General features: G+C 54.5%; 2 protein-coding genes across 2 annotated transcripts; both read left to right on the top strand.

The window, feature by feature from the left end:
* The first annotated feature begins 50,663 nt into the window (after positions 1-50,663).
* On the top strand, positions 50,664-78,313 carry UNC93A (unc-93 homolog A). The gene is made up of 8 exons (XM_043592747.1): positions 50,664-50,902; positions 56,711-56,892; positions 57,899-58,128; positions 59,625-59,750; positions 63,857-64,068; positions 65,861-65,996; positions 66,996-67,127; positions 77,529-78,313. Exons 1-8 carry the CDS (start codon positions 50,813-50,815, stop codon positions 77,792-77,794), a joined length of 1,374 nt encoding a protein of 457 aa, XP_043448682.1. The 5' UTR covers positions 50,664-50,812; the 3' UTR covers positions 77,795-78,313.
* A 5,956-nt stretch (positions 78,314-84,269) lies between these two features.
* On the top strand, positions 84,270-99,386 carry TTLL2 (tubulin tyrosine ligase like 2). The gene is given in 7 exon segments (XM_043593204.1): positions 84,270-84,361; positions 84,442-84,515; positions 87,636-87,772; positions 97,541-97,692; positions 97,694-97,790; positions 97,792-97,849; positions 97,852-99,386. Coding segments are annotated over 7 exon segments (1,323 nt in total). The 3' UTR covers positions 98,565-99,386.
* The last annotated feature ends 42,667 nt before the right edge of the window (positions 99,387-142,053 follow it).

The raw sequence follows: 142,053 nt of genomic DNA, 5'->3' as shown, positions 1-142,053 counted from the left end.
TAGCACTGCGTACACATTTTGGCGAACGTGTAAACCCATTTATGCTGGGGATACGTCTAGAGTAATACCGCATGTCCCGTGCGCGTATCCATCCTCCTTGATGGGCGCCGCTCACCACGTCCCCAGGCCCCTGCACTGATTTATCTGTCACCGGGAGTGTGTGAGATGTCCAGCGTCCCATGGGCCCAGCGACACCTGATGCTGCCTTTCCAATGCAGCTGTTCCAGGGGATGAGCTATGGTGCCTCACTGCGGGTTTAACACCCATGTCCCTGATGACGAGCGAATTGAGGCACTTCACGTGCTTCCTGGCCATTTGGATATCCTCTTGGCGAAGAACCGGTTCAAGGTTTTGACCCGTATTTTCATCGAGTTGTCTTTTTCTTCACGATTTGCAGATTTTTTTTTATATTCAAGATATGGGTTATTTTGTGGGGCATGGTTTGCAAATATCATCCCCCACCATGTGACTCGCTGTTATTCTTGTTTAACACGCCTCCAAACGGTGTCTTTCGAAGGACAGAAGTCCTGAGTTTCAACGCAGCCCAATTTATCTTTGTTTGTCCTTCCTGCTCACCATTTTTGGCTTGTGCATCTTATGTAGGAAATCTTTGCCTCCCCCAAGGTCATGAATGAAAGCATTCTGCTGTATCTCCTTTCTTTTCTTTTGCCAGGCATATCAAGCTAAAGAAGTCAAAACCTCCCTGCCCTCAGGAGCGTACATTCTAGCAGAGGAGAAAAACAGGAAAGAAATAGACGTATAACAGAATGGCAGGAAGGGAAGAAGGAGCAGAGTGGCACGTGAAGGGGGTGGAGAGTGGAAGGAGGGTGCTGATGCCAGATTGAGGGAGTGGGAGAAGGTCTCTCTCTGGGAAGCTGACGTTTGAGCAAAGACTGGAAGCAGGGAGGAGTAGGAGCCACGTGAATGTCTGAGGAGAAAGATGCTCCGCACGACGGCCAGGCAGCGTGGGAGCCCTCTGGGAGCTGGCGGGGGAGCATCCTAGGAGCCACTGTGGGAGCACCCTAGGAGCCGGTGTGGGAGCGCTCTAGGAGCTGGTGCGGGAGCACTCTTGTAGCCAGCATGGGAGCACTCTAGGAACCAACGTGGGAGCACCTCGGAGCCAGCATGGGAGCACTCCAGGAGCCGGTGCGGGAGCACTCTTGTAGGCAGCTTGGGAACACTCTAGGAGCCAGCATGGGAGCACCTAGGAACCAGTGTGGGATCACTCTAGGAGCCAACACGGGAGCACTCTAGGAGCCAACATAAGAGCCAACATGGCCTGCTCTAGGAGAAGCCGTCTGGTCGGATGAGCCAACTTGCAGCAGAGAGTGGAAAGAAATGTGGCTGGAGACAGAGCGGCTATTTTAGACGTTACACGATGCGGGCTGAGCAGTTTGGGTTGTATTTGCCGTGTGCTACTAAAGGCCATGGAGCCCTGGTGAGACGCGACCCGATTCGTGTTTTTGGAAGAGCACCCTGGCTACTCGCTGGAGTTAAAAAGAATGAGAAGACCGGCGTGGCCCCTGCAGTGGTTTGGGGGACGAGGACGGTGTCTTTGGGCTGGGTGGCACCGGTAGCAAGGTGAGTCCTGTAACTTCCCCGAAATACTCTGTTTTATCTCCCACAACTAGATCTCTGATCTGTCTGCGCAGGAACTATCTGTGATCTAATTGGCCAGGCCCCATCGATTGAAAAGGTCACCCTAGAAGAGACCCCAGAGACATGACTTTCTCTACCGCGTGAGGACCCAGCAGAAGACGGCCATCGACCAAGCCGGAAGTGGGCTCGCCGGGAACCGAAGTGGCCGCATCTTCTCTGACTTCCAGCCTCCAGAACTGTGAAACAAGTGCCTGGTGGTTAGGCCGCCCCGTTACGGTATTTTGTCGCAGGAACTCGAACGAGATAGCAAACCGCCACGTGGGTGGGGTTCGAGGACCGTTCGTCCGCCAAATAAGCCAGATACAAAAAAGTAGGCACTGAAGGGTTCCACTTGTCCGAGGCGCCTACAACAGGCAAATTCACAGAGACAGAAGGTAGAGGGGAGGTCAGCAGGGGCTGGGGGCAGGGGAGCACGAGGAGTGGGGTTTCCTTTTGGGCCGATGGAAACGTTCTGGAGTTAGATGGTGATGATGGTTGCACTCATTTGTGAATATACTGAAAACACTGGATTTTACACTGTAAAACGTTTAAAATGCTGACTTTTGTGTGGATTTTGTTTCAAGAAAAATACTGTATTTATGAGACAGCATCAAAGAAGTGTCTTTAAACTTGGAAACAGGGAGAAATTGAAGTGGTAAGCGGGAGAGCCAGAAGGGACTGTCCTCCTTCCTCCATGCTTTTCTCGGGCAGGTCAGCCTCGCCCTGACCCTCTCAAGCGACCTCAGGGAGAAACGCAAAACAGGAAGAACCAGAAAACCGGGTAAGCGGAGGCGAGCACACAATATCCTAGAACAATCAGATGCCATAGAAACATAATGTACTAAGACGATCGAATGGTCTTTCTCATGCCTCCATGGAAATGGGCAAACCTTAATTTTTACAGCTGAACAGATGGCACCTTGTGACGCATGTGTCCCCCGTGGAGAACCGCTCGCAGACACGCAGACCCCTGCCCCGTTCTGCACAGACTCTCTGCACTCGACGGGCCCTAGCCACTCCTCAGACCCCCCTGAAATCCTGCCTCCTGGGCTCCCGTCCTCAGTGAGACATGGGACAGAGCATTCACTACCCTTCTGCGAGTCTGGCTTGTTTTTTAGTGGATAATTTGGCAACTATGAAATGACCCCGGAAGAGCCACCGCCTTCTCGGGAAGCCATCCTGTGTAAAGCACAGATTACAGGCAGGTTGGGGGGAATTGGAGGGAAGAATCCTCAACCCAGAACTTAAAAATGCTTCACAATATTGCCAGTTTGATGCTTGATGCCTTGGTTATACAGATGAGATCCGGAATGAATCCCGAAGGCAGGGGACCCAGCCAGTTCTTTTTGTTGGAGACGTTAAGGCCGGTCGGCAGTCCCGTGCGAATAATTTAGCTGTTGTGTGGGGTGCATAAGAGTCTGGCCGCTTAGCATTTCCAGCTCTTTCCATCTAGCAGGCTAAACCGAGAGAAAACCAAGACCCAAAGTGCCCTCAGCTGATTCCAGGGTGATACCTGGAGGGGTGAGACGGCTCGAATGAGCACACCGGTCCACCATGAAACCCTTTTGGGGGTGCGGGCCATCAAACCCTCTAGGATGGGAGACGGACCATCACAACCGGAGACCCGGGATGGAGAACACTTCCCAACAGGCCGGCAGGTTCATGTTTCATCCACACGGATCACACACTTGCAAGTTTCTGAATAAATGGAAAATTACACTGAGGATGACTTTGGCACTCAAATGGCCTGAATGAGGATCCTCTGAAATACCTAATTAGTGCGTCTGCACACCCAAGGACAGAGACCCGGGTGTTAAACTAAACCACCGAGTGGGATGCATATTTTGATTGCTGTTTAGAAGCCTCCCAAAGAACACGGACAAGATAACCACCTATGTAAGAAACCGACAAGACACTTACTGCAAATCTCGTGACCAAATGGAGCTCAACATGACCAACTCCTGAGACGAACTTCCCACCTGCTCTGGTTTCTTGCCCTTCAGATAAGGTGTCGGGGGACAAGGCACTGGAATCCAGCCTCCTCCTGCCACACCAGGGCAGTGCGGCCCCGTGACGGGACCCAAGAGCTGGCCAGACCGACGCGGATACTCAAAGCCTGATAGGGATGTTGTAAGGTCGTCTCCCCGAAGTCAGAGTGAGAACGGTGTGCCCAGGGCAGAAGCAACTTGGAGGCCTGTCACTTACGATGCGGTGCAGCTCCTTCAAGGCAACTGTCCCGATTCCACAAATCTTTGCAAAACCAGAAACGATTCACCCTCCTTCGATCCCCGAGTCTCCCTTATTTATCTCAGCAGTCGTGTAAGCCCTCTGGGAACTGTAATCTCCATTATTCCCTGTTCCTGAGATTGAAGAAAAAAAAGGGAAAAGAGGCCTTTTTAAAAATACAGACATTTGTATTTTTAAAATATCTGGGGGACGGCTCAGTCAGTTAACCATCCGACTCTTGATTTGGGTTCACGTCATGATCTCACGGTTCATGGGTGTGAGCCCCGAGTCGGGCTCTATGCTGACGGTGCGGAACCTGCTTGGGATTCCCTATCTCTCCCTCTCTCTCTGCCCCTCCCCTGCTTGTCTGTGTTCTCTCTCTGTGTGTCTCTGAAAATATATAAATAAACGTCATTTAAAAATACGAATGTCCATGGAAGTCCCCTTGCCCAAAATCCAGCCCAAGGCTTTGACTGGAATGTCATATTCAAGACAGACACGCATAGACTCAGATGAAGCCAGACAGCTTGAAGGAACTAAGGCTGAATTTAGGGAGGCAATTAAGCCTCTTGGAAATAGCGACCTGGCACCTTGCCTACAGGGTTCCCAAAGATTTACCAAGTGAGTAGGGAGGGTCCCTTCCTGACAGGCTCAGGAACCTCGGGATATTTGGGGGAATCTTGAGAAGAGAAGTAACCAAATGCCCAGGTTGCAGACGAGTCTCATGGCAAGTATTTTGTTAGCTTCTCAGCCTTCAGAGGCTGTTAGAGGCTTGATCTGAAATTCCTTATGAAAAGTTCCAGCAAAGCGTGATTAACACACACACACACACACACACACCTGTATACTTACCCACCATTCTTGCTGTGTTTACAAAGATAATGAGGACAAGTCTGCTGAAACGGCTTATTTTATGCACAAATTAGTCTTCATTTGACTGTTGTCGGGGAGCGAGAATTCCCGTCCCCTCCAAGGTCCTTCTGGCCAGACTAAGAATCAAGTTGACAAGAGGCAGATTCACAAGAGAAAATCTAATTGAGTAGTGCACATGCGGGGAGTCCGCACGGACCTAGAACTTCCAGAGACAGCCAGGTAAAGCGAGGTGTGGGCGTCTGGGACGTCAGAGGGAAGCTATGCAGCCGACAGGGTGATAAAAAGAGCAGAGGTTTGGTGATTAGAGGCTCGCCCTGCCACACACGCGGGTCACTCGGATAAAATTAATCATTAGTAGTAACCCTTACTCTGGGAAAGACACCCAACTGAGATTCTTCTAGTCAAGGAAGGGAAAAGTTTCTCGTGAGCCCGTAGAGCCTCGATTGCCTTCGACTCAAAATGATCTTCACGTCAAAGTGGCCCATCTTGGGGCGGCCAGCCCTCTGCCCCTACACTCTTTGAAGGAAACGGGGCGATTTTAGAGAGAAAAAAAATATGTTTTAGTAACACATCTTTGTGGACGTTAGACTCTAGTTCTGATTAACTGTCTCTGAGTGTTTGCCGTTTGCCTACAACACCAGGCTGGGTCCTGAGTTCTTCCGGTTTCTTCAAATATCTGGAATATCTGGGCTACGATTCTCTAAACTAGGGTTTCCAATGGTCTCCCTTTTTTTTTTATTGACTTGGAATCACTGAGAACAAAAACTGCCCTTCTTCTTGAACCCTTGCAAACCACAGCTAGACAGCATGAGGTAGACTTCGCAGAAGTCGTCACAGCAGCCCACGAGTTTACACAATCCTTGTGTCCCTGTTGGACGGGGGCAGAGAAGGGTCACCAGAGACCTCCCAGCTGCAGACCAGGAAAGCCTGTCAGATCACCACGGCTGCTCCCACCCCATCCGAGGACGCGCCCAGCCCCACACCTGGGGATTTTCACCGGTAGCACTCAGGACACAGACGCTCGGTCCTAACCTATATATTTTTTTTGTTTCCATGAGACATGTCTTTTATTAACTTGTACCTGAACTTTGAGAGCCCCCCTGTCCTGAGAGGAGACAATGGCTCGCCAGCACAGACCTGTTCCCAAGACTGAGACGGGTTCGTGAGATGTGGAGCAGACTCCTTACCTAAGGTCCAGATAGAACAGTTAAATGCCAGCAACAAGGAAATACGGCTCATCTGTGATATTTCAGGGAGAAAACATCCGTTCAGAAGGAGAGACTAGTAATTCGTAACCGCACCACAAGAACTCTTCAGTGAAAATCTGTTCCACATATGGGACGGTCTTGTGGGGATGACGCCCACTCACGGCTAATTAAGTCAGAAGGCCCCATGTTGCTGGAAACAAGCTAATCAACCCAAGCGTCAGCCTTAAGTGACCTCGCACTCAGTCTCCGGGAAATATTAGCTAAGCGGTTTAGTTCTAAAATCCTTGGTTTAAATCTATTCTCAGGTTTCTAGCTATGACATTAACCTTCTTACTGTTACCATGTTTACCATATAAATTGTTAACCTCCTGCTGTGTGTGGACTGGGGTCTATCCAGACCCACGGGCTAATGATGCAAAACTTCTGATACTCTGAGTGACGTGTATGGTTCTCCACACAGTTTGGCCACGGACACCAGACTCGAGGAAACACCAGTAAAAATCGTTCCGTGGTAGGAACAATAACCGCAGTGGCCTCGCCACGGGCACCGTGTGGAGACGACCCGGGTTGCTGAGAACACCCCACCTACTCGTTACCACGCATCTGTCTGATGGATGGTGCTCCCTGGGGACGCTGAGACTGGGCTCAGAGAGGGTCATGCCTTCTACAAGTCCCCCCGGAGTATAGATTTTTGGTTTCCTCCTGAGAAGAGAAAATCTGAGAGCAAAAGAAAATTTGGTGGGCTGTGCAGAGGACAACGGAGGATTTATTTGCTTTCTTGGCATATTTGGGCACACACGTGTGCCTATCCACCTGTCCACGGGATGCTGACTGTCGTGCACGGAGGGCGGACGCTCTGCTCCTAAGACTCCACGGCAGGCATCACCAGAGTCCAGGAATGGGGGTTGGGGGAAGGACAGGTTTCAGATCCTGAGGAGCCGTCAGGACAAGGGAGTGGGTCCTGCCCCGTGGAAGGCGGTCAAACACTGGCGCCCAGGAGCTAATGGCTAATGCAGGCTTTGGGGTCCGGAGAGGCTGGCTTCAAGTCCCGGCTATGCTGTGTGGCCTCAGTTAACGATTACCCTGATTACCTGATTACTAAGACTCTGGGTCTTAGTTCTCATCTCTTCGTGGGTGTGATAATAGTTTTGTGCAGTAAATGACATAGGCTGCGTAAAGGGCCTGTGCTCGGATGCCCTTGATAGGACCACGGTGGTGGCTCCTGCTAGGAGGTCCATCAGGGGGACGCACAGGGGCTGAGGGAGGTAGAGAGGATTCGTATCTGCCGGGGACACACAGGGGCTGAGGGTAGAGCGGCAGGGAAGCCTCCGGAATGTTCTCTGAGACCCACCTATTTCCAGCACTTTGTCTTTCAACCATTCGGTCCCCTGAGCCTCCCTGGGAGCAGACGCTGTTGCTATTGTCCTGTGTACAGTGGGGGAAACTGAGGCACGGGCGGTGAGTTTCAAGGCGAAAGCCACGTGCCTCGCAGGTGTCAGCTGGGACCAGAGCCCCTGACCCCCACTGTCCGAAGAGAGCCCGGCCAGCAGCTGTGAGGGCGCAGGGGCCTGGCCCCACAGGACACAGCAAGTGTGGTGAAGGGAGACGGGAAAGGACAGCGAGGGCGCAGCCCGGTGCACTCCGTCTTCATCAGGCTCCATAATCGTTCCTCCAGGCCAGCTTGGTAGGAAGCCCTGATCTCCACTTTCATCCCCTTGCCCCGGGTGGCCGCACCCCGGTCCCTGGAAGGCAGTGGGTGGACTTGTTCTCGCTGCTGGTGACACAGGCACCCGTCACCACCCGCAGTGCTGCAGGGAGAGCAGCCGAGAGGGGGCGCGCGGCCGGACAAGGACTCGAGGAGGAGAGAGGGGTCTCTGCCTATAGCCACCCGCTGCCCATCTCCCACGGCCCCCTCCTCCCTGCCCACCCCCCCTCTCCCCACGAGTCCCTGGAGCCCTGGACTGGAGGAGGCCTCCAGCACCCCGGCGGCAGTAAGGTTCAGGGGTCCCATCCCACCAGCTGCCACGCTGAGCCACGACGCCCAGTGGATTAGGGAAGGTGAACTCCAAGCTGCGGGCCACAGCTCAGAAGGAGGAGGGAAGCTCTGTGACGCTGGCTGGACACCCCTGGCCTTCTTCCCAAACACCTGAACCCCATGGCTCTGGGTCCAGACAGGCTCGGGCCTCGTCGCCTGCCCAGTGTCGCCGCGGGGAATGGGTTGAACAGCATATGTCTCTCTCAGGACCGCGTTCCAGTGCAGCGTTTGGACCTGGGCCCTACAAATGCAATGTCTAGGTTTGGATCCCCGTCCCTGACCCATGACTTAGAAGATAGCGTTCCAGAATTGAAAACGGTCTGGGCAGGCGGGTACATCCAGCAGCCGTGGGCCCACACAGTTCCAGCTCAGCGGCCGAGGGGGAGGGTGAGCCTTCCAAGCTGAAGGCAGCAAGGGCCAGTGCTGGTCCCGGCGAGGGCAACAGACGGCCCGGGGATGTGCTCCCTCCCTGTCCCCATCCTGCACCCGGGGGCCTCGGGCCGGGCTCGTGCTGCCCTGTTTGTGATTCCGGGTGAGCACAGAGCCGTTAGAATGAAAGGCTTGGGTGTCTGCACCGAAGCATAAATAAACCACAGCGTGCGTGGGTGGGGGCGCGGTACGGTGTGAACCTTGCCACAGCTGGACAGGTCTCCAAACGGTCCTTGCCCCCGCAAACAAGGGAACAAAGAGTCCTGGATCGTAAACCCCCAACGAGGAGCTGAGCCACCCCCGTCCGCCTCTGAAGCATGAGTGCGGTTGGCCTGGATGCCATCTGGCATGTGATGAAGGTCACAGAGTTTGCAAAACACATCCAGATGGCTGCATTTGTCCCCGAGGAACACCCAAGTTTAGTGAAACTTCCGACCAATGCAAAAAAGAGCAGAGAAAACAAAACAAAACAGACACCCAGAAGCAATATCTTGTGGCCGCGCGTGGCTTCCTGTGGTCCTTACGCCACGATGCAAATCTTTCTTAATCAACCAAGCGACATGCCGCAGTCAGTCTTTCCTCTGAGAACCGCAGGTTTCTTAGCAAGTATGTTTGGATAAACCATTTTAACACCTTTCCCGGGCACTGGGGTAGTGGGATAGGGGGATGATGTGAACATAGAAGCCACCATTGTACCGATTGGGAAACTGAAAATCTCCAGGTGGGTCCTCCAAGGGATTGTACACTGGCCTGCACTGGCCTGGTTCAGTCGCCAAACGATTCAAGGAAACACGCTTTTTTCCCCACTCTCAGCTACAGAGGATAGTTAAATTTCGGAGAACTTAACCCAACTGCCTTATTTTGTTTCGTTCGAGGTCCCACCACCACTGTTAGAAACAAAGGCTCCAGCCCACATTTCTGCACACTGCCTTCCCGAAGCACACGCATTTTGTGCGTAGACTCGGAACAAGTCAAATAGTCCCCTCCAAGTTCTGTTTCTAGTCTCCCAGAGTAGAGCCTCGGGGGGAGAAACCACATCAGTTCCTTGGCTGTTCCAACAAATGTCTCTCTGCACAGACATAGAAGATAAATAGACACACAGATTTAGCATACATAAACTACATTAGTGTGTATCTGACTGCATGTACTTCATGAAATACAATGTCCCTGGGGCAGAACACTAGTTTTAGTAAAACTCCCAAAGCCTTTGCCAAAGGTTCTATATAAACTAGCCCTGAGCCAAAGCGGGAAATCCGTGTTTCAGATTCCTGCTCTTTACCTCTGATTTTCTACGATTTCTACACTCACTCCAAGTGTCTAGCATTGAACATCCTCCAATGAAATTATTATGGTAAACAAAAATTTATCTTTCTCAGGGATATTTATATTTAACAGAAATAAGTGATTTAAATCCCGGAGAAAATTGCTTATGGCAGAATTTCCAAGGTTAATACACATTTTATTCCATCCATCCATCCACCCACCCATCCCTCCATCTACCCATCCATCCACCCATCCCTCTATCCACCCCTCCCTCCCTCCACCCCTCCATCCATCCATGTACCTACCCATCCCTCTGTCCACTCCTCCCTCCATCCATCCACCTATCCATCCATCCAAGAAGCCAGCCAGCCAGCCAGCCAGCCAACCAGCTACCCATTCATCCATCCATCCATCCATCCAACCATCCCTCTATCCACCCTTCCATCCATCCATCCACTTATCCATCCATCCAAGAAGTTATCCATCCATCCATCCATCCATCCATCCATTCACCCATCCCTCCATCTATCCATCCATCCACCCACCCATCCCTCTGTCTACTCCTCCCTCCCTCCATCCACCTATCCATCCATCCAAGAAGCTATCCATCCATCCGTCTGTCCACCCATCCTTCCATCTACCCATCCCTCTACCCACCCCTCCATCCATCCACTTATCCATCCATCCAAGAAACTATCCATCCATCCATCCATCCATCCATCCACCCATCCCTCCATCTACCCATCCCTCTATCCACCCCTCCATCCATCCATCCACTTATCCATCCATCCAAGAAGCTATCCATCCATCCATCCATCCACTCACCAATCCCTCCATCTACCCATCCATCCATCTACCCATCTACCCACCATCTGTCTGTCCACTCCTCCCTCCATCCATCCACCTATCCATCCATCCATCCAAGAAGCCACCAGCCACCCAGCAAGCCAGCTAGCCAGCCAGCCAGCCAACAAGCTACCCATCCATCCATCCATCCATCCATCCATCTATCCACCCATCCTCCATCTACCCATCCATCTATCCACCCATCCCTCTATCCACCCCTCCATCATCCATCCACCTATCCACCCATCCAAGAAGCTATCTATCCATCCATCCATCCATCCATCCATCCACCCATCCCTCTATCCACCCTTCCATCCATCCATCCACTTATCCATCCATCCAAGAAGCTATCTATCCATTCATCCGTCCATCGATCCATCCATCCATCCACCCATCCCTCTATCCACCCTTCCATCCATCCATCCACTTATCTATCCATCCAAGAAGCTATCTATCCATTCATCCATCCATCCATCCATCCATCCACCCATCCCTCCATCCAAGAAGCTATCCATCCATCCATCCAACTATCCATCCATCCATCCATCCACCCATCCCTCCATCTACCCATCCATCTATCCACCCCTCCATCCATCCATCCACTTATCCATCCATCCAAGAAGCTATCCATCCATCCATCCATCCACCATCTCTCTGTCCACTCCTCCCTCCAACCATCCACCTATCCATCCATCCAAGAAGCCATCCAACCAGCCAGCCAGCCATCTATTCATCCTTCAATTCAATTAATACTATATTTATTGAGCTACTGTTTTGTGTCAGGAACTCTTCTAGGTACAATAATGAAAGTTTCTGCCTTACAGAGAGTTCACTCCAGCTGAGTACTTTCATAAAGCAGTTTATAAAGCATTTTCATTGTTTTATGAGAATCTTGCAAAAATCTGAGAGGGGTCTAGCATATTAGTCAGCAATTATCACAGTAATGCCAGTAACAAACCGTCCCAAACTCAGTAGTTTCTAGGAACAAGTATTGATTTTCATTTGCATGGGTCTCTGGATCAATAGTGGCTCAGCTGCTCCGCACTGTGCTTGGCCGAGTTGGCTGGGTGGCCTGGCTCCAAGCTGCGGGCTGCATTTAGATCTGTCCCCATGTTATTCTGGGGCTGCAGCTGAAGGAAGGTAGCTCAGCAGGCATGTTCTTCTCCGGTGGAGCCCCCTAGTGAGCACAAAAGAGTGGGCAGGAGCATACAAGAACCGCTGAAGCCTCCTCCCAAAGCTGCCACATGGACACTTCTGTCCATGATCCGTTGGCAGGCAAGTCCCCTGGCCTCGCCCAATATCAATGGCCTGGGACATTTTCTTTCTCATTTTCTTCGGGGAAGCACTACTAACCCATGTGGCAAAAGATAGGTATATAATCCCTTACAGGTGATAGAAGAATTGGGATTACTAATCCAGCCTATCGCACAAGAAGTAGTAATATCCCTATTTCACAGATGAGGAAACTGAGGCTCAGGGAGACAAAGGGTCCGTTCATGGTCACATAATCATTAGTGTAAAAGCCAGGCCTTCTGGGTCTTGATTCGAGGCTCTTTGGTTATGGCACGATTTCAGCTGCATAAGCTGAGTGTCTTTCATCGACACCAGATAGGCTAGCTCCTTCTGCAAAGCGCGTCCCAATGTTACGGATTCTAGAAGCCCCGACTCAGGCTGGTACAGCTCATGCCAGCAGTGTTTGTTCCTTCCCATCTGTGACCACTTGGAACTCGTGGCTGATGTGTCCTGTGAGTCACTAAATTGCCAGATGTCTCAGAGGTAGAGATAACGAGAACGTGGACCCCGGGGGTGGAACACAGATCTGGGACAGACCACAGACCGTCCTCATCCCCACAGCAGTGAAGCTAGAGGAAAACCCAGGGACCCAAACATCCCAACACACTGGCCCATTAAAGGGCGCGCCCTGGAGGTCAACAACGAGGTGCTCGCGTTGCTACATGAAGCCCAGCTCCCCGAGTCATTTTTGTTCATGGTGCAGTCCTTTACGGAAGGACGCGAGGCATCCATCAAGAGACATCAGCTTTAAAACACAGCAGCCTCCAGGAAGTTATTAAAATGCTTATCTCCCAAAGGCTGCACTGGTTCGGGGGGGGGGGGGGGGGGGCGGCGTCCAGGCCCAACGGGAGGAGTCTCTGTCAGCTGCTGTTCCCGCCTGTGGCCCCCAAACCCCGTTTTGTCTGCCTCTCCTTGCTCGTGCTTGAGAGACAGGAAGGCTCTCCTTAGGCAGCAGGATCACTGAGCCAGGGTCAGCCAAGCCCTGCTTCAGAACCCAACCCCTCCCTTCCCCCCCTCCCTTCCCGCTCCCCTCCCCTCCCCTCCCCCCCTCCCCCCCCCCCCCCCCCCCCCCCCCCCCCCCCCCTCCTGCCTTTCCCTTTTGTGCCTCTGGGGCTGAATTCCCCACTGCCAAGGACATTTTGTGTTGTATTGCTAATTAAGCAACCTCAAAAATGCCTTTCTGGCCTAGGAGGAAGATCCAACCCATCCATTCTCCACGTAAATTCTCAGCTTCAGATCAAGTCCCCAAAATAACGGCTTTAAAACTTGAAACCAGACTCCAAGGCATGTTGGGAGCGGGTTTTTTGGACGCAGGGAGCTGGGCCTGTGCGGGGAGCAGGTGTGGTGCCCGAGACCACACTTGGGCCTCGCGTCCCAGGGGGAGGGGCCACCCGAGCAGGACGGCATCCCCCAGCCCCTCTATTGTACAATTTCTTCTGGCTGCCACATGAACTGCCTTTGCACTCGATTTCAGAAGACACAGTCAGTACTTGAAATAATTAGCGTCTCGTATTTTATGTGTTTTTAAACTGGAAAGGCTTTAATTGTTCAAATTTCGACTCAGCTGCCTCTCACATTTGCCTATGTGACTATGCCCCGGTCTGATCATTGGGAAGAGTCACGTTTTAGAGTTCCACGCTGTCCTTGGTGGGTTAGGAAATGTGCTGAGTTACAATATTCGCTGGAAGACGCGTAATTATCCACGTGAATGGGATCATGGAAAATGCGAGTGGAGTAGAAAGGGCGTACATTTGCACAATTGCACGCTTTATCAAATGCTTCATTCATTTACAGGGTATGATTATAAACTCACACCAGTTTTGAATCCAAGGATGCCCCCCCAAAATGACAGAGGTTCCAGTGGGTACACCTCAGATCTAGATGTTTCTCTTTCTATCATCAATCATGCCACGTTGACGGTTATGAGAGTTGTTTTAAGGCCGGAGCTGGGAATTAAGCCACGACGTTACTGCTCGGGCCCACTTCCTAAAGTAAACCACAATTTATAGGTGTGGGCTGCATTGGCTTTGCTATTCTGACACAATTAGGAAACGTAAACAGTTAGAAAAGGAATTGGCCTCCATTCTAAACCAAATGAATCCTGCCTTTAGAATTGAGGCTGTTTTGAGGCAAAGACCCCCAAATTCCCCAAATTGAACAGTAAGGACTGTAGGGTTATTCATTTGCTGAAAGCAGTACTCAGCATTCCAAAGGTGGAAACGCTTACTCTCTAGTTTAAACCAAAGACGGCCCAGTCTCACGTTCTGGTTCCTAATCCCCTAACCTGGTTTTCGCACAAAATGAAGAAAAAGCCAAACGCCCGCATTTTCCTGGTACAGTCAGTGCTCGTTCAGCGTTTTCAAGAGGTAGTTACACTAAGAATGAAAAGCCCACCAGTCCCGCGTCAGAGTCCTTGTGGAAGGGGTGTTGAGTTTAAGGCACGTTGACTAATTCTTTGATAACCCCGACGTGAGTGTGAGCAGGACTGAGTGATTTGCACTTGGCCAGTAGTATTCCGTGGAGCTAACCTTCCATCACGTCCTCGACGAATCACAGAAGGCCTTGGGCTCCCTCCCTGCTCCCTTCCTGGGAACACTCACCTTGGGGCTGCCAGCCGCCATGTTGTGAGGACACTCAAGCCGCCCCAGGGAGAGGTCCGTGTGGTGAGACATGGATGCCTCCTGCCCACAGCCAATGAAGAACCAGGAACTCTTCCCAAAGGCCATGCAAATGTGCCATCTTAGCAACGGATCCTCCAGCCTTCAGATGGCCTTGATGGCACCCTCGGGAGGGACTCTGAGTCAGACACACACACACACACACACACACGAAGCCACCTAACCCTGACCTGCAGGCACTGAGATAACAAACTTTTATCGTTTTAAGCTGCAAAGTTTGGGGTAAGCTGTCAAGAAGCAGCAGATAACTAATACAGAAAGGGAGAAAGGTATCTCTCCTCCCGCCACCCCCGAGTTCACAGGAAAACACGGACGGAGCATGCACAAGGTGTGTGTTGAGTGATACGGGCAGGTCTGGGTTCTTGACGTTTCGCTTAATTCAGAGTTTTCTTTCCCTTGGGTGTGCGTGCACGTATTACTTACACGTCCATGAACCTTTTCCCTTTTCTACTCATCTGAGAAATCCCCGAGGTTGACAGTGAGAAGCAGAGTCAGAATGCACGGGCACGACAAGGACTGACCCTCAAACACTCCCCACCCCATTTTCCTCGCCACATCTTCCTTCCACTCTTGGCCGAGGTTTTGGGGTTATCCATGATGAGGCTTTGGGGGTTTGATGGTGGGGTTCGTGGGGTCTGGAGCTGATGGCCAAGAAAGAATTCCTGAAGAGTCTTTGGTGCAAAAAGGTGATTTTATTAAAACCTGGGGACAGGATCCGTGGGCAGAAAGAGCTGCCCTGTAAGTGTGTGTGGGGGTGGGGGGTGGGGGGAGGGTGACTGTTTCAGGGAGTCGGGAGATAAAGCCAAGAGGGAGTTTCCAAAGAGACTTTCACAAGCTCAAGGCTTCCTGGAGGCCTGGCTATTGTCAAGCCAAGGTTGTTTTTCCCTCTAGCAAAGGAATTCCTGGAGACACATTTTACTCTGCCGGCCTCAAGAATTCCTCAATGGGCTGCAGGTTATAAGGAAATTTAATTTTGTCTGCCATTTCCTTCGGCCTTCGTTTCCCGCATCACTTACTAAGTCTCAAGTTGAAGGTTGTAATACACTTCAGTCATCCAAAGGGGCCTTGGTGATGGATGAGTTTCAAGTAACTGTCAAATACTTCTATTTATCCTAAAACCCTTTATCGTAATAATGATAGCAATACGTACTTTATATTCTGAGATTCTGATACATGGTGCTATTGTCAAGTATCGAAACAACAGTATTTGAGGTATTATATATAATGTTGATATCATTATACCATTATTTTTTTTACAATTTTTAAGTTAAAAAATTAAAATCTAAATTCCTTACATTTTAAATACTTAAAACAATGACGTTTATCATCAAAATACTTTTCTGCTTGTTCTTTTTAGCAATGACCTCAGCAGACTCCCAGCTGATGTAAAAGAACCCATGTCTTGGGGCGCCTGGGGGGCTCAGTCGGTTAAGCCTCCGACTTCGGCTCAGGTCACGATCTCACGGTTCGTGAGTTCAAGCCCCGCGTCGGGCTCTGTGCTGACAGCTCAGAGCCTGGAGCCTGTTTCCGATTCTGTGTCTCCCTCTCCCTCTCTCTCTGCCCCTCCCCCGTTCATGCTCTGTCTCTCTCTGTCTCAAAAATAAATAAACGTTAAAAAAAAAATTAAAAAAAAAAAAAAAACCTGTGTCTGAATTAGCCACTTTTCAGGTCTAATCTGGCTTTTCTGTGTGGTTTGAGACCCCAGTTGGAAAGATCAGGACCAGTTTGAAACCTCGCTTGGAGAGATCAGCATAGGTTTGTAGGGACAGTTGTCGGTCCCGGGGCTGGGGCCAGCTCGGTGCCCCCCACACGGGTCAGAAGAACACAGGAGCCCAAAGCAAAGCCTTGGTTCTGGCCAGTGTGCCCTGTGCCCGTTGCGAAACAAAATGAGGAACCCCCCAGATGGTTTACTTGTTTTAGGTGACCAATGGAAGACAAATCCTACTCCGGACTCCATAGCAAAATATCAAGAGCTGAGGGGTGTAAGATTCTCTGCCTAAAAATTCATTCTTATTTTCTGCTACGTGTCTTTTTCAGCCCCAGGAGACGGGAAGCCAAGCGAAAAGCGGTGAGAAGCCGTGGTCTCCAGCTAGTTCTTCTGCAAGAGGGTCGCAGGTATGGGTGGCAGCTCCCTGGCTGAAATCCTCTGATCCTGGCAGATTTTTTTTTTATTGTTTATTTATTTCTGAGAGAGGGAGAGAGAGAGTGGGGGAAGGGCAGAGAGTGAGGGAGACACAGAATCCGAAACTGGCTCCAGGCCCCGAGCCGTCAGCACAGAGCCCGATGTGGGGCTCGAACCCACAGACTGTGAGATCGCAACCTGAGCCTCAGTCGGACGCTTAAGGAACTGAGCCCCGCAGGTGCCCCGCAGAAGGGATGTTTTGACGAATAAATGGGACTGTGTATAGAAAGCACGTGATATTTAGTTCCCTACCTTTGTTTTTTATGCCCCCCGTTTCCATCTTTCTAAATAAGAATTTGTAAGTGGGGGAGATCTAATGCCTGCTGTGAAATTCTATGTAGGTCTTTTGGAGAGAGGAAGCTAATTCACATCTTGGGTCTTGCAGAGGAAGCTAATTCACATCTTGGGTCTTGCAGATGTTCTAGAAGCAGCCTCAGCCTGAGGCGAAGGAATGGGACCAGGCTCCCCAAAGGCATCCCAAAGGGCCTGCATGGACTTTATTCCGGGTCCCCCTGACGTCGCCCAGGAAGGGAGGGGACAGACCCTCTCCTGCCACTTCTCCCTAAGCTTATAAATACTGTGTCAACACAAAATGAGTCCCCTCATTCCTCTCAGGGGTTTTCCAGGGGCCCGCGGGGCACAGTGTGGACGCAAGATTGTGTGGACTGATGGCAGGGTGGGAATCGTGCTGGGTCACGGGCACACGGGCTGCAGGGGGCAGTATCAGAGTCACAGACGACTTGGACCCTGCATCCTCCTAAGGGCTCTGCCCACCTTCCTCTGCCGGGTATCCCCCCCTCGCTAGCATCCCAGTGACGGCCTTTCCCTCATCCTCTGTCTCCTGGGGCCACCACTCCACTCTCTGTGGCCCATCCCCCTGCTCCTAGGCCGGTGTGATATTGCCCCCTAGGGGACATTTTCTGCACAGAACCGAAGCCTGTTTTACCCACAAACGCTAGTTTTCATGCACAGTCTTCTTTTTTAAGTTTATTTATTTATTCTGAGAGAGAGAGAGAGAGCGTGTGCACGCACAAAGTGGGGAGGGACAGAGACAGAGACAGAGACAGAGAGAGAATCCCAAGCACGCTCCTTTCTGAGAGTGCCTGACGCTGGGCTCGAACCTACAAACTCCGAGATCATGACCTGAGCAGAAATCAGGAGTCGGATACTCCACTGACCGAGCCACCCAGGGACCCCTCTTCACGCACAGTCTTTTTTTTTTTAATTTCTTTTAATGTTTATTTACTTTTGAGAGAGGAAGAGGGAGACAGAGTGTGAGTGGGGGAGGGGCAGAGAGAGAGGGAGACACAGAATCCGCAGCAGGCTCCAGGCTCTGAACTGTCAGCACAGAGCCTGACACGGGGCTCGAACCCACGGACCATGAGATCATGACCTGAGCTGAAGTCAGATGCTTCACCGACTGAGCCACCCAGGCGCCCCTCTTCATGAACAGTCTTAACACGCTTCGAATGTCCCCTCGAATCCACAAGCACCCGACGTGAAGGCACGTTGCCGTGCGCTTTGTCTGAAACTTCCACTAACTTGCGTTATTCGAGTCACCGTGATGTCTTGCTGTCGGCCCACAACGCTAATTCTTGTAGCTGGTGACCTCACGTGTAGTGAGTGGCCAACCAGCAGCAGACTACTCCATGGAATCTTCCAGATTATTGTCCCCCAGCATTCACATACAAAAATACACATTATTTCATTAAATTATTGTATAAGGTTCCCCAGAGCAGCTGGACCGATGGGATAAATGTGAAGCTATACGTGAGAGGAAATTTATAAGGAGTTGGCTCACAGGGTCACGGGGGCTGAGAAGTCCCACGACCTGCCATCTGCAAGCTGGAAATCCGGGCAGGCCAGTCTGAGGGCAGCAGAAGCTGAGAGGAGACGTCCCAGCTCAACGGCGAACCACAAAAGGGGCGCAAATTCTCCTCTGCCTTTTCTCTTCGGGCCCCCACGAGGCCGGACGAGGCCCCTCACGCTGGGGAGGCCATCTGGGTTACAGACTCACAGACTCAGAGGTGGATCTCACCAGAACACCCCGTCCCAGACACAGCCAGGATGGTGTCTACTCGGGGCACCACGGACGGCCAGGTTGACACAAAACATGAGCCACCGCGTTGACTTTCTTTCCCCTTCTTCCTACGAAAGGAAGGCATCAGATTGCTTTTCGGAGCGGCACGCGATCTGCGACTCCATCTCAAGACCGTAAAGGAGGGTCACAAAATGTTTGTTGGGGTGGAGCGTGTGGGTCCCACGGAGGTGAAGCTGTGGTCCCCTACCCTCAAGGGCGAGGCCACGTCCGTCAGGCCCCCTTACAGCTCTAACAAGAGTCTATTTCTAAGGGCGAGATTTCAGAAGACACGACAGCAAATTCAGGGATAGGTGGGCGATTTTCTGGGGCCCCCTCGAACCATCCCTCACGGACGGTACCGGATTCCGATTTCACAACACAAACAGCATGTTAATAAGCTGGGCCCAGACTTGTTAAGCCTGAAATAATGGTTCCTTTTGAGCCAAGCACGGGATCAAGTGCGAGGTTCTCAGGAGGAAAGGGCTCCCGTCCGTGGGCGTTTGGGTGGAGGGAGGGGCCGCTGTGCACCTTCAAGGTCGGCCCTCTCCCGGTCCACGCTGCTGAGGTGGGCAGGCTCGGACGGCAGCGTTCGGCCTACGGCCCTGAGGATTTTTTGTTTACTTGTCTCCGCTGATGCGTCACGAAGTTCCAATCGGCTCTAGGGAGACTCGTGTTGGATCGGAGCCTCATGCACACACTGACCCGCGGTCTGGAAGCCGCCCAGGCCCTCCCTGCCTCTGCACAGGTGACTGGGGACACAGCAAGGAGGGACGGACGGCGCCTCACTCCCCATCAGTGCACAACATCGGTGGACAGTTAGTGGGGGCTTCGGGGAGAGAGATCCCTGTTTCTGTCCCAGTGAGCCAGGAAACCACACACGAACTGGAATCTTCAATACGCACCTGGCTGCTCCGAAGGCCCTCCCTGCAGAGCTGAGGGCTCCCCAGCCATCGTGGGCGAGGCCTAACGGGAACCCCGGCCGTTTCTGCTCAAGACCCAAGGGGGCCACTCGGGACACGGCCTCGTTTGGTTTGGAAAGCCACCTTGAAGTAGCTGTCCGTTGTTCAGGGACAGCACGCGGTTTCTACGCTTTCCTACTCCGGGTTTCCGGCCGAGTTAGTGAAAAACGGGCTCTCACCTGCCGCCCTGGCCGTTTTTCCACGGTGCTTCATGAAATTGCCCGGTTTGCGGGAGATCAGACGTGGAGGGAGGACCGGGAGGGAGACCCCTTTGTTGTCCCCTCTGCCGGGCTCCACGCGCCGCCTGGGAGGTGGGGGGCAGGCCTGCTGGGGGAGGCTCCGGTCCCTGACCCCTAGGAGAGGTAAGCCGCCAGTCATCCTCCCAGGCACCTGCCCAGGGTTAGTGGTTCGCAGACCTCGGCCATGGGCGTTCTCATGCTCCTTCTCGAATTTTCCCCGCTCCACAGGGGAGGACCCTGGGCTTCGGAACTTAAGCCTGAGAGAGAGCGTGGGCGGGGTGTCAGGCTGAGGGGGTTGGGCGTGTGACCCCGATAGCCGCGTGTGGGTGGCCTCATTCTCCACTCCCCACCTGGCAGGCCAGCCCACGGTACTGCGTCTGGTTGACGGAAAGTGGGCAGATGAGCCTGTGCTCCTGCTGGCTGGGTCTATCTGGAACCTTCCGAAAGGGAGGGGGGACCCTTCTCCTGCCTCGTTCTCTGACTGAATGGGGGGGCGGATGGCCTGCGGGGGTGGAAGGGTAGAGGCACAGGAGGACTCCCGCATGACCACAAGGGAGGGGACACCACGGGACCCCAGCATGACTGCCAGAAGGTCACTTACTGATGGGGAACCCTGGGTTTTTCTAAGCAAAACCGAACTTTCTTGGACAAGCACTGAGTATGGAGAGTCTACGTGTTGGGGGAGGGAGGCCTGCTCCAAACACGGGCTGTCGCGCCCTCTCCGAGGCTTCCGTTTCCCCTCCGCACGACGGGGAGGGGCAGCGACTCCCTGCTGCGTCCCAGCCAAGGTCACAGGACATGAACCTCCGGGTGCTCCTTGGCCAACGTCTGGCCTCGTAGGGGCCTGATAAATGTTTGCTTCCCTCCTCTCCGTGGCCTCTCCACCTGTCCCATGACCTCAGCGGCCTTTCTCGGAGCCTCGTCCACCCCTGCGTTGGGTCACGGGTGTGAGAGGAAGATCGTCGCACCTGCCCGTGGCCGCGCCCTGCCCTCTGTCCTTTGCGGTGATATCTCACGTCGCACCCGGGACACGCGGGTCTGTCGACAAACCTCCACCAACTGATGGAAGAGCCTGGGTCCCACCGTTACCGGGGGGACGAGCTGCCCCAGCGGGAGCCAGACGGAAATCCCACCGCAACGGCTCGTAATGCCGCATCCCCGCCGAGCTCGCATTCAGGCAGGACACGCTGAGCGCGGCCCCGTGTTTTAAAAAGTAACTGACTTTGCCCGGCTTTACGCAGGAACAACTGACAAGCGAAACCTGTCCGTGTAAGGCGTGACATTCTGACCCAGGGGTGCCTGGGCCACGGCTCCCGCGACCGAGGCGATGAACACATGCATCTGACACACTTACTGAGGATCTGGTCTCCGGGCGCGTTCGAGTTCACAATACTGCGAACGGCACTCGGCGTGCCGCACCACCGGCCCCCAGAACTTACTCGTCCTTCACCTGGGAGTCGGGACCCCAGCCCCAGGGCGGGCAGGCACCGTTGCACTGCCTGGGGCCGTCAGCCCATTTCCATCCCCCAGGCGGGTGAGCGTGCGGGTCCGTCTGTCTGTGCGGAGCTTTCCCACGGCGGCACGACTTCCTCCCTTCTCGTGGGGGTGGCCGCACGGTAACCCCCAGACCAGGTCCCCGCCTGACGGAGCAAGTACGGACACCCGCCCAGGGTCAGAGCGTCTGGAAGCCCAGAGCCCCCTTTGAGGTGGGTGCCGGCAGGTGCCCCACTGCACGCGAGGGGGACTCGGGGACAGGCCAGCGGAGGAAGCCCTTCCAAGGAGAACCACCAGGCACATCCAAGTGCCCAGGCTCAGACGCAGAGCGCACCCCTGAAGATGCACACGGGTTCGCGTCCACACCGTCTGAACATCGCACACGCTGCGTGGACGTCACACGCACGCGTCTGTGGGATGTACGTCACACACGCGCTTACGCACAACGTCACACGTGCTTATTCGCTACGTAGGCGTCACACACACACTAATACCACGTACACGTCACACACACGTACGCTTATTACCACGTATACATCACGCGTACGGGCACCGCACGTACGTCACACACGCATAGCGCGTCTCCATCGCGCACACACACCTGTCACCTCACACACACATTCCGCGTGTGCATCATGCACACACGTGTGCATCTCCCACGACTCCCTCACTATGCACCGGCTGTGTGCCGTAAGTCACATCGTTGTGGTCACACTCGCCCCGAACGCCTCCTCTCCTGGGTGTGGGGTCCACACCCGCTGCCAGCTGGGATCCGCCCCTTCTCTCGAATAGACATGAACTCCGAACGCCCCGGTCGCGATGAGACGGCGCGCACGGGCTGAGGCGAGGATCTCCCTCCGTAAGCTGGGTCTTGCGAAGGGGGCCCCCCTGGTGTCCGGAGGGTGCGCTGGCTGAGCTGGGAGACCGGCTCCCGTCCCCTCCGGCGCGGCGGCCAGACTCCGCCTGAGAGCAGACGCGAGCAGCCAGCAGCGGAAAAGCGCGCGCGTGTAGCCAGTCTGCGTGCACGGGAACCTGCAGAAAGGGACACGAAGGCTTGTGCACAGGCTTGTCTTCCTGCGCAGGAACGCGGAGCCGCGGGCTCACGCGGGGTCCGCTCTGGCCGGGGTGGTGGGGGGGCAGGGCAGGGCGCCGGGGAGGCGGGCGACAGCGACAGTGGATGGGTTGTTTTAGCAGGTCCGTTGGTCCAGGTGCGTTTCGTGTCGGGATTACCGTCGGCACTTGCCGCCTCCTGGACCAGGATGTCCTCTTCCTGGTGGGGGAGGGTCCAGGAAATCTCATCGCTTGCGTTTAGCTAGGACGAGGGAGGGCAGGGAGCCCCCCCTGCACCTGCTGCTTCCCTCGAGAGGAACAGTCGGCCTAGTTAAGGGCATAGTTAAGGCGTGTCCTGAACCCCTTCAAGAGTCGGCAAGGATATCAAGAAGCTGAGAGCTGGGTGGGCTTGAGAGACGGAGCCAGCGGTGAAGACGGGGGGAGTGGCCGTCCCCGCACAGCGCGCACTGTCACTTGAGCCCGCAGCCAGCCTGCAGACCGGCAGTCCGTCGCAGGAGGTGTTAACACGCTGGGGGAGAAGCCACAGCCCTCACGCTTAAGCGTCAGCGTGGCGTCACAAGCGGACCCTGCCCACGGGTCCTTCCCGCCTGCATTCCCACACTCGGCCCGCACCCGAGTCACCCGGAGCGCCCCCCCCCCCCGAGCTTTGGTTCCCAGGGGACACGATGCTGCCGGCGTGGGGACACATCTCGGGGGCCGCCATCCTCCGTTCCTGCGGGGCAAGCCTCCGCTCACGTGGCGGCCCGGGCATGGCTCGGAAACCTTCCCGGGGCCAGCGGCCAAGTCCCAACAAGCGGGGTGGCCTATTGTCTCCCAGCTCTGGAGGCTGAAATGTGAGCAAGGGTCAGCTGGGCGGCGCTCCTGCAAAGGCCCTGGAGGAGCCCTCTGTTCCGGGCCTTTCTCTCGGCCTCTGGTGGGGCTGCATTCCTTGGCAGTGCTTGGTCCGCACACGCGTCTCCCTGGTCACCGTCTCCGTCATCACAGGGCTTGTCCGTGCGTGTCTGTGTGTGTCTGTGTGTGTGCCTATGTGTGTGCATGTGTGCATGCACGTGCATGTGGTGTGTGCGTCTGTATGTGCATCTACGTGTGTCTATGTGTGTGCATGTGGTGTGTGCATCTATGTGCTTATGTGTGCATGTCTGTGTGTGCACCTGTGTCCGTGTGTCGTCTCCTTTCCTCCCCGTGGTTTGTGCACTCCGGGGTCCAGGATTGGATCCCCGTCACTGCTGACTCTTTGGGCATCAGAGAAAGATTCCAGGTGCAGTGACCTCGTGTCCTTGTTCACACCGGTCCAGGGTCATGTCCTTGTGTGCAGTGACCTCGTGTCCATCCCCGGCCTGGCCACAGGACCAGTTCACGCCCTTCTGCTCCTCCTATCCACCCCTTCCCCGGGGCCCTTGTCTCTCACTCACACATGGAGCACAGGTGGGCATGGGAGCGCCGTTTCCTGTCGCCTCCTGTAGCACGGCCTCGGTGGGACAGTTCCTCTTGCCCCCAAACGCCGCTCTCTCTCGGGTCTGCATCCACTAGGGGAAGGTTGAAACCCAGACTTCAGCAGCAGCTGGGTGGGCACCTTCCGGCACCTTCTCGGCCTTGCTCTGCTTTGTTTCCTCTCCTCTGGCAAAACCGGTGGTGGGACGGCTGCGTGCACACACTAGGGACGTAAGAAAATGCAGCCCTCCACATGCACCCCCGTGTTTTGAGCGGCGCTGTCGACAGTAGCCAAAGTATGGAAAGCGCCCAAATGTCCCTCGATGGATGAATGGATAAAGAAGGTGCGGTCTATACATACAATGGAGTTACTACTCAGCAATCAAAAACAATGAAATCTTGCCTTTGGCAACTACGTGGATGGAACTGGAGCGTATTATGCTAAGTGAAATTAGTCAGAGAAAACAAAACTCAGATGACTTCACTCATTTGAGGGCTTTAAGAGACAAAACAGATGAACATAAGGGGAGGGAAACAAAAATAATATAAAAACAGGGAGGGGGACAAAACACAAAAGGCTCTTAAATGCAGAGAACAGAGGGTTGCTGGAGGGGGGGTGGGGGGGGCTAAATGGGGGAGGGGCACTAAGGAATCTACTCCTGAAATCATCGTTGCACTAGATGCTAACTAATTTAGATGTAAATTAAAAAATAACTACATGAAATGCAGCCCCCATGACCCGTGAGAAGCTGCTCCAGGGCTAATACTGTCCGTAAACGTTGGGTCTTGTGAATCTGTGTTGTGCCCAGTCACCTGGTTGTCCTGCTAAACCCCCAGTCTCGGGGGGTCGCCGTTAGGCCGGGTCAGCCCGTCATGCTGCCTCCTCCCCGGACCCTGGGACAGCCGCAGGCCCTGGAAGAATCTGGAAGGATCGGTCACTGCAGAGGCGGCTGGCTGCTTCAGGGACATGGGGCTCCGTGGACTTTCTGTCTGTCCATCTGTTTATGACAGTCTGAGCTTCCATTTTCCAGACGATTCTCAAGGCTGCCCCCGAAACGCAGAGCCGTGTCTGGGAAGCGGTGCCCCAGACGTGGACTTTCCTGACACCTGGTGGCCACTGCCTGCCCCCCGGCATCACAGGCTCTGTGCCGTCGTACGGTCGTTGCTGAGGAAGACAGATGAGCAGGAGAGAAACCACAGAAGCCCAGCAAGCACGCGGGGGAGCTCAGGACCAGTAACGCAGGGGGGGGTTGGAACCTGGCTTCAGCGACATCTCTGCCGAGGAACAGTGCGTTTGTAGACAAGGGACAAGAGAGGGAAGGGGCCTGGGGATTCCACGCTGGCGAATACACGGGGAGAGGAGGGAAGATGGGGCTGTCTACACAGGGTCTGCGATCCGGGTCCTCCGGTGCCAACTCTGCGCAGCGTCTAGGCTCCTCTCGTGATTAAGAATCACCTTGCCCTTCCTGGTCGGGGGAGGGCAGCGGGTTTCTCTGTGTCCGCCTTTTCTCAGCTGCCTTCAGCTGGGAAAACTCCTACAGCAGGGGCCGTGTGACCCCCGGCAGCTTGCGGGAGGCCGGCTGTGGCCGGCGGGCCGGGGGGTTGGCTCTTCCTGGCTCCCCGCCAGCTGCCGGAGGAGCCACTGCGACATCTGGACGCATGTGGCCAGGTGGCCCACGTTTCGTGTCTCCCGAATAGTCAGAGGCAGCGGGCCTGGCTTTGTGGAAGTCACAGAAGTGTGCGGACTGGCTGGACCAGCCGGTTTGCCCTCAGCACCCGCCCCCCAGCAGCCTCGGCCAGGCAGTTCCACCCAGAATGAGTGGGACACGCAGCCCTCCCCGAGGTTCAAGGTTCGCGGCCTCGCCTCGGTTCCTGCTCCACTCTGAGCACACGCTGGGCCCTCGGGAGCCGCGGGCGCTGGCATCCCCTCGTGAAGGCGTCTTTCTTTTGATCTGGATCTGAGCTAAATTCTCAGGGAACAGAGGACAAGGATGGGCTCTAGCAACATTGACGTTGGAGGAATTTAAGAATATTCTCGGCTGTAGGGAAGAGAAGAACTTTTCCCTCAAAAGTTAAGGAGTTTCACGAGACTCTCGGAAAGGAGGCCTTTCCCTTACACTACTGAACAATTCTTACTCTGTGTGGGACCGTCCAGGGACCACCGGGTGCTGTTTGTTCAGGAACACCCAGACGGAGGTGGGACTGGTGGCCCCAGGCTGAAACTCTTCCTGAAAATCACCTTTCAGACATAATACGTTGACACAATGCACGGAACACATCGTACTGTTGGGACTTGTGATTCGTTGCCAACGTTCTATTCTACGTGCGTGACCGTCTTAGGCTGCGGGCTTCCAGGAATCAGAAAACATATTCTCTCCTTGATTCTGTTCTGAATAGGACCCTAATGATGTGTCCAACACTTACAGCACGTCTGCAGAAAATACTTGTAGAGTTTGCCTCGGACAAGGTATTGCCACAGAAACAGCAAGGGGCGAAGCATTTAGTTAGCACCGATTGTGTGCCCACAAGGTGCAGGAGAGAAGCAGGAACCCCGCTGAAAAGTAGCAAGAGAAGTGGGTGAGACAGCACACAACGCCCTGTCCCAGGGGGAGACGCCCAAGCATCCCGGGTGAATCTGAATCTGTGTTTCGGTGGAGTCCAGCTGGGAAGATAAGACTACAAGAAATACCTCAAAGACCCTACCGAGCAACACACAGTTTATCGTGAAGAAGTGTAAAAACACATGCTCTCAAAGAAGTCTAAGAAAGCAAAGGCCGTCATAAGCTCAAGAAAGCGTTTGCTTTGGGTAAAACCCAGTGCCCGTCTCTCTCGGCTCCTGCCATGGCCTTTCCTGGACACCTGCTAGTTTGGGGTCTGAGAACCGAAGCTCACCTTTGAAGCTACAGGAACATCTGTGCGTGGGGTGTTCAGAAGCAGAGAGCCAGGTCCCAGGATCAGCAGACTCACCTCCTGGCTTGGCCAGCAGCCTCATGGCTCCTGCGTGGCTGCCTTAGGCCAAACGGCACCCTTTCAGACACTTGAGAGGGTAGAGCACGGGTGGGCACAGATTCATACTTGTTTCTGAGAATAAAAGCTCTGTGCTGTACAGGGAAAAATGCTAAACACGTTGCCACCGTGTCCTGATGACTGTCTCCACAGAAGGCAATGGGCGCCCTCACGTCTAAATCAGACCGTGCCTTTCAAAGCTTCGCTCCCTGTTCTTCAAGTTTCTCATCATCAAAAGACTTCCTGTGCCTAACCAGGCATGGGTGAGCTCCCCTGTTTTGGTCCTGCTGTTTGGAATGACGATTATTCCAGTTAAAGAGATCCGAGAAAGCCTAAGGCAGGCTTAGTTTGGAAGCCTTAAGCAACTCCATTTGTGCGGCACAAAGCTGGGTTCACACTGGCCCCCAGAAGAATGAAGTGCAAGGCCCTGAGCGCCTCGGGACCCGACCTCCCAGACCAGTGTGTGGGGACCCACCCGGGCCTAAGCTTCTCTGCAGCAGGTGGATGGGGTTGGTGGGACCTTCCTGTGCCCAGGGTGAGTCTGGACCCCAAATCCAGAGCTGGAGCTTGCAGGGGGCATGGGTACCAGAGGAAGTGGAGGATGCAGGTGCCAGAAGGTCCCCACTAAGGAGTGGCAGAATATGCCATCCCAAAATGTGTCTCTTTGGCATAAGGATTATTTTGAGCTGATTCTTTTGAGAAATAGCAGACACAGGAGAAGCTCTGAAGCAGAGAAGTTACCCTTTCGTAGGAGACAATTACATTTATAAAGGAAATGTCCATCTGTGAGGGTGTCTCCCTCCTGTACCAGGAAGAGGAGGTGACTCAATCACGAGGGAATCTTGTCAGTGGAGAAGACAACAACCTGACCCTTGCTCACCGTGTTCTTCCTGGTCACTGCCCGTGACTGGTCTCCCCCACCCCTTCTCTAGTCTTTAGCTAAAGATGGTATTTAATTCAGCCTGAGTTCTAAGCCGTTTCTGGGAGTTGCTCATTTTGCCCTGGGTGTCTCCCATGGAAATATACATGTTAATAAACTTGCATTTGTTTTTCTTTTGAAACCTGTCTCCTGTTACAGGGTTTCCAGCTGAGAACTTAGAAGTGTAGAGGAAGAATTATTTCCTCCTCCCCTACGTGACCCAAGGTCAGTGTCAGTCTCATGAAGGAGAGATGGAAATTCAGACTTCTCCTCCCTCCCTTGGGGGGTTTGAATAAACAACTACAGTCGTAAGATGATTTGCACGCTGTAACTGGAAATGTATAAGATTGAGAGCTAGTCATTCCCTCCTTCTCAGCTTACCAAGCATCTGCCAGAGGTAAGGAACCTGATGAGCGATGTGAGGACGTCACTGTTACAAGGTAAACTGAGGCATAATAAACATTTTAAGAGTTCATTTGAGCAAAATTGATTTCAACTGGGCAGCAACAAACCAGAAGTGTTTGGCAGCCCTGCATGGACAGAAGCCTGGCAGAGACTGATACAGAGAAAAGGCAAAATAAGGAAATTACTGATGGGCTGAAGCATAGAGCCTAGTGGCTGTTTCTGACGGGTTGTCCTTACGTTTTCACTCCGGAGCCGGAGACATTTTGGGCTTAGATCTGGCTTTGTTACTTAGGCTGCAGACGTATTAGAGCCTCCTCGTGGCCGCCTTGGTAAACTAAGTTCATTGTTATGTCTGCCTTGTGGTCACAGTCCATCCTCGAGGGGCTGACCGCGATTTTGGCATCAGCGCCGCTCTCGGGCACATCCGAGTTGAGCGACTCTCGTCTTGTCGTGAGACTCGCAGGGTAGGGCGCCAGGTCTGCAGAAAAGCTGTCTTCCCTGTCCACCTGGTTTCCTTTACTCTTCGTGCCCAGACTGTGTGATGTCCTGCTGAAGGCTGGGAACTCGTGCTTCGAACCAGCAGAGAACGCGGTGCCTGAGAGACCACAGTGGTGGCCGTGATGGAGACAAAGCCAAGAGCCTGTGGTACGTGCCTCGGCCAGGCCGCTGTGAACCAGACCAGCTGATATCAAACAAATGGGAGAATGTGCCTGAAGGGGCATCCGCCTGGCTTTACCGAGTGGCTTTTGTCATTTCTTGTGTTTGTCACGACACCAGTGCATCCGTCCAGGTGTAGCTGGAGGGATGTTCTGTGGTGCACACTGGCTCAGCCAGTAAGTACTCGAAAGCAATCCTGTTATCTAAAACCACCTTAGTGAGAAAGCCCCGTGACCTTTGTCGTGCTGCTACGGCCTTGGCGGTAGATTCAGCGACTGTTACCAGAGTTAAGGAGCAGTGTCCTCCCTGCATTAACAGAAAAGTCAAATAGCGAAACGGCCAAAGGAATGATAAAGGCTTCGCACTGGAGATGAGGGTCCAGATCTGTGAGGTCAGGACAGTGATCCGCTTCATGGCCTCTCAAGTCCCCAGCCATTGTGAGTTTCCAAAGTCTGAAGGAGCCTCTTCTCACTGAGACACGTGGACCCAAGGTGCGAGGCGCTGGCTGGGCTGCCCTCTGGGGTGTGGTCCGTGCAGGGAGGCTGGAGGGCACTCTCTGCTCCAGCCCGGTGGTATAATCCAAGCGTTGTCAGAAACCTGTGTTTGTTAGAGTCTTTCCGTGTCTGTGTGAAAGTGAGGCACTTTGCGAAAGCATCGGAGCAAAGCCATAGCTACAAGTGACAAAAAGACTTTTTTAGAACGGCCTTGGTTACAGGTACGACGAGAGCTCATCTGATAAGGAAACCTAGTTATTTCTGAGGCAGTCAACACTTAAGACCATGACTGGACAATGAGGGTACAGACAAATTTCTATGAAGTTCAGGTGATTTCTGGACGCCTATGGTGGTGACGCACATCCATTCCCACGTGACCTAGGGAGATGTGTATCCCCTTGTTTGACAGTGCTTGCTTCCCACGCTGTTAACACGGCCAACGCAAGCCCGCTTAGCTTGACATCTCTTCCGCCAGGGTCCTTCTGGGAAGTCTCACAGTTCATTTGACGTCAGGAAGATTCACAGTCTGCTTTCCGTAGACAATTGTTTCCTTTCAGCCTTATTATTTCTGGTGGTGTTCATTATAGGTACTGATGCAAAGTTTTAGCCCTTAAAATCCTTCATTTTTTGACCTTGAAGGTCAAGAAAAAGATTGTGGACTCTTGGTTACACTGGCATTCTGTGGATTGGCTACTTTATGAACACATTTCATAGTTTCCAGAAGTAGTATGCTTCCTCACAGCAGATATTTCAAATCGGCACAAAAAATGTTTACAAATCGGCTCAAATGTCTTCAGAAATTTAATAAGGAGCCCAAAAGTAGATAACCTTAATTGCAGTATTTTATCTTATTTGGAGAAGATCTGAATATTTAATGAATATCTTAAATTTTAAGGTTTCAAGTTACCAAGAAGATGTTGGAAAATAATTTTTTTTAAGTTTATTTATTTATTTTGAAAGTGAGGGAGGGTCAGAGAGAGAGACAGGGAGAGAGAGAAGATCCCAAGCAGGCTCCATGCTGTCAGCACAGAGCCTGGTGCGGGGCTTGAACTCACAAAGCGTGAGATCATGACCTGAGCGGAAATCGAGAGTCTGACACTTAACCGACGGAGTCTCCCAGGTGCCCCAAGATTCTGGAAAATATTTTTAAGTAGACATACCGTAAAACACAATTATTCTTCAAAAGTATATTTATTAACTTTTATTTTACCTCTGTTTAATGTACTTGTTTTTAACAATTTTAGTTAGATCGTTCACGAAAATTTTATGAGACGTTAAACCAACTCTCCATCGTCTTGTCATTTCTCTTGATGACGAAGTCTGCAAAAGGGGCCATGCAAGCCAATATCGTTCTCAGTAAACTCAGGTACAACAAAAGTTGTGTCATTTGATGCTGATAGCTCTGAACATGCCTATTTTAATTAAATCAACAAAACACAAACTAGCTTTTATTTACCGACAACTAGCCTAGATCACATGCACTTGAAAAACATTTGGGTTCGGTTCTGTATTTCTGAAAGAACACTTACTGTTTACAAACACGTAACTTGTTGTTAAGCCAAAGGGGCTCCCGCCTGACAAGGGAGGCTTTGCCCGAACCCGGGGTCCTGGGAAGCAGCCGCAATCCCCCCCTTCCGTGTAGCCGAGGCCCCGTGACCCTCTCGTGCACGTGTAGTTATCAGAAGTCAGTCTGTGACTTGAAACTTTAGACTAAGGAGACCTAAAGGCCACTAAGAGAAACTCGGGAACCGCGCAGATGGGACAGCGTGCTGGGAAAGGCGAGGCTTTCACGTGAGGCCAGGGTCCGCGCTCTCTGCCCTAAACTCCAGAAGCCCAGCCCGACCCGCACCCTTCACGCGGCCAGTCGCGCACAACAAATGGCACAAAGTGTTTGGCAAACTGGAAAGCACGTGAAGGGAGAGTGACGAGCAGAGAAGCGTCTTCCACGTGGGCAGGAAACCTGCTTTGGGGTCAGGCACAGGCCACGGGCCTCGGTCTGCTGTCCAAAAGCCCACATCGATGGCCAGCTCTCGGACCCTCCATTGTCTTCCTTCACAAATGGTTTTTATTTTTAAAATTCATATTGTTACTCAATAGAAGTCTGATACTCAGAGCATACCCAAGGGCGTGGTGTCGCATGTGTGCCCCCCAAAACATCCCCTCGACCCCGTGTCTCCGCAAGCTGTCAGTCATTTGACTGTTAGTGTCTTGGAGCTACTTAGGGTCTCCAGGGCCATCTGCTACCTGGGTGGCTTTGGGCAAACTGTAAGTTCAGTAAACTTACACTGCTTCATCGGCTAAGCGGGGAAAACACCTCTACCTTACAGGCTTATCGTGAGAACATCATTAAATAACATATGCAGATCATCCGGTTAGGCAGCTGCTGTCGGAAAAAATCACCCAGACTTAGCAACGAGACAAAGAAATGATCTATCTGGTTTCCCTTTAGCGGAATCCTGGGATTGTGCCTAAACCCTCCAGGATGCTTCTCTGGGAGAGCGCATCTTTGATCAGTGCTGTTTCACCGCCTTACAGCCCTGGAGGGATAGCAAGTCACTTATTGAAAATGGATAGTAAAGCAAATTATTGCTGTCCATAGTGATGCAAAATAAATTTTGTTCACTAGAGAGTCAATGGATTTCCTATAGGAAAGATAACCCCAAAGGCTACCTTCCTGCTAGATATTAACTGGTTTTGCATCTACTAGAACATTTATTTCAATGTGCTTGACTATATTTCTGTATGTGTATTTGTGGTATATGTCCACACGCACACACACACACGTACACAGTGGACCCTTGAACAACGCAGGTTCTGCATGAATCCGCTTACATACAGATTTTTTCAACAATTACAAGTACCGTAGATATATTTTCTCTTTTTTATGACTTCCTTAATAGTTTCTTTCCTCCGGCGTACTTTATTGTAACAAAAAGTATTATATTTTGTATATGTGTTCATCGACTGTTTATGTGATCGGCGAGGCTTCTGGTCAACAGAAGGCTACTCATCCAGTTTTTGGATGGTCAAAATTCATACCCAGATTTTCGCCTGGGCAGGGGTCGGTGCCCCAAACCCCGTGTAATTCGAGGTCAGCTGTACACGCGTTCCGTTCGTCCAATTCTCTTTGGAACTGGCTTTAACAACTTTCTGGTTTCCTCACTGATTAATGGTCCAGATAAAATCTTTGCCGTGTGGCCACTGAAAATTTGCGTGAGAGTCAAATTTGTGTGAGCGTCATGATTCTGCCATTTTGAAAATTAGGCTTCCGCCATGCCCCGTGGGGCAGCACGAGTCACTACAGAGCTCTACACAACCCACGTGGCGAGTGCAGGGCTGTCCCCAAAGCCGGGTCTGCGGCCTCAGGATGGTTTTCCCTCCACATGCCGCCGTCTGCTGGGAGGCTGACAGGAGGCTCCCGCCCATGAAGCGATGAGGGGAACAGGTACTTCGGACGGGCCCCCTTGCTGGCCGTTCCGGGGACAGCAACAGACACAGCCTACGCTCTGGAAACCCCACTGGGTGAGGCACTTCCCGCACCCCCTCGTCTGAGCTCAGGCTGCTGGGGGGGGGGTGTGGGAGGGGACTGGGCCGCTGGGGAAGTTTGGAAAGTAGAGGTGGTTGGGGCGCGTGGGGCTGCCCCACATACTCTCCACAGCTCCGGGCACAGCACCCACGTCCACGCAGCTCCGGGGCACATCTGACGCAAGTCTTAAAGCTGGCGTGGCTGGGAGGGTGACGAGTGGCCCCAGACTTGGGCACCGGGATGGCGGGAAATGACACTGACTTAAATAATCTACCACTGGGAATGACTTCTGGAAGCTGTCCCTGCTGGGCCCTCTTTGGGGTTGAAGCATCTTTCTCCCTGCGTGTCTAGAGAGTGTGAAAAGACGAAGCAGTGTGGAGCATTCTAGAAGGTGGCAGGCAGCAGGGGTCTGCCTTCTCAGCCTCCTCGCTGTCTGGAGAAGGTATCTGGATGGCTCTCAAAGCCAGCATTGGAGCAACTGTGAGCCACGGCCTGAGGACGGGACAGAAGGAGCCGGGTTCCCGACAACCCATGTGCTGCCCCAAGGGAGACCTCCTTTAGCCTAGAGAGGAGGGAACGCTCGTGGCCGGGGGGAGCCCCTGGAATTTATGGTCCCTCAGGGCCGAGTCTAACCCTACCTAATGCACCCAAGGGACTCACGCAGGCACGACTGGAATCCGGTCACAAGCTGAGTGACCACGGAAGGTGTCCTTTCCAACGGGAGTGACAGTCGCATCTCTGGGGAACAACCGAGGTCATCAAACGCCAATTTGGTCCAACCATCCCACTCCCAAAAGGCTGGCTTTGTGCCCACAGTTCCGAAGACGAACCCCTGCGTCGCGGGTCGGGTGACCAGAGCTCGTAGCTGTAACACGGCTCTCAGTCTGAACCTGGCCTGACCATTGATCTCTGGCAGGAAGTCTGCCTGTCCTCAGGCCTGTGCTGATATCAGGTCAGGTTCATGTAGAGATGCACATCATCCCAGGGAAAATGCCAGCAGGGTTTTGTTAAACGTAATAAATTATACTGTATCAAAATACATTAAAAACACCGAAGTATTGAGACACCAGCAAGTTCTGGCTCAATTAACGTCTGTTCTTTCTCAGGAGAAGTGATGTAAGAAATGTAGCCTGACACCAGAGCAGACACTGTCCCCACCACCACCGGAGCGCGTCCCCTGAGGACCTGTCTGGCCCAGGAGGTCACTCCCCGCCACCCCCGCTGGCCACACTCCCCCCAGGACCAGCGGGACAGCCCCAAAGGGCCAGCCCCGAGTCAGGGCCCTGGGTGACCCCAGGCCTTTGCCGCAAGCATTTTGGTGGGAATCCAGCCTTCGTTCGCTGCTGCGCGAGCCCGAGGCGAAAGCAGACCGTAAACGCCCTCACTCTGCCTTCCCGGAGAGCCACCTGCCGAAAAGGCAAAGATTCCTGAAAACTCTATGCTTTTGGCAACGGCTCAGTCTGGATGTGCTTGGCTAGAAGGCGCCCAGTTAGGGCACAGCTGGACAGGGGAGGCCGTCTCCCCCCCCAGGATCCCGAAGGTGCAGAAAACACGTCAACCAGCACCGTCACGGCCAAATTAGGGCAGGACCCCTCGGAGCCAGTGACCCTGGGGATGGTGTCCCCACACCCAGGTCGGCCGGGCCCCTACACTCACTCCCAGGGCGTGGGCTTGCCCAAGGCACCTGCCGGCCGGACAAGACACGAAGGAGGCTCGGAGGGAGCGTCGGAGGGAGTAGGCATCCCTGGAGGGCAGGGGGCGGTGTCCCTGCTCTGACGGGGCCAGCACACCCTCATGCCGCCTCTGACTCTCCTATTCCCGATCCCTCTTCTGCTTTCCCTCTGCCCTGTCCTGCCTCCTTCCCCGGACTCCTTACAAAATGTCCATTTCACGCTCTGCTTCCCGGGACATCTGGAAAACCCTGAAAATAAGGGCAGTGAGAAGCACCGGTCCCACCAGCTATCAAGGCGCATTGTAAAGCGTCGGTGACATGAACAGTGAGAGGTCACTGCAGAGACGGAACGAGGGACCGACATCCACGCGGGTGTATGCGTGAGAACGTAACGCCTGACGAAACGGCAGAGCAAACAGTGGAAAACGTGGACTATTCACCGCACATCGTTGAGCCAAAAGGCGAATGGTTTTGAAAAAAAAATTAAGTCGGTCCCTGACCCTCCTGTTTTACCAACATAAATTCTAGTTGATCCAAGATTCAAATGTTAAAAAAAAAGACAACGCGTGAGTACAAAAGGAAAAGATGATTTTTAAAAATATGTTTGCTGTGGTTTTCATAAACATGAAAAAATATACCGTCGCGAGTTTTAATGAATTACCGTTTTAAATTTGTGCACGGCCAAATAGAGCACTGAACAAAAGAAGGGCTACTGGGTTTCTTTGTTTTGCCAGGAACATTGACGTGAGGTCTGCCCTCTTAAAAACTACAGAGAATTGCACCCGTATAAAGTAAGTCTGCATATGAGTTAAGAGAGTTAGAAAATAGGAGAAGAGACAGAGGAGGATACGTACGCAGGACGGTAACCCTGGCCTCCCTCTTCTTGCTGGTGTTAACAAAGGACAAGTCTTCCGCAGAGCGGTGACAGCCGTGGTCACCGCCTCGTCTTGAGCTGAGCCGCCTCCCCCCCAAGCCACACTCAGTGATTCGACCTGTCTCGGGAGCCATGGACTGTCCCCCTGTCTCACCACCCAGTGCCCTCAGGTTTTGGCTCCGACGCTGCTCTGTGAGGCCCCCCTCCTCCACCCAGACACGTCCTTCGAGCCATCCAGAAGTACCTGCCGGGCCCACGTCTTAGTCCTTCTCCGTGTAAACGCCCGTTAATGCACCCATATCTCCTGCCACACGTGAGGGCCAGTCGTTCGAGGACAGTGACGGCTCCCGGCTTTATCTCTGGGTCTTTCCCCAGCTCCCGGCACGTCCCAGGTGCCCAGCACGCACATGTCCCATGAACGAGCACATGCACTGGGGGAACTAAGTCCGAGAAGCCCCCGCGGACGCAGCCCGGCCAGGGCCCAGGGGTGGGGTGGCCTTTCTGGCGCCATCGCCCGTGGGAGCAAGCAGGCAGGATTACACAGCTTGGAGTGGTTGCTGGAAAGTCATGTCTGCGAGCGGGATCCGGTGACCCGGACAGCCATGGCCTTCCGAGAGGACAAGCACGGGGCCTCCGGGGAGCCCCGCCTGAGTTAGAGCGACGGTGCTTCGTGAGCGCGCGGAATGGGACGGGGGCATAGACTGCGCACCCGTGACTGAGAGTTGAAAATCTTAGGAGAAAGGCATGATGTTTGTACGTGACAATTGCCTCCGAGGCAAGGTGATGCTGCAAGAGGTTTACGTTGCGTTTTTAGAGTTTGAAAATGTAAAGCGCCGAGGACTCCCTCCCTCTGGCAGGGGGGTGGTGGATGAAAAAGGAACTGACACAACGAGCTGTCCCTCCACAGAGACCCTCGGGTGAACCCAAACAGTGACACTCTAGAAGGGAAGGCGTCCCTGCTGGCCTCACGCAGAAAGGTCGGAGATTGATTTTCCCTGCAGTCCATGTGCAGGGGAAGCCATCCGGGTGTCGCCTGGCCCTGGGACCATGCATCCTGTCCCCGGGCGTTCCTGTCGCCATCTGGCCTCGTGCCGGGTCAGCGCTCCCCACCACACCCGCGGCTGAATCGGACCAGCGGTGGAAATCGGACTCAGACTGATCCCAATCGGCCTCTTTCTGTCCTGGAATATTGCTTTGAGGCTGTTAGAACTGAGACAGCCTTCGCTTAGGGGCAGAATTGGAGGGAAAAATTTTTTTTAAGTGAGTTTTCTTGTAAGGAAGCAGAGGGATGGCTGGATCAGGCAGCCTGTCCCATGGAGCTTGGCCCTGGCCGTGCGCACCGAAGGGCCCTCACCTTGACCTCGCAAACTCAGCTGCCATCTGGCGGGGCGAGGAACCCTACTCCAAGTGAGCACCAGCCCTGCGTGTTTCCCTCAGTAGACCCGCCCACTCTCTAGAGGCTTCTACTGAAGCTGAGGTCACCACAACCGCCGAGGGAGACATCCAGGCGGGAGCCCCGGGGGGCTGCATCAGCCGTAAATCCCTCCCCACTGGAGCCGCCTGTGCGCCGTTAGATCGGAAGGCGACAGGTGTCCTCCTGCCCAGGAGTGGGAGCGAGCGGACGTGTAGGACAAGACACAGTGGCCGACTTCGTTTTGAATAACAGGCACCCGGGAGCCTCGGCACCAGAGCAGGCCTCCAGCACTTGCTCCCCGGCCTCAAAGAACAATCAGGAAGGTGCTGCGTTAGAGACGGGGGTGGGGAGACAACGCATCTGGGGGGTCAGGTGGGGCAGCCACACTCAGAGGAGCCCGTCGGTCAGCGGGTAATAAAACGACTCTGTGCTCCCGGCCGGGTCCAGGGAGCCAGGCCAGTCTCAGGTGCAGCGGCTCAGCCACAAGCCCGGGGGGCAGCCGGGCGGCCAGGTCGGCCTCCGCACAGGTGCACGAGGGGTCATCCATGAGTGCCGCGGAGGTCATGAGAAAGTGTGGACCACGGTCCCATCTGTGTCCCTCGCTCGAGTCCTCTCCTGGGGCGAAAAGGAGAAGGGGGGATTTTGTAACCGGCGCTGTGCTCCCATCAGGAAAAGTTCAGCGTCATCAGTGGAAAACAACATCCCCCACAAAGGACAGTGAGGCCGGCGGTAAGATCCCCTTGCTTCCCGAGTCCCAGGCAGACGTGTGGACCCGTATAAGAGAGTGAAGGCAGGTGAGGCGGTAGGAGACCCGGGGGGGTTGGGAGTGTGTCCGCAACACATTATCTACGCGATAAACCCAGCCCCGAAATGGGCTCGTGCCCTCGCTTCCTCCTTGCCTACCAGCTAGAAAGGAACAGGGCAAACACTGAGGCCACACGCACACACCTGCAGGGGCCTGTGCACGCACACATAAACGTCTATACGCATAAACACACACGCATATACACATGTATGTACACATATGCACACGCACACACACACACACATAGGCACACACACACACACGGATATACACACACAAACGCAGATACGTACACAGGCACACCCATCCATCTCAACTTTCGTTCGTTAGTAGTGGGTCTGCAAGACAAGAGGCCGGGTATTGGCGACCCCCTCATAACGACGAAAGAGACATTTGAGCTGCTTCTTTGTCGAAAGTGTCATAAAAGGGAAGAACTTCCAAGACGCCACGTCGGGCATCACTTAGGACGCCAAAGTGCGCTAATTCCCGGATATTTCAACAGTGGGTTGGCTGTTCCAGACACCGGGCCACGTCGGTCCGTGGTTTTATAGAGAATCTCACAGAATGTCGGATCCCTTCCGGGAAAGTTGTAGTCACAAGTCAGATAGTCCCTTACCCTGGTGGAGTCTGCGTTCTAAATCCAAAAATGTTTACCCAACGCCGAGCACGAAACACAGGACAGAGCGCCGGTGAGACCCCGGGACGCCTGGCTGCGGACGGACAGCGGGACGCGGGGCCTCCCAGCCTCCCCTCCCGGCCGCCCTGCGCGGCACAGCTCAGCCTCTGCAGACACCAGAGCCGCGAGTGTGGCTGGAGGGACACACACGGACACTTCCAAACCCCGACCACTGTCGACTGCAGCAGGAAAAGCCTTCTCTGTGTGTGTATTTTTATTCATTTTTATTACTTTTTAACGCTTACTTATTTTTGAGAGAAAGAGCTAGCGGGAGCAGGGGAGGAGCCGGGGGGTGGGGGCGGACAGAGAGAATCCCAACAGGTTCCTTGCTGTCAACTCAGAGCCCGACTCGGGGCTCGGACTCACCAACCGTGAGATCACGACCTGAGCTGAAAGAGTCGGAGCTCAACGGCCCGAGCCACCCAGGCGCCCCATCTGTGTGTTTATTTTTAAATCGTAAGCCGCGTTTTCTGCCGCAGACCCCGAGAACGGCGCCGAGTGCTGCTGAGACGGGGGTCGAGCACGGTAAACACCCGCGGTGTGGACGCAGCGGGGAGGATGCTGTGTGGACGCTGCTTGAAGCATCGGGGCCATGAGCGGAAAGACCCGGACAAGAAACTAGTCCGAAGGCTGCGAATGTGACCTTCCTCCCTCAGTCCCCGCTCCCATCCCACTTTGCAAAACGGAGCTCGAGCCACGGCCACCGGGAACGCAGTAAGGACCGTGCCATCACTCACACGTGGTGTTAGAAAACACAGACTGGGGCGCCTGGGTGGCTCAGTCGGTTGAGCGTCCAACATCAGCCAGGTCACGATCTCGCGGTCTGCGAGTTTGAGCCCCACGTCAGGCTCTGGGCTGATGGCTCAGAGCCTGGAGCCTGTTTCCGATTCTGTGTCTCCCTCTCTCTCTGCCCTCCCCCGTTCATGCTCTGTCTCTCTCTGTCCCAAAAATAAATAAAAACTTAAAAAAAATAATAATAATTTAAAAAAAAAGAAAACACAGACTATCGGCGATGACTTGGAAAGACGCGACCTGGCTCGCAGGACCCACGAACAGCCCATTTTCCCGAGGAAATCCGGTCGCGAGGTGAGGGGCAGGCCCGCGTGGGGTTCGGAAGGTCGCCCGACACAGCAGGTGCGCTGCTGACTCCCGGCTGGCGAAGGACCCTCAGGGAGACATCTGTGTGGAAGGCTCCAGGTTCACACCAGCTGGGCGCCCTGCCTTGGGAACGCGGCACACGGGGCCCCGGTGGCGGGACCCTGGCTCCCAAGGGCTGAGTTGCCCCGCAGGCCGTGCGCTGTGAGCGCAGAGCCCTTGCTCACCTGTGAGTCATGATCCCCCGGTTCCCGGACAGTCATCAGCCTGATTTCTCTGTGCCTCCCCACCGTGTCACGGCCTCTGGTCCCACGGCCCCGCCACAGTCGTGGAGGCGCAGGGAGAGCTTCCCGACTGAGTGGCAGCAGCAGGTGCGTGGCTGCCTCCCAGACGGGGCGGGGGAGGGGGGAGCAGCTGATCCTCGGGGGCAGAGAGCAGCGTCCAGCGTGCGGCCACCACGGCGAGCGGGCCTAGCCAGGGGTCTCAGGCCGCAGCACCGCACGTGTCCCCGCGGCCCTGGAGGGAATGTCCACAGGGAGCCGTGCGCCCAGCTGTTGGCCAGGCCGCCTCCAGGGGCTCAAGCACACGTCCTGCTTCTCTCCGGCTCGTCCCAGACAGGCCGGGCCTCGAGGAGCCGCTGACCCCGTGTGGAAGCAGGTGGGGACGAAGCGGACACGGGCAGCAGGGTGACAGTGGGGTTCCGCCACGCTTCCGAGGGACGCCCACGCCTCGTGCAGGGGCGGGGGGTGGCGGTGAGGCTCCGTCTGGAAGCACAGGAAGCTGTGAGCAGGGCTAGCGGTTTCTGGTGGCAGCTACTTGGACAACCTGTTTGCATTGGCTTCGGGGGCCGGGGAGGCGGGAGAACGCCTCAGAGAGGGTGCTGATGAAGTCAGAGGCTAGAAATAATTCTGAGTTTCAGTTTAATGTTCAGAGTTCTTTGTCACAAAACCCTTTCTATAAATATAGTTTCCTTTAAAAATGTTTACTCTCGGGGGGCCTGGGTGGCTCAGTCAGCCGAGTGCCTGACTCTCGATTTCAGCTCAGGTTATGATCCCACAGTTCGTGGGGTCGAGCCCCGCGTCAGGCTCTGTGCTGGGCGCGGAGCCTGCTTGAGAGTCGCTCTCTGCCCACCCCCCCCCCCCTCCGCTCGCACACCCTCGTTCCCCTTCTCTAAAAAAAGTAATAACGAAGTAAAAATCTTTATGCTTTTTCAAATTAAATGGTTTTCCTAAAAATGGGGGAACGGTATACAGGTGCATGGGACAGAGGGCACGTTCGCCCCCTACGCCCACACTTGTGCTGTGCAGAGAAGGGTTTGGCCTGAGTCTGCTTGTAGGCTCATTGTATGCGGGTGTGCAACGCGTGCACCTGTGTGTATGTTGGTACTCACGTACGCATATGCACATGTGTCCGAGAGGTTTCTTTCTTCTTATTAAATGTCTTCATTTTTCATTGAAGTATAGTCAACACACCGTGTTGTATTAAATCCAGGTGTAGGAGAGAGTGATTCGACATCCACACACCACACAGTCCTCACCGCCACATCACACGCCAAACCACTGATCCCTTCCCCCACCCCTCCCCGCCGGTGACCAGGGTGTCCTCTGTGCTCAAGCGTCTGTTTTTTGATTCGTCTCTTTCTTCTTTATCCGCTCATTTGTTTTGTTTCTGGGCCCCATGGAGATGACTTTTTCCATTAAAATGGGCTCGCGCTACTTTTGTTCAAAAACCAAGCAATAATGTTCAGTAGAAGGGTTTATAAAATGTTCTCGGCCACACCACGCTCTCATCCGGTCTGCCTTTCCACATCTTGCCGGCAAATCTTTCCCAGAGAGCCAAGCAGTTCCCAGATAAGCAGCCGCTGGATGATCTGCAATTTGCAAACAGGTCCTGCGACTTGCCGAAGCGAAAACAGGTCTTACGCAAGGGTTTCCCGAGGTACTACTGAATACAGTTCAGTTCTCGCTCCTTGCGACCAAAGGCAAACCAGGAAAACATCCAGCGTTCTCCACGATTCAGGACGCCGTGCGCCACGATAGTGACGGGAGCGAAGGAGGCACAGAACGAGGTAAAATCCACACGTGTGACGTTGCTGACTTTGGGGACATAATTCAAACTTTATGGACGTTTGCGTGTTGTGGGATCAAAGGCACAAAATTATCCTTGGAGATTTACCAAGGTAGTTTCACAGCCCCGAAGCTTTGCCTGTGCAGACAAAATAATGTATTGAAAACTACCCAGAACATTCCAACATGACCACCACTCTGCCGCTCGCCCGGGGATCACGGGCGAAGGTGTATTTGGCCCCTGACGGTCTCAGCTTTCTTAGCTATTCACAGGGCTCCCCAGGACCCTGTTCAAGCAGAAGGTCTCGGGCTCTGCTGGGCTCACAAGACGTGGGGCTGGAACTCTCTGTGGGGGAAGAACCCTCTGGGTGGGCATCGGTGGAGCCGGGCAGCCGCTCTGTCACCCTCATGGAGATGGGGGCGGGAGCAGAGTGTGATCGCCCTCCGCATACGATCCGTCATATGACCTGCTCTGCTGGGGGACGGTCTGTACCCCACCTGAACTTGTCTGATTTCTCTGTTTGCTTCGTTGCGAACAAAGCCCTTGTGTTTCGTCAGTGTCCAGATACGATTCTGGGTGCTACGGGCGTATCCGACCCAGGGCAGGCCCAGCAAGTAGCTTGAACAACGGCGGAAGTTGGTGCTGGAGCTCAGGCAGCAGAAGGCCCATCGGAGGGAAAGGGAGCGTGCACGTGAAAAACAAAGGGGGCGTGGGTGCATGTGCACGCACGCGTGTGGGCTAAACCTGGCGCCTCCCTTCCCCTCCCAAATACGAGAGTGTGGGGCGCCTGGGGTCTCAGTCGGTTTGGCGTCCGACTTCAGCTCGGGTCACGATCTCGCGGTTCGTGGGTTCGAGCCCCGCGCCGGGCTCTGTGCCGACAGCTCGGAGCCTGGAGCCTGCTTCGGATTCTGTGTCTCCCTCTCTCTCTCTGTCCCTCCCCCGCTCGCACTCTGTCTCTCTGTCTCTCCTTCAATTAAAACGAAACATTAAACACAATCTTTAAAAATATATGTCCAAAGACAAGAGGACGGCGTGGGACGTTTCCCCTCTCAGACTCGTTCCGCGTCGCGACGCTGGCAGGCGCACACACGAGCGCTAAGCGTGGCCCGCCAGCCTTTCTCTCCGGGACAAGGTGACGCTGCTTAGCCTTTCCAGAAGCCGCGGCTCGGGGGCTCTGCAGATTCCCGTGGAAGATGCGGGCTGCGTGGTCAGGCCTCTGAGGCTCAGGAGGAATGGGCGCGAGGGACCCCGGGGGCGGGGAGGACCCAGAATCGCAGCACGGCTCCGAGGGAACACCGTGAGCATGAACACAGTTGGGGATATTTCAGGTCCTTCCCCGGGCCCTGATTCTGCTGACTTTGTCCTGAGCAGGGTCTCCGCTCTCTGATAAGTGATGAGGAGCAGGAGGGGCCTCAGCCGAGGGAGGACAGGACCCAGGAGGACCGCAGCCCGCTCCAGAGGACCGCCTACCAGAGTGCTCCTCACAGGCACCCGCCTCACCCACCGGCCAGCCTGCCCCTTCGAGGCTTCAGATGCTTTGAAACCCTGGCTAGGAGATGAAGAGAATGCTTTCTGGAGCCAGAGATCAGAGAGTATAAATTGCTCTTCCAGGAAAAAAAAAAAAAAAAAAAAAAAAGGAGCCACCAAATACATTTGTTTCCAAAGCATAAGAATTCCGAACTTCAAGCAATAATTTGCTCCCGTCCTTACATACGCATTTTTCATCTTTATTAGATGAAAGTGTAAGTAATGATGACGACAAATTTGAATTTGTATGGTGCTGCTTTTATCAACAAAGGTATCAGGTTTAAATGTCAAGAAAATTGATATTAATTGGCTTCCAGAAGTAATTTCTTTAAAAGAGCCGATCCCTGATTAGACTTCCGAGAATTAAGGCTGTCTTTAGCTTCTTAGCTGGAAGTTTGCTGATTTAAAGTGTGACCTTCCAGGACGCCCCCTGGGAGCATTAGGGGAGCTCAGTGTTAGCCCAACAGTGGCACCTAGTGGCTGGGAGAATCTCCTGCCTGTCAGACCCCATGAGTCTCTAGAACATTCTTTGTCTCAGCGGTGTGCCAGGCGCTGAGTCTTTCACCTTAATATCCAGTGAGCGATCCTGAGGATCCAAGCAGATCTACAAAACCATCTTTTTCTCCTCCAAGTGATAAGGTGCTGATGTTAATTTTATGTTTTTTAATGTTTATTTATTTTTGAGAGTGGCCAGCGTGTGGCCGTGTGGTCGTGTGGCCAGCACAGCGCCATGAGGCCAGGTCTCCCCCGAGCCTCTGGTTCCTCCAGTGGGAAGAGGGAACCTGGGCTCACAGCTAGGCTGCCTGGCACGTGAGTCATTTTGTGGGAGCCCCTAATCTGATTTCATACCATGGGGGATGCAGGGGAATGTGCAGGGCTCGACCACTGGGAGTGTGACTATCAGGGAGGAGGGGGGCGGGGCTTGCGACGGCACTTGGATCTTGGCAGACCAAGTTCATATTTGCGGTGCCCAAGCAGGGATCCCAGTGAGAGGTTTTGTTCCACAGCAAAACTGCAAAAGTCAGGGGCGCGGTCTGCCCGGGGAACGGGATGGGGTGCAGACCTGCCTGATTTGGATCCTCAGACCAGGATCCTGCCAGCCCTGGAGCCCAGTTCGCCCGTGCCCAGGCAAGGTGCTGAGTCACAGCCCCGCTCACCGTGGAGGCTGCCTTCTAGCCCCGTTTGAGCAGAAGGGCTGGCAACCAGTCCTGGAAGCCGTGCCCCCAGTGCTGCTGGAGCCCAGAGGCGGGCGGGCAGAGCTGACGGCCCCCAGAAAAAGCCAGCACTGAATGTGGGGGCTTCCCGTGTGGCACACGGCAGGGAAATTAATGCACAGCCGAGTCCCAGCCCCTCCAAACCAGACAGCTTGTTTGGGAAACCGAGAGAAACCTGGAATGTCTTTTCCTCTTCCCGTCCGGGCACAGGGGCTGAGACACAGCCCCATCCGCGGTGCAGAGTGTCTTCCAGCCCCGTATAGACAGAAGGGTTGGTGACAACGCCTGGAAGCCATGTGACCCAGCAGTGCTAGAGCAGAGAGAGGGGCAGACAGAGGCGATAGTTCGCAGAGCAAAGCTAGGGGCCCTGTTCTTCCAGGGAGCTTGGGTACGGGTTGGCTTGAGTTAAGAAACAAAGAATTGTACCAGCTTTCGAACTGTTTCCCCTGTTGTTCCTGGGCATCCCTGTCCATCTAATTCACAGCCCCGCTCATCACTGAAGACAGCTTTCAGCCCGTCAGGCCAGGGAACCTAACCAAAGCACGTGAGAAGCTGAATAGCCCACTCAATAGTCCTGTGTACAGCGGCACTTGAACCGAGGGTCCAGCCTGTGACTTCCCCCATCTGCAGAGCTAACCGGTGGCCTCACCTGACCAGAGAATTCTGGCCTGATTCAGGTCCCCAGACCATGGGCTGTACAGGTCCTGGTCCTGCAGCCCTGCCAAGGCAGGGAGGCTAAATCACAGCCCCAGCTAGTACTGAATATTACCCAGCCCTGGCCAGCTGGTAAATCTGACCAGAGAGTCCAGCCAGACATGGAGCCCATCCTACAGCCTCACTTGGGTAGGGAAACAAACCAGCAGTCCTATTCAACAGTTCTCAGCCAGTAGCACAACCCCAATTCCCAACCACAGAGCTGGAAAAGCGGTCTTGCCAAAAATAGACCGTAATAGTAGGGCCCATCTGCCCGAGGACATTACCAGCAGACACACCCAGAAACTCAAACTGAACTGACTGGTGAAGAACTCTCCCTGCCAAAGCAAATCTGGAACATCTAGAAGAGCTCAGTTACTCAAATGCACAGATACCACTGCAGTGAATCAAGGATCATGAAAAATCAGGTAAGTACGACACCACCAAAGGAAACCAATAAAGCTCCAATCACTGACTCTAAAGAAATGGAGATCTATGAGCCGTCAGACAGACAATTCAGAATAATCCTGTTAAGGAAGTTTAGTGAAGTGCAAGAACACAGACAGACAACTAAACAAAATTAGGAAAACAATGCACCAACAAAATAAGAAGTTCAACAAGGGATAGTGACCATCGAAGCAAACAAATGAAATCCTGGAGTTGAAAAATTCAATAACTGAGCTGAAGAATTCAACAGAAGAGAAGTTTTTAAGAGTAGACTCAGCCACGCAGAATAAAGAATCAGTGACCTGGAGGACAGGACAATGGAAATTATTCAGTCAGAGGAGCAAAGAGACAAAAGAATGAAAAAGAGTGAAGAAAGCCTATGGGAATTCGATAAAAAGAAACAATATTCACATTATGGAAATTCCAGAAGGAGAAGAGAAGGAGAAAGGAACAGAAAGTATATTGAAAGTAACAATGACTGAGAACTCCCCAAACCTGGAGAGAGAAATGGACATGCAGATCCATGAGGTCCAAATAGGTTGAGCCCAATTAGGGCTACACTGAGACAAATTGTAATTAAATTGTCAGCAGTCAAAGACAACAAAATAAATAAATAAAAATAAAAATAAAAACGGAAAAACCGGAAACAACAAAATGGCAATAGTAAGCCCTTACCTATCAATAGTTATTTTAAACATAAAGGGATTGAATTCTCCAATTAAAAGACATAGAACAGCTGAATGGATAAACAACCAAGATCAAACAATATGCTGTCTAGAAGGGGCTCATGTTAGCCTTAAAGACACTCACAGACTGAGGGTGAAGGAATGGAAAAGACATTTCAAGCAAATGGTAACAACAACAAAGCAGGGGTAGATATATCTACGCTGGACGAAACAGACTTTAAACTAAAAACGGTAACAAAGAGACAAAGAAGATTATTAAATGATGATAAAAGGGTCAATACATCAAAAAGATATAACAATTATAAATATTTCTGTACTCAACATTGGATCCCTAAATATATACAGGAAAAACTAGCAGAGATAAAAGAATAAATCAGTAAGAATACAATAATAGTTAACGACTTTACTACCCCATTCTCAACAGTGGAGAGATCATGCAGAGAATCAATATGGAAACAACAGATTTGAACAACACTATAGACCAAATGGCCCTAATAGACATGTACAGAGCATTGTAATACACATTCATTTCAGGTACACGTGGGCCATTTTTAGAATAAACTATATGTTAGACCATGAAACAAGTCTTAGCAAATTCTAAATGATTGAAATTATATCAAGTATCTTCTCTGACCACAATGTCATGAACCCAGAAATCAATAACAGAAGGAAAACTGGAAAATTTATAAACACATGAAAATTAAACAACACTCCCCTGAATAACTAATGGATCAAAGAAGAAATTAAAGGAGAAATAAAAAAGGTTTATGAGAAAAACAAAAATGGAAACATAATGTATCAGAACATGTGGGGTGCAGGAAAAACAGTTCTAAGAGGGAAGTTTATCGCAATAAATTCTTATATTAAGAAGCAAAAAATATCCCAAATAAACAGCTGAACTTTATGCCTTAAGGAAAAAGTGAACACGAAGTTAGAAGAAGAAAGGAAATAATAAAGATTAGAGCAGAAATAAATGAAATAAAGAAAGAAAAACAATAGAAAAGATTAGCTAAAGTAAGACTTGGTTCTTTGAAATGATAAAATTTACAAATCCTTACCTAACCAAAAACAAAAGAGAAAGGACCCAAATCAACTAAATTATAAATGAAAAAGGAAACTTTAGAGTGGACACCACATAGATTCAGAGGACCATAAGAGGCTATGAGGAGAAACTATATGCCAACAAACTGGACAACCTAGAAAAAAAATGGAAAAATTTTTAGAAACATATAACTACCAAGACTAAATAAGGAAGAAATAAAAAATATGAAGAGACAAATTTCTAGGAAGGAGATTGACAAAGTAATAAAAAATCTCCCAGTGAAGAAAAGCCCAGGACCACTGGCTTTATCAGTGAATTTTACCAAACATTTAAAGAAGAATTAACACTAACTCGTCTCAAGCTCTTCCAAAAGAATGAAGAGGGGAGGATGTTCCTAAACTCATTTTATGATGTCAGCATTATCCTGATACCAAATCCAAAAAAGGATGTTACTGGAAAAACAAAGAAACAAATAAAAGGCCTACAGGTCAATATCCCTGATGAATATTGATGCAAAATTCTCAGTAAAATACTAGCAAGCCAAATTCAGCAGCACACTAAAAGGACTGTCCACCATGATCAAAAGGGATTTACCTCTTGGAATGTGAGGATAATTCGACATACAAAAATCAATCAGTGTGATATATCACATTAATAGAATGAAAGAAAAGAATCATATAATCATTTTGGGGCACCTGGGTGGCTCGGTAGGTTGAGCATCCGACTTCGGCTCAGGTCATGATTTCGCAGATTGTGAGTTCAAGCCCCGCGTCGGGCTCTGTGCTGACAGCTCAGAGCCTGGAGCCTGCTTCAAATTCTGTGTCTCCCTCTATCTGCCCCTCCCCCCACTCGTGCTCTGTCTCTCTCCTTCAAAAATAAATTTTAAAAAAACATAAAAAAAATTTTTAAAAAAAGAATCATATAATCATTTCAACAGAGGCAGAAAAAGCATTTGGCAAAATTCAACATTTTTTTTCTCAATAAAAACTCTTAACAAACTAGGTATAGAAAGAACATATCTTAACATCATAAAGACCATATATAACAAGCCCATAGCTAACATCATGCTCAATGGTGAAAGTTTGAAAACTTTTCCTCTAAGATCAAGAAGACAACAGTGCCCGTTCTCACCACTTCTATTCAACATAATATAGAAGTCCTAGCTAGAGCAATCAGGCAAGAAAAAGAAATAAAGGGGATCATAATTAAAAGGGAAGAAGTAAAATTGCCTCTATTTGCAAATGATATTATTTTATATAGAGAAAATCCTAAAGATTCAACCAAAAAAACCGTTAGGTCTAATCAATGAATTCAGTAAAGTTGCAGGATACAAAATCAGCATATGAAAATCAGTAGTGTTTCTATACACCAAGAACAAATGTTCACAAAAGGAAATAATTGAAATTTATCCCACTTGTAAGTGGGATAGCATAAAAAACAAAATACTTAAGAATAAATTTAAGGAGGTGAAAGATCTGTACTCTGAAAACTATAAGACATTGATGAAAGACATTAAAGAAGACACAAATAAATGGAAAAGTATCCCATGTTCATGGATTAGAAGAATTAATATTGTTAAAATGCTAATTCTACCATAAGCCTTCTGTAGATTTAAGGCAATCCCTATCAAGATTCCAATGGCATTTTTTACAGAGGTGGAAAAACCTCCCAAAATTTATATGGAACCACAAAAGACCCCAAATAGCCAAATAAATCCTAAGAACAATGCAGAAAGCATCACTCCCTGACTGGAAGCTGTACCATAAAGCACTACTTATCAAAAGAGTAAGGTACTGGCATAAAAACAGGTGAATACACCAATGGAACAGAAATGGGAGCCCAGAAATACACCCAAGCATTATACAGTTAACCAGTGTTTGACAAGGGAGCCAAGAATACTCAGCGGAGAAAAGAAGACAGTCTTCTCAATAAATGGTGCTGGAATAATTGGATATTCACATGGAAAAGAATGAAACTGGGCCCATATCTTACTCCACCCAGAATTAACTCAATCAACATGGTTAAAGACTTAAATATAAGACCTGCTGTCATGGAACGCCTAGAAGAAAACTTAGCAATAAATCTCCTTGACATGACTCTAGGTGGTAATGTCTGGATGCGACACCTACAGCACAGGCAACAAAATGAAAAATAAACAAGCGAGACTTCATCAAACAAAAAGCTCTGCTCAGCTGAAGAAACCACCAACAAAGTGAAAAGACGACCTATGGAATGGGAAAAGTATTTGCAACCCATGTATCTGATAAGGGGCTAATATCCAAAATACATAAAGAATGCACAAAACTCAATAGCAAGAAAGGACAAAAGACAAATAAACAGCCCAATTAAAAAATGGGCAAAGGACCTGATAGCCACTTCTCCAAAGAAGATATACAAAAAGACAACAGGTACGTGAATAAATACACACGTCTCGAATCATTAGAAAATGTGAATCAAAACCGCAGTGCGATGTCACCTGACACCCGTTAGGATAGTTAAAATTAACAACACTGGCAACAAGGGTTGGCGAGGATTCAGAGAAAGGGGAACCCTCATGCACTGGTGGGAATGCAGACTGGTGTAGCTGCTCTGGAAAACAGTATGGAGGTTCCTCAAAAATTAAAACTAGAATTGGGGCACCTGGGTGGCTCAGTTGGTTAAGCGTCTGACTTTGACTCAGGTCATGATCTCACAGTCTGTGGGTTCAAGACCCATGTCAGGCTCTGTGCTGACAGCTCAGAGTCTGGAGCCTGTTTTGGATTCTGTGTCTCCTTCTCTCTGCCCCTCCCCCTGATCCCTCTCTCTCTTTCTCTCTCTTTCAAAAATAAATAAACATTAAAAAAATTTTTTTAAATACTTTGGCCCTTGGATCTTACAATCATGTTAACTATTTTTCAGAAGTTGAGCTATGTGTCTTGAAACTCACATTTATACTCTGTTCTTTAAGACAAGTACATCCAGGGGCGCCTGGGTGTCTCAGTCGGTTGGGCGTCCGACTTCGGCTCAGGTAATGATCTCGCGATCTGTGAGTTCGAGCCCCGCGTCGGGCTCTGTGCTGACAGCTCAGAGCCTGGAACCTGCTTCGGATTCTGTGTTTCTCTCTCTCTGACCCTCCCCCGTTCATGCTCTGTCTCTGTCTCAAAAATAAGCAAACATTAAAAAAAAATTTTAAAAAAAAGACAAGTACATCCATATTCTGCACCATTGACAATTTCTTTCAATGTGAAAGGTACCATTATATACATATATCTATATGTATATAATGTAATCATATTATACATGTATTACATTATATAATATATATAACGTGAAAATCATTACTTTAAAGATTATATCTGCTAGAAGTTAATAGGGGGAAAGTTCAAGTACAAGCTGATAGAAGTCCGATCTTTTGCCCCGTTACGGTGGATTGTAGTTACTGTGGATTGCAGAGAAGGTGAATACATAGCAGCGCCCCTAGTGTTTCACAGTGTCGGTGATAACCAAGCTCATGAACTCCCAGCAGCCTTAATGACCTAGGTGCCTCTAACTCCGACGAGAGACAGAATGTGACTTCTCGGTACAGACCGCTTTTCCCGTGCCCCGGTTGGTTTCTTTTAGGGAACTACGAACCTACGTGTCCACTGATGGTTGACGTCTTTAATCAGGATGATGGAAAGCAGCCTGAAGAACATTCTTGTGGTTTCGTTTGGATTTCTGCTTCTCTTTACGGCCTACGGAGGTCTGCAGAGTCTGCAGGTAAGCGAGGACACTTCTGAACAAACGTCCATCTCTTGGCCTCTGAGAATCCGCAGGGTCACAGAAGACAAGGAATGTAGGATTTCTTGTTAACCGATTCACTCCCAAATCCTCTCAAACAGTGGTTTTTATGTGCTTACAAATGTGCAGCCCCACCCTCTCCGACAGGATTGCACAACAGGGAGTGTGTGTTTGACCCTTGGACAAGAACTGTGGGTCTTGGGCTCGTGATGTGATTTGCCTTTGACACAGTTAAAAAGAGAGAGGCACACGGGAGCGGCGGGGTGGCTTAGTCGGTTGAGCAACCAACGTCAGTTCAGGTCATGATCTCACGGTTCGTGAGTTCGAGCCCCCCATCGGGCTCCGTGCTGACAGCTCAGACCCCGCTTCAGATCCTCTGTCCTCTCTCTCTACCCCTCCCCCGCTCGTTCTCGTTCTCTCAAACATAAGTAAAACACTCAAAAAAAAAAAAAAAAAAAAAGAGGGAGAGTCACAGGATGACTCATTGCGGATTCTGTGTCTTCGTGCCTTTGGCTTTGTGGTTGGGGTAGTAACATGAATTTATCCTATTTTGCTAGACCATAGAGATTCCAAGCTTCTTTTTTTTTTTTTAATTTTTTTAATGTTTATTTATTTTTGAGACAGACAGAGACAGAGCATGAGCATGAGCAGTGGAAGGGCAGAGAGAGAGGGAGACACAGAATCCAAAGCAGACTCCGGCCCCTGTCAGCCTGACACGGGGAGTGAGCCCACAAACCGCAAGACCATGACCTGAGCCGAAGTCGGACACTTAACCTACTGAGCCACCCAGGCGCCCTGAGATTCCAAGCTTCTTTAAGCAAAACAGTGAACTAGGACAAAGTTGTCTCCATAGCTTTGACCCCAACCCCCATGGCACTCTCTCCTCCTCAAGCCTCTAAGAGGCTGTAACAAGGGTCACATTTGCCTAAAAGTAGATTGGCTGTATCTTCCCCAGGTAGTTACTTGTTGTTGTTGTTGTTGTTTCCTTTTTAAAGTTTATTGGACGGAACGTGTAGGTTTCATGAGCGGTGGAAAGGTGTCAGATGGTTTTCCTCTCTTCTCTTCCTCATTTCCTGTCGTCTGTTTCTCTCAGTAACCAGTTCCTTTCTCTTGTTTTTCCAGCTTCTGCTCCATAATGACTTTTTGGCTCTGATGTAGGAGACCTGTTTTTGTTTTTGGTTTTGTTTTAAATCCGAGTTACTTAACATACATACACAGTGTAGGGTTGGTTTTGGGAGTAGAACCCAGCGATTCATCCCTTGCATACAACACCCAGTGCTCATCCCAGCAGGTGTCATCCCAGCAGGTGTCCTCCTCGATGCCCATCCCCCAGCCCCTCCCCCCTCCCCTCCAGCAACCCTCAGTTTGTTCTCCGTATTTAAGAGTCTCTCATGGTTTGCCTCCTTCTCTTTCTTATCTTGTCTTTCCTTCCCTTCCCCTGCGTTCATCTGTTTTGTTTCTTAAATTCCTACATATGAGTGAAATCATACGGTGTTTGTCTTTCTCTGACTGACTTATTGTACTTAGTGTAACACACTCTAGTTCCATCCACGTTGTTGCAAACGGCAAGATTTCATCCTTTTTGATTACCGAGTAATATTCCATTGTGTATATGTTGTCTTTATCCATTCATCACTTGATGGACGTTTGGGCTCTTTCCATACTTTGGCTATTGTCGATAGCGTTGCTATAAGCATTGGGGTGCATGTGTCCCTTCGAGTCAGCACTCCTGTATCTTTTGGATAAATACCTAGTAGTGCAGTTGCTGGGTCGTAGGGTAGGTCTATTTTTATTTTTATTTTTTTTATTTTTTAATTTTTTTTTCAACGTTTATTTATTTTTGGGACAGAGAGAGACAGAGCATGAACAGGGGAGGTGCAGAGAGAGAGGGAGACACAGAATCGGAAACAGGCTCCAGGCTCTGAGCCATCAGCCAGCCCAGAGCCTGACGCGGGGCTCGAACTCACGGACCGCGAGATCGTGACCTGGCTGAAGTCGGACGCTTAACCGACTGCGCCACCCAGGCACCCCGATTTTTAATGTTTTCAGGAACCTCCACACGGTTTTCCAGAGCGGCCACACCCGTGTGCATTCCCACCAGCAGTGCAAGAGTGTTCCCGTTTCTCCGCATCCTCGCCAACATCTGTTGTTTCCTGAGTTGTTAATGTTAGCCACTCTGACAGGTGTGAGGTGGTATCTCGTCGTGGCTTTGATTTGTATTTCCGTGACGATGAGTGATATTGAGCATCTTTTCATGTGTCGCTTGGCCAACTGGATGTCTTCTTTGGAGAAGTGTCTTTTCACATCTTCTGCCCATTTCTTCACTGGATTATTTGTTTTCTGGATGTTGAGTTTGACTTGTTCTTTATAGATTTTTGTATATTAACCCTTTATCCGATACGTCATTTGCAAATATCTTCTATTTTATTTTAAGAGAGAGAAGGAAAGAGAGAGAGAGAGGGAGCAGGGAAGGGGTGGAGCGAGAGGGAGAGAGAGAATCCCAAGCAGGCTCTGTGCTGTCAGCACAGAGCTAGATGTGGACTCAACCCCGTGAATCATGAGATCATGACCTGAGCCGAGATCAAGAGGTGGACACTCGACTGGCTGAGCCACCCAGAGGCCCAGTTGCTTGTGTTTGGAAGTGTACTTAACACACGGGCCACAACCCAGAGAGAGCAGGTGGCCCCCACCCCCCACACACCCAGACCCACCCCAGTCTGCCTGGGGTCTTGGGAGTAGAAGCACCCATGATCATTGCTGAGGTGCCCTCTTCCTTGGAAGACATCAGAGGACCAGACCTCCAGCTCTGTGCACCATCCGCCACCCACTTCCCCCACCTTCTGTCCCAGCCCGAACCGCCTTATCTCCTCCTTTGCTGGTCCAGAATATGTAAACATGGTTTAACTGGGATAACTGTCTCCATTGATCAGGACTGGCTTAAGCAAAAGAATTCAATGACATGGACAGAAGTGACCTGAGGCATGACTGCATCCCCGCCGTGCTGGAAGCACCTGTCTGTCCCTGTCATTTCCTTTGGCTTTCAACTGGCGGGCTTCATTCCCAATCCCCAGGGTCCCAGCCCTGATCTGGACTCACCCCGGGACCCAGGCACGCGTCTACACAGCCTTCCCCCTGCAGCAGCTGCAGCCTTCACACCCCTGTGGCTACTGATCTGCTAGTCCTTCACATCTCCACTCGGATGTCACCTCTTTCCCTTCCTTGCTCCCTGGAGCCGAAGTCTGGGTGGGGTGCTCACAGGTGCTGAGGCAGACGCCTGTGATCGCGTGATGCCAGGACCACAGCCACCGCTCCATGACCGAGTCCCCCTGACCAAGACGGGCCAGACACGCAGGGGGCAAACTATGGATAGTTCTGTGAACGAGAGTCATGGGTGCGTGCTAATCTCCAGCTGAACTCTCTTCTCAGGCTCTCTATGGGCTTAAAGATCCGACCCTACTCCCCAGTACTGAGCTGGGACCTATCTTGGCAGGCTGCCCAGCATCATCTCCCAGAAGAGCTTGACGGCTCTGGCCATCGTGCAATGTTCGTGCTGCCTCTCCGCCCAGGATGAGGCCCGTGAAAACGCATCCCCACATCTCCTGCCCCCGGCACCTCCCACCCTTCCCCAGGTTCCCCCTCATCCTCCAGGTCTCATTTGGTCTTCACTCCTTCTAGAAAGTCTTCCTGACCCCACTGGGCTGGCCCGAGTTTCCCTTGCAGGACTCACTCCCCAATGCAATAGACTGTTTGCTGCTGTTAATGATTCCTCTTGGCTCCTGTCCACTGTGCACTCCTGGAGGGCAGTGGCTGCTGAAATTTCCTTTCTTTCCACTAGAGCAGGTGCATACAGCCTCTGCGGGTAAGCGTTGAAGACTCTATTTGTTGAATGTCCCAATTGTTTATGCAGGCAGATCTTGCACAATTCGAGCTCAACATGCACACGTACTTATCTGCACACGTGTATTTGCCGACTGGCTCTCCTAACACGTGCAAACACAGGTGTTTGAACGTGGCCATTCACATAGAAAAGAAATTTGCTTTTGAAATTCCACTTTGGCTTCTGGCATCCGTCTTCCTTTTCGGTGGTTTGCAGTCAAATCCGATTACAAGTGCCTTATGCACTTCGCTGGCTCGCGGCGGTGCCGTGGGCGGAAGAAGTCCCAACGCAGAGAGACGCCTCGCGCCTCTCACTCCCACCCAAGGAGGCGACCCCAGTCATACAGGAGGAGTTAACGCGCATGTATGAAGGAAACAAAGCCTCAGGCTCATCCAGCTCTCTCGCTCCGCACTCCTAGCAGCCAGAGTCATAAATGGAAATTTCCAGCTAACCCCCATGGCAGAACAGAGTGCTCAATTTCCACCTTCCAGCCAGATGTCAGAATTCTCTTGGGACTAGCTGTTTTTATCATCCGTTTTAATTCATCCGCAAATACCCGTTTAAGTCCCTGCTTTGGGCTAGGCATCGGGAGAGATTTGGAAAAAGCAGAACATTTCCCTGCGTTCGAAGGTATCGTTGTCAGCTGGGGTGACATCGTGGGTCAGCATGTGGTGTGGGTCAGCATGTGGTCAGAATTTTGCCACAGAGGTCAGGCAAAATTCCAACAGCAGATCAGAGCACAGGTCTCCGTGGATGACGTTATCCAGGAGCCCTCAGACACCCCTGATCTGCGCTGGAACAATGGGCACCCTCTGCAAAGCGAGGACAAGGAAGGTGGGAGCACGTCGGGGGGCCGGGCAGCAAAGGAAGCGGGAATCCTGGACCGGTGGACACAAGGCAGAGTAAGAAGTCAGCCCGAGGGTTTGGGGTTCCGGGGGGCAGATCGGCAGTGAGGGAATGTCAGAGAGCAGTACCTGGCCGCGTGGTATAGGGTCCCTCGCCACAACACGTCTTGCAGGGGCGACCAGGCAGGAAGGGATGTTAGAAACCAGGCATTAGATTGCCAGCTTCCAGATCATCTGGGCACCCCACTGTGCTTGTCAGTCTGCGAGCAGTGTTCCCTTCTTTATCTCTTCCATGAAGACAGTAACTCTGTTTCCTCAGCTTAAAGGGGAGAAATACAAAGCTCTCCTAGAGATAAAAACGGATTCACAGAAGGCGTGTGGCCATCTGCCCCAAGCGACCCCAGCACCGGGCCTCAGGCTTTCCCTCTCCCCAGGATCTAGCAGCAGCTGACTCATGGTTCGGACTGTGCTTCCTCCCAGGCCTCACCTGTCAGCTGGGGGGGAGCACCTGTCAGCTGGGGGAGAGCACCTATCAACTGGGAGGGGAGCATCTGCCAGCAGGAGGGGAGCACCTGAGCATCTGTCAGCTGGGAAAGGAGCACCCGTCAGCTGGGATGGGAGCACCTATCCTCTGGGAGGGGAGAACCTGTCAGCTGAAGGGGAGCACCTGTCAGCTGGAGGGGAGAACCTGTCAGCTGGGAAGGGAGCACCTGTCAGAGGAGGGGAGCACCTGTCAGCTGGGAGGGGAGCACTGTCAGCAGGAGTGGAGCACCTGAGCATCTGTCAGCTGGAGGGGAGCACCTCTCATCTGGGAGGGGAGCACCTGAGCACCTGTCAGCTGGGAAAGGAGCACCTATCCTCTGGGAGGGGAGAAACTGTCAGCTGGAGGGGAGCACCTGTCAGCTGGAGGGGAGCACCCATCAGCTGAGGGGAGCATCTGCAGCTGGGAGAGGGCACCTCCTCAGAGTAGCCTGTTGCTCGTGGCCTCAGGGACCTAGTGGTGACCCAGAGCTCTGTCCCCTTGGCTACTGGCCCCTCTGACCAGGGCTGGGTTTGTCCCCACAGAGCAGCCTGTATGGCGAGGAAGGGCTGGGGGTGACGGCACTCAGCACGCTGTACGGCGGAATGCTCCTGTCCTCCATGTTCCTCCCACCGCTCCTGATTAAGAGGTTCGGCTGCAAGTGGACCATCGTCATCTCCATGTGCTGCTACGTGGCCTTCTCCCTGGGCAACTTCTACGCCAGCTGGTACAGCCCACACGGCTCGCGCCCGGGTCTGGGTCAGGACGCAGGTTCCTGCTCAGGAGCACTGAGCTGGAGCCTGCTTGAGGGTTCCCCGCTGCTTTCACTTTAAAACGAGTGCCGTTTCCGGGAATTCCTGTCTGCTGCTGGGACAGGACAGGCTTTCTTCCCCTTTTTTCCCCGCCAAGATGTCTCCGTCCCTTTTGCTGGGCCTATCTCCTCCCCTGCTTCCCAGCCCTGACCTTCCCTCACATTTTTCATGGGCCTTGAGTTTCCCTGTCTGCACCAGGGGCACTTTTGTGGCCCCAATGATGAGAGCTAGACCTTGACGAACACGTCGAGGGTGAATTTCAGGAGACTTAGCAGAAGGTGACCCGAGGACCCAACACCGTGGCCTCACCCCATCACAGAGAGTGGACACGTCAGGGTGCAGGGGCCCAGCCTGAGACCTACCTCCTCCCTGATGGAGAGGTGTCCTCTGGGACCAAGCTCCAAGGGCACCGGCCCCACAATCTTATTCCCGGGAACACACCTATCAAACATCCCTTGGAGGGACACCTGTTGTCACCTCGGACATAATGATTACGGTGATTTCACGTTCTTCTTTTTCTTATTGCCATGGAATTTTCACACAGAGTCCTCAATGAAGAAGGTAAACCAATCACTCAATCGATCGATCAACGTTTCAAAAAATAAATAAATCGTTTTAAACATAAAGCTGTTAGAAATACTCAAAAACCACCCAGCCTTATTTGTAATCCCAGCTCATTGGTGGTTGCTTGCAAACACAAAGAAAACTCACTGGCAATGAATTTGTCTCTTGCAAACTAACCAGAACCAGAAAAGGCACCGAGTTGGGTCCTTTATCTGGGTCTTGTGGTGAAGCCGTCAGTCTAACCAATCCATAAACATGACAAGGCTTACGATGGGCTAGGCATGGAGTTTCCTCCTCCGCAAAGGTAGGGAAGATTGGAGGGGGGAAGGTACTGTCTGTCTGTGTTTTATTTTACAGGTTCACCTTGGTTCCAACCTCCATAGTGCTGGGTCTGGGAGCAGCTCCGCTGTGGTCTGCTCAGGGCACGTACCTCACCATCATGGGAAACACACAAGCAGAGAAGGCGGGGAAAGTTGGCAGAGACGTGGTGAACCAGTATTTCGGCACCTTCTTTCTCATCTTCCAGTCGTCCGGGGTGTGGGGCAACCTGATCTCATCTCTGGTGTTTGGCCAGACACCCAGTCAAGGTAAAAGGAAACGGGGCTCCGTGATGACCCCCGAGAGGGCCCCCCATCCCATTTACACATGTCTTTATTCCACAACTGGAGCAGGTGAATCACCTAAAGACGTGGTTCTCAACTGCCTGTGCCCAGCCTTCCCTGGTCCCCATCTGTTCCCTGGGGGAGTCTGGGCAGGTCCGTCTTGTCCACAAGTGCCCTGGCCATTCTGACTCTGCCCTCTGTGGGCAGGGGGAGCCTCCCAGAGTAGTGTCCTGGGAGAACAGAGGGCCACTGCCAGTGGACCTTGGGTTCCTGGAGTCATCACTATCCTTTTAGACTAAGAACAGGCTCGACTGATTTATTGTCCCACTGAATTGATCCACTATCCAGTGTCTTAAATGCTCCACAAACGACCTGTTGTCCTGTAACCGATTTGAACATTTGACGGCTGATGTCTTAACCCATGTTTTCATCTGGACATAAAGTGTGGGTCTGTTTTATGCCTGCGCCCTCTGACATCTGAAGATTTAAACCAAGGACAGAGGGAAATAAATCTCTTCAATTCTTACAGGAAACCTTTATCGATGGGGGGTGGGCAGAGGTCCTGACTCCTGACTGCTATCTGGATTATTTCTGTCTCTTTGTCCTGGACCTGCATCCTGCCATCCCCTATGAAGTCCTGCCTTTGGGGGACTCCCAAATCCCCCTTCCCCTGTTCCTCATGTGATGCCATCACTTGCTAAGTGCATGGAGAAGGGAAACCAGCAGGTCATAGACACCCGTTTTTACTCATTATCGCTGTCGAGGTCAACAATAATCCAACAGAAACTAGAACTAAGGTTCGGTCTCTACAGCATGACTGGTGGGAAATGGAGTGGACAGGTTTAAAGCCATTTGGGCAAGAGAGCTTAATTCTCTAAGCGACCCCAGGACCCAGACCCCGAGGAGCGAGGCATTCCAAGGGCCCGGCGAGCGCACCAGCCAAGGGGGACTTGTGGCGCTCCATGTGATGACATCTGTATCACGACAGATGTCCTTTCTTCCATGACGTCCGCCTCCTCCAGAGACTCTGACACGGTCTGGGAGCCACTGGTGGTGCCCACTTTATTCTTTCAGCAGATTGGGAAACCAGCATTCAGAAGAGGGCCAAAGCAACCTGCCCAAGGTCATGGGACCACTACAGATGAGTGTGAAAGAGAACGCAGTGGTCCTGACACGTAGCCTAAAGCACCTTATTTCTTCTTGATTAGTTCGGAAATGTTGGATGTTTTCATTATGTCCGGAAAGTAATACAAGTAGCTGTTGTGCAGCGTGTCTTAAAATCATGGATACGGCCACGTGCCCGGGGGAAGTGTATCTGGAGGCACTTGGTCAAACAGACCCGTGTCTCGTGGCTTTGACCCATCGTGACTCTTGGCCCTGGGGTGTCCAGGCCCCTGTTGGCTGCACACTTGAATCCTCCTGCGCCTTGTCCTATCAATTTTCCACGTTCTCCTGTCATCTTTTTGCTTCCGACTGCACAGAGGCCATCCCAGAGGAGCAGCTCCTGTCTTGTGGGGCCAGTGACTGTCTGATGGCCACAGCGTCCACCAACAGCACCCAGCGACCCTCGCAGACGCTGATCTACACCCTGCTGGGCATCTACACGGGTATGTGCTCACGGCGGGCTGAGTCCCAGGGGAGGCAAACCTAACTCTTCCCTGGGTTGAGAAAGAGCAACTTCCCAACGTACAGATATTCCTGTAAAGTGTGCTCAGCTTTGCACCGATGTGTTCTTCGTAGGAAATCAAGTGCAGAAGACCAGGGCTGTCTAATAGAGTTTCCTGTGATGACAGAGTCATTTTTCTTCTGCAAAGTTCTGTAGCCGTCAGCCCCATGTGTTTATTTATATTTTTACTACCTAAATTAAAAATACTGTTCCTAAGTCACAGCAGCCACATTGCAAATGCTTGATGGCCACGTGGGGCCGATGGCTACCATATTGGACAGGACCAGGGTATACCACGGTATTGATGGATTGGCTACTTGTGTGTCAACTATGTCCAAGTGACCCTGGAAATCCAAAACCCTGTAAGTTGTCATCTTTTTCTGAGGAATATATTTGAATGGCTCCTGCTGGTGTGGGGCCGGGGTCCTTCTTGCAGCGACCATTCTCCAATCAGGAAGACCCCAGGGTTCTCAGCTACTGGTCACAATGCAGCTGAGGGACGCACACATTGGAAGTTCATGGAAAGATGGGTTCTACTGGTTCTTATCCTTAGAAGCTCATGTTAATGCAAAATATTTATGTGAATCATTTTCTAAATGACCTCCCTGTTAGAGTCACTAGATTTATAATTAAAGGGGGTATTTTTAGAGTAGTGTTTTTTGTGTTGGCTGGGTCGGTTTGTTTGTTTTTACCGTTTGAAGAGAATTTAAATCTATTCTTTGTCCTTCTTAAAGATCACGGGTCTGAAATATGTTGAATTTGGTGGGACTGAGTCCCGGGATCCTAATGGGATCAAAGGTTACCAAGGCTGCGTGTGCCGTCAGAATCCATCCCTATGCTGAGACCATCAGCTGCAGGCAAGGTCACCTCCAGATCAGAGGTCACTGAGTGAGAACTTGTAAAACAGCCACTTTGTGTTGGCAAAGGGGAGCGAGCACCAGCGAGTGCCACGCCATAACGTGGACCTTCTCCGGTCCTGAAACTAGTAACTCAAGACCTTCGATAAGCTCAGAGCCCGATGCAGGAGAAGATGTGTATTCGGCTAACAGAAATTCGATGCACCTGTTTTGAACGAGGTTTCCAGCTGACACGCGGTCACATCTTCTCGGGGGATTGGGGTCCAGGGCAACTTTGACGAGGCGGTGGTACCGAGCGGGTGTCGAAGGACGAGGAGAGGCTTACCAGGCAGAGAGGGAGGGGGGAGAGGGCACTACAGGCAGAGAAGCACAGAGGCGCTGGTGTGGCCGCGGCGGACGAGGCCCTGGAGGGGACAGAGGAGCCGGAGACAGTTGTGGGATGAGCCGTGACCCACCGTGAAAAGCCTTGATGCTGTGCTAGACGGTCCGGACAGGTGTAGACTCCTTTCCTGGACAGACTCCAGCATTAGCGTCCTTTGGAAATACAGAAAACTCGTGGGCAGAGAAGCCGGCCCTTGTGAGACCCCCCCACCCCCGCCCCAATCCGCAGGAAGAATGAAGAGTAAAGGGCAGCGAGCGTTTAACCACAAAAACTAAAGCTTCTGCGGACCCAGAACTGCGTGTTTGTCCCCCCGTCTGCAAAACAGCAGTGCTCCAGCTCTTCCCCCACCGGCCGGACACTAAATATTCTAGGCTTGAGGACCGAGTGGTTTCCACTGCAACTATTCAGTGATGTTTTGGCGGGAAGAGAGGCCTCAGTTAACATGTCAATGAAGAGCGAGGCTGTTTTCTTTTCTTTTTTTTTTTTTTAAATGTTTATTCATTTCTTGAGAGAGAGACAGAGCGTGAGCGGGAAAGGGGCAGAGAGAGAGGGAGACACAGAATCCGAAGCAGGCTCCAGGCTCCGAGCCGTCAGCACAGAGCCTGACGCGGGGCTCGAACCCATGAACAGGGAGATTACAACCTGAGCCGAAGTCAGACGCTTAACCCACTCAGCCACCCAGGCGCCCCGAGGCTGTTTTCTAATAAGACTTTACTTACAAAAGCAGCCAGGAGCAGGAGCTGGCCCACGGCCTGCGTTGCCCTGGTCCCAAGGAACAGCACAGGCCGTGGAAAATGCGTTTTTTGCATCCTCAGCCCCCGTGTGAGTTTCCCCTGCTCAGCACGCGGCCCTCAGGCCCCTCCCGCAGGTCTCTGGCCGCTGCCCCAGGCCCAACGTTACCCAGAACTCATGCCCACTGCATCCAGGGGCCCGAGGGAGTGGCAGTCCAGACGGTCGTGTCAAACGGGCACTGTGCACGTGTCCCATGAAGAAATCGTCTCTGATTATTCGTACCCTGGCCTCACACAGGGTTTCATGGGTCCCCTTCCTGTGAGCAAGGCCGTGTTACCGTAGAAACACACACGCACACACAAAGCAAACCAAAATGGAGAAGAACGGACTAAAGGAAAGAACTCTGCCTCCCCAGAGTGTTTTCCCGCGATCCCTGAGCTCTGTCCTCACGAGGCAATTCCTTTCGAAGCCATTCCCTCCAGTATACTAGACGTGCGACACACGCACGTTCACGCCCCTTGAGAAGGTTCTGGGTCACGGGCGGCCCTGGACCGTGTGTGATTTTTCCTAGTAAACACGTGGCTTCCGTACCACGACCCAGCCGCAGGGCTGCCTCGGGGCTCTTATCCTGGGAGTCATGTGTCCCGATGGCTTCACGCGCCTGCCCACGGGGGAGGCCGTGGCCCCAGTCAGTGGGGAGCTGACGGCACGCCTCCTCCACGTGGTTACACACCCGTCTTGCCTGTGCATGGACCGCTCTGGAAACCGCTTCGCAGCTGAGATGCCCAGAGGCCCCCTGCACGTGGCTCTGACTGGTGGCACTCACCGGGTCTCCAGGGACAGGTAGTGACTGCCCACGACCTCGGACGGCAGGTCAGCAGACTTCCGTGCGCCGTGTGTTGGAAAGTGTCGTCAAAATGCGGAGTTACCCCGACCTGGGGAGAGAGGATTGTGTTCAGCCCAGGGGAAAGCAGCTGAATGACAGAAATCAGGTTTAGAAGTAGATCGGCACCTCCAGGGTGTGCGGGGCGTGTGGGGACGGTCCGGCATCGCATCTCTGCCGACAACGTGGAAGGGGGCGGGTCGTGAGCCGGGCGCTCCCCCAGCACCGGGCCAGCGCACCGTGCAGGCGGACGCTGAGACCAAGTACAGATTTAAAAATAACTCAAGTCCTCTTCAAGGCTGCCGGGCCTCAGCCATCGGGCTAGAAATCCCTGGCGGCCCCTCAGAGAAACGGAAAAAGCCTCCCGGCTCCCGAGTCCCTCTGTGGCTCGCAGAGCACCGTGTTTAGCACCGAGCCAGGGAGGAGAAAACCGGGTATACGCGGACCCCACACCACCAGGAAGGAAAGAGGTGTCCGTGTGAACAAGAGTCAGTGAGCTGTAGCCCTCGATCCGGGTATCGAGGTGGGTTCGTGGTGCAGACGGAGGTCCGGTCACCACTGGGGAATCACAAAGGCGCATGGTGTCCCCCACGGCAGGGGGTGGGGATGAAGAGTTGTCTTGAACAAAACCCGTTTGCACAGTTAGCACACCTGCACCCACCGCGAAGGGGGCGCCCCCCGCGCAGTCCCTCCGCCCGGGTCCCGGGCTTCCGCGGCCCCGGGCACAGCACCCCACCTGCAACGGCGCCCCTCAGAGCCCTCCCTCACCCAAAGCCCACAGGTGCACGGCTCTGCTCTGTCCTTCCCCTCGGCCGGTCCCCTTGGGGGATCTGCCGCCTTAGAGCAGCTTACTGCCACTTACTGTCTACAAACACGCGCTATCCCATCGTATTCAGGAGGCGCCACACTCCTGCACCTAGCTCGCCCCCCAGGGCTTCCGGGTAAAGATGCTGGAAGAGACACAAGACTCAGCAAACGAGAACCGCGGCGACTCGCCATCCCGAGAAGGGAGACTGGCCGTCAGTGGGAATTCCGTGAGGGTCAGGACAGGGGAGTGGTCGCTCGGGAAGGGCGCCGAGGAGTTTGTGTTGCTGGCCCCGAATGGATGCCCCCAAGGAGAGGAGGGGGCAGATGGGGGGTGAGTAGCAGGCAGGTCCTGGACCTCGGCCTCGCGCCCTCTGTCTTCCCTCCAGGGAGCGGCGTCCTGGCCGTCCTGCTCGTGGCCGTGTTTCTGGAACCCATCAAAGGTGCGCAGAGGAAACGCGAAGGAGACGAGGGGCCGTCTTTCTGGTCCACCCTGCTGTCGACCTTCAGGCTCCTTGGAGACAAGCGCCTGCGTCTCCTGGTGCTGCTGCCCATGTACAGCGGGTTCGAGCAGGCCTTCCTCGCGGGCGACTACACCCGGGTACGAGACAGCGCGGCACACGGGGCACCTGTGCGGCCTCACCTGTGCCCGTGGGGTGCTGCCCCGGGGCCGGGCGGGGGCCGGGGCTCCCGAGGGAGGGGGACGCCAGGTCCTTCGCGGCCTGCGGAGAGCTGTGCTCGTGGTCTAGGTCACTCCCGCCTCCCCGGGGCCGGGCCTTACCTCCAGGGACCATGCGTCCCTCGAGATGTGTCTTCGGGGGGGAAGGGGGCCCCGGTCACGCGCGAGCCATTGCACAGAACACCTGCGGGATGCTCGCCTGCACCCGACACTGCCCGTAGTTTAGACTCAAAAGTAGGGAAAGACATAAAATCCACGAATAACACCTGGAAGTCCCCCTCGGGCCAGTTTTCAAATGATGCGTCTCAATCCGGAGATGGATGTGGCTCTCGGGCCTGTCACCCTGTCCTGCCCTAGAGGCCTGACCCACGCACTGCCCGCCCCCTTCTGTGCGCAGGGCAGGCCTCCGTGGGGCAGGCCAGCAGAGGGAGGCCCGTGCCCTGGGGCGGGCCCAGCGGGAAGGCTCGGCCACCATCCAGCTCGCTCCCTCGTGGCACGCTCACCAAGCTGCTGTCTCTCTGGCTCCCTGCCCACGTGGTGTCGGGTCCTGAGGAGCCTCCCGGGGCCACAGAAAGGCTGCCTCAAACAGGGGCGGTGGACATTGGAGACCCCCTCTTCCAGAAAGGGCTGGGTGGGAGCTGGGGCGCCGAGGGGCTGGGGAGCCAGTCCCAAGGGTGCTCCCCGAGGATTGCCCTTCCTTGTCCGGAATCCGGAATTTTCTCCGAATTCGTGCCCGCCACAAGCCCCCTCCCAGGTTAAATCCGAATTCCGGGCAAACCGCAGTATCTTTTAGGCTGCGTATGTTCCGGGCGGGGTTTGTGCGTCCCGGGTCCTCTCTGGCCCCCTGCTCCCGGGACGGCCCTGACGGAGGGCGGTGGGGTCCAGAGAGTCCACACAGATGACGGAACCGTCCCTTGGCCTTTGGTCAGGGCCCCTCCCACGGGCCTTGCCGCTGACCTCCGGCCTTCTTCCTCCGCCTCTGCCGTCCGAAGCAGCAGCCTGTGTCTGTGTGTCTGTCCCGGCTGTGCGCGGGGACCAGAGTGGTGGGTGCGGGCGTGAGGGCGTCGGCGGTGGCAGCACCGGGGCCGGGGGCGCAGCCGCTGGGACCTCACGGCCTCGTGCGGGAGCACTTCTCGCCTCCGCCGAGATGCGCTCCGTTCTCTTCACTTCTTCTCTATCAGGGGTTTGCCTCCAGGGCTGTCGTAGGTTCACAGCAAAACCACAGGCGGTTCAGGCTCCCGAATCCCCCTGCCCCCTCCCCACGCAGCCTCCCCATCATCCACGTCCTGCGCCAGAGCCAACAATGACATCCCGTCACCACCCCGTCGGGGGCCGTCCTGGCGCTGGACGCCGTGGGTTGGGGCAGACACGCAAGGACACGTGGGTAGGACACTAGGGTGGCACAGAGCGGCTTCGCCGCCCCAAGAATGCGGGGGGCTCTGCCCGTTCACGGCTCCCCACGCCTTCCTCCAACTGTCGTGCAGAGGAGGAAACGACCGAACCCGCGAGGAGGGGCCCGAGGTAGCGCCTCCGTGGTCTGTGAGAACACACAACGTGAGGCAAAGGCTGCGTGGGGGGAGCCCCGTCCAGACGTGTGTCCTTGTTACTTCCTACCCGGCTCGAGCACGAGGCTCCAGGCCGGTCCCGCCTGGCGGCCGTCACGCTGTAACCCCCGCGGGCCGCCCGCTCACGTCCCCCGTGCTTCGTCCTGCAGTCCTACGTCACCTGCGCCCTGGGGATCCGGTTTGTTGGTTACGTGACGATCTGCTTCTCGGCCACCAACTCGCTGTGCTCTGTGCTGTACGGAAGGCTCTCCCAGAAGACGGGCAGAGCCGCCCTCTACGCGCTAGGTGCGTGGACGCGCTTCCCAGACGCGGGCGGGAATGGTGGCCGGCGGAGTGAAGGGCGCGTTCCGCTCAGCGATGGTGCAGGGGCACCACAGGGAGGCTCCCGGAAGCAGGCGACCCGTCCTCACGCGGTGCACAAGGACGCATCCCCCTCTGTCCCTCTTGGGAAGGGAGGAGAGAGGAAACACACAGCGGTCGGCGCGAATAGCGAGAACTATGGGCGTCAACGGTCACCTGGCCACCCGGTTAGGGTCTGAAGCGTCTGGGGCAGCGGGGACACGGCGAGAAGGGGAAACAGTAAATGTTTGTCAGCTCCTGGTGGGAGTAACCCGCATAGGTTCCCAGGTCATCCTTGCAATCGCCCCGTGGGGGGTGGGGGGGGCACTGCCCACTCTGCAGATGAGGAAACGCAGGAACAGAGAAGTGTGGTGGCCCACCCCAGGCCACACAGCCAGCGCGGATGCACCCGTCTTCAATGCGACAGCAGTTTCTGGACCGTCACGAGGCATCTCTCACCGCCTCGTCGAGACAGACGCCGCAGGGCGTGTGCACAGACCGTGGCCCAGAACTCAGGGCCCGCTGGGGTAAAGCCAGGAGGAGTGAGCCTGGGAGCTCCGGCCGCCCCTCCGTTCTCACCCCTGCCCGCTCGGGAGGGCGGTGCCGTCCCCAGGCCGCCACCACTCAGGGAGCGGCTCCTTCCTCACTTCGGGGTCTCCTCGGCCAGGGCACAGAGACCCCCCCCTGCCAGGCGCAGGGCACACCTCCCGCACGGTGCCTGACGCAGGGGAGGCCTGCGGTGAGCAGAGGGGTCACCCTGCTGAGCACGTGGCAGTTGGACTCTGGAGGGCACACACGCGGGCCAGCCGGCCCGGCCGGGGTCAGAATCCACGCGAGGACGTGGGTTTGGGGCATTCCCAGGAAACGTTTACACAGTGCGGCAAATGGAGACTCCGGAACCACTCGGAGCCCTCACTTCCGGCGGTTTCCCCTCTGCATCCACAGGTGCGGTCACCCACCTGTGCTGCATAATCGCCCTCCTGCTGTGGGAGCCTCACCCCCGCCAGCTGGCCGTGTTCTTCGTGTTTTCTGGCCTCTGGGGCGTGTCCGACGCCGTCTGGCAGACGCAGAACAACGGTGAGCGCCCCCGCGTCTCCCGCCTGGCCCGGCCGTGGGGGGCAGGCGGTGGCGGAGGACCCCGCGGCCGGGGCCACCTGGGGAGATGACGTGCCCGGCGGGGGGTAGTGGGAGGCCCGCTCCAGGTTCTTTCCGTGGACTCGAGGGACTTTGAGCGTCGGTTCAGACCCAAGGTGCAAAAGACGAGAATCGCCCAAGGGTACAGCTCCCTTCCCTTCTAAGAATGGTGGTCCCTCCCCGGCTTTCTGCTTGAGGAGCGTGCCCGGTGCCGGGCCCAGGAGGCTGGAGAGGCCTTCAAGGCGGCCTCGGTCCAGATGGGGAGATGGCTGTGTGATACTCGCGGTGGACGAGCTGGCAGGTTACGGTGACAGCATCCAACCAAGGGCACTGGGACTGCGGGTTCGGCTTTCTGGGAGAACGGAGTCGGGGGTGGGGAGGCGGCCAGTGGGGGCTGCATCTGGAGGTCACGCCTGAGCCAGGCCCTGGCTGATTGTCCCCAGATAGAGCTGCGGTGTCAGCAGGGTGGGGAGTTTGGGAGGCAGGGGGAGGCCGGGGTGGGGCACAGGGGTGGGGGAGGCCAGGGGAGCTCGGGAGGCAGGGGGAGGCCAGGGGGGCCACGGGGGTGGGGGAGGCCAGGGGAGCTCGGGAGGCAGGGGGAGGCAGGGGGAGGCTGGGGGAGCTTGGGAGGCAGGGGGAAGCTGGGGGAGCTTGGGAGGCAGGGGGAGGCCGGGGGAGGCCAGGGGAGCTCGGGAGACAGGGGGAGGATGGGGGGGCCACGGGGATGGGGGAAGCCAGGGGAGCTCAGGAGGCAGGGGGAGGCAGGGGGAGGCTGGGGGAGCTTGGGAGGCAGGGGGAGGCCAGGGGAGGCCAGGGGAGCTCGGGAGGCAAGGGGAAGCCGGGGGAGGCCAGGGGAGCCCGGGAGGCAGGGAGAGGCAGGGGTGGGGGGGCCACAGGGGTGGGGGAGGCCAGGAGAGCTTGGGAAGCAGGGGGAGGCCGGGGGAGGCCGGGGGAGGCCGGGGGAGGCCAGGGGAGGCAGGGGGAGCTCGGGAGGCAGAGGGAGGCAGTGGGAGGCCGGGGGGGGCCAGGGGAGCTCGGAAGGCAGGGGGAGGCAGAGGGAGGCCGGGGAGGCCAGGGGAGCTCGGGAAGTAGGGGAGGCAGTGGGAGGCCACGGGGGTGGGGGAGGCTGGAGCAGCTCGGGAGGCAGGGAGAGGCGGGGGGGGGGGGCACAGGGGTGGGGGAGGCCAGGAGAGCTTGGGAGGCAGGGGGAGGCCGGGGGAGGCCGGGGGAGGCCGGGGGAGGCCAGGGGAGCTCGGGAGGCAGAGGGAGGCAGGGGGAGGCCAGGGGAGGCAGGGGGAGCTCGGGAGGCAGAGGGAGGCAGTGGGAGGCCGGGGGGGGGCCAGGGGAGCTCAGGAGGCAGGGGGAGGCAGAGGGAGTCCGGGGAGGCCAGGGGAGCTCGGGAAGTAGGGGAGGCAGTGGGAGGCCACGGGGGTGGGGGAGGCTGGAGCAGCTCGGGAGGCAGGGAGAGGCGGGGGGGGGGCACAGGGGTGGGGGAGGCCAGGGGAGCTCAGGAGGCAGGGGGAGGCAGGGGGAGGCCAGGGAGGCCACGGGGGTGGGGGAGGCCAGGGGAGCTCAGGAGGCAGAGGGAGGCCGGGGGAGGTCAAGGGAGCTCAGGAAGCAGGGGAGGCAGTGGGAGGCCGGGGGGGGCCAGGGGAGCTCGGGAGGCAGGGGGAGGCCAGGGGAGGCCACGGGGGTGGGGGAGGCCAGGGGAGCTCAGGAGGCAGGGGGAGGCAGGGGGAGGCAGGGGGAGGCCGGGGAGGCCACGGGGGTGGGGGAGGCCAGGGGAGCTCGGGAGGCAGGGGGAGGCAGGGGGAGGCTGGGGGAGGCCAGGGGAGCTCAGGAGGCAGGGGGAGGCCGGGGGAGGTCAGGGGAGCTCGGGAAGCAGGGGAGGCAGGGGGAGGCCGGGGAGACCAGGGGAGCTCGGGAAGCAGGGGAGGCAGTGGGAGGCCGGGGGGGGGCAGGGGAGCTCGGGAGGCAGGGGGAGGCCGGGGAGGCCACGGGGGTGGGGGAGGCCGGAGCAGCTCGGGAGGGATGCCACAGAGCAGACTGGGGGCTCGTCAGCAGCAGACGTCCACCCCTCGCAGTCTTGTGCCTGCCAGTCTGAGACCAAGACAGCAGAGGCCACTTCCTGGTTCAGAGAGCTGTGTCCTCACGTGGCGGAAGAGACAGGGGGGCTCTCTGGAGACCCCTCATAAGGACACAGGTCCAGCTCACGAGGAGTCGCCTCGTGACTGAATCGGCCCCCAGAGGCCCCGCCTCCTGACACCATCACCTCGGGGTGAGGGGTCAACCTATGAATTTGGGGGACACAGGTGTGGTGGCCACGGAGGATGGGACACGCTGAGGGGACAGCTGGGCCAGGATGCTGGGTGGTGGAGTGGGGAGGCAGGGGGCCAACGGGGGCCAGGCCGCCCGGGGAGGGTCCAGCTTCGCTCAGCAGAAAGCGCTCACCCCGGGAAGGACGAGGCCGGCCCCGTCAGGTTACGGAGGGACGGACGTCTGCGGTGTTAACTCGGGAAAGACAGCACAGAGCTGCACGGAGGAGGCGGCCGTGGCTGCGCAGAGCAGGAGGGGAGGGAAGGTGAGGAGGCCAAGCTTCCGGACAGAATGCACAGCGTGCGGGAGCCGCCGGGCCAGCGGGCGGGCGGGGCCTGTGGCCTCGGGAGCAGCGTCCCAGGATGGGGGGGAAGGGCAGACACATGGCGGGGGGCACAGACACAGAGAGAACGCGGGTGGGGGCTCTCAGCGCTGAGAGGTGCTTCTGTGTAAGGTCCACACTCACGAGGATGCGTCTAGATCCGAGTCAGGGGAAGAGTGAGGGAAGGGCCAGCAGACGGGAAGGCGGCTGAATGAGGGCATGAGGACGAGGAACGGGGGGACAGGAGCACAGAGGTGTCCCCCTGGCTCCGAGGAGGACAGCCGCCCTTTGGGGACCACAGGAAGGAAGTCGGAATAAAGATCCACAGGAGGACTTGTCATCCCGAGGAGAGGAGTTAGCAGAGTTCTCACAGAGAGCTGGCCAGGGACAGTGGGGACAGCAGGGGACAACAGGGACAACGGGGACCATGGGGGACAGCGAGGACAGCAGGGGACAGCAGAGACAACAGGGGACAGTGGGGACCATGGGGGACAGTGAGGGACAGTGGGGGACAGCAGGGACAGCAGGGGACAGCGGGGACAGCGGTGGACAGCAGGGACAGCGGGGACAGCTGGGACAGGCGGCATTAGTGAGCTATACTGCATGCTAGATGCTGGGAAGGCACTCAGGGACAGAGCCCACGGGCAGGCTCACTGTTACCCACACTCGGGGAGCCGGGGGTGGGGGGCAAAGCAGAGAGGCAAGGTCACATGCAAGGGCCGGGCCCCGAGGGCAGAGTTCGGACTGGGGCCCAGGCCTGGAGCTGCCGCCCAGAGCCCCGGCCGTTCCTTTAGACCATCTCTGGAGTCGGCCGGGAGCGAGTGCAGAGCCAGCTGGTGACCCCGAGGCTTCGCCACCCACACACACAGGCCAGGAGGCAGTGACACGGCACTTGCCAGGTCACACAGGGTGCAGCCTGAGACAGAGGCCACCAGAGGTCGGGCTGAGGTTGATGGGTGTCTGTAGGATGCGAGGCCCCACGGGGATGGGCAGTGAAAGACACACAGCAGAGGAAGGGACCATCGTGGCACAGGGGTCCAAGGGCCTGGCCCTGACTTCAGGGGCGTGCCGCGCTGGGCCGTTGGTCGTAAGGCTTCCGGGCGGGAGGCTGTGCACGGAGGGTCTCACTCCCGCTGAGCAGGAGGACCCCCCGTGGGAGGGAAGCGAAGGTCACCTTGCAGGTGACAGGGGCAGCAGGGGCGGGTCCGGCTGCACAGTGAGTGGCTGGAGCCCAGCAGGTGGCCAGGGAGGCCCCGTGGAGGTCTGAGCAGGGGGCTCGACCAGCCCCCAGGGAGGCCTGATGTGGGAGTCAGCCGGAGCCGAGCGACTGGGGCGTCAGGGGGGGCTCCCGCGTCAGCTGTCGGCGGTGATGGGATGAGCCAGAGCCGAGGGGCCTGGGAGACACCGCCGGGACGGGAGCGGGAAGCAGGGGCGTGGGCGGCAGGGGTGGAAGCCACGTGGCCGCGGGCTTAGATTTGGGGAGTGGGTGAAAATGACAGCCGAGTCTCCCACAGACCCATCTACAGCCTGGGATGGGGAGGGGGTGTCAGGGGCCCAGGACGGGCCAGGAAGAGAGCCGCTTCCCCTAGAGATGCGACCACCCAGCCCTGACCTGGGAAACAGCAGGGGGCTAGAAATTCGGTCGGGCCCATCCCCCGACTCCTCGAGGGCGGGAGGCCGGCTGCTGCCCCTGCGGCCACGACCTCGGCCCTCACGGCCTCCGGACCCCGCGGTGGCCCCTTCCTTACGACCTGTGCGCTTGTCAGCTCACAGGGCAGCTGGAAAACGTCTTCGGACAGAGCGGACCCTGCTGCGTTTAAGGGCTTCGGGCTTCACGGCCTGTCTACTGTCCCCATAGCGCCGGTGAGGGAAGGACGCGCAGACGCTGGCGTTAGCGTTCTTGGCGGTCCCGAGTTGTAAACCAGGGACAGGTCACGTCACCCAGCGAACCCGCACGCAGGGGTGGGCGACTGCGGGTGGGTTACTGCCAGCTTGCGGGCGTCTCTGACCCCTCGGGACTTTCTTCGTGTCTGCACGTTAAAGGTCAGGCGAGGGACCGGGGAAGGGGCCGCATGACGCGTGACACTCCTTACGGTAAGCCTCCAGCTGTTTCAGGGGACTGGGGCAAAAATGCTTGGCTTTCTTTCCCCCCGAGACGCGGGAATCGCGGCTCTCGCCCTCCTTTCCGGCCTCGGACGCGGGAGACTGAGGCCGGGCCTCGTCCAGATTGTGCAGACCACGTCAGGCGAGGTCTCGCGGGTGAACGGAAGGACTGCCTTGAGTTAAAATGAGCTATTTCCATCTTCCTGCACAGGCACAAACTTCTTTTTTTTCAAGGAGAGACTGGTTGCGGGGGAAAATTGTTCTTTTCATGATTTAAGACTTTCTTTTGGAGTCTGAGCTCGCGGTGGCCTCGGCGGGGAGCGATGGTTTACCCCCCGAGTCCCCTGCAGGCTGACTCCACCAGGCTGGCCTAGAACTCACGGCCGGGCAGCACGGAGCGTCCCCGCGGTCTTTGTGTGTATGAAGGCTGCAAATTTGGTCAGCTTTCGCCGCCACGGACGCCGCCAAGAGCAGCTCTCTCTTGTGTTTGGAAACAGCGAGTTGGGCTTCTCATCTTGTCCCTGGACGTGTGTCTCTCGTTTGAGACAATACGTGAGGCGAGCCCGTCCTTTCCCGATCCGTGAGGCAGCACGCAGTTCCGTGTTCTCGCCGTCGCTTCCCAATTCAAATACTGACGCAGAATCAGCCGGATGCCTGGCCCACCCGGCCTCCCTCCGGGAGCGGGGCTCTGCAGCCCGACGCTGGACATCCCCCGGGGCTCCAGAGGCTCCCGCAGAACCTTCGATCTGGGCCACTTGTTCCCGTCTGTTCATTCGCCCTGACGGTTCAGGAAAGACAGGTGCCGTTGCCATAGCAACCCTCGCACACCAGTGCGCTGCATTTGAGATTCAGAACGTCTGGGCTAAAAATACTCCCTCGCCCTGCTGGCCGCCCAAAGGGGTGTTCTGGGTTGATGAACACAGAAAACGTGAGCTCTCGTGTGCCCAGTTCACTTAACCTGTCTTTTCCAAGCAAACAAGACGGCCCGAGGACCCGTTCACGCCTCACGCGAGGACGGGAGTCAGCCTCTGCCCGCGCCCACCCACCGGCGCCTTCCTGGGGCGGGATGGGGCTGGCAGAAAGGCTGCTTTTCTTTTTAAGTAACCTTTTTATTTTGGAATCATTTGAGCTCACAGAGAAGTTGCAAAGACAGTCTGGAGAGTTCCCGTATAGCGTTGACTTAGTTTCCCCTAACGCTAACATCTTACAAAATCGTGGTAACACTTGTCAAGAAGAGGAAGTAATGTTGGTACATGAGTCGACTAAACTTTAGACTTTATTTGGTTTTCTCCAGTTTGTGTGCTCCAGGGTCCCAGCCAGAGGCCACACCCAGGGCCCCACCCAGGGTCCCATCCAGAGTCATCCAGGGTCCCTCCCGTGGCCCGCCCCAGGCCCCCACCCGGGGCCCCCACCCAGGCCCCCACCCGGGGTCCCATCCAGGCCCCCACCCAGGCCCCCACCCGGGGTCCCATCCAGGGCACCTATCACGTTGAGTTGCCACATCTCCTTTGTCTGATCTGTGAAAGTTTCCTTGTTGTTCACGACCTTGACAATTCGGAAGAATACCAGTCCGGCATTTGGGAGCCTGTCTCTCATTTGGGGTTATCGGATGTTTCCTGTGATTAGGCTGGAGTTATGGCTCTGGGGGAGGAAGCCTCCAGAATAAAGTGCTCTTCCCATCACATCAGTCACTGAGGATGAGAAGAACCTTGATAGGCGGTCAGCCTGGGCCCGCCAGACTCAAATTTAATCTTGAAATCTAAAGATGCCAACCTCCAGACAAACACATCAGCTTAAAGTCAGAGTGGCCGTGTCACTAGAATATTCATGAAATTGGGGTGTGTTTGCTCTGGCACTGTACCTACTAAGGGGGCCACCGTACCTGTTGGCCACAGAACGTGGAAACACCTGCCGCTCACAGCCCTGGTGTCTCGGACTTGGATTTTCTTCCTACTCCCCCCACCCCCCACCTGCCCTCTGGTGACCATCAGTGTGTTCTCTGTAGGTAAGAGTCTGTTTCTCGGTTTTCCTCTCTCTTTTTTCCCTATGATTGTGTGTTTTGTCTCTCAAATTCCACCTACGAGCGAAGTCCTATGGTATTTGTCTTCCTGTGACTGACTTATTTCGCTTAGCGTAATACACCCTCCGTGTAATCCGTGTACGCTTAGCGTAATACATCCCTCCGTGTCGTGGTAGATGGCAAGGCTTCGCCTTTTTACGACTGACTGATATTCCATTGTATACATGCCACATCTTCTTTATCCACTTGTCAGTCAGTGGACATTTGGGCTGCTTCCGTCATCTGGCTCTTGGGCATGATCCTGCCATAAACGTCGGGGTGCTTGTGTCCCTTTGAATCGGTATTTTTATACCCTTTAACTAAATACCAAGCAGTGCAATTGCTAAACCATACGGTAGTTCTATCCTTTTTGAATGTTTACTTATTTTTGAGAGAGGGAGGAGAGACAGCACGAGCGGGGAAGGGGCAGAGAGAGAGGGAGAGAGAGAATCCCGAGCAGGCTCTGTGCTACCAGCACAGAGCCCGACGATGGGGCTTGATATCATGAACCGTGAGATCGTAACCTGAGCCGAAACCAAGAGTCAGACGTTTAACCCGCTGAGCCACTCAGGCGCCCCAAGGTAGTCCTATTTTTAACTTCTGAGGAACCTCACAGTGTTGTCCATAGTGGCCCCACCAGTTTGCTTTCCCACCAACAGCGCACAAAGGTCCCTTTCTCTCCACATCCTTGCCAACACCTGTGCTTTCTTGTGTTGTTGGTTTTAGTCATTCCGACAGGTGTGAGACGATATCTCATCCTGGTTTTGATTTGCATTTGCCTAAGGATGAGTGACGTTGGGCACATTTCCTGAATCTGTCGACCATCCATAGGAAGACGAGAAATCTTCAAAATACTCTGAGGAGCTGCTGACTCCCAGGTCTTGTTATCAGACTCTCTTTGTGGGTGAACTTGTACTAACATGGACGCCTCGCAGACCCGGACAACAAGGGCACCTCCTCTGAGCCTTCCAAACAGCCTCCTGTTGTCCCAAACACACGTATGTTGTTCATAATGTGCGTCTCACGTCGTATCGTGCCGGTGGCCTTGCCCTCCTGAGTCCCTCCCGTGGTAGGTGGACAGCCGAGTAACCGGATGCCAAGAAAAACCTTCTGGGTGTTGATGTTCACAGGCAGGGCCACAGGAAACCCTGCTGCTGGCCCCCAACCTTCCCCGCGGTGCTGGAGGGCCTCTCTTCCCTCCATCCCTCCCCTGCAGAATGTAGGGAGAGGGAACAGGGCAAAGGGCAAGGGAAGGAAGGGAGCTGGGGGAGGGAGGTGTGTGGGAGTTCCGTGTGCGCTCTCTCTCCCACCGTGCACAGCTGCCCACCATGCAGGAAGGGAAGGACGGTCCCAGGAAAGTCCCTACGACTTCCCAGACTCCCGCTGTCCCCAGGAATAACAGGCGCAGATCACGTCTGGTCCCACTGAGGCTGGGGGCAGAGGGCAGTCCGTTCCTCCTGCCCGAGCTACAGGACTACACTTGACACATTGGTCTGCTTATTGTCTCATGCTCTCTACTCTGGTTATATGTCCTGTGTTACCTCCACTCCCACCGGGGTGGGGGACTTCTGGGCAATAACTAGACAGAACGAAGGGGAAGAGGCAGCTCTTGTCCTGGAATCGCCCCCCCCCCCCCGTTTCCTTGTGTTACTATTTATCCTCTGAGCGACCGCATCGGGTCTCTGACATGGCGCAGCAACCCCACGGGACGTGGGCTCGGTGTTTTACCTGTTGGTTCCCTACTCGCTTCATGAAGTCGCCGTCCATCCACGGGCCCACTTGGCCATTCCACGAGTACCTTTACTGACACTTTGAGAGCGCTGGAATTACTGTGATGAGGATGGGACGCTGGGCGGGATGGCCTCGTGGGGAACGTGACCGAAAAAATCAGAGGCGTGCCGCCGCTGGCCGGCCACGTGCAAGGGCACGAGACATGGAAGCCTGGCAGTGGGGCCGGAGCGGGGGGCACGCTCCACAGTGACAGGTGGTGCTGGGCTGGGACAAGGCCAGGTGACAGCGGCATCTGCCCCCCTGATGAGATATTTGTTCTACCCCAAAGCCAGGCGGGGCCACTGAAGGCACCGGTGTGGGAGGGATATGACACGTTTACACTGTAGAAAGATGGCCCTAGTGGCAGTGTGGGGTCACACGGAGCAGGTAAGACAAGAGAGGAGGAAACAGGTCTGGAGCTGACGAGAGACGAGGCAGGGAACCGTCCAGACGGGACACATGGGCCACAAGGAGAGGGAACCCGAGCCCAAGTCCAGTGAATGGGCCGAGGGCTTCCTGAGAGCACACATCACACCTTGTTCATGTTTGCAGACCCCAATGCTGTGACTGCCGCATAGTTGGTGTGGATGGACAGCGGTGTAGACGGAGGCAGGAGGGGTGAAGGGGACCCGAATCCAGCTGGTGTGATCTTTGGGAGAGACCCGGCTTTGTTTCTAAGCTGAAGGGAAGGAGAAGGGCTCCAGTGATGGGGTCAAGTGCCCGAGGAGACAGGAGCGGAGTGTGGCCTCTGTGGAACGTGCCCAAGGAGAGGTGTCCTTGGCGAAGAGACAAGTCTACCGGCCAGAGGGGAGGGTGTGGTGGCCGGGGCAGCTCAGGAGGACAGAGCGGGACAGGCGGGCGCTGGGCATCAGCCGGGATGCTCGGGACGACCCCTGGGGGTCCACCGTCCCTGCCGAACGCTGTCAGCCTCCCCGCGCGTCTGCCAGCTCCCTCAAGTCACGGAGGTGGGGATGCTTCCGGTCCTCAGCGAGGAGCACCACACGTCTTAGCACCCCTGCAAACTGGAAACAAAAATCGTTTACTTCCACCCAGAAGCATGTATCAGGTTGCAGCAGGCTGCTCGGGCCGCCAACGGACTACGGTGGGTGGGGGGTTCGGCAACACGCAAGGCTGTTTCCCACAGTCCTACAGGTCCGGGTGTGGACAGGCTGGCTCTTCGGACGCCCCTCTCCTTGGCCTGCGGACGGCTGTCTCCTCCCTGTGTCCACACACGATCGTCCCTTTGTGCACGTCTGTGTCCTGACTCCCTCTTCTTATAAGGACACTAGTCATGTGGGACGGGTGGGAGGGGCCTCCCTAACGAACTCATCTACCTCCATCACCTCTTTTAAGGCTCTGTCTCCACACACAGTCGCATTCTGAGGTCCTGGGGTTAGGATTGCTTGCGTTCGTCTTTGCTTGGGACCCCAGGGAGTGGTCGTGCCTCGTGTGGCACACAGGTCAGGCCTCCAAGCTCACCTTTTCCTTTCCCACGTAGTCACCCACCGAGTGACGGCTTGGCCCGAGTTCCCACCAGTGCTAACGTCGCGTGAATTCTGTTTCCTTTACGTACGATGCTTCCTCACTGCCAACGATGTGTCGCCTGACTTGGCAAAGTCCCCATCGTGAAATAATTCCGGGTTTTGGTACGAAGCGAAAATTCCTGATTTTGTTGAGAAAATTGGGCAGCAGGAAAGCCACCGTTTCAGCAATAGTTGAAAGCAATCGTTTGAGGTTTTGAAGCAACGTGTTCATGCCCGTGTCTCCCCCACAGCTCTTTACGGCGTTCTGTTTGAGAAGAACAAGGAGGCGGCCTTTGCGAACTACCGCCTGTGGGAATCGCTAGGCTTCGTCATCGCCTTTGGATACAGCACTTTTTTGTGTGTCAACGTCAAACTCTACATCCTGCTGGGGGTCCTGAGTCTGGCCATGCTGGCCTACGGGACCGTGGAGTATCTGGAGGCCAAGAAGGCGGCCAGGCCAGCCACTGCGGAGCAGGCAAAGCCAGCAGAGGGGGAGGAAACGGAGACAGCCATGTGAAAGGGACGCGCACCAGGCCCGGGAGCCCCGCGTCCCCAGGAGATCTCCATCTGAAGTGCCTCAGACCTTATAACCGATTCTTCTCAACTACGGCAGCGACACCGAGCCGTCCTGAAGACATCACACCGTCACATGGTTTTGTGTGATTTTTTTTCTATTCTAATAAGCGTTCCATCCACCCTGTCGCTCGCAGAGATCGAGAGGGAACGTGAAGGGATCCATTCAGCTCACAAAGGAAGAAAGTCGGGGGTATCATCAGCCAACGGGAACTTGCTTAGATACAACAAACCACTGTACTTGCTTCTGTCGTACTCGCTGTCGTGGTCGTTCGTGAGAATTGGAAGGATGTGGACGTAGGGAGTCCAACACTGTCGTTTCACAAATGGGTAAACTGATGTCCAGGCAAGCCCGCCGACTCCCTCCCGGAGTCAGTGAGCGACAAAGCCGGGCAAGAGTTTACGTCTCTTGAAGCTTATAGACGATGAGTTTCTAAATAAATGCAACTACATCATGGGCTTATCTTCTGTGCAAACACTTTTATTCTAAATACTCGGTAGAGCACACACACACCAGTCACCAAGTAAGTGAGTGAGCCCGCCGTAGACTAGAATCTGTAAGACAACTGTTACACACCCACCTTCCGATCAGAACCCGCATCCACCAACGGTCTATTCCCTCTATTCCCACCCTCGTGGTCTTTAACAAGCTGCTAACACTGGCCTCTGCCCCCTGCTGAGCCTCTCCCTTTTCCACGGCTCTCAGAGCCCTCTGGCCCCTCTGACGGTGTCCTGGGGTTTGTCACCCTTGCCCCCTCCACCCCAAGGCACCTGCTCTTGGCCCGGGCTTCTCCCTCCACTTCCCGTGAAGCCCCTCCCGCTTCCCCATGAACAGGCACCCCCACCCAGGCCCCAGCCTCCGTTGCAGCCTGGCACTCTTCCAGACCTTCAGCAAAGTCCCATCAGGTCAAGCCTCTGTTGAAAACCCTTCCATGGCTCCCCATCTCAATGAAGCGAGTTGAGTCCTGTCCCAAGGAGACCGCCAGGCTCCTCTCCAGGACATCTTGTTCCAGACCTTTGCTCGCACGCCTCTGCGACCCTGAGAATCTTCTGGTCTCTCCACACCAACGCACCCAGCTCATGACAGGCACGGTCCCCTCCACCTCGGAGGCTGAGGCTTCCGTAAATAAACCGTGTGGCGTTCCTGGATACAAATCAGGTAAGACAGGCCGGTGTGGAACTGATCTTCGGTTTCTCCCTCGGCTCAGAGCCTCTGAGAGGGAGACACCCCAACTCGCTTAGGAATCCCTCCTACCTTCCAGAGGCGCCCTGGAAGATTATCCTGGAAAAAACGGGCCACATCGTCCTGACCCCACCGGGTGTCTGCTGAGACATAGATGGCACTGAGAAGCATGCCCTGGGCCAAAGGTCGACAGGAAAGCACCCCCCCACCCCAGGCTGAGAGCAGAGCTGGAAGTTTGTGCAAAGCCCTGGAGAGACCTGGAGAGGCACCTGTCCAAACTGGCACCCCACGGCAGAGCCCAGACACAGGGGGGACGCAGGCAGGCCTGATATTTTATGTTACTTTATCTTATTTTGTCTCGTTTTTATTTATTTTTTTAATTATTACTTTGGAAGGCTGGGGAGGCGCCCTCGGTGATTGGTGACATTGGGCAGCTTGCTGTCGAGTGTCTGGCTTAAACGGCAAAGGCTGGATGCTCTGCTCTGTCGCTCGGGGTGCCAGCCCCTTCCTGATCCATTGGGCACTCGAAGATGAGGGGAGCGTGGGCTGAGGGGCCTGGTCTGGAACTTGGGGCCCCGAGGCCAGCCTGGTCCCAACGCGGGGAGCAAAGGCTCTCTCAGTAAGGGCTGAGGGCACGGTGTCCCCCGGCACCCCCACAGCAGGGGTCTCGCTGGCCTTGAAAGAGGCTGAGGGGTCCCACGGGTCCTGACCTCGTTTGCCTTAGTGGATGCGGTGACAGAGGCCCACAGGTCAGCGCTGCCGCGGACACGGGCTGTGGTCCGGGGCGGCCGACCGGTGCTCCCGGAGGCTCTGGGCAAGCGGCACTCTCCCATCTGCCAAACCAGCCGCCTGGCTGGACATCGGGTCTCCCCGAACATCGCCTCCTACACCATCACCGCCTTCTCTTCTCTCTCCCCGCTCCGAACTGTCTGATGAGAAGAGTTGGTGAGCGTGCCCCTGTGCCCAGCTGCGGGGCCTGGCCGGCGGGTGAAGGATGGGTGGCCAGTGGCCTCGGTCAGACGAGCACTTCCTGCCTCGCCTGTGCCAGCGGGAAGCCTGGATTGTAGCAGAAAGCAAGTGATTGAGTCTTGCTCTCAGTCTTCCATTTGTACGGTGAAGATCTCCCGGAATCCGGACAAGGTGTTGTTGCGAAACTCCGTGGACAACGGGGTGTCCCCGCCTCTTCCCCGGACTGAGGTTAAAAGACAGCCCTGCCCGTGCGACCCTAGACTCCGTGGCGTTATTACAAACCTCAGCTGATCTGATCCAACAACCATAAATCGCTTGGCCCGACTCCCAGGGCTCAGCAACAAATACCTAATTTTATTGCTCGCTCAGAGTAACTGAAGGGGGTGAGGTTCAACAACTGTAGAACGTATGAATGTATATATGTCACAACGTATGATTAAAAACCTTCCTGAAACCAGAGATAAATCTAAAAGAAAATGGCAAAGGTAGAAATAGGAAACTTAAAAGCACCTAATAAAGAGAAAGTAAATGTCTTAAAAAATCTAGGCTTGCAGCCGGTAGGGAGTTCCTGCAATTTACAAAAATGAGCCCAAGCGTCCTGGCAGCCAAGGCGATTAAAAAAAAAAAACAAAACATTATATCATCATCGTTACTTGATGAAAGGGGCCTTGTCAGTGTTTTCACAGAGAATCATTTTCCAGGTCCTAAAATGTAAAGGGGTGTTCATGCGGGTCCCCCAGTGGAGACCGGGGGCAGGCACAGCAGACGCGGTCTGACGGACCTCCGTGTGTGTTTTATGGCAGTTTGATCGCCGCGATCTTTGACAGAGCAGAGGGCCCTCCGAAGGGGGTCCTGTGCCCAGGTGGCTCGGGGAGCCAGCATGCCCAAGGCGCGGGCTTCGGGGACGGCTGGGTCACTTTCTGCTGCGGGAGCCTAGAGCCTTCTCCTCCAGAGCCAGGGCCCAGGGCCTTCGGAGATCCTACCCTACCCCCGACGGGGGCTGGATCGGGGTCCACTCCAACCTGGGTTATTCAGGGAGTCACAGCACACAAGCCATTTCACTGGTCAGCAAGTGACCGAGTCAGAGAGGAAGTACCAAGGGACTTCACCACTTCCGGCCTCACGTCGAAATCAAACCCAGAGAGTCTCCTTCCTCCGGGGCCTCTTTCCAGGCCCACTTCTGGCCACTGGCCCCAACTCGAGTCCTCCCAGAAGCCCCCGCGCCCCCTTCGCAACCACGTGACCGTTTGTCCCCCTCCCCCCGACCCTGGCCCACAGTGTGCTAATGTCCCCAAGCCCTGCGTCCCTGGGCGCTCACCGCTGCCTTGCTGAATCACTTCCTCCCCAGCTCACAGACCCACGAGGCCCGGCCTTCTCTTTCCAACGTCGGCATAAAATATATGCGATGTGGGCCTCGTCACGGAGTGCGTCCCAGTCGCCTCACCCCAGCTAAACCAGGAGTCTCCGTGCACGCGTGCTCTGGTGAGATGACCAGAGAGGGAGGCGCCTCGCTCTCCCGAGTCTGCTGGCCTCCAGACCCCCACCAGGCACCCCCGGAACCCAGCGCAGTGGGAGAGCACCATGCAGCACGGGTGTCCTGTGAGTGGCAGGGCAGGCCCCCCAGCCTCAGGATCAGCACTACCAGCGCCCCGAGCGCTTGACCCCCGGCAAGCCTTCCACGTGCGTGACCTCATTTCGTGACCTCCGGACTCGTGGGCATCCGGCTTGGTCTTTCCTGACCTCTGACCCAAAGGCACTAAGTCCTTCTCAGGTGCCCGGGCCCCAGCGCGGGGGCCTGACTTCAGGCAGTCCGGGGTGGAGCCCGGGTACCAGCAGTTTTAAAGGCTCCCCCTGTGACGGGGCGCTTGGGGGACTCAGTAGGCTAAGCCACCGACCTCGGCTCAGGTCATGATCTCGCAGTACCTGGGTTCGAGCCCCGCGTCCGTCTCTGTGCTGACAGCTCGGAGCCCGGAGCCTGCTTCCGATTCTGTGTCTCCCCCTCTCACTGCCCCTCCCCCGCTCATGCTCTGTCTCTCTCTCTCTCTCTCCCAAAAATAAATAAACAGACAAAATTAAATAAATAAAATCTCCCCTGTGGTTTGACTCTGTGGTTGATATATGAGTCTAACTGAGCATTGCTTTTATTTTGTTTATTTATTTATTTAATATTATTTTAGAGAGAGAGAGAGCATGTGGGGAAGGGGCAGCGAGAGAGAGAGAATCCCAAGCAGGCTCCACACCCAGCGCAGAGCCCGATGGGGGGTTCCATCCCAGGACCCTAAGATCATGACCTGAGCTGAAATCAAAAGCCAGATGCTCAACCGGCCGAGGCCCCAGGCGCCCCGTAACCAAGCATTTGCTTCTAAAGCGGATTATTTCTGGGTCCTTGACGCTTCGTGCTCACTTAATTAGTTCATGGCATGTGAAGTGCGTTTTTTAAAGTTGGAGACAACTTCTAAAGAATTTCTGGGACTAAATATTCACTCATTATTTATTCGTTCATTGCAAATATTCATCAGATACTGTTACTACCGTGGCTCGCGTCATCTGACGTCGCAGGATTCCGTTGCCCCTGGGATGCCGTAAAACAACACAAAGCTAATAGCAGTTCCACCCACATTTAGCCCACCAGCCTAGGGAAACGCCACACCGCGGCACACTGAGGCCCCAGGAGCACACTCACCTTGGCCATCGGTACCTCCAGCCTCGGCCACTCCCTCACTGTCAACGGCACCCCTTGCTCTCCCCCCCACCCCCCGCCAGCCTCCACTGGCCCTGCACCCCCGCCCAGGTGGCCTGGAGCCCCTCGGAGGCTCCCCCTCCTCCTCGGCCACCCGCAGGCAGGCGGGCATCCCGAGGTCCGGCCCCTGCCAGGGACCACCCTGGTGCTCTGGTCCCCCTCCCACGCAGAGTCACCGGCTGCAGGCTCCTCCCCGACACTGCCGTCACCCCACCTGTCAGCCCCCATCAGTCACCAGCCCTGTCCAGTTTGCTTTCTGGAATTCTTCCAAACCCCTTCTCTCCCCGTGGTCTCTGTTGGCAGATGACCCCATCAACAGTCCCTCGAAGTGCAAGGCTGACACGGTACTGTCCCTGTCCCTTCACCAGTAATGGCCGTTCTCTTCAGGATAAAACCCCAATGCCCCCACCTGGGGTGCGGGGCTCCCCATGACTTGTCCCACCTCACCTGCACCTGACCACCCCCCCCGCCCCGCCCCAAGTATCAACATCCCTGTCTCTCACATCTCTGTGACTTTGTGGTCATTGCTGGCTTTATGAAAATTTCCGTCCTCCTCCTCTGCCTGGCTGACTATCTCAGTGCTCAAGATTCAGCTTAGATGTCACTTCTTCCTTGTAAAACCGGCCTGCTCCCCGCAGGCAGCGACCTGCCTGCGTCAGGTGCCCTTTCAATGCGTCCCGGAGCCTCCTGTCCTCTCCGTCACGCCGGCTGGCACCTGCCACCATCTGTCCCCTCCCGTGTGGGGGTGAGAGTGTGGGCAGATTGCACAGCTGGAAGGTAATCTGGCGGTCGGGCCATTTCCCATCCCTCCCATCCCGTCCCTCCCTCCCTCCCACGGGGCTTATCAGCCTGCAGGGCGCGGATGAGGACAGACTGCCCGGCGAGCGAGAAAGCCAAGTGGGTGGGACCCCGCGTGCTCCCCGCTTTCCCGCAGCTGGAGCCCAGGCCACAGCGCTTACACAGCGCCCCCTGGCGGGCAGGGCGGCCACCGTCGCCCTCACGCGCGGGCAGAGGGGCATCCTGTCCCTGGAAGGTGCTGACGCCTGCTCACCAGGCCACCCTGCGGCTCCCCCCGGCCCTCTCCGTAAGTGTGGCCAGGCACCCTCCCGACGCCCCGCGCCTCGTTCGGTGTAGAACAAAACCCTGCCTCCCAGCGAGGTGCTCCTTTGCCCTTTCCCCCAACTTCCTTACAGAAACAGAACAAAACAACGGAAGGCCTCCCTACCAGCCGCTTTGGAAGGGCCAGCCTTTCTCGGGGAGTTCAAAGGCAAAGCGTGGAACGGGCCTGCATCCGTGTTTCCCCTCGGGATGGTTTCCTACAGTACGGACCATTCCTCATTACAGAGGGATTCTCTCCTTCCAGTCTCTGTCCAGCTATCCCCCCGCAGGTGCTCAGAGACCCAAGTGGAGAGTTGAAGCTATGACCGTGAGGCCCATGGGGGATCTCTGGACAGCCAAGCACGCATGCTGGGATCTGCTCACCCACTCGGCGAGCCCTGGGGGCCATCCACAAAATCCTGAGCGCTGATGCCCTTCAAGAAAAGCAGATTTGGGAACATTTCCAACACGCTAGGGGCCACGGATCTGATTCAACGCTCCAAATACGTGAGGAGCCCCAGGTGCCAGCATTTGAAGGTCTTTCCCGCCACCTGTCCCTCGCCGACCGCCCTCCATGACCTCTGTCCCACGGCGGTTTTAGGGAAGACAACCTCGATTTCTGCTGCCTCAGCGAGTATTTCCTGCCCCTGAACCGGATCCGTGAGGCTTCCATCGGTGACCCCAACAGGGCCCAAGCAGGAAAATGGCCCTGAACAATTCTCGTCACACCAGGAAATTCTCAGGTCGGCAAATTAGACCGTGTCTATGCACTCACTCGAGGACGGGGTCAGGACCGATGCTGGTGTAATTGAGGGGCAAGTGCCCGCTTCCGGGGGAGGTGATGTGATGAGGGACATCGGGAGGCGCTCAGCAGACTGGAGCCCGGTTAGGTAAAGGGGAGCCAGCCTCCCACTGCAGCCTGGGGCTGGGACAGGTGTGCAGGGAGGGAAGGCCGGACGTGCACGAGGCCAGAAAGCAGAGCAGATCACGTAGGGCCCCCAGACCAGGTTCGACTGGATTCTATTGTGAGCCACATGGGAACCTGAAGAGTTTCCTGTGGCTTCTGTAATGAAGTCCATAAAAATACGTCTGAGTGGCGAACACGGTGGGAATTCATCCTGTCACGGTCTGCAGGCTGGAAGCCCCAAATCAAGGTGTGGGCGGGGCCACGTTCCTCCGAAGGCCGGAGTGGAAAATCCGTCCTGCCTCTTCCAGCTCCTGGTGTTCATGTCGTCTCAGGTTATTCCCGGGCTCGTAGATGCATCACACAGGTCTCTGCCTCCGACCTCACGTGGCCAACTTCCGTGAGTCTGTCCTCTCGTGGCATTCTCCTCTCTGTGACTGTCTTTGTGTCTTTCCTCCTCTTCTGCTAAGGACACCCCCAGCATGACCTCATCCTAACTAATCACGTCTCGATGACCCTGGTTCCAGAGAAGCTCATGAACGTGGGGGGACACTCTTCACCCCCATACAGAACCCACAAGATAGAAGCGAGGCCATATGACTTAATTGTAAGAGGCTCACTCTGGCTGCTGGTGGGAAGGCACAGTAGGTGCCGAGGTGAGACAAAGAGTCACAGGCCATTGCCTTGGGAAGCTGTCGAATTGTCGGAGCAAGAAGCAAGAGTGGCCGGGACCCAGGCTGTCACGGTGGCAGGGAATGGAAAGAGGGTGAACTGGTGGCACTCAGGACGTGCTTGAAGGGCAGAGGCCACAAGATGTGTTGAGGCAGAGAAAGAGCCAAGGAAAACTCGGGAGTCTGGCTTATCCAATAAGTGGGAGAAGCAAATGGCCGCTTACTCAGACTGGGGAGCCTCGCAGAGGAGAAAATCAAGAGCCTGGTGTTGAGCACGTGACATGTGAGGCTCTCAGACATCCACGTGGCTCTGGTGGGCAACGGTGAGACGTCTGGGGCTGGAATGTGGGGGTGTCCTAGGGGCAGAGAGACCGGGACATCAGCCTAGAGAGAGGATGTTAAAGCCACGGCGCAGAAGGAGACCAGCCGAGTGAGTGGTCCTGGAGCGGAGCAAAGCCCTACGGTCTCACTCCCTGCACCTTCCATCTTCAGAGGCCAGGGTGAGGGGGAGGAACCAGAAAGGAAGTGACCGTGGGGACAAATGAGTGCCCCCAAGAGACTGACATGGCAGAGCCCAGTTAGTGACAGGTCCCAAAGACGCTCAGCTCTCTTGTCAACTGCTGGGGTGTGTTGGGCAGATACAGTAGAGGACAGATCATTGATTTGGCAAAATGACATCACCTGTGCGAAGGCCGAGCAACTCAGTGGGAGTCTTGGGGATGAAGACTTGAACCAAGTGGCTTAGAAAGAGTAGAGAAGTGGAGACAGGAAGGATTCCCAGCCCTTCCCAGAAGGTTTCTTGGGAAACGAGGCGGTGGCTAGAGCCCGATATGGGAGGGGGTGAAGGATCATTACAGGACTGAAATACTGGGGGGTTGGGAAGGACAGGGCATTAAGATTATTCTAGTTCGAATCCCTTGTGTGGTAATGACGAAAAAAAGCAAGAATAATCAGCAAGGTTAATGCCTCTGATGACTTGTCCTGGGTCACAGAGTTGGTTAATTGAAGAAACGGGATAGAACTTGATTTCTTAACTCTTGGTTGTTTTTCTACTAAAAGGGTAAGTGAGGAGGGTAACTCCAAATGCCACTCGTCAACAGAGATATATGCCCTTAATTTTTTTTTGGAACGTTTTACTGACTTGTAAGACAAAGACAATGTAAAGTAAAGGAAATGTACAATCACACAAGTACAGCTTGATAAAATTCTACGACCTGAAAACATCCATATGGCCAACACCCAGACCAGGAAACAGACACCTGCAACATTCTATCACTTCCTTCAAGGGCAACAATTGTCACACCATGGATTCTTTTCTTGTACTTAATTACATGTATTTCTCTCTTGATTAAGTTTTTGTTGTAGAAGTTTCATGTTTGTAAACGTCCTTCAAGAAGTACTGAGGAGATCATGGTAACCAGAAAAAGCCCGTTCTCCATCCTTCCAATGAACCGGGTGCTGTGCTAGGTAGAGTTTTCAGTGAACGTTAACTGGCAAATGTCAAGGGCTTGGTTGTTGGTTGGGAAGATGTTTCGAAGGCAGGAAAGATTTCTAGGCTCCCAGAGACCATGCGGTTTCTCACACGTCTCTCCCTTGGGCCTGGTAGGTGGTAGAGAAGAATCTCTTTCCATCAACCACCTGGGGTGTGAGTTTGATGCTCACTTGGGGGAGGTGGGATTGAGGTATAAAAAAAAAGTGAAAATTCTACTTACTGGTTCCCTGTTTCCTTGGACTCCACCAAAGTTCTAGATTTAAGCATCATAATGAACCTAACGTCCTCTGGATCCTGTCAGAGCAGGTAAGTGTGTCCCAGTGTGAGGACCGCTCACCCTTGAAGGTGAGGCGAGACTGTCATGAACAGCGCACACCGGGGAGGCCCCGGAGCTATGATCAGTGAGCCCCAAGGGTGTTGACTCCCGCACGGGGAGGCCCCGGAGCTGTGACCAGGGAGGCCCCGGGGCTGTGATCAGCGAGCCCCAAGGGTGTTGGCTCCAGCATGGGGAGGCCCCAGAGCTGTGACCAGGGAGGCCCCGGGGCTGTGACCAGCGGGCCCCCAAGGGCACTGGCGTCAGCCTGGGGCAGCGGTGTTAGCGGTCCCTGAGCAACGCAGAGGTGGCCCGTTTGCCTCCCGGCCAGTTCTCTAGCCAAAAGATCCAAAGTCCGTGTGGTCAGCTCCTGGGAGGCCCCCAGGCTTCCCTAAGCCTTTCCGTGTCTGAGGAGGACAGGATCCCATGGGCACAAGTCAAGGGAGAACTGAGCCCACTGAGAAATCTGGAGAAGAACCTGAGAAGAAGCAGTTCGGGGAAATGTGCTCGCTCTGGGCGCTCACTTTGGACGAAGCCAACACGTTTCACCTGGTAAGTGTGCGCCCCACCTTCTTCTGCTCATGTGCCCTTAGAGTCTCTTTTGTGAGAGGTGACTGTGTGCCAACGTCCCCAGAGAGCAGACAGCTGGGAAACTCAGCCAAACGTCTCTAGTCGAAGGGGAAAATCGTACACTATTCAACAAATTCAGGATGCGTAGACGATTTCGGCCCAGATATCCTTCCTTGTGTCTGGATGGCCAGCCCTGTCTCTGCCCCTGACTCACAATCATCGCCACACCCACCTTCATCTGGTGCTCGGGAAGACGGTCGGGGGAAAGACTCAACGACTCTTGGTTTCTACACCACTTCCCAGCACGTACGGCTGCAGGGTAACGATAAATAATTAACAACGAATGAACACATCAAACCCAGAAAGAAAAATGCCTTCTGGGCCACGTACGATGAATTGCTTTTGTTCTTGGTTTGCTAATTAGGAAATCCGCAGTGTTTCCCTTCCCCTGGGACAGCTTAGCCAGGGCTCTGTTGTGCTGTGTGGTTTTATATATCATGTGAGGCAATTTATTGGTCCTGAAAGGGTATAACAGTGTCTGTAATTAAATAGTTGGTGTCGAAACATTAAACATTCATCAACAGAGTAATAAGATGCTGAAGCCTGAGTGAGCTGAGTTCAAAGATCCTATGGGGAGGCACCTCATATACAAATGCAGGGCGGATTCTGCCCAGGGTGTGTCCCAAAGTCCACAGGTGTGGTGCTCGGGGCCTGGGGGACAGAACGAGGGTGTGGAGGCAGCACACAACCAGGGAAGGACGGGGCCAACTGAGGTCTCAGGTGTAAACTTGACTTACAGAAATGATAAAGATTCAGGGGCGCCGGGGGGGCTCAGTCGGTTGGGCGTCGACTTCAGCTCAGGTCACGATCTCGCGGTCCGTGAGTTCGAGCCCCGCATCGGGCTCTGTGTTGACAGCTCGGAGCCCGGAGCTGCTTCGGATTCTGTGTCTCCCTCTCTCTCTGCACCTCCCCTGCTCACAGTCTGTCTCTGTTTCTCTCTCAAACGGAATAAACCTCTCTCTCTCTCTCTCTCTCTATATATATATATAAAGAACCAATAACGATTCATTTTGGAAACTCAACTGTTCTTATGTGGAAATGGTCTATTTTGAGGTCCCACCTGGGTGAAATACAAGAGGGTCCCAGGACGGCCCCCAGAGGAGCCCGCCTGCCTCTTCTCGTCCGTCCGTCAGCCGCCCTGGGCCTCTCTGTGTCCTCAGGTGTGTGGCTGATGGGGCCACTGGGCTCTGAGCTGAGTGTGGTCCCCACAGATAGAAGACAGTCCTCCGGAGGAGGGGGGGGGGACGTGCAGAGGAGCCCCAGGTCCATGTCCGGATGGGGCCTGGTCCCTCAGGCCCTGCGGTGACGTGTGCCCCCCCTTGTGAGGAGAGCAGGTTCGCATCACGGAGGGACCAGCAAGGAAGCTCCCAGTTCTGCCCCGTCGACTGGGCTCTGCGGCTGCCGAAGGCTGACCGCACACCCACTTGGAAGCAGGGCCGGGCTCGGGGACGAGCGTACGGAAGTCACCCCGGGAGCCGGAGGGGGCCCCAGCGCGTGCCTCCGTCCCGGGACGCACCCCTCCCCGACGGCTCAGGGGGCCGCGTGCGCTCTGACCAGCGGGGCCACCGCGCTCAGACCTGGTGGACTTAGGAGGACGAGCATCCCGCCCACCTGGGTCGTATCGCTTGACGACACGCTTTCGTGCGCGAGGCGGGAGCACATCCTGGGACGCGTGGGCAGAGGGAGCGCTCAACGGCACCCCATAGTGAGTGGGGGCGCTCCCCCCCGGAGCAGCCCGTGCTCTCCGAGACCTGATGGACGGACGCTACGGCTTCGGGGCGGAGCACGGATTGCCTGGCACACAGACGGCTGGATGCAGAGGGAGCAGTTTTCCCCAAGGCAGGTGTGGAGGGTGTGGGCCCCAGAGGAGGGGAGAAAGGGAGGGCAGGCGAGGAGAGAAGGCGGGGCTCAGGGCCACCAAGTCGCGATGCCCTGAGGCCACAGCTAGGGCTTGGGTGGGACACCCGGCTCCTGACCCTGCCAGGCGGGGCTGGGAAGTCCCGGCGGGGAGTGGCGTTGGGCTGAACAGCGGCTGAAGACTCATACGAAGGCCTTGAATGCCACGCTAAGAAGTGTGGCCTTCAGACGTAGATGTGATGTCTCAAAGGCTTTTCAGTGGGGGAAAAAAAAAATCCACTGCCTTTCCATACGCAGTTGGCAAAGCGGCAAATGTAGCTCCCCGGTCCCGGGACACTGGACATTTTCACGTCAAGTCAGTTCCGGTCCACTGGATGCAAGCCTCGGGCGGAATCGGGTGGGGCCTCACCCCCAGGGAACTGAAGGCTTTAATGATAAAACAAAACCTATCACCAGTATAAAAAGTTGTGCCCGGGCACTGATTTAGAATAATTAAACACTGTTCTGATTTTAAGTTAATAACAACTTATTTAAAAAAAGGGGGGGGGGGGATGGTTGAGGGGGATGGTCAGCCACCAAGTGGCTTCGCCCACGTAGAATCACACGGGAGTCTACAGCCGCCGTTCGGTCCTAGTTGATAAAAACGGAGTGCCTTGCATGTCTGAACAACTCGCCTCTAAATCTGAAAATCGCTGCGCGAGGCAGTGTGAAGTTTCTGTCGTGTACGCGACTCTTTGATCCACGACAGGGTGGTGTGTTTTTACTGTTCCGGGTATGGCCGGAGGCAAGGCCGTGTGGATAGTAAAAAAAGTTGATGAAACCATGTTTTCACCCAGGACACATGAGCACACAGGCTGCGCGGGGTAAATCTCCAGTAATTCCAAACGAAGGCGGGGCAGAGGCTTTCGAAATTAATCGTTGAGGTTCCGAAAGCCGAGACCAAAGGACGTAGACAGAAGCCGGTTCTCTGCCTCGGTGGGATCTGTGTTTGCTTTTGCAGCGCCTGATTTCAGGGTCACCCAAGAAGGGTCCCTCTCCTCGACCCCCAAATATTTCCTCTCTCAGTTCAAAGACGACAGAAATTCGTGGAATTCAATCACATGGTTTCATACTACAGCCCGGTCTGGTTCCAACAGAAGGTAGCTGGGGGCGGTTTGTCCCTCACATGGTGAATGAGCTCCAAACGCAGTGTGCATAGACACAATGGACTCCCTCCTGATTCTTTTTCAAGGTCCCGTTTTGGAAGGACCAATGTGGGACTCAGCAGTCTGAGGGGCTGCGGAGGCTGGGGGCCGTCCCCTCCCACAAATTCCGGCTCCGGAATGAGTCTTCTGGGAGAAGCAGGGATCCCAGGGGCCATTCTGAGGGTTCATTGTTCCCACAGTGGGGGCAACAGTTGTGTTTGGCCCGCTTCCCTCCCAGCGGGCCCGTGTGCCCAGGAATGTCATCAAGGTGTGGGAAAAGAAGCCCTTTCCCTCCACAAGCCAGGAGAGAGCGTGGCCAGGGCTGAACCAGACTCCAAGAGATCATAAAACCCCGTAATTATAACAATGACCTAATCACACGCCTGAAGTCGGCTTCTGAAGTTCAGGTTGCTGCTGCTTCTCAGACGCGATCTCTGCCCTGATTACGTCGGCCGGGTTTCCACCGAGGAGGACGCGAGACCTGGGCGCGCTCTGCGATGTGTGTCCCTGGTTGCACGTGACCAGGTCGGCCCCGCCTTCCCGCGTTCCCTCTCCACACGCGGTGGTTCAACGGTGATGATGTTTTGATGCGTGTTGGTGTTTTCTGTGCACGCGCGGGCTCGCTCTGCCCCTACGAGCGTTCCAGCCACGTTCACGGTAACGATCTCGGGCTCTCCTAACAGAGATACAAGCACGTGGCCTTCACCTTCTGGGCGGGTGCCCCTCTCCCTTCGGATAGCGGCTTGGGGAGTAGCCCTGCGTGCTCTAGTTTCCTTCTGGAAGTTTCTATGTGGAGGCCGACCTCCGTCTTGGAGGGCCCGAGAGGGCTCTATCCACCAAGCCTCACTCGCCTGCAGGATCTGTAGATCTGTGGCCGTCCCCCGGTCAAGGACATGCCCGCCTCACAGAGCCCCTCCCAGGGGCCGCACCTGAAAAGCGTAGCCTCCCACGCAACAGGGCACGCGGAAATGCACGCGGGAGATGGCGACTCTGTCAATATACACATATATGTCATAATTTCCCTGCAGTGACCTTGTGGAGTTCGCACGTTATTAGTCATTACTGCTACCTTGATACGTTCCTGGGCCAATCAGTGTGACTGCCCAGGGATGCTGAGAACCCTGGTTCCCAATAAAGTGTTTTCAAGTTCAGCGAGAATGTTTACCGCCTTCTTTTCAGAATAAAGCCCGTGGACCCTGAGAGCTCTTCGCCCGGGCTATTGCTCAGTTCAGAACTGCCAGGGTTAAGTTGACCAGTGTCTCGGCTCCTGCCCTGGCTGAATGGCAAATGCCCTTAAATGATTGACAATTTCATGTCATAGTTTCATGTTATAATGCGCACGTGTATTTGCGTACGATATTTTTATCACATTACACGATACTTTGCTTGCCTCTTAAGTCTTAGTATCGCAATTATGTATTATGAGCATCAATGAATACAAAGTGATGCCTTCGGGAAATACCCAGGGCTCGCTGCCTGTGCGGGCTGCTCTGATCATAGAAGTTATTTGTGTCTTTCATTAATTTCATTGTAATGGCGATCGTTTCAGTTCCCACGAGGACCGCTTACTGTCACAGTTCTGAGTGCAAACGCCCAAATAAACATACAGCGTATTACATGTTTTATATGATTTAAACCAATCAGTTGCTGATTTAAGCACTCGTAGCAAAGGTAGAAAGGCCTAGTGTGTATCTGGTAAAAGGTCAGGAATGGTGATGTCTATTTTAATTGTGAATAGAATTTGCCACTAAAGTTTGGGCTCAAGACTGAGAAGCTGAAGTTAGCCATAAATCTCTTGGATCCTGACCCAGATAAATAGGAGTTTATAAAAAGAGAGAAGGGGGCACCTGGGTGGCTCAGTCGGTTAAGCAGCCGACTTCAGCTCAGGTCACGATCTCGCGGTCTGTGAGTTCGAGCCCCGCGTCGGGCTCTGGGCTGATGGCTCAGAGCCTGGAGCCTGTTTCCGATTCTGTGTCTCCCTCTCTCTCTGCCCCTCCCCCGTTCATGCTCTGTCTCTCTCTGTCCCAAAAATAAATAAAAACGTTGGGAAAAAAAATTTTTTTTAAATAAATAAATAAAAAGAGAGAGGACATTTTGGGCGGAAATGAGCAACGGAGTAGGAATCATGGCTGACGTGGACAGAAAATGTATGAAATCTGTATTCCCCTCATCACAGGAAAAACTATACCCCCCCTGCTCCTCCCCTGTCCCGACCCCACACTGGGCTGCTGGTTCATTCATTTATTCCACAAACATACAGGGCACCCAATGCAGGAACCGGGATTAAAAAGACAGCCCTGACCTCAAAAACGCCTATGTCGCTGGGTGAGGCGGGCGAAGGGCCATTTGCACAGCCGTGCTGGCCCGCAGCACCCGGGAAGTGCAGGCAGCGGGGACCCCGGGGGCGGGGACAGCCACCGGGGCAGACTAGGAGCGCAGACACGCAGAGCCCACGCCCACTGGAGCGGACGGGGTCGCCTGCAGCCCCAGCAGATCCGCTCCGGGTGCAGCACGCAGGTGGGGGACCCCGCGCACAGTGGGCGTCGTCCCGGCTCGGCTCGCGGTGTGAGCCCGCCCCATGTTCACGGCCAGGACAGCAGCGGGAGCTCGCGGACTGTGGTCAAATAACCCGCATCGTCTCCTTACCACACGGACGCAGGCGAGGCTGCCTCGGCAGTAAACAGTCTGACCCCCGCGTGACGCGCAGCCCCCCGCCCCCCTCCAGGGGCCCTCGCTCCCCCTCTCCTCTGCAGGGTCTCTCCACCTCCATCCAGAACCCCCCCCCGCCGGGCCCTGAGCCCTCTCGGACCGTCCGAGCCTCCTCTTAACAAGGTCACAGAATATGCGACCCTTCAAAAACCTCTGAAGGAACAGTGACACCTGGGACCCACCACCCAGTTTACACAGATCACCGCGTGGAGGGGCCACCGCTAACCCTCTGCGGGACTTTGATGCCCCCTCCCCTCCTCCCTCCCCCTCCTTCCTCCCCCTCCTTCCTCCCCTCCCCCTCCCCTCTCCCTTCCCCTCCCCTCCTCCCTCACCTCCTCCTTCACCTCTTCCCTCATGTCTCCTTCCTTCTCTCTTCCCTCCCCTCCTCCCTTCCCCTCCTCTCTCCCCTCCTCTCTTCCCCTCCTCCCTTCCCCTCCTCTCTCTCCTCCTCTCTTCCCCTCCTCCTTCCCCTCCTCCATCACCTCTCCCTTCCCCTCCTCCTTCCTTCCCCCCTCCCCTCTCCCCTCCCCTCTCCCTTCCTCTCCTCCCTTCCCCTCCTCCCTCCCCTCCTCCCTTCCCCTCCTCTCTCCCCTCCTCTCTTCCCCTCCTCCTTCACCTCTTCCCTCATGTCTCCTCCCTTCCCCTCCTCCCTCCCCTCCTCCCTCACCTCTCCCTTCCCCTCCTCCCTCCTTCCCCCCTCCCCTCTCCCCTCCCCTCTCCCTTCCCCTCCTCCTTTCCCCTCCTCCCTCCCCTCTCCCTTCCCCTCCTCCCTCCCCTCCTCCCTTCCCCTCCTCCCTTTCCTCCTCCCTCACCTCGTCCCTCACCTCCTCCCTCCACCTCCCCTCTCTGTTCCCCCCTCACCTCCTCCTTCATCAGCAGGAGGTCAACCTTTGGACACCATACAGAGGGGAACCACATGTGCATTTCACGGGTTCTCTTCCTATGTCCACGGACCACATGGCCACACCTGGAGCTGGAGCCCACCCGTGGCTCATCCTGCCGTGGCCATGAGTGGTGTGACCTCCTCACCGTCCTCCCTCCTAGAGATGAGGCTCAGACCAAGGGAGAAAGTAGGCTATTATGAAAATCTCCGTGGACAGCTTCACTCTCAGCTGCAAGGAAACCATCTCTGAGATGAGAGGATGGTGTGACAGATGGCTGGGTCACCCTGCTCCAGAAGGGGGGGGGGGCATGTGGCTCCAGCGCCCGTGAGCACACAAAGAGGTTGTATCCTGGTCCCCTCCAGCAGGTGGCCTTCGGCCCACACCTACACTCACGGGAACGGCCGCGCTCACCTTAAGATGAGCACTTCGTCCTCTACAAGTGTGGGAGGCGAGAACCGAGCGACTGGGGACGTGCCCCATGATGCCCCCCGGGCCGGACGGCGTGCCTGGCACGGGAAGGGGCCTCTGCAGGCTCCCCCACCCGGTCCTCACCGCCCGCGTCGCCTCCCCCGTCCTACGGAGGGCTTCCGAATTTGTCCCCAACCAGTTTTTAATCACGAGGCCTGCCCCCTCCCACGTGCGTTTCTTCGTCAGACGGGAACCGTGTGCTGTCCGCAGCGTCTGTCCGTCCGTCTGAAAGAGGCTGGATGAAAGACACTTCAGTGGCTCCAGACCTTGTGTTGAGCAGAGAAAACTCTTAATTACGCATTTGGTTTCTCAACGAATTTTCACAGGCAAGCGGACACTCAGCTGACACGGGCCCAGTGGGTGTTGCACAAGCGTCCCAGTGAACAGCCAGAGCCTCATCAGACCATACGCTTCACGTCTCGGCTTTCTTGGTTTCAGGAAGCCCAGGTTTGCCGGCCGGCCTCAAGATGGCATTTCCTGGGTCTGTTCTCGTCCGCTGACCTGCGGAGCCGGAGAAGGCCGGGCCCGAGCCACCGCGTGCTGGTTCCCGACGGAGCCGGGCGCCCCCCAGAAGGCCACACTGTCCTTTCCTGAGAGGTTTATTCCCCAGGCTGGGAAGGTGGAGGTTGCCAGGAATGGGACACTATCCCATCAGGTTTGCCTGACTCAATATTTCCCGCGCTGCTTTTGTGAAATGGTAACTAATGTGACACAAATTTTAGGAGGGTTCCATGATCAACTAAGTTTGGGAAAGATGGCGTGTGTCTTGGAGCTAGGAAGAGACTAAACTTTTTTTTGAATTTATTTTGAGAGAGAGGGAGAGGGGGAGAGCACAGGCACAAGCAGGGTAGGGGGGGAGACAGGGAGTCCAAGTGGTCTCCATGCTGACGGCATAAGGCACGATCTCACGAACTCTGAGATCACGACCTGAGCCGAAGTCGGATGCTTAACTGACTGAGCCCCCCAGGTGCCCCAAGACAGAATCTTAAGCAGGCTCCACGCTCCGCACAGAGACCAGCACGGGGCTCGATCCCACGACCTGGGATCATGACCTGAGCTGATTCAAGGGTCAGACACTCAACTAACTGAGCCACCCAGGTGCCCAAGAGAAGGAACGTTTTTAACTGCGTTTGATCCAGCTTCCATAATTATTTTTGATCTTCCCCCTTACACACACACACACACACACACACACACACACTACTATAACACGTTAATATCATTGAACATAGCTTGAAAACAGTGCTGTAAATTGCAAAGATTGAATTTCTCAACAGCCGCACTGGGGCTGTAGCTCCCGGGGGCCCCTCCTCACCAAAGCTGTAACAACACCGACAAACACGAGGTCATGTGTTGACACGGCTTGTGTTCACAGCACTTCTGGACCCTCTTTCGGAGCCACTGTCCCAGCCCTCAGCAGCCTCGGATCAGAGCCTACCATATTCAGCAGCTGGCCTCAGAAAACAAGGAGACTCCTTCGCCGCTCCCCGACTCTTCCCAACTTCAAATCTGGAGAAGCAGGTGGGTGACAAGTTCGACCTCCTCCCTCCTTCCCGCCCACTTTCCCTCCGGCCAGGCTGGCTTCACCTGTCAGAGTTACTCCTTGGGCATCAATCAGAGCCTCTCAAACGCCACAGGATTTCCACCAAATAAGTTATGTCATGCTATAGGGTAAGTTATGCACGAACAATGCTAACATCATCAAAGAAATCAGTCAGAATTGCCTGAATGTGGCAGTTTTGATGAGCACTAAATCCTTGTTTCAGGATTTTGGAATAGCGACATCTCCCCCAAGAGGCGTTGGCTTTTTTACTCCCCCCCCCCCACCCACCCTAGATCATAATACAACATCATGCCTCATCATCAGCTTTGATTTTCTCCAAAACAATCTGATTTTCTGTCTTTGAAATTTCAGGAAAATGTCGAATATGCACTTTCTGGGCTTCTTGCAAAATGGGAGGCGCGATCTTCACATAATCATTGTTTGTGCAGAATGAATTTCTAAAACTCAAATTTTTCCTATCTATTTTCCTTGCAAGTTGCCATGAACTTGAAGGAACACGGCCTCTGACCCCTGGGCATATGAGGCAGGTGCTGGTGGCCACCACAGGGGTCTGGCCTAAGTTCCCGAAGCTTCTTGGGCTGATAAGACCCTTGCTAATCACGTAACACCCACGCATCACCTTTCTTTGGCATGTTCAGATTCATCTAATTGGAGAGAACCTGACATTTGCTTTTTCTAAAGAATGCCCATGTTTCAGGTCAACAGGATTCACTGAAGGTACAGACCTACGGCAGAGTAACCCTCAGGTCACCGTTGTGACTGCCAACGTTTTAACATGTCGCTAAGAGGAGGCAGTAGGCAGGTAACTCTGGAGCGACAGAACGCACAGGGAGGGGCCCGTCAGCTTCTGCAGGGGCAGCAGAGATGGGCGGACCCGTGCAGGGGGCAGGTTATCTGGTGAATGATGTCAGGGAAGGCAGACCGGACAGCTGACCGTAGGATGCGGGCTCCTTTACGGAAAAGCTCCTCTAGGATACGACCTCCCTATCCACCCTCTAACGCTTTTCTGATCCCCGGTTTTTAGAAAAGAAAACCTTATTTGATGGCAGAAGGCAGACCTTCGGGGGCCATCCCGAAGCCACCGGTGTTCCCTGTGGACGACAGAACGGCGGAAGTGGTGCAGAGCGTCCTGCTGGAGCGAGGGTGGGACAAATTTGACGAAGGAGGGCAGAGCAGCGACTTCCTCCTGCCGGATGACTGAGCGCGTCCGCGTGAGGCCCGGGCACCACCAGGCGGACCGGAAGGACCGCCTGGCCAGGCACCTGAAGCGCATGGAAGAGGACGTCCGGCGGCCCCCTGCACGGGTTCATCCCGCTGATGACGTTCGTCATGCCCCAGACTACAACAAGTTCATGGCTGAATACTCGCGGGAGAAGCACGTGACAGGCGCAAAGCGCAGCTCCTGGATCTGCAAGCCCGTGGAGCCGTCTCGCGGGACGAGGATCATCATTTCCGGTGACATTAAAGACTTAGTCTTTGATGATACATACATAGTACGGAAATATACCTGCCACCCTTTCCTCGCGGGCAGAGGTAAACCTGACCTCCGCATCTGCGTCTGTATCACGGGCTTTAAGCCTTTGACCATTTACGTTTATCGGGAAGGGTTAGCGCGCTTTGCCACGGAGAAGTTCGACCTGAGTAATCTGCAGAACAGTTATGCCCCCTTGACCAACCTCAGCATCAGTAAGTCCGGGGCCTCGTATGAGAAAATCAAAGAAGCGATCGGTCGCGGCAACAAGTAGCCCCTCAGCCGTTCCTTCTCTTACCTTCGCAGCTGGGATGTGGACGGCCTGCTTCTGTGGCAGAAAGTCCACCACGTGGCCATTCTCACGGGGCTCGCCATCGCTCCCTCGGTCCCCTTTCCGGCCAACTGCTTGGAGCTCTTTGGGTTTGATATTTTGATTGATGACAACTTGAAACCGTGGCCGCTAGAAGTCAACTTCAGCCTTGCCCCGTGGCCGCTAGAGGTCAACTTCAGCCCTGCCCCGTCCGTGGATTGTTCGGCGGACGTGTCTGAAGAGAAAACTCATCCACGACACGGCTGAGCTGATTTACTTGCGGGGTCTGAGGCACGGGAGGGCAGAGGGTAGTGACGGTCCCGGGGGAGCGGCGGGGTCCCCCTCGCGGAGCTGGATGCCGGTGGGCTCGACCGCGTGGGCAGAACCCTTCCTCGTGGGTCCCTCTTTCCGGTCACGGGCAGACCGCTTAAGGAGGAATCTGCAGTGAAGAAGCCGTGAAGATATGTCCCGAGAGTAAACGTGCCTCCCAGCCTAGGGGAATGACGAGTAGGAAGAAAGACCTTCTCCTTTCAACAAGAGAAGCCCCCAAACCAAGCCAAAGTTAAAGGGCAGACACACGCCCCACAAAGCACTCATTCTGTTCGTGTCCCTCATCCAGGCGTGCGCCCACCGGACAAGCATCGCCCCGTGCGTCGCCTCGGACCAGAGCAAAGTGCCATATCTCCAAGAAGGCAACTTTGTTCTCATTTTTCCTTTCAACGAGGCAACTTTTGGAGCTTCCAGGAGTAGATTAAACGTCAGGAGAATAATCCAAGAGTTCCAGACACGAATGAACAAACAACACTCCCAAGCAGCAGAAAAAGGAAACAAAGAGAAGGTGACACGGCTTTTGGAAAACCAAGGATTCCCTTGCCGGGGACAGCGATGGCTCAGCAGCCCCTGCCCCTCTGCATTCAGCACGTTGACCACGTCGCTGGGGCCACCGATGTGGGCGTAAATAGAAATATAGCAACCCTGACAAAGTAGAGCATGTGCAAATGATGATTAAATTACATGACCTGGGGCGCCTGGGTGGCGCAGTCGGTTAAGCGTCCGACTTCAGCCAGGTCACGATCTCGCGGTCCGGGAGTTCGAGCCTCGCGTCGGGCTCTGGGCCGATGGCTCAGAGCCTGGAGCCTGTTTCCGATGCTGTGTCTCCCTCTCTCTCTGCCCCTCCCCCATTCATGCTCTGTCTCTCTCTGTCCCAAAAATAAATAAACGTTGGAAAAGAATTTAAATTACATGACCTAACTGGTGTATTTGCTCCGATTGCTTGGGGAAATGCCACACAGCCTCTTCCCTGTCCTTGGAAATGCTTTATCACAATTACACTGTGCATTTACCGAAACACGAAAACAAAAGATAATTAGCGTATCTTTTAAGGACTCTGAGGTGAAAACGGTACAAAAAAGGCCAAGGGTTAACTTTTTGTTTCTTAATACACCATTTTATGTTCAAAATTATTTTTGTCAACTTAATGATCAGTCATCGGTATAAGGCGAATTACAGGAAACCTTCCCCCAGGGTACCCACGTGACTGCTATGTATAGGTCCTGGGTCCTAAATCAGACATTGCACCACATTGCTCCCCACTGGGGTCATCCATCAACCGTATTTGGAGAGTGTCCCCTCGTGGTTGGCCCCGTCACTGATAGATTACCATCCCAGCACGCGACCTCAGAACCTTCCAGATCTAGCCTTGTCACTCCTGCCACATCAGAAAGCACTGAAGCGTCCTAAGACACAAAAGCCGCAGCATTTACTTGAAAACATCACGCTGAGTGAGAAAAAAGCCAGACACAAAAGGCCACACGTAGTAAGATACGATTTACAGGAAGCGTCTGGAGTTGGCAAATCCAGACACACAACTTGATTGGTGGTCGCAGGGCCCAGGGTGGGGGCGCGGGGGCGCTGACCGCGAGTGGGAGCGGGGTTCCTTCTGGAAGACAAAAATGTTCTGGTGGTGGTTGCACAACATCATGTGCTAGATGTCACTGATGGTCAATTTTATGTTATGTTTATTTCACCGCAATAAAAAAAAGTTACAGCAAACCATACTTAAAGTAAGCAAGGATTAACTACTGAGGCCGGGGACACAGAGTGGGTGATACAGCCACCGAGGGACAAAGGAAGGAAGTGACTGCTCTCAGCGCCCACATATGATTCCTTATGGTGTTGGCACTCACAGCGGCCTCTGAACACCTAACAGAATCCTACTGTTCCATCTGAATGGTTCGGAAAAAAGGGAGAGAAGAAAGTTCCAGCAGTTAGCCCGGAGGCTGGACTGTGTATGTTGCTCATTGCTTGGTTTCAGGCATAAGCACATTTATTTACTCCCAGTCTTATTCCAGAAGAGATTTGAAGGAGTCACGTAAGACTGTAAGCACATCCAGATTGCCCTGGTCTTCTATCTCAGCTTTCTACTTTATAGTATTTGGCAAAGGAAAGGGCCTCTTCCGCACATATGGAGACGCGCTCTAACGAGACCAAGCCATGTGGCTACCATCACCCGAAAGCCAGAGATTAGATCTCATACCCCCTTTCATCTTGAGCAACAACTCAGACGTGAGGATGACCGTCCCAGAGACGTGCGCAGCACAGAACGTTAAGGAACGATGATTTCATTTGAGCATGTGAACCTCTGCAGCCCCGGGTCCGCTGCCCGGAAAACACGCACGATCCGGGCAGTATGCTCGTCGAGGCAAAATGCGGGCCAATTAAACTGAAATAACAGTGGGCTAACGTTAGACTTGCAAAGGCGACAGGAAGCCTATGTGTGTAGAGTTTGTATCAGGTGCACGCTTGTGTAAGGGACACGGAGGGAAGACAGAGACGCGGTATTCTGGGGGACAAGAGCCAAAGCCCCAAAGTCCAGAGACGTCTCCAGGAGATAGGAGGTAGTCCCTTAAAAGAATCCTTGGGTTTCCACCTCCGGGGAAATGGGATATGTGTACCTTTCCTTATTCCTTCGCAAAGTACAATCGAAGAAGCTAGATCACACCAGGGCACCGGGGCAAACACAGGAGTCATGGAGGGGAAAGAAGGCAGTCCCACTAGGGACCCCAAGCCAAACAGGGTGTTGGGTTTGGGGCTTTGGGGGGGGGGGGTGTCTCATACTCCAAACTGGGCACCATAGGAGCTGACAATGCCAATGGACACAAAGACCCAAGGGTCTCTGCGAGCGAAGGACCAGGAGACAAGCAGCTGAAGGGGAATTTAACTAAAGGAGCCTGCGGGACGCTGGGCTCTTTGACCCCAGGAAATCTCTAGGGAGCTAGAAACGCCCCGCAGTTGGAGGTGAAGGTTCTTACTCCATTTCAAAACTGGATCCCATCTCCCTTTGACTCGAGGTTAGAAGCAGCCAGCAGCAGGGGACGCGGGAAGTCATGAGAATCTCCCGGAAGGAAGGGGGAAGTAGGAGAGAAGTGTGCTCCCGGGACACAGCGGTCACACTGGGCTGGAGTGCGGCCCCCACCTGCCCAGCCCTCCCAGTGCCGAGTGGCCCCTGAGCCGGAAGCTGCTGGGTAACGTGTGAGCGGGTCGCAGAGGCATGGTGGCCGGCAGGGCGAGGCAGACCCCGGGGGCAGGCCGTGCAGACTCAGCTCTGGCCGGCTGCCCTCGTGGGCGTGCGGGGAGCCTTGCGGACACGGGCAGACAGAGGGCAGAGCCCCCCGCGGCGGTCTCTTCAAAACCTGACCTTCCAGACTCTTCTTGTCTGCTGCGTAGACTCCCCATGTTCGCCCGTGAGCACTGTGCAGACTGTGGAGGAGCTCGTGTGGGGCCTCTTGGCTGCCCTGCAGGCGGACCCCACGAGGAAGGGACAGTGCGAGGTAAGCTGTGTCCCCACGACCCCCGGTGAGATGCTCATGTCCCCAGGCGGGGTACCCCGTGACCTCCCCGTGAGTGGTCACGGCCTTGCAGTAGGACACCAGGCGGGGTAGCCGAGGGGTGAGGGAGGGTTCCCGGCTTGCACTGCGGGGAGATGGCCTCAGGCCGGGGGGACGGGCTGCCGGGTTGTTCCTGCCGGACTCGGCCTGCGCCCGGCTGGGCTCGCTCCTCCCCCAACCGCCCTCGCCCCCCTGTGTGGCTCTTCCGGGTTCAATCTCTCACTTCCTTTCATCAGAAAGAAACTCCTTCTCTCTCGCTCGCCCTCTGTGTGGAAAACCCAAGGAAGACCCTGGCCTACCCCAACCGTCGATGACAAGACAGGCCTAGGTCGCGTGGGTGTCATCATCCCGGGGGGTGAGGGGGTCAGGGGCGCCCCCGGGGAGCAGGGGGAGACTTTCCTGGAGGCAAGCGTGGGGTGCGGTGCTCAGAAGGGGACCTGGCAGACACGGTGAAAACGGAAGGGCGGTCAGATGGGGAGATGCAGGGAGACTGAGGCCGGGAGTGGCCCCTGAGGTCTCGACGCCACCTGAGTCAGGTGGACAGCAGATGTTGGGTGGAATCTGCTTCAGGAGAAAGTTACGGAAGGGTCCCAGACACCCACGGGGCCTCGGATCCCTCCGCGGTCAGGACCAGACTGAACAAAGAACACAGCCGAGCAGCGGCTCTCGGCACCAGTGAGGGCTGCCAAAGTGGTCACTGGCCTCCTGGAACTTTCTGGACCCTCCGCCTCATGTGCTCCCCCCCCTCCGTGTTCACCCACAGCTGCTCCCAGAGGATGGGCCCTGGGCTTCGGGATCCTTGTCCCCTCAGAAGAGGAGGAGCCCAGCAGACTCAGGAGCCCAGCTCGGGGCTGGGCCTCCCTGGCCGTTGGCATATTGTGAAGAAGGTGGGGATGCCCATCGATCCAGCGGGGCCGTGCAGACCACATCAGTGCCCTAAACTGGGGCGGGTGAGCATCCCTGAGACCCTCATAGTCACGTCACTTGTCTCTTCTGAGCTGGAAAACTGGGATAGAGTCTGGCGGCGAGGGTCCCAGGGCACCTGCCTCTGGGCACCCCCGCGGGGGGTCTCCCGGCCCCTGGCTCTGCGGCACTGCCTCCTCGTGGAAACGCAGAAACCACCTAAACAAGCCTGAACCACCAGACGGCACCAATGCTGGACACACGAGGGACACCGGTGCTTTCCGAGGGCAGACGGGGGTGAGGAGGGCTAGCTCCTGCCGTGGGAAAGAGCACACATTCCACGGTGGGCTGAGGGCTGCTGCAGCTGGCCTGGGGGTCTCTCGAGAAGAGACACGGGGATCTGGGCAGGAAGTCCAGCGGCCAGGGCAGTAAGTCCTGTCCCTGAGCGCACGGTGCCATCAGGCAGAAACCTGGCCACTAGAGGACAGAGAAGCCACAGAGCTGCTCGCTAGAGGCAGGCGACCGGAGTGGGGACGGAGCCGAGGACCCTCCTGGTCTCATACGTCCACCACCCTTGATCGGAAACTTGTGCGGGAACACGGGCTGCGGGGAGAGCCCTGTTGAGTGCATCCCTTCGGGAGCCCCCCGGGAGGCAGCAAAGGCCCCAGGACGTTGCGTCCTCATCCCGGGACCTGTGAAGATGAACACAGCTGCAAAACCAGCGGCACGTGCCCTCCCCCCAGATTCGACGCTCCGTGCACCGCTGACCTTCCGGATTTTTTCCTCAAAACCCTTCTGCCCTAAAAGGAACCAAGGTTCCTGGACAGTAGCTGATGCCATCCCTTGAGGCAGGAGAAGTCAGGAGGGGTCTGTGTACTGGGTCGAATAGTGTCCCCCCAGAGTTCACGTCCACCTGGGACCCGCGAATGTGACCTCGTTTAGGGTCACATGTGGTCTTTGCAGAGGCTTAGGATGAAGTCATTGTGGAGTAGCACAGGCCCTAAATCTGATGGCCTGTGTCCCTGGAAGAGGAGGGAAATCGGGGCGCAGACACAAACAGCGGAACGGCCACGAGGACACGACGCAGAGCCCCAGCCCCTGTGCTGTCACAGGCGGAGAGCGCCAGGAATCACCCGCAGCCCCAGAGGCGGTGAGGCCAGGGACAGCCTCCCCGGGGGCCTCCAGAGGGGGTGTGGCCCTGCTGCGACCTCAGTCGGGACTCCTGGCCTTCGGGGACCGTGGGGGGCAGACTGCCACGGTGTTCCTGCAGCGGGCTGCTGTGGTTTGTCACGTTTGTTACGGCAGCCACAGGGAGCGGGGACAGGCCGCCACACGCTATTCCCATGAGCATCACATACTGAATCTGTGAATCAATTTTTACTTCTTTGAGAAGATCTAATCTAATTAGAACCCACCTTCATTGTTTTAAAATTTTTTTTAGACTTATTTATTTTTGATAGACAGAGACAGAGAACAGTGGGGGAGGGGCAGAGAGAGAGAGGGAGACCCAGAATCCGAAGCAGGCTCCAGGCTCCGAGCTATCAGCACAGAGCCCGACGTGGGGCTCGAACCTGCAAACTGTGAGATCATGACCCAAGCTGAAATCGGACACTTAACCAACTGAGCACCCAGGCGCCCCTACAACCCACCTTTAAGTGCTCAAGAAAAAGTGGTTTCAAAGCCACACTGACTCAGCTGAGCGTTACTAAACAAAGTCCTCATGTTTGTGACCACAGCCTTCTGTGTTCACAGAGCCTCTGATTTTGCAGAACCAGCAATAATCAGGGTTATGGCAACCCCATCACGTGATGGACTCGCTCACTTGTGCCAGAACTAATTTCCAAAACATCCGGGGCACTAGTGTCACAGTTGGGAGGCGGAGCAAAGATGCAGGAGGCCTGGGGTCCACCCGGATTTGCTCCAGGCCCCTGGCAGGGGGAGGGGGGGGACACGGGTAAGTAGGTGGTGGGAACGCAGTTTGGGACGGGCTGAGGGGGGAGGGGACCAGCGGACTGGAGGGCCTGCCCCTGCCAGGAGGGTGGATCACGGAAGGCTTTCCAGAGGCAAAGTGGCCGCACCAGCCTCCGGAGGACAGCGGTGGCGGCTCGTATAAGATGGGGCGGGGGCTCGTCCCAGGGAGGGGGGCTTGGAGAAGCCTCTGAAGAGTGGGAGGGAGCGGCAGGCAGGGCAGGTGGGGCCAGAGCGGGATGAGCTGGGATGCCATGCTCTGAACACAGATATTTTTCTTCGGGAACACACAGAGCACTTCTGGTGAAAAAGGGGATGACTCCATCATGGATCTTCTCCCACCCACCCCCACAGCATTCCCGGGAAATCTATGTGTCACACATAGTAGGGAGCCTCCAATCTGCCTGGAGGTCTTCGGGTCCTCATTCAGAACCCGAGCCAAGCTGGCCCCGTTCTCGAGCCTGAACGCTCACTGTGCTTTTTCTAGGCGTTTTTCATGCTGCCTTTGTGACCAACTGCATCCTTTTATATGCTGCTTGCAAATGCGTGTATATTCACAAAATAATGTATCGCCAGACTCCACATCCAATAAGAGGCTTGAGAAGGTGCTAGGAAGCCTTGAGGAGGTGCTAAGTAGCCTTGAAGAGGTGCTAAGAGCCTTGAGGAGGTGCTAAGGAGCTTTGAGGAAGTGCTAACAGCCTTGAGGAGGTGCTAAGGAGTCTTGGGGGAGTGCTAAGAGCCTTGAGGAGGAGCTAAGAAGCCTTGAGAGGTGCTAAGGAGTCTTGGGGAGGTGCTAAGGAGCCTTGAGGAGGTGCTAAGGAGACTTGAGGTGCTAAGTAGCCTTGAGGTGGTGCTAAGGAGCCTTGAGGAGGGTTAAGAGCCTTGAGCAGGTGCTAAGAAGTCTTTGGGGAGTGCTAAGAGCCTTGAGGAGGAGCTAAGGAGCCTTGAGGAGGTACTAAGGAGCCTTGAGGAAGTGCTAAGAGCCTTGAGGAGGTGCTAAGAGCCTTGAGCAGGTGCTAAGAACTCTTGGGGGAGTGCTAAGAGCCTTGAGGTGGCGCTAAGGAGCCTTGAGGAGGCACTAAGAAACCTTGAGGAGGTGCTAAGGAGCCTTGAGGAAGTGGTAAGGAGCTTTGAGGAAGAGCTAAGGAGCCGTGAGGAGGTGCTAAGAGCCTTGAGGAGGCGCTAAGGAGCCTTGAGGAGGTGCAAAGGAGCTTTGAGGAGGTGCTAAAAGCCTTGAGGAGGCACTAAGGAACCTTGAGGAGGTGCTAAGGAGCTTTGAGGATGTGCTAAGAGCCTTGAGGAGGTGCTAAGAAGTCTTGGGGGAGTGCTAAGAGCCTTGAGGAGGCGCTAAGGAGCCTTGAGGAGGTGCTAAGGAACCTTGAGGAGGTGCTACGAGCCCAACTGGAGTAAATTCCACCTTTTTGGAAGAAAGTGTGAAATGCATTGCACTGAGTCCTGATGACCAGTGTGCCCGGATGCACACACACCAGCCCCACACCCCATCCTGTTCTGATTCCAGACCTCACACACGAGACTTCCCAGGAATTCGGCAGGTACGTGTCCTGAAAACCACCAGTCAGGCCGGTCTTCTGGCTCCTGAACACAGTTTACCCACAAAAATTTCATTAGTTTCTCCTCGCTCGCCAGGAACAGAAGTTTCATTCTTTCTACTTGGTACAGCGGTGTTTCGTTTTGTCTGCTTTAGTGAAAATTCTCAGGGTAAGCTGATTCAAAATAAAACAATCAGCAAGTTCTTTTTTTTTTTTTTTTTTTTTTTTTTTAGCCAAACCTAAAGCAGCTTTTCCATAACGGGTTACTTTTACCTGTTAATCTGCAAGTGACCATGATCAGAAAGGAAAAGTCCTCTGTCCCACATAGCTGAACTAGAGTGCTTTTATTTTCCTTTCAGAGCTGAGACAGCACATTGTCCCTGGGTCACTTTATTATTCTTTTTAATGTTTATTTATTTATTTGGAGAGAGAGAGCACGAGCAGAGGAGGGGCAGAGAGAGAGGGAGAGAAAATCCCAACCAGGCTCTGAGCTGTCAGCACAGAGCCCAACGTGGGGCTTGAACCTACAAACCATGAGATCGTGAGCCAAGCTGAAGTCAGATGCCTAACCGACTGAGCCACCCAGGCACTGTCCCCGGGTCACTTTAAACAGCATTACCAAAATATTGAGGGCCTCAGCAATGCGTGCACGATAGACTTTAGGACTGAAATAATTATGGGTACCAAAACACGATTTTTCATGTCGATCAAATGAAAACACAAGTACATATTGAAACCGTGTACATAAACCCACATCTTGCGATCAGATTTTTCAAGAAGGTATTTCTCCCCTGTGACAGGGGGACTCTCCCCATTAGTATAAAAACCAGCTAACTGCCAATGTCCTGCTCATGTTCAAGGCAGCCTACGAGACAGCAAAATAAACAAGATATGGGGCATCATTTTGACTTTGAGATTAAATGATCGTAAGTCTCAGGAGGTGGCTCGCTGTCCTTGGGTCGGGCTCCTCATGGGTTCGCTCTGTAGTGACTAGAACCGTCTTCCTATCTGACCTGGCAAGGTCATGGGTGTTAGAGGTCACGGAGGGTCAGGCTGAGCCACTGTAATCCCGGAGGAAGGGGAACCCTGGCGCAGGCACAAGTTGAAACCACCTGCGGACGAAAAGAAGCCGGTATCTCTTCGTCAGTGGGCCCGAGGGGGCTGCCTGCTGAGCACCCGGCTTTATCTCTGTCCTCCCGGGCCTGTCATAGGGTAGAGCTGGCTCTTGAGATGAGCGAAGGGGGTGGTCTTGCTTGGGTCCTGGAACTCACGCTTTCATGAGCCCCGTGTTCTCCAACCAGTGTTGATCTAACCACCTGTCCTGACCAGGAAGCCTGGGGACAAGGGGGTCTCTTCCTTGACAATTTCTGGATGACTTCCGTTGTCCTAAAGTTTTATGTGTTCCCCATCATCTCGGGCAGTGAATATACTATCAGTTTTTTATGTCTTTTTAGCAAAGAAAACTATAATTGGGAAGTCACACAGAGCGTTGGGTGTTGAGGGACGATCCGCTTCTGTCCAGGACCATGTTTCCAGCCTCATATCTGAGCTTCAGCCACCCAGACGCACACTGGGTTTCCTGGTAGCCCGTGGAGTACACAATCTTGATGGTGCCATCGGGGTATTCCCTCCTCTTGAAGCAGGACGTTTGAATCTCCCTCTGCCCGTTGCTGAACACAATGGTTCTGTCACCGTTCCTGACGGGGAAGAGTAGCCTGGTAAGTCAGCCCCCTTGGCGGCCGGAGCTGCCCCTGTGCAGCATGTCGGGGCTGCGTGGGCATGAGCGAGGTCCAGAATCCTCATTCCAGACCTTAGTGAGCGAGGGCAGAGAGCGTGAACGGCCAGAGCAGGGGAGGCGCACAGTGGGTTCAGGGTATTGACAGAAACTCGGTCGGGCTGAGGGCAGGTGCGCTGGAGAATGACAGGGTGGTGGGCCTGCTCACGCAGTCTGAGGTCCTGGGCTGGAAGTTTTACCTTGAAGGAGAGAGGTGGGGACTGAGGGACCATGATGGATAATCGTTCAAGAAGAGTGACCCAGAGCCCATGTAGACTGCCCTATGAGGAAGCTGGGAAAAGTCCATCATGACGTCGAGCCACGGCGAGCCGGCTGGGTGCCGATGGCCTCGGGTTTTACCCTCTGCACATCGGGCATCAGGGAGGAGCGTGCCCTCGGAGCACTTTCTCAGTGTGTCTCAGAGAAGTTGTCCTGCTATCGACTCAGGTTTCTAGACGGGGGCATTCACTGAAGACTCAAAGTATTTTTTCGGTTGCAACTCAAGATGACCAAGGTCAGGGAAGAGAACAAAAACCAGTGTTTTCATTCATGTTCTCCATAGAGGGAACCAGATCAAAGTCATAGACAAAACCTCAGGGTCAGTGACATTATTTTCGATTAGTACCCTTACACAAATACTTAGACTTCTACAAAAAGTTGAATTAACCTGAAGAAATGCTTGACCATATGCACCTGTCGTGAAACTGGCCTTTCCACACTGACAGCTGTCCTGTCAGGAAACACAGTCTCTTCGCGTCCGTCACTCAGACGTTTCACTGTCCCATCCAGAAACACGGCTTCCTTTGAGCCATCAGGGTGGTATTTTTCTGTGGAAAACATGTTTTAAAAATGGCTCTCCCTAGTCTCCCTGCTGTATCTCTCAGCTGCTCGAACATGTTTTACAGCGACCCATCCCATAAAGGATTAGTATTCAAGACTCGATTTTGTATCCTGCTCTACTATTTTTATTTGAATATCTTGTTCCAGACAGATTGACCGTCTTTGGTCTCATTAGAACACGAAATCTGTATTCTCCCAGCTTTGCTCAGATTATCCCCCCAGTTACATTTTTCCTTTCCTTCCATGTGTTCTCTGGCTCCTTCAAGGTAGAAAGTCGTCATCGATCCCAGAGCAGCTTGGGCTTCTGAACGCCTTTGACCCTTAACTGTTGTCAACCTTCACTTCTGGTTTTCCACAGTGACTCGGGGTGTCAGACCAGGAAATGTGGTAAAGATCCTGACTCCCTCCATAGTGGCCTCCATGGACAACGCTGACTTACAACCTGATGCAAGAGGTAGAACACTTAGGGATGTCTGGTGGGCTCAGTCTGTAGAGCATGCAACTCTCAATCTCAGGGTCATGAGTTCAAGCCCCACTTTGGGCGTGAAGCCAAAAAAGAGGGGCGCCTGGGTGGCTCGGTCGGTTAAGCTTCCGACTTCGGCTCAGGTCATGATCTCACGGTTCATGAGTTTGAGCCCCATGTCGGGCTCTGTGCTGACAGCTCAGAGCCTGGAGATGCTTCGGATTCTGTGTCTCCCTCTCGCTCTGCCCCTCCCCCACTCACGCTCTGTCTCTCTCTCAAAAATAAATAAACATTTAAAAAAAAAAAAGAAAAGATGTTGAATCAAATTTAATTGACCCATTTCTATTTGCGTTCTTAAAATATTCATTTGCTTCTTTTTGTTTTGTCAAACGTTGGCAGTTGCTGGCAGACAAGAGACAGCCCAAATATATGTGAGAAAAATAAATGTGGTGACAAATCTGACAACCGAAGAAAAATTCTACCATTAAAATAGTTTTTAGCAAAAAACTACAAAAGCTTGTTTTCGTGTGGTAATTGATGGACCGCCCAGAAGAAATTGGGGGGGCTCTTTGGAACAAGACTTTTGAACACTGAATTCACGGACTTCCCGGTACTACTCAATGGACAAGTCTGCTGATTTGTACGGATTTACAAGAACGCGTGCGTAACGCACAAGCACATCTATAAAATGGCAGGATAAACGAGGCCTTCGGCTCTGCTCCCGAAATGCCGGTCATGGGTAGCAGTTTTGAAGGTATGGGACGTGCCTCCGAGGACAATAATAGGGCCTAGAATTCCCACGGAGAGAGAATGAAATACGGATCGTCAAAATACCTTTCTCTTTTGGGAGACCTGAATTAACCTCCATCAGTCATCTGAGGCGGCACGTGTGAACTAGCAGGTGTAATGTTCCCTTCTCCAAACCTTGCTGAAGGTCCCTGAGGACAGCAATTGCTCTGGGGTCCACCTCTCCGCTCACTTGTCGAGTCAGAGCCTAAAGGACAGGTCGTGACAGTAAAGACCCAACGTGACCCAACGAGATACACATGAGCGTCGCTGGAAAGCACGTCGAGGAGAACATGAATGCCCCTGGACCGTCCGTGAGGATCTGTTTAACGATGACCTTGACTCTCTCAGCACCCGGCAGGTCAGACGCTCTGGAAACGGCCACTGCCACGTATCCAGTAATGCTAAATAAAATAACATGGAAACCCACGAAAACGAGCTCCCACGCTCCAGGCAAAGGCCACGCACGCACGGCAGCGGCCGCCGAGAAGCAGACGGAAGGGGAGCCTGAGCACGTGGTCTCCACATCCCGGGCTTGGCTCCTGGTGGCTCTGCTGGTGATCAGAACTCATCCCTGCTTACAGACGACACACAGAGAGGTCGCTCCCCGGACACAAGGAAGAACTAGGAAACACCCACCCTGGGCAAGGGGAGCACACCAGGGAAACTGCCCTCTTCTGAGCTTCCCGAAGAATCTGAGTCCAGGTCGCCCCCAGACTAGACACCAGCCTGGAGGAGCCCCTGGAACCTCGGGCAGGAGCAGGCACGGAGCTTTCTGGATTGGCAGCCCCAAGCCGGGCCCCGCCTGGGGATGGCCGCCCAAGGCAAGCGGACACGTGGAACCACAACCATGGAACCGGCCAGGGAGCCGCCGTGGGGAGCAAGAGCCAGCACAGCGGCACCAAGGGGGCTCCGAGGCCACCAGCGTGATGTTACCAGGATCAGACCATAAAGTGGACGTGTGCGGAGTGGTTGAAGAATTACAAGAAGAAGTTGAAAACAGGAGAGAAGTGATATTAGCCGAAAAAGACTAGGTTAATTTGAAAAATACCTAAATGAAGTGAAAAAGATAATCTTTAAAACTAAAGCGAAAAATACGGCGCCTGGGTGGTTCAGTCAGTTGAGCATCCAACTTGAACTTGATTTCAGCTCAGGTCATAATCTCACCGTTCGTGAGATCAAGCCCGGAATCGGGCTCTGTGCTGACAGCGTGAAGCCTGCTTGGGATTCTCTCTCTCTCTCTGTCTCTCTCTCTCTCCCTCTCCGACCCTCCCCTGCTTGTGCTCACTCTCTCTCAAAATAAATAAATAAGCTGAGAAAAAATTAGAGCCAAAAGGTGCATTAAGTTGATGTAATATTCAGCGAAAGAGAAAATCGATGAGCTAGGAGATAATTTTAAAGGAATGTAACAAAGACAGGAAAAATATAATGTGACGAGCGACAAGGAGGGTAAGAGGAGGCGGGCTCATACACCCGCAACTGGAGGGAGAGAAACAGGGGAGGAAGGTCACGCTGGTGAGGACAAGAGCCGAGAACTTCCCTGAACCTGTAACAGGGCTGCCGGATCAGATGGACGGCGCCCCGTGACATTTGAGTTTCAGATGACTACTAACGATTTCTAGAGTAAGTGTGCCCACATGCGTATTGCACAGAACATACACCAGCCATTCACCGCTTTCCTGAAATTCAGATTTAGCGGGGCCTCCTGCGACGTCAGCAGCCCTGCTCACGGAAGACGGGAGTCATTCAAGCAGAGATGCACGCCGTCCCCCACGCGCTGAATGCAAGCCCATCTGCAACCAGACCGGTCGTAACGAGCCGGGAGACACAACATTTCCTGAAAGCGGCAAGACAGAAAAGAATCGCCTTCAAGGGAGGAAGTTAGGTGGAGGCCAGACCTTCCAACAGATGCTACAGGAGACAGAAAGGAAGCTTCAGCATGCTGAGAAAAATTCGTCTTTATCCTTTTGCTCAAAATTCTCCAGTGATTTCTCTCCGCACGAACGTCCAGGTTCTCACCGTGTCTCCACACACAAGGTGCAGAATAACAACACCCCCTCCCTGTGTACCCCCTCCGTTGTCGATCTTCTTACTTTTCTCTGTAGCTTTTAATACGTGTTGGGTTTTATTTACTTACTTCCACCTCTCTGTTGTCTGATCCCAGGAGTTGCGCACGACCCCGTTCTCCCTCGAGCCTTGTGTTGATGCTCTTAGGGCTCTGCTTCCTCTGGGGCCGGAGCCCCCTCTCCTTCCTCATGCTTCTTCCTTGACCAGTGTAACCAGCTTCTTTGTGTTTAGTATTTATTTCAAATTACTGATTTTTGCCTTCGTTGATGCTTTGTACGATAGCTTTGTTTTTTCCTCTTTCACGGATTTAAGGCTTTATATGTATTTTGTTTTCGTTAATTATATTTATTACGTTTCATGTTTGACTTGGCTTTCCTCTTTAACTGCTTGAGGTAGAGATAAGTGCTCATGAATTTTTGGTCTTTCTTCCCTAATATAAACACGCGTGCCTGTAAATTCCCTCCACGCAACTTTTTGGTTACATCCTTCCAATCTTGTTAGCATTTATTTTTCCAATGCAGTTCTAAGGGAGACTTATTTTTTACTGTAGTTTGTTTTTGTTTTTGTGTTCACGAGTTATGTTTGAAAGTGCCTTGAAATAATTTCCAGATGTACGGTGTGTTTTAGTTTTCTTATCGCCATTCATTTTAATTTAGCTAAGTTGTTATCGAACCATAGCTCGTATCCCTACCTTTTCTTTGAAATCTATCGTCTTGCTTGATGGCCCGCGATGGAGTCCTCTCCCCCACAACATTCCGTATGTGCTTGAGAACACCGCATATGGTGCATAAGTGTACAAACGCCTTCAGATGAAGATTTCTAGTGTTGTCAGATATTTCAAATATTTTGTTCTCTTCCTGGTTTTAAAATCAGCTCAAGTTATTAAGTAGTGACAGAAGTCGAGTGTCGGTTGAGTGTCCTGTTCCGAATGTGATGCAGACGCCTGTCAGGGATGTGGGGAAATTAAATCAACACCACTTAACCAGAAGGGGAAAGGATCGCCCTGGGATTGATTTCTGCTGTCACTCAAACAGGACATAACTGTGTGTTGTTTCTGTCGTGCCTGGGGGACACTTCTCATATCTCCCCCACGAAACACGGTGCTCCTTTGGCCCCAGGAGCTTTCCCTGCCCCAGCTGGGGACTCACGAGCAACAGACTGTACCTGACATGCCCAACCTGGGTGCATTCATCACATTTCCTGCAGAGAGAAAGGGCAACTGCCTAGATGGGAGAAAAGTACACTCGAGTGTGAACTCAGGTCATTCGTGTGCTACTTGGTTAACAGGAGGGCTGACCCTGCAGGTGGTTTTGATTCTGGGAATTACAGACTCGGAGGAATGGAACCACCACACACACCACGTGGGGAAGTCTTGGTTTTTGTAAAATTTCAGTGTGGTTGGTTTGAAAAGCAGAGGACAGAGCTAACCCATCTAGAACCGATCTCAAAGAACAATAAAACTGAAGCATCGGAACCGGTGAAACACGTGTGTGGTTTAAAGTCATGAAAGCAAAGTATTGAGCCTCTGGAATTAAATAACCCACGTCTCGCACATGGGACAAGGAGCCTAATCTTTCAACAGAGACGGCTGGTGGCTACTCACAAACTCGACCCTTGTCGCAGCCTCTGCTGAGGGCGTTTCTAGCATTTCACCCCCTCTCCGGACTTGCCAATCGGGCTGAAGCCAGTTCCAAAACTATTTGCAGGGGTCAGGGAGGATATTTAGCAATGTCTCCAAGTGTTCAGCCCAGCATGGGATCCATTTCCAAGTTGGCCCCAGATCAGGAAGTGGTATTTTTCCTGTGCTAAGAAGCCAGATTTAACCATTCCTGCTGCTAGAGGCCAGGCAGGAAACAACACAAAAGTACAAAACCCAAAGGGCAGAACGTTGTTCACAAATGCAGATGGCCAGGCAGAGAATGTCAGAAGCTGAGAGTAGAGACAAAGCTGCGGAGACATAAAGGCAGAAGGCCGCCCCCAAGTTCACAGGAAACTAGCTGCAAGGGATTCTCACATGTTGGAGTTAGCAGATCTCCTTGGCGTTAGAATTAACATAACAATTCATTTAGGGGTGCCTGGGCGGCTCAGTGGGTTGAGCATCTGACTTTGGCTCAGGTCACGATCTTGCGGATTGTGGGTTCAAGCCCCGCGACAGGGTCTGTGCCGACAGCTAGGAGCCTGGAGCCTGCTTCGGATTCCGTGTCTCCCTCTCTGACCCTCCCCTGCACTCTCTCTCTCAAAAATAAACAAACATGAATATTCACATATATACAAATAACTCATTTCAAATGTAAACCCTCAGCCACTGCAGAGGCTGGAAGAAAAGGTGCATTTGGAGTGAAGGCCTAGTCAGGGAGGGGCTCTGTGGAGCAAGCATAGGACAGGAGGAGCGGGGGGCCCCGGAAGTGGCTCGGGATTAACTCGGGGACCAGAGTGACCCAAAGACTTCCGGTCTTCGCCACGCGTAGCACCAAGCATTGTCACCCACCCCTCACCGAGGAGGACCCAGAAATTGGTATCACACACAAATCCCATAGTCAGCGCTCATACAAGTGCATTGTGACATGTATATAAATCACATTCCATTGCGGGGACTCGATGGACGTCCACGGAAGCCCTTTGTCTTTAAAGACTCAAGTAAAAAGTCAGCAACAAAACCGCCTGGTTATTCAGATCCTAGGTATTTTCCCAAAAAGAAGGAACATGGCAATACTTAGTCCACGACAAAAGCATTCTGTGGTGACCTACATTGGTGACACGGTGAACGTGCTTGCCTCCAGTCCCCTCCAAGGAGCCCCACTGGGCGACAGAATACGAAAGACAATCCGGCATGTTACAGATCTGTTTGCAGACCCACAGAACACCGCTGTTGTTGCCAAGCGTTCTGAGAACAGTTTGGGAAATCTCGTGGTTTCCAGAGCCGGATCACCAACCCCCCCAGCGGCTAGGGTTGAGATCTGGGGGGCGGGGGAAGGAAACCAGACACGCAGCGCCCCCCGCACTGTGAGCTCCAACAGGGCTGGTCGTCACAAGCCGCGGTGCCACCCAGGACGCCCTGGGCACCCAGAGCCAGTGTGGTTCGGCCACCATTCTTGGCACTTGTCGCCTGCTGGCCCGCAGCTCCCTGACCAGTCTGTGGGTCGGCGCTCTCCCACGTGATAACGATGTTATCTCATCAACAGGGAGGTCAGCCTGCCAGGGCCACTCAGTGAGGAGTCAAAGGTGGGCTGACCGTGGTCCCCTGGTCAGCATCTCTCTGAAATGACCCCCTACCCAACGGTGCCCCTGTTGGGTTAACTATACGCCCACCCACCGACGTCACTCCCGCGAAGAGAACAGCAACACCCTCATGGTGTATGTTCTGCCATTTTGTTTTATTTCACAATTTTGGTTAGACTCCTTAAAATAGAAGAAGGGGCACCCGGGTGGCTCAGTCAGTTGAGCATCCAACTCCTGATGTTGGCTCAGGTCCTGGTCTCACGGTTGGTGAGATAGAGCCCCTCGTCAGGCTCTGTACTGGCAGAGCCTGTTTGGGATTCTCTCTCTCTTCCCACTCATGTGCTCACTCTCTCTCTCTCCCTCTCTCTCTTTCAACATAAACATTTTTAAAAAAAAAGAAAAAGAAAACCAAGGAATGGAATCCAGAGGAAAAATACTCATTTTCTAGAACATTCTTTCAGGCTACTTTAGAAATCAGACTTGTATAGAAACTATAACCACTGTGTAGTTAAGCTAACTGACTCCATTTGCTGAACACAACATGTTTAAAACATTTAAAAACTTATGCCCTTCTGCAGGGCGAGCATTCTTGGTACTAACACCCACAGAAGAGCAGCCATATAATGTAACATAATGTAACGTAAGGAGGCGCCCTACAGCCACGTCTCAGGGAGACACCCGTGAAAAGGTCCAGTTTTCTGATCCAACCCCCAGCCTTTGTTGGGTCCACCGGGGCTCGGCCCACGGCAGCTTGGGGTGACACCAGCCCCGTCATCAGGAGGCAGCCTGCTCACTGCGGTAGGCCGTCCCAAGTGCACGGTTTTCCGGAAGACACCGAAGCCCAGGATCAGGGCTCCGTTTGTTTCAACCAAGAGGGCAGGAGCTCCGGAAGATGGAAACAGCGGTGGTGACCACAGCGGACGGGGAGGACGCTGGGAATCCGACCTACTCTCCACTCTCTCAAAATTTCACTCCAGAGCAAATAAGCAAGGAAAGGACTTCAGCACGTCCACTGATGAAGGGATAGACCCAAGGGATAGACCCAAGGCAAGAGGGACAAGGGGGTGGTGGCTACTTGGGAGAACGGGGTGCCTGGGGGCACCTGGGGACGAACAGGTGCACGAGGCTTCGAGGAGGAGAAAGCCAGCTGCCTCGTCTTGTGCCCACAGCCTTTGAGGTGTCCTAACATTGAGTGACTGATGCATCCATACATACCTATTCAAGAAAATATTCTTCTCATAGCCCTACCTGCTGAGATGGGGAGAGAAGGGATTTAAATGGCATGGGTTTTTTTCCTCCCTGAAAGCCCCAGGTAACAACTCCAGTAAGAAAAACACACTGACGTGAATTCAAGTTGTCCCTGCAAGTTGCATTACCTGTTGTTCATTTACTGGAACGTTCTATCTGCTTATAAGAGCAGGGCTCCACCTTCGTATAGACCAGAGTTAACACACTGTCTCCCTCTCTCTCAGCCCCTCCCCTGTTCTCGCTCTCCCTCAAAATAAGTAAATAAGCTTAAACGAAAATTAAAAATGTTTTTCCTGTTGGGAAGGGTGTTGCTTTATTTCCTAGAAATAAACTGGCTGCCAAGGAGGCTCGAATTGTGCCCTCGGAGAGAGGCTTGCCTGGCCTCCAGGTCCAAGCCCCTGGGGCGGTCTGCAGGCACGGGTACAGGTCGCACAGGAACTTAGGGAACAGGGGACATCTGCAGTGGCCTACCTCAACATCTGGGTACAGCCTTTCTTCCTCCTCTTCTTCCTGCTCTATCTCGGTGTCCACATGGGAAGCTCCTGATTCTACGGGAAGATTCTGTGGAAAGAGAACACGAGGGCTCCGTGCACCCGGGCGATGGACGGACCTTGGGCCGCGTTGGGTGCTTCTGTGAAGGTTTATATCTCCAGCCCCCTCGTTTGTGTGATGTGGGCCCGGATGCTCAGGGGACGGCAGTGCACGTAAGGAAATAACGCACCGATAGGGAAGGTGCCCTCAGCTTGTGCGCGTGTGACCTGAGGTGTGGAGGTGAGGGGATGTGCTTTACAGCCAGAATAGCCCAACTCAAAATAAAACAAAACCCAGAGGAACCTCACGTATGATGTTGGAAAGGGCGCAGCAGAATGTGGACTTTTCTGGGGAGGACGGGAGATCAGCGGGACCCAGGTTTTCATATTTTCCCACCGGTCGCCTGCTGTTACAACACAAGTTCACATCCCAAATTTCCTGCCGTGGAGAATTGTTCCACTTCGCTGACATGTGTCGTTGAATAATAAGCAGGCCGCTAACCAGGGCTTGAAAATATTTTTGATTTATTTTCCTTTGATTCTACTAATTTTGATTAAAAAGTGTAAATAAAAATGGTATAAAAGTTGGATTTGGGCGTTCGTAGGTGATGCAAAAATATCAGCCTCGTTCTGACCATGTGCTAAATGCAACCCACTTCAAAATCTAGGGGGAAAAAGAATGTTCTCTGTATTGAAAAGGCTGATGGGCCCTAGCAAGTGGGGGCGTTTGGAACCAGGTTAGTTTTCTGTTCTCCCCAAGGAGACGGGCAGGCGTGACAGCCTCAGCCCTGGGGGGGGGGGGGGGGGGTCAGGCGCTGGCCTCACCCCCACCCACCCGTGGCTCGGCAGTGCTTGGCCAGGGATGGGCGGGTGCACCAGTCTGCTCTGGGGTGAGAAACCCGTCCTCAGGACCCTCGCAAGGCAGTGAGCAGCGTGAGGCTGAAAAAGCAAAGAAAAAGCAAAGAATGCATGCGTACGCATCTTAAAAATATTATCATCCTAACACGGTTTCTGGGTCCCATTTAAGCCAACGGAGAGTACGTTCTCTTTTTTTCATGAGATTACTTTACAAATCGAGGGTCAGTCAACAAGGGACGTTTGATCTTGTAAGAAACATGCACTGTTTCATGGATGTATTCCATAAATGTTGGCAGGACCTCAGTCTTCTTCAAGCGTTCAGTTCCGGAGGTGAAGGCCGGAGGACTCTGTCTCTACGTTCAAGCCGCTTCTGGCCCAGAGACGACGAACGGGAAGCAAACACAAGAAGAGACGGTTATCTGGCGAAAAGGGGTTTGCTGGGCAGCGGAGGCTGTGGGGGAGCCCCAGCCGTGTCCGGGAGTCGGGGACGGGGTCCCCAAGAAGGTACCGGCCATCAGCTGAGACAATCCTCGGAGGTGGAGGCCGAAGCGGGAGGAGGGATTCTATTCTGCGTGAAGGCGGCAGAAAGGGTGGAGGCAGAAAGGGAGGGGGCTGGAAACTCAGTGAGGAGGGGAGAGGGGAGAGCAGAGCACGCGGGCGGGCAGGTGTGGCTGCAGGGGACAGGTCTGGCCTGCCACACGGAGAACACGAATTTCCCAAGGGTCTGGAGCCGCGGGGTGACAGGCACCAGCCTCACGCCCACGGAGGGACCCTCGAGGCGGTGAAGACGTGATGTGCGTGGCCAAGTGGGGGCCTGAGAGGGGAGCGCCTGAGTCAGACAGAGGGAGCGGGGCCCACGGACCTGGAATGGTCCCTGAGCCGCAGGCCCAGGGGGATACAGGACTGTGCTGGGGACGGAGCTCAGTAAGGAGTGCAGGCCTGAGGAAGGTAAGAAGTCATGCCTCAGCCTGTGGAGGGTGGGGTGCCCGTGGCCTCGAGGGCTGTGCTCTGCACAAGGCACCTTGTGGACACACCCACATCACGGGCACGGGGCGCTTCCGACAGCGGGTTCCGGCAGGTGCCACGGAGGGGGAGGGTGCCGTGATAATCTTCCGACGGCAACTTGCGGAAGGGGGCTTCTTCCCAGCTGGCCCGACGGCGCTCTGGGCTCCTGCTGGTGGGCCCGGCTGCGTGGACAGCCCTGGAGTCCAGGAGGAGAGGTGGAGGCGAGATCAGGGGGTGCTTACCGAAGTGGGCGGGGAAGCGGCCAGCAGGAGAGCCCGCCGGAGGGAAAAAGCAAAGGCTGACGCCGGCCCCCAGGGGACCGGGTGTGCGTCGTGGTCGGGGTTGGGGAGTGTTGGCAAGACACACGGAGGGCCCAGCGAGGGAACCGGGAAAGACGCTCAGGAGTGAGGGCGTGCGTGGATGTGCGCGTCCGTGTGAGAGTTTGCGCGGGCGCACCTGCTACAAGCCCTCATCTTAGGTCAAGCAGCAAAATAGGACGGAGAACCGCTCGTGACGCGCTCACCGTTTCCATCAGCGGCCGGGCCGTCCTGGAGCATGACGACATCCGCAGCTGCCACGGGGGGTCTCGGCCGCTCGGTTTCTGCAGACTTCGGGAGGACCGCCGTGTGGCCTGGGTGCAACGGCAGTCACAAAACCCGACCCTGTCGCTTCAGATCAAAGGCTGCGTGCTGCAGAAAGCCGTTTTCAACCCCCAGTGTTTCCCAGCAGCGTCGCAGGACTCGACCATAAGCACCGCCCTCAGCGCCGCGAGATAAGTCATTTTTTAAAATGCAGAAACATCCCGAGCACGGCAGAGCCAATGACCATCCATCCAACCAGCTACTTCTCTAACACTAAGACCAACCTGAAGAGATCCCGTTTTCCAGTCTATGGCAATAGAATGATTGTAAATAAATGTAACTGTTTAGGGGCGCCTGGGTGGCTCAGTCAGGTGAGTGTCCAACTTTGTCTCGGGTCGTGGTCTCACAGTTCATGAGTTCAAGCCCCGCCTTGGGCTCTGTGCTGATGGCTCAGAGCCCAGAGCCTGCTTCGGATTCTGTGTCTCTATCTCTCTCTGCCCGTCCCCCACTTGTGCTCTGTCTCTCTCTGTGTATCAAAAATAAATAAAATGTAAAAAAAATTTTTTAAATAATAATAAATAAATAAAATGTTAAAAAATTAAAAAAGTAATAAATGTGACCATTTTGAACATAAATGGAGTATTCTCGTTAGATCTAAGTGGAATGTTACTGGAACCTAAATTTTAGATTTAACCGGTATAAATTCGCACTGTTTGCTAAGTGTCCCCTTTTCACCCACGAATGAGGTTGGGTTTTCCTCAGAGGGCACCCCCGTCGCGGGAGGCAAGGCACTTCCGTCTTGAAGACCTTCTGGAAAGAGTTTTGTCTCACACGACATTGTTTTCCTTGACTCGGTTCCTTCCATATTCATACCTACTGGCTGAAAATAAATGCGGGGGTACTTTCTCACTAATCACAATCGTTTCACCCAGAAGCATCCACCAATACATCACGTTGACTGTCACAGGAGCTGGATCGCTGTGACTCTGTCCTTACATCCTACAAAGGAGAACTATAGGTGTGCCTCATTTCTTGTTCCATAGCCCATGGTCTTGTGGGATTCCAGAAATTTATGATTGAGCCTACAGAAAAGCTTGGCCATCACAGCAAAATAAATAGCTCACAACTGAATTGAACAATGGATAATAATTTTTTCTACCCTTTGCATTATTCAAACATTGGCTCAGCCAAGAACGCATTCGCTCACACAATCCTTTAGGAAGCAATTATATTACACGCATGTCACTAACATGGGAACAGAGGACAAGGCTGCATCTCAAAGGACACCAGAGAGTCACCTGGGACTTCAGATCCTGTCTGCTCACATGACCCAAAAAGAGGTTCTCCCTACCTACAGGGAGCGCCTGGGTTAGCAGGGACTCCAGACCTTCCCTCCGGGAGTGAGATACTGTCTGCTCAGCACTCGCATTGGGAAAGAGTGTTGGGACGTTAGGTCGTCTTGAGTTGGGACTCTTCTCGGTCCAAATGAGCCCTGTTACCCAATGCCGGCTGAGGACGCAGAGGGGCTTCCCAAGCATGAGGAAGACACAAAGCTGGGGTGGTCGCCAAGACTCTGGGCGCCAGAATATTCTAAGGAGGAGCTCACATGAACAAAGAAAATGCAACGGAGATCCAATAACGTCCTGTACTGAGGCCCCAAAACAAAGCCTATGTGGAAAGCAGCACGACAAGCCACAGCAGTGACCCCAGGAAACACCACGGCTTTAAAGCCAAAAGACACAACAAGTGCAGCTACTTAAAACCCCTGTCTCTGGCTGCACGAAAGGAAAGAAAGCACACGGCCCTGGATGCCTGTGCTCAGCTCCCAGCCAGGCTGTCTGTGGTGACTGTGCTGAGGAGACCACCTGCTGGACCCTCAGTTTGCAGAGATTGGATCCCTGAGTTTGCAAGGACTGGATCCCGAGTTTGCAAGGACTGGATCCTTCAGTTTGTAGGGACTGGATCCCTTCCCTGAGTTTGTAAAGACTGGATCCTGAGTTTGCAAGGACTGGATCCCTGAGTTTGCAAGGACTGGATCCCTGAGTTTGTAGGGACTGGATCCTGAGTTTGTAAGGACTGAATCCCGAGTTTGCAAGGACTGGATCCCTGAGCTTGTAAAGACTGGATCCCTGAGTTTACAAGGACTGGATCCTTCAGTTTGTAGGGACTGGATCCCTTCCCTGAGTTTGTAAAGACTGGATCCTGAGTTTGCAAGGACTGGATCCCTGAGTTTGTAGGGACTGGATCCCTGAGTTTGCAAGGACTGGATCCTTGAGTTTGTAAGGACTGAATCCCGAGTTTGCAAGGACTGGATCCCTGAGCTTGTAAAGACTGGATCCCTGAGTTTACAAGGACTGGATCCTTCAGTTTGTAGGGACTGGATCCCTGAGTTTATAAGGACTGGATCCTTGAGTTTGTAAGGACTGAATCCCTGAGTTCATAAAGACTGGATCCCGAGTTTGCAAGGACTGGATCCCTGAGTTTGTAAAGACTGGATCCCTGAGTTTACAAGGACTGGATCCTTGAGTTTGTTAAGGACTGAATCCCTCAGTTCATAAAGACTGGATCCCTGAGTTTACAAGGACTGGATCCCTGAGTTTGTAAAGACTGGATCCTTGAGTTTGTAAGGACTGAATCCCGAGTTTGCAAGGACTGGATCCCTGAGCTTGTAAAGACTGGATCCCTGAGTTTACAAGGACTGGATCCTTCAGTTTGTAGGGACTGGATCCCTGAGTTTATAAGGACTGGATCCTTGAGTTTGTAAGGACTGAATCCCTGAGTTCATAAAGACTGGATCCCTGAGTTTGCAAGGACTGGATCCCTGAGTTTGTAAAGACTGGATCCCTGAGTTTACAAGGACTGGATCCTTGAGTTTGTTAAGGACTGAATCCCTCAGTTCATAAAGACTGGATCCCTGAGTTTACAAGGACTGGATCCCTGAGTTTGTAAAGACTGGATCCCTGAGTTTATAAGGACTGGATCCTTGAGTTTGTAAGGACTGAATCCCTGAGTTCATAAAGACTGGATCCCTGAGTTTGCAAGGACTGGATCCCTGAGTTTGTAAAGACTGGATCCCTGAGTTTCCAAGGACTGGATCCCTGAGTTCATAAAGACTGGATCCCTGAGTTTGCAAGGACTGGATCCCTGAGTTTATAAAGACTGGATCCCTGAGTTTCCAAGGACTGGATCCCTGAGTTTGCAAGGACTGGATCCCTGCATTCGCAAGGAGAGGATCCCCACGTTAGTAAGGACTGCTCATTCAGGGAGGCAGGTTTTCCCAGTGAGATGCTGGTGGGATACATGGGTTTGGGTGCTGGGCCTCTGCTTATTTTTTTCTTTCTGCTTATTTCTAAAGGTCATAAACATTGAGGGTCACCTGGGAAGAAGGGCCACGTTTAGAGGACTGTCCTTGTCCTATGACAGTAGCACCGTGACTTCTGTGGCCTGCGTGCTTCAGTATTATTTCTTCATCAGCTGACAGAGGCAACATTTTCCCCAGAGCAGATTGCGATACCTAAAAGGCAATTTATCACAAAGAAGATTCAGGGAAAATGTTCACATCTTGGAAGGCACAGCAACTCGAAGGTAAATTCCACGTGGAACCGACCATTCAACAGCAATTGCAGTGTGCTAGGGAAGAGTAAGGCTGCAGGCGGGGGCCTCAAGCTGGTTTCTCCCCACGGCATGTTGCAGATTCTCGCAGAACACAGCGCGCATCGCAAACAGGGGTCGCCTCTCACGGTTGTTCACTCTTTCAAAGTATCCCAGGTGCCCAAAGGCAACAAAATAACCACCACCCACGTCCCTCTCCTTGGATGGTGTGTCTTCCACTGGGAAAGTATTCAGCAAAGAAGAAAACGTGGCCCTGTTGTTAGCGTCACCGCTGACAATTGATCGAGGACTTGAAACGCAGACTCTCAAGCCTCCCTGCTCTGAAGCAAACTCTGGAAACGCGCGGCCCTTCCGGTGGGACGCGGTGACTTCACATATTCACCTCTCGGCCCTCTGGCGGGAGGACGCCGACGGGAGGGGGCTGGACAGCCTTCTGTCCCGTTTCCAGGGCAGCTGATCGGTCCTGGGCTCACGGGTGTCACTGACGGCTCGATGCGCTGGCCCCACAACCGTGCCTGCCCGAGCAGGTGCCTGCACGGACCCAGAGTGAGGGTCCCACATCTGTCCTGCTTTCTTTCAGTCGGGCGTGCTTTGCAGAACGGGTCCTGTCCTTACACATCACTGCACCATGCTGGGGGCGGCACTGCGCACGGTGGAAATTCACCCAGCACGTGAGCTCCAAATAAGAGAGGGAGAGAGAGCGCGTGTTACTGTGTCAGAGCTGAAACATCCTGACTCCGTGAACTGTAGACTTACACACCCACAAGCAAGTACGCCCAGGCCCTGGGGCTCAGCAGCCACACGACGCGGGGGGCATCAGCACCGGGATGCATCTCACAGGCTCACTGTCCGGTCACGGTCCCCAGGAAGTGCGGGCTGCTGCCCTACCAGGTGTCATGAGATTATTCTGGAGACCAGACAGGGGCCGGGTCCCCGTGTCCGTCATTCATTTACGGACGTGAGTTAACAGACAGCCAGCCCCTCGCCTCCCGGAGGGTGAGCGTTACCACCAGCGCCAACGACGATGCGGCCACCTTTCCCGTGACATCACTTCTAAGTAAACCAAAAAAACCTTCTGGTACCAGTGGCCGACTTCCTTCTTGTGCAGACGGCAGCTGCGAACGGCCCCCCGGCTGGCGGTCCCCGCAACCCCGACACCCTCAGGCCGTCCCGAAGCTCCAGGTTGTGTCGCCTGAGGGCGTCCATCTGGCTCTGGGCTGGCGGTGACCGCGACTCCTGGCTCCTGAATTCCTCGTGAAGCCGGGCCACCTACCGCTGGAGCCGCTGTGCCATGGGGGGGGAGAGACAGGGGAGGGAACGGGGCTCAGGCTTCGTTGTGGTGTTTGCGCAGGGTGGGGGGGGCCTCTCCTACAAAACCCTCCAGCCCTTTCGGGCGTTAGCCTGGACCTTCTAGAAAAGAGGTCAGGGCCTCCGACAGCTAGGAGATGAATACGACTCTGACGCCTTTATCCCTTCTGATTAAGCAGTGTCCGTTGTGACTCAGTCCGCAAAATATAACCGGATAAAGGTGGTTAGCGAATTGCTGTTTTTTGCCGAAAGAGGCAGATAACGCTTTCGTTTCCTCCTTAATCTCACCTGAGGGGGCAGCAGGCAAGAGTTAGGAGCTGGTGCTCTGGGGGCGCCTGGGTGGCTCAGTCGGTTGAACATCCGACCTCATTTCAGGCCGCGATCTCACGTTCGTGGACTCGAGCCCCGGGTGGGGCTCTGTGCTGACAGCTCGGAGCCTGGAACCTGCTTCGGATTCTGCGTCTCCCTCTCTCTGCCCCTCCCCAGCTCGCACTCTGTCTCTCTCTCAAAATAAATAAACATAATTTAAAAAAATTTTTTTTAAAAAGGATGTGTTTTGAAAAGATTCAGAAAAGGTTATAATCCTGGCTTCACCGCTTCCTTGCTGTGTGACCTCAGACAAGACACCTCACCTCTCTGGCCCTCAGTTTCCTCTTCTCCAAAATGATGACAGAATGGCCTCAGATGGTTATTCTGAGAGGTGAGGCCTGTGCTGGACAGGAGGCCCCGGAACAGAGAATGGGAAACAGAACAAATGTCAGCTGATACTTCTGTGCCTACGTGGTTCATTCTGTCCATTGTAACGTCACCCAGGTTTTTGTGGCTTACAAAACAGACTTACAGACAGAAAAGACGCTGTCTGTTGGGCATAACAAGGGAATCTTTGTGTGTGAGGATCCAAGTGCGCTCAGGAAGGAAGGTGTCAATCTGCCCAAATTAGACACAAGTGAACAGAGAACCTTAGAATAAAGAAAAGGAGGTAATTAAAAAAAAAAAAAGGCATTTTCCTCTCCTAGAGATTATCCCTGAAAAGTAATCAGAATCACACTGCAAGTTTACGATTAAAAGAGAAAATAACACCATGAGGGAAGAAATTAGTGATTGCATTATTCTCTCAGTTTGTTCTAGAAACAGTAGGAAAGTAATTGTGTTTCCATTTTAAATTAAATTATTCCCCCTCCCCCTGGAATTATCCTAATAATGCCAAGTTTGTGAAGATTGTCACGGCAGGGCTCCGGGCAGAGGGGCGGGGCTGGCAGGGAGCCAGGGACCTGGGATTCGTGTGGGTCATCGGAGGCCCGGTGGCCTTCCCATAGGGAATCTGCACTCAGAGTTTCGGTGGGGGCGCAGGGGAGAGGCCAGCGGGGGGAGGGCGGTGAGCGGTCTCCAGCACAAAGAGGAGTAAAGAAAGTGTGGTGACCAGACCATGTGTATGAGCACCCCCCCCCCGCCCCCCGCATCATGGGGAGCCAACCCCCTGCTCTGGGACATCCTGGGGGTGGGGCTTCGGGTCCAGGAGCTCCGCCCGGATGCTGTCCAGGGGAGAAGCAGGCGCGTCTTGCAAACTCCTGCTCAGGCACATCGCCTCTGCCTCGGAAACACTGCCCACCTACTTAGCACCTGCTCCCTGATGATCACCCGCCTCCCAAAGTGGTCTTGTGTAATCCCAAAGTTAGCCTTGGAGGGAAGGGGTCATCTCCACCCCAGCAATCGCAGACGAGGCCCCGCAGGCCAGTCACCAGCCCGAGGCCACAGACCGACAGCGGGGGACTCTGAACTCAGAGGGAGAGGTCGAGTCCAGAGAAGGCATTCCTCCCCCGTTTCCTTCAAGGCACGCATCACTTTCTAATGTGGTCTGTGAATTACTTGCTTACTGTGTTCCCTCGACAGGACAAGTGCCCGAGAACAGGGAGGGACCCCCAGGAACCTACAACAGCGTCCGGCACCCGGCAGGGGTCAGTGAGTATCCACCAGTTCTCCCAGTGTTAGCGCACCTGGGAAGACGGACGGCTGGCCTTGGGCGAGGGGTGGCGGGAACCAGAGAAGGGACCTCACAGAAGGTGCTGGAAGCCCACCAGGGGCACAGAAGTGAGCCGGCTCGGGGGCAAAGCGGCACATCTCGCTCCCGCCTCGGGCCCGGCACTGGGGTCTGATGGAGACTGCAATCACTGCCCGTGGGGAACCACATGCGACTCTGGCTGAGACGGCTTTGCTCACCGTGGTCACGGGACCCCTGCCAACCCCTCCGTTTGCGGGCAGCCGGGGGCTGGGACTTGGAAAGAGCTTTACCCTGGTGCACGGCCCGGTCTGGATCCTTCTTGAAGAGAAGCTTGGAAATACCACCTAACCCTCTTAGCCAGTGTTTCCAGCTAAATAGAGGGCGTCCTCTGTCCCCCACCACGTGGTGGCCTGGGGCACCCCTCCTGGGGCCCGGCTGAGACTGTGTTGAGTGTCAGCTCCCCGTGTCTGTGTCCCCACGGGCCTCTCAGTTCATCGCCATCTGACAAATGGGGAGTCAGATAGCCCGAGACTTGGGGCTGCGCCCGCCCGGTGCTGCTTGGGGGCCGTAAGAAAGACACCCCTTGTCTCTATTGTTCACTTGGGATGCTAACACCTCTCGCCAATCCATGAGGATCCAGGGCGGTGGGGCGCCTCACGCGCCCAGGACCGGCCCGGCACGCACAAAATACAGTCACCCCAGCTCCCGCGGCCAATACCTCTGAATTCCGGGGAGCACAGCAAAAGCCCGTGTCGTATTCAACAGATATTCTGTCACCTCTGCAGAAATTCGCAGAAGCCACGGCGTTTTAAAGCCAGCCTACCAGCTTCTCCTCGGAGTCCTGCTTTGATGGCTGTTTCGGAGATAAATGAGGTTGCCGAGGACGACACGGCCCTGCACTGTGTGGTCACAGCCGCTGGACAGGTGGGCACGGGAGGGGACCCGGAGGGGCTCGAAGGAAGCAGGGGATAGAGAAGCGGAAGGTCCGCGACTCCGGGGGGGAGATTTAAGCCTCGGGAACTTCCTCATGTTCGTTTGACCAAGTTCTCACAGCCCCGCGCCTTCCCTGGGATTCAGGAACTTAGCTGAGAAGCCGAAGTTCCTTAAACTCTCCATTCTACCTCTCGTCTACGGAGACACCAGGCTGCGGAAGGGGAGCCATACGCCCCTCCTAGAGGGAAGACGCGTGTCAACCTCCAGGTTAAAGCATCCCCAGAAAGGTCTTGCAAGAGGAGGCAGGGAAATCCGAGTGCCGGTGTCAGGGGCAGGAGGGGGACACAGGCAGGTGAGACCGAGGAAGAGCCCCATTCATGCCCAGCACGTCCTCGGCCCCGCCGTCCTCGGGGTGGCCGGTCTCCAGCTGCTCCGCGGGCTCCCGGGACGTCAGCATCCCGCCGGGGAAGAAGGAGGCTTCGGGAGCCGGCCCGGGGCCCCGCCCTCCGCTGTGAGGTGAGCTGGGAGACACCTGTTGGTCACGGGCCTCTGTCGCCACAGTTACAAAACTACCCCCGGGAAGGACCCGCTCAGTGTCAGGGCCACAGACAGAGGGGCCCAGTGGGCCACAGGTGGCCTCTCCTTGGCTGATAGAAGCCACTTAAATTCTAGAACATGGGCCAGCCATGCTGTGGCAGACGAGGAGGCCCCCCAGAAGAACTTCAGAAGGTCAAAGCCTTTCTGGCACACAGACAACTTGGGCAGGGGGTCGGGTTGGGGGGGGGGGACTTAGAAAGACACCTCAGATTATAATGGGACACACCTGTGCGTGCACGGAAATGCACTGGGTCACAGTCTTCAAACGGCATGAACTCAAGGATGGGCAGCATAACCACGGCGACAGAAGGCTTGTGGTTTGAAAGCCCCCGTCTCTGGATGAAACACAATCACACGGACCAAGGACCAACAGATGTCTCTGCCATTCTGTCCCCGGGTGGATTGGACCAAGGTCTCACCAGGGAGCTGGCCTGACTCCCTCTGTCTCCTGCGACCCTGAAGGGGGCACTGGTTTCCCATCTCTTTGAAAGAGGAAACTCGCACGGTCCTCGACGCCAAGCCCTTCAGCCCCCCAGTCTGAGGAAGACCCCCTCAGTCCCCCAACTGAACTTTGCCACCTCGCCAGTGCACGGCGCCTTCCAGAGTATGATCCTGTCCCTCCAGGGCGGCCCCCACGGCTGCCCCTGGGCCCCCTGCCCCATCAGAGCAGCCAGGAAACCATGGACTGGTTCTAAACGGACTCGCTATCTTAAAGGGGCCCCACACAGCCCCCAACCCACGTCATAAGCCTAGGTTGTAATTCCGTAGTTACAAATATGTGATCTGGATATAGTAGGCTCTGGGTTGGTGGGAATTGGAAATGGTAAAGGTCGACCTCCCAACTGACCAGAAAAAAGTGTACTTATTTATTTTTCAGATGTTTATTTACTTATTTTGAGAGAGAGAGAGAGAGAGAGAGAGAGAATCCCAAGCAGTCTCCACGCTGTCAGCACAGAGCCCAATGAGGGGCTTGATCCCATGAACTGTGAGATCACGACCTGAGCCGAAATCAAGAGTCAGACGCTCAATCGACGGAGCTCCCCCGGAGCCCCCAGAAAAGCGCATTTAATATCAAGTTCTCTATAGACAACATACAGTAAGACCTCACCTCTCTCAGCACGTATGCAGGAAGACATATCAGCTGCCATCTGATGTCAGAACAGAGCAGCTGCTGGAAGAGAGATTCGTGAGGAGAAAAGATGTGCAAGCTGGAAGAGAAAGGACTCAAAGTGCCATTGCTTCGCGAAATGCCCCTGCATCTAAATTGTCCGCATGACTTGGTGACAGTGCAGATGGCCAGGAAGCCGGAGAATCAACGCTCAGTGTTAAATGCTCACCATCCTCTCTCACCGACGGCCCGGCGTCCGGAGCGATCGCACATTTCCAGAGGTGTGCAGGTGCCGCACAGACGTGGCTCGGGGCCCCCTGGGGCCCGACGCTGCTGCTGCCCAGCCCTGTTCTCCTGGCCCCGGCCCTTGTCGGCCGGGGTGGCCGGGCGCCTGGGGCTCTGCTCAGTATTCACGCTGCCCGTGGAGCAGCCCCGTGGTCGCTGGGACCCCGGCCCGGCCAGGTGTCCCCTGCAGAACAGCTCTGGCCACGTGAAGCTGCACGTGCAGAGGAGCCCCTCGCCGTGTTCTGGATGCAGCCACAGCCCAGTATGTGCGGGCGCTCCGTCCAAACTGGAAGAGCCCAGAACTCGACGGTGCGCTGTCCAAACTGAGTCCGCATCCTTCTCGAGCACAGAGGCCTTTGTGGCACCTTGAGGTGTCCGATCTGGTGCCGAAGTGCCTGAATCTGCTGCGACACCGGTCAGGTCACTAGCTCAGCCCACGACGTGCACGTGAGAGGCGGGAAACATCGATATCTTGAATGAATGGAGCGAGTCTTGCAGGTGGTTCCACGTTATGCGAACACGAGGCGGTGGGAGGCCCCTTCCCACTGGAAACCTGACTTCGTGATGCCCTCGAGGCTGTGGTCGCCTCACATTTCCCCCAGGTCAGAGGCAGAGTCCCTGACAGCCCTTCTTTATTTTCTGATCTCAGCTTAAGGATATGTGGCTTTGAAATTAGAATCGTTGGGGCGCCCGGGGGGCTCAGTCGGTTCAGTGTCTGACTTTGGCTCAGCTCATGATCTCACGGTTCGTGGGTTGGAGCCCCACGTCCGGCTCTGTGCCGACAGCTCGGAGCCTGGAGCCTGCTGCGGATTCTGTGTCCCCCTCTCTCTCTGCCCCTCCCCCACTTGCACTCTGTCTCTCCCTTTCTCTCAAAAATAATAAGTGAACATTAAAAAAAAGACAGAAGAATTGTTGGTCCCTGAACAATGACTGTATTTAGCTCCCCACCAACGTTAACAGCAGGAGATCCTATATGTGCTTGTTCTCCAATAACATAGTGAACTGAAGACACAAAATGATCCTGTCCTGTGCCCACGCCCGTGACACATCCTCAGCAGGCCCAAGTGTGCGTGCGAGATTCCGGTAGGGCCCGGGGGTTATACAGGTGGGGGCTGCTGGACGCAGGGACCCATCCGTGGGAAAAGTCACTACGTGACTTTTCATTTTCTAGGCCCAACATAACGAGGCTCACGCGTGTGCTGTCCCAGCTCCCTCCCTTCTCCCCTGGGAGAGTCGAAAGCCTTCTTGGGCCACAGCGTAGTCTCCTTGCAGTTCCTGAAGTTTCTCAGTGAAGCATCGTTTTAGTTTTATCGATGCAAATTGAAGGAGCCTGTTCGAATTTCCCAAAGAAGGGAGGGAGTTTTATGCGAGCCCACGTGGGGGCAGCAGCCCGGCAGGCCACCTTCACAAAGAAGAGCGTGGTCCGGAGAGGGGACACGCCGTGCAGGCCCGTCAACGCTCCGTCCGCGTGAGGAGCTACAAATCGTCCTGATGAAGGACGTTCCAGAACGTTACGAACCCTGTCTTACACTCTTCGTACGTGCCAGGCTGCGTGGCTCTGGTCTCATGGGGACGTAACTAGGTTTTACGCTTATCTTTGTGTGTTTAATGGTTTTTGTAAGGTTATTGGTCAACTAAACAGCATGCGCCCGGGGCAGAAACACAGCCCAAGCTTCGAAGTGCGGTCCAGTCACTCTGACCTGGCTGAATGTTAAAGTAGACAGGGCCCATAATCCTTAAAGCCGACAATCTCTACTTTATCAGTTTCTTCTATCAAAAAACACAATTAATAAAAACCAGTATGATGGTTTATGGTAACAACAACAAAAAAAGCTACAGAATCTAAATTAAATAGAGATCAGTATATCGCTTGCCCTTCACCCTCAGACCTGGGGTGCTTGCCCCAAATCCCTGGGCTCAGTAGGGTGAGCTCTGCACCCTGGGGTGAAGTGAGAGGGTCAGCATGTCGGTATTCACCCCAACAGCCCCAGCCCTGAATGTACAAAAATTGTCTAAGTGCTTCTTGTTTTTCCAAGCACACTTCCGAAGTGAAAAAGAGAGCACAAACTAACAGAGAAGGGACTTGTGCCAACATTATCGGGTCGTGTTGGGAGGTTGGGGCCTCCGTCCGGGGCCCAGGGTGACTCGCTCCAGACCAGGCTGCCCTGTCTCCGCCTGGAGCCAAACGGCCACCTGCCGTGTGACCCCCCCCCTCCAGGAGCGTGTCCTGCCACGCTCGGGGCCGTGCCGTGGGCTCTGCCCTGGTGCCTGTGGCGTGGACAAGCTGAGGGGGCAGCCAGGCTCTGCTTCACGACGCAAGCTGCCTTTCCCAACCATCCCCGGAAAGCACGGGGCGCAGCGTGTGGACCGAACATTCACGATCTTCTCCGCATGATGTCACGCACACACGCACAGGCACGCACACACATGCACACGTGTGCGTCACCAGTTTCAAACACTGAAATGCGATGGGAAAACACCGCAGACCAATGCTGCAAATAAACTGTTACTTCCTATGCTACCTTATGATTTTGCACTTTGTCGGATCTGTTTCTGTAAATGTCACCTTGACCAATGAGAGACCAAAGTTTCAGACACTTAGCGCTGGGTTAAGACTGGCTCTCGCTGACACTTGCTGAAGCTGGGGAAGCGGTTTCTCTGCTTCTGTGTATTTTTGCTTTCCCATAATTAAATTGGAAAACAACACAGTGCCCATTCTTACAGAGTCAAACCACCAAGACTGCATTGGACGCGCTCTTAGGCGCGTTAGCCTGAAAAAGCCCAAAGAGTGCGAAACATAACAGGTGGATTTTTGCTCGTTTTAAAGTCTGTTTTGTCCTCTGGCTCCGTTTTGGCATCCACCTGTGTGATCGATGTCCCCTCCCCCACTTTCAACCCGAGGGTGTCTTTCAGTCTGAAGTGTGTCTCTTGAGGTAGCTGATAGATGGGTCTTGTTTTTCTATCCACTCTGTCACCCTGTGTCGTTTGACTGGAGCCTTGACTCCATTTACTTTCAAAGTAATTACTGATAAAATGTATTTATTACCATCACTCATCACCAGGGAAACGCAAATCAAAACCACAACGAGATACCATCTCACACCTGTCAGACTGGCCAACATCAACAACACAAACAACAGGTGTTGGCGAGGACGCGGAGAAAGGGGGACCCTCTCGCGCTGTCGGTGGGAAAGCAAACTGGTGCGGCCGCCCCGGAGAACAGCGTGGAGGGTCCTCAAAAATAGATCTACCCTACGACCCAGCAATAGCACGGCGAGGAATTTACCCAAAGAATACAAGAACACTAGTTCAAAAGGATACAGGAACCCCGATGTTTATAGCAGCATTGTTGACAACAGCCAAGATACGGAAGTAGCCCAAGTGTCCATCGACTGGTAAATGGGCAAAGAAGATGTGGGGCATATACCGCGGAATATTACTCGGCCATAAAAAAGAATGCGATCTTGGGGCACCTGGGTGGCTCAGTCGGTTAAGTGTCCGACTTCGGCTCAGGTCACGATCTCACGGTTCATGGGTTCGAGCCCTGCGTCGGGCTCTGTGCTGATGGCTTGGAGCCTGGAGCCTGCTACAGATTCTGTGTCTCCCTCTCTCTCTGCCCCTTCCCTGCTCGCGCTCTGTTTCCCTCTGTCTCAAAAATAATACATAAACATTAAAAAAAAAAAAAAGATGAGATCTCACCATTTGCAGCAACGTGGATGGAGCCAGAGGGTCTCATGCGGAGTGAAATAAGTCAGTCAGAGAAAGACAGATATCGTATGATTTTACTCATGTGTGGAATTTAAGAGATAAAACAGATGAGCAAAGGGGGAAAAAGGGAGAGAGAGAGAGAGAGAGAGAGAAACCAAGAATCAGACTCTTAACTACAGAGAACACAGTGCTGGTTACTAGAGGGAAATAGGGGGTGGGGATTAAGGAGGGGACTAGTTGTGATGAAATAAATTAAACTAAAATAAAATAATTTTTTAAAGTATGGATTTTTTTTTTTAAAAAAAGGACAATGCTCTTTTTCTTAAAGGGACATTTATAAAACTGTTCCATTCTCAGTATCCTCTGACCTCCCACTCTGACCTCATCCAAAGGGCATCTCTTAGGTCAAACTTCACCTCCTGAGACTTCATGGAACATTCTAGAGGTTTCCTTTTTCTGCTCAGAAGGGTTTTCTGGGGGCCCAATCAGGACCCGACCCAGTCGTGAGGCCCCGGGTTGGTGGCAGGCTGATACTAAGGGGCTTTCCGTGAGGGTCCCTGTCCCTTCCAGGCCTGCTCAGTGTCGTTTATGGGGATCGGGGTTCCCGGCTGACGGGGCAGGGCACTCTGTCACCCTTGCCCCACTGCTGCCTCTGTGGGGTGACTCTGCTGGCCAGCGGCTCTGCCGGCCTCCACCACCCCAGTGGGCACCCGGGCCTCCTCCCCACCTCTCGTCCGCACTGCCGGGGTCAGCCTGGCTCACTTCCGGGGAATCAGACTCTTAACTACAGAGTTAACTCCAGCCTCCTTGGCCAGGAACCCCCAGACCTGGGGCCAGGAGACCACGTGCCCCACCCAGCGGCTGCCTTGTTCCTCTTCTGTGGCTTTTTCTGATGGTCAGGATGTACTTACCCCTCAGTGGTGGTTCCGGAACTCAGGTTGTTGTAAGTGTTGCAACTGACCCCCCTCAGTAAGCACTGACCCCCCTCGGTGCACGGGTCAGACAACGGGCAGTTGTCAGTGTTTCGTGAAGTTTCTCCTACTGGACCCCGTACCCCGGGTCTCCCCGAGATACACTGAGGTGCCGAGTGAGATGATGGGTACCCCCCGAAGGGTTCTTGGTGGGGCATGATGATTGGTTTGGGAGATGAGCCTGGGCTGAGCTCTCCACTCTCTGCACGAGGAGAGCTGTTTCTGTCCACCTGACCCCACCGGAGACAGGACCACCCCCTGGCGTGTCCACGAGGGCCTGACCTCAGCCGGTGCCGTGTGAGCCACCTTGAGGTTTTCCTGTACTTTAAGGGTCTTTGGGGTTCTTCCCCCATTGTCTGCACCTGCTGGGGTGGGAGAGGACCCCGCGTCACGGTCTCCTGTGCCCCAGGTTCTATTCACATCCTGAGGCTGCGTGTGCTCAGACCCGCCCATCCGCCCAGGAAGGTGACCTGGGACCCCTCCTCATGGTGGTACCCCAGCTCCTCCGATTCTCTGCTCAGCTGCAGAGGTGTCTTCCCGGGGGGGGTGGGGGAGCGGGTCTCAGCTGCTCTCTCCGGGCCGGCCAGGCCGCTGTCTTCCCTGAAACTGCCCTGGATTCGCATCCTGGGGCAAACGCCGCTGAGGCCACTGGTCGAGGGCGGCCCTCCTGGGCGTCAGGACCCCGGTCCCTCTCTCGAAGATGGGAAACGTGGTATGTGAATTACCAAAGGGAAATCCAGACCGAGATCCCCTCCACCGCAGTTTACGTCCACACCTTGCCCGAGGTAGCTAAGCCAGAACGAGGGGCCGACCGTTTGACCGTCAGAGCGTCACCGGGAAGGGCACGGGCCCCTGTGCTGGGCTGTCGGCTGCTTTCCTCCTCCGTTTCCACAGATGCCGGGAGGTTCCAGTGAGATACTTACAACCACCTGAGTTCCGGAACCTCCCCAGAACCGTCGTGTAAACGTTGCAATTTGTGCGGACTAGGGAATACGAGTCCCAGGATTGAGCCCCAGACAGATTTTAAACCATTTCTTAATAGGGTTCCCATCCCTGTGCCGTGCCACGACAACACACAAAGGCCGACACTCACTTCCGCCAGTTTCCCCGGTGTTCGCTCAGCCGGGCCGGTGGCGTCGAACTGACAAGGCTCACTTTTGTGCGCTCGACACCACAGGCGCCCTTTGGTTTTAGGAGCAGAGACCAAGGCCCTGAGAGGCCCTCTGCGCGGGGCTTTGTGAAGGGTGAGCCCGGAAGGCGCGGCCTCCGGGCTCAGCGGTGAGGCAACGACGCGGAAACACGGGTCAGACCCAGGGTGGGGAGCGCGTCCGCCGTGCCGCAGAGATTCGGTTGCCGGAGAGGAGCCGGGGGAACAACTAGTTCTTTCTCAGCAGCTTTGCTTTTTTCCAGAGAGAAGCGTCCAATGACCGTTAGCCACCGCAATGCTCTATCCTAGTTTGTGAGGGTCTGCTTTTGCAGAAGATTCGTGGGATTCGGAGGAAGCCTGCGTGCTTCCGTGTCCCGAGCGCGCGGCCGAGCGGGGATGGGGGCTGGCCGCACTTGGCCAGATGCCCTGCTTAGGTGAGCGGCAGCCCCGCGACTTCCCACAGGGGCCCGGAGGGGGCTCCTCAGACCTGAAGCTTCCTGAATGGAGAGAAACACAAGCTCCCGGGGACAGCGTGAGGCCAGGACTGAGCGGGGGCGCGGGAGCAGGCCACCCCACTCTGAGGCGGAATCTTGTTTCTTTTCAGTCCCGCATCCTGTAGATGCAGCCGCCTGTGGGTTTCTGCCACCTCCAAGCCACAGTGACGGATTCCTATTTTTGTCGGACTCTTATTGGTTTGTGAAATCGCATAGCCTTTTAATGCACAACTCAGTCTTTCACGTCCAAAGTGGCCCATAGTCAGCAGGAGTGTTACCCCTGGTTCCAAGTCCCACAGCCCGTGGGGAAGTGAGGGGTCCGATGTGGAGCAGACATGCTGTAGAGGAGCAGAGGCATCACGGGGAGGGACAAGGGGCAGGGGGCAGGGGACGGGGACAGGGGATGGGGGACAAGGGACAGAGATGGGGATGGGGACAAGGACAGGGGATGGGGACAGGGATGGGGATGGGGACAGGGATGGGGACAGGGACAGGGGACAGGGACAGGGGACAGAGATGGGGATGGGGACAGGGGACAGGGATGGGGATGGGGACAGGAGATGGGGACAGGGGACGGGGACAGGGGACAGAGATGGGGATGGGGACAGGGGACAGGGATGGGGGACAGGGGACAGAGATGAGTATGGGGACAGGGGATGGGGACAGGGGACAGAGATGGGGATGGGGACAGGGATAGGGGGTGGGGACAGGGGACAGAGATGGGGATGGGGACAGGGATAAGGGTGGGGACAGGGGACAGAGATGAGGATGGGGACAGGGGATGGGGACAGGGGACAGAGATGGGGATGGGGACAGGGATAGGGGGTGGGGACAGGGACAGGGGACAGGGATGGGAATGGGGACAGGGACAGGGGACAGGGACAGGGGGTGGGGACAGGGACAGTGGGTGGGGACAGGGACAGGGGACAGGGATGGGGACAGGGACAGGGGACAGGGACAGGGGACAGGGACAGGGGGTGGTGACAGGGGACAGGGACAGGGGACAGGGATGGGGACGGGGGACAGGGGACAGAGATGAGGATGGGGACAGGGACAGGGGACAGGGATGGGGATGGGGACAGGGACAGGGGATAGGGACAGGGACAGGATTTCCCAACTTAGAAAACAGGATCCAAAATTTTGTGTTTGTCGTGAGGAAACGATAAGACGAACCAAAAGAGAGGACCTTTCTGCAAAACGACGCCCTGAGTCCCGCAGACAGGTGGGTGTAGGAGAGACAGGACAGGGGAGGAGCTGGCGTCTTTAGGAGCACTCCTAAAGTAAAAGGGAGAGAGACAGCAGAGAAGTGCCGGGAGTTGATGGATCCTGGGCCCCAATTACACGTGAAGGAAGAGGGAGAGAAAGAAAACCAGCAAAGAAGACATTGCTGGGCCCTGGGCAAGGAACACCTTCTGCGTCTTCAACCACCGAAGTGTGTCTGTTCAGCTTCCCGCCCGCAAGACTCGTGTGGGTCACGTGGGAGAAGGTTCTCGTCCTTAGCGGGCACCGGGGCTGAGGCGCCACGGCGTCTGGAATCCTCCACATGGCGACTCACACGTGCCACACGGACCTGTGCGCACACACGCGTGCAGACAGCAAGCAGCCCAGGCGTGAACGGGGGTGGAATCCGGGCGAGGGTCCATGGGCACTGGCTGCTTTCTTATCCCTGATCTACTCTGTGGGTTTGAAATTGTTCAAAATAAAAGGTTGAAGGGGAAAAAAGCATCGACACCAGCTTTGTAAACACCCAAAGAGCAACAACTAAGATCTTTTTAAAAAGGGAAAGGGTTCCATGTGGGAGGGACAACACTGCTGATTTGTATTACGAATCCCACAGTTGCGTGCAGTTATAATTTGATAAAAAGAAAGCTTTTAAAAAACTACAGTAGATCAGACTTCAGATTCCTTTATTATGGTTAAAAAATAATTATTTTTAAAATCGGTTTTGACAGTGTACCTCCAAAAGAAAGAACTAGAAAAACGTCAGCACGAAGGGTATCCGTACGTTCACTTGGACCGCACGGAGCCTATTACGAAATAGCCTATTATGTCCGTTTTTTCCTATGAGGTTTTGAACCATAACATTTTTAAATAAAATGTAATTACTTCACCTACCATGTGCATGCAAAAGCGGTACATGCGTTCAAAAATATTCCTACAACGAACAGAAGGGTCATACTTGTCCCGATAGCAAAACAGGGGCGCGTCACCGATGGTGAGCTTGTGTCTGCATTCGTGTTCTCTGGTTCCTGTCTCCTTGATACGTGGCCCGGATTCAGCCACAGCGGAGACAGTGTGGCCCAGACAAAGAAATCCCTAGCAGAGATGTCCTCCTCCACCAAAGAATTATTTGACCTGGAGCGAGTCGCATGATGTAGGATTTGAACTCAGTTTTTATCGCCTCTTTTAAGGACTAAATCCTCAGACGTGGCACCAATCTGTGACACAATGGTGGGGTCCGTGGCGAGACATAGTCCAACACCTGTTATACTTCGATGCATCAGCTGGCCGTGGTCCCAGGACTCATCCGCTGACCAGCACCAGGGGATCTCCAGGTAGAATCCAATACGAAATATCCCATTAAGGACAAGTAGCTAAGAGTGCATTTTACGATACTTTCCAGCAAAATCTAATCGTTGCTTTAGCTAAAAATCTTCATGTAAGACACAGAGGTTTGTTGCATTGTGTGAAGTCACAGTAAACATTCCATCACCTGGCGATTACCTAATCTGAGCTCTGTTAACCAGAACTTTCTAACTAGTTGCAAAAAAAAACACAAAAAAAGACCCAGAGTTGGTCTTAAGATACTGAAAACCATGGTTCCTCTGAGTGATCAATGAAAGAAAAACACAGTATGTTTCTCTTATGTCCTTTATGTTCTAACTCCTTGCATATGAATGGATCGGCAATGTCACGGGCCCGGTGCTGAGCAGGTCACTGAGGGCCGAGGGCAGACCGAGACGCGGTCCCTGGTCCCTGGGACCCTCGGGCACAGCTGGGCCGCGAGAGTCTCAGCTACAAAGGGACAATGAGTGGACCGCACGGGGCTGACAGAGTGTTTCTCTGCGGGGAGACCCCTGAGGGGCGCTCCTGCAGGATGAGGGACAGGGGACGTGTCCTGCGGGATGGCCAAGCAGGGGAGCTGTGCAGACCACCCCCACGGGACGGGCCGTGTCTCCAGGAGCGTGCGGGAGGAGGCTGAATGTACGGGGTGGGCTCAGACCCAACCCCAGCAACATTCACTCAGACTTGGTTGGACTTGACGTGATGAGCAGGAGGAACCGTCCAAGTTTGCCCGACAAAACTCGCGGCTGCCGAGGGACATGGGGACATATGGAAGGCGGACAAGACAAGACAGCGGGTTCTTCCGGAGCCCCCGGAGAAGTGCAGGCCTGCCAGCACCCTGGTCTCGGTCTCGAGAGACTCAGGGTGGACTTCTGGCCTCCGACTCCGTGAGACTCACCGGGCGTTGGTTTAAGCCGCTAAGTCCGTGTGAGCTGTCCCAGCAGCCACAGGAAACAAATGGAAAAATCCAGAGGACACGGTGTAAAATGTGCATGCCTCGGCCCTGCCCACAGAAGCTCTGATTTGGTTGTTCCTGGACATTTGAGCCTCTGACGGGTGCCCCTACCTACCGCGAGCGTGTTCCAAGACCAGCACTTAGGGCGAACGTGGCTGTTAGAAAGCAATCGAAACGAAGACGATCAAGTCTATGGCCCCGCGCGGGGTAGAGCATGGGTCACGGAGATCGTGAGGCTCCGAGAAGGGAGGAGGGAGGCCATGCTCTGCGTCCCAGCCGGAGGAAGGAGCAAGAGTGTCTTCCCACAGACGCGGGGAAGGGAACGGGGCAGGTGCCGCCCGAAGGCAAGAGTCACGTCTCACGTGTGGCTGCAATGTGGTCGACCAGATGCCCGGAGGCAGGAGGCCTTGGGGACTGTGGGTCCCCAGCTGAGACTCGGAGGGTCGCCGCACTCGCAGACCACGAGCGACTGTGCAAAACAGAGGGTCCCAGGGGAGACACTAGATCAGGTTGTTGGAGGCTCGAGGAGAGAAGAGGCAGGGCGGGGGCAGGGCCCGGCTCCCCGGACCGCAGACCAGGGACAAGAGGAGAGAGAAGGGCTGGCCGAGAAGACAGCGCGGGGACAAGAGAACCAGAGGGGCACAGACTCCCAGGCCCAAGCACTGTGGGACGTGTGTCATCAGCAGTGTCGGCTGTGGCTGGGATTTCTGGCGCACGCAGGAAAAAGACATTAATTGGGGGAACTTGGTCCAGGTCGAGGCAGCAGGCCTCCAGGGGTTCAGTTTCCCCGTCTGCAAAATGAAAAGCTGGGTTAATCGCGAAGATCTCACTTGCTCTAAAAAGTGCTGTGATTCTTTGATTGAGCAGAAAGATGATATGTAGCTGGTGATGCCCACTGAGAGAACAGTTTGAAAATAGACCAGTGACTGTGCTAAGGTCATCCCTGGGAGAGAACAACGGTCCTCAGACTCTGCGGGGGGATGTCTGCTTAACTGTGACCAAGATGTCTTGGTTTGGGGCATAATTTTAAATGCTCCCTTGCCTCCCCCGTTCCACGAACGCCTCCGGTAGAGGAGCCCAGCCCGTCCCGAATGGGGTCCTCTGTGAACTTGAGCCGCTCTTCTCTCCCTGCTGTGGGCTGATCCTGCCTCCTCTCTGCCTGCTGAGGGTCAGGTCAAAAGGCCCCGTTTCTCCCTAGGTTCCCCCAAACTGCAAGAACTCAAATGTGAACGCGGTTTCAGTTTCTGGTTGACCGTAGCTAGACGCAGAAGAGCACTTGGCTGATAAAACGTGATCCCCTCGGACTCCCTCGCCCCAAGCCCTGTGGGCACGAGCACTCATCACAGGAGGACGGCCGGTCTGGCAGCGTGGCTGGGGGCCCGTCGGGCTTCATGGCCACGAGCCTGAGAGGCAGGAGAACGGGCACCTCCCCCTGAAACTCACATCCCGCCAGCCGCCGCGCCCGAGCGTAAGGACACAGGGAGAGAATTACGCCTCGGCCACAATTCTACGTCCTAGCAGCTTCCGCAGAGTGGCGGCTGACGGCGTGCAGACTTAGCGGAGAAGCATTGCTGTGGTGCCCCTGACGCTAAACTGCTGAGGGGCTAAATGCTCCAACAGCGATGAGGCGAGCAGCCGTTCTCAACCACGGATGACAAGGAGGGAACGGCCACGCAGTAAGCCGCGCACAGGGCCCCGACTCCCCAAAACTGCAGCCCGCGCCTGTCTCTGCGCGCCGGGATCATCCACGATTTCCCGTTTTACCTCACAGCCGCCTGTCTTTTCGATGACAGAACAGCCCGGAAAATAATCTTCGTAGTAGGAAAATGCCTAGAACTTTACAGACTGAGTTATCAGGGTGCGACCGCGCACGTGAGAAGCACCGTCTTGGGAAGAAGCCATCCCAGACTAAGGGAGGGCCTGCTTCCAACATGCTGGCGATGCTCACACGGGCTTCGCGCTCTCCTGGGAGGAGAGACACGGGACGTTGGGGCGATTACGATTTTGCCACTGGCCTCACGGCCGTGAGAATGTAAGGAACCTTTCCAATAGGTCTTGCAGCCATAGAAACAGCGCTGTCCCGTTTCAGCGTCGGAGGAGAAGAAACACAGACGGAGCCAGCCAGCCGGCGGGGGGAGCGGTGGGGGCAGCCATCAGGCTCCCCCGGGGTCCCCGACCTGGCCCTGGGAGGTCGGGGGTCGGGGGACGGGGAGCAAGCACAAACAGCTGCTGCGTGTGACACCACGTGTGTTTAAAAAGACCCGCCTGGGGCGCCTGGGTGGCGCAGTCGGTTAAGCGTCCGACTTCAGCCAGGCCACGATCTCGCGGTCCGGGAGTTCGAGCCCCGCGTCGGGCTCTGGGCTGACGGCTCGGAGCCTGGAGCCTGTTTCCGATT

This window comes from Prionailurus bengalensis, chromosome B2 (assembly GCF_016509475.1).
Source record: "Prionailurus bengalensis isolate Pbe53 chromosome B2, Fcat_Pben_1.1_paternal_pri, whole genome shotgun sequence".
NCBI lineage: Eukaryota > Metazoa > Chordata > Mammalia > Carnivora > Felidae > Prionailurus > Prionailurus bengalensis.
The sequence above is the reverse complement of the archived record's forward strand: the minus strand, read 5'-3'. Positions and strand labels throughout refer to the sequence as shown.

Bases quoted from the DNA above. Each gene is read 5' to 3' on its own strand.
- UNC93A (XM_043592747.1), top strand. From the start codon at position 50,813: ATGATGGAAAGCAGCCTGAAGAACATTCTTGTGGTTTCGTTTGGATTT. The intron at 56,893-57,898 runs GTACAGCCCACA...TTTATTTTACAG, and splicing joins GGCAACTTCTACGCCAGCTG to GTTCACCTTGGTTCCAACCT. The intron at 58,129-59,624 runs GTAAAAGGAAAC...CCGACTGCACAG, and splicing joins TGGCCAGACACCCAGTCAAG to AGGCCATCCCAGAGGAGCAG.